Source organism: Lagopus leucura, unplaced genomic scaffold (assembly GCF_019238085.1).
Source record: "Lagopus leucura isolate 7727_CA_CO unplaced genomic scaffold, USGS_WTPT01 Super-Scaffold_100157, whole genome shotgun sequence".
Classification (NCBI taxonomy): Eukaryota; Metazoa; Chordata; class Aves; order Galliformes; family Phasianidae; genus Lagopus; species Lagopus leucura.
In genome coordinates, this window is record NW_024962334.1 from 46446781 (window position 1) to 46590959 (window position 144179).

Genomic DNA, 144179 nt, shown 5'->3' on the forward strand with positions numbered 1-144179 from the left:
CTGCAGAGCAGCTCCCCCTGGCACAGGCTCCAGGTTTCTGTTCAGATGTCTGTGTGCTTGGACTTCTCAGGCAAGAGAGACAGATGTGATCTCCCTGCTCAGTCATAGAATCACAGAATGGTTTGGGTTGGAAGGGACCTGAAAGCCCACCCACCCAGACCTGCTGTCTGCAGGGAAACCCCACCAGCTCAGGCTGTCCAGGGTCCCATCCAGCCTGGCCCTGAGCACCTCCAGGGATAAGGCACCCACAGCTCTCTGGGCAGCAGTGCTGGGGGCCTCACTGCCCTTTGAATAGATGATTTTTCCCTAACATTCAACCTCAATCTCCCCTCTTTTAGTTTAAAGCCGTTCCCCCTTGTTCTGTCACTACAATCCACGATGAAGAGCCCCTTTCCATCATTGCTGCAGGGCCCTCTTTGAATACTGGATATGGGTAGAGCTGTGCCTGCAGCCCTGCTGGCGACCATTCTGTGTGCAATTGCTTAAAATAACAGCAGTGCTTAAAATAGCCCCATTTTCTCTAGCCCAATACTTCACTAAAGACAGCAACCACAACAAGGCAGGGAAGAGCCCTCCCTGGGGGAAGCAGCAATAGGAAAAGCCCATAAAGCCCCACAAAGCCCACCCAGCTTACAGTGATGGCTTCAGGGCAGCAGGGTTTTGTTCTTTCCTTGGAGCTTTAGGCGGGACTGAAGTGATTTCTGCTTGGATTTCCTGAGAAGCAAAGCCCTCTGGATGGGTTGGGGGAGTCAAAGGATGAACAAAGCCATGGGTGATACCTCCAGGAAGGCAGCAAATGGGTTTTTCAGGTAAAGTCGTCAGAACAGATTTCTAGGAAAAAAGGACCATGCCTTCATGCAGTTTATAGACTTGTACTGAGAGCACTGACATCAGCATCTTTGTCCAGCTCTTCCTATTGCACAGTGGCTTAGGCTGAGCTGAAAATAAAAACAGATTGGTGGGAGTGCAAGCGGAGCTCACTGGGACTGTGGCAGCCCTGGCTGTCCTACATTTGAGTTTCTTGCACTGCAGGAGTTCAGGTAACTTCTAACAGCCCTTATATCTCAGGGTTGTTAAAAGAGAGAACTTACTAGGCTGCAGTTGAGCTCATTTAGTAACTGACAGTAGTTCCCCTGGCTGAAATTGCTGCTGTTACAGCAGAACCAGCAGCTCTCCAGAGCAGTGGGTTCAGCAGGAAAGGATGCAGCGTGGGGAATCCTGCTCTGTGCTGCACCCTTCCTGGTGCATGACGGCCAGCAGAGCTTTTCTTCTGGAATGGGCATGGTGGGCATGGTGGGGATGGATTGACAGTTGGATTAGATGGTCTTACTGGTCTTTCCAGCCTTAATGATGGTATGATTCTGCTCTGAAAGCAGGGGGAAGTACAAACCGCTTGGGTTTCTCCTCCCACCAACTGTATTTTACTTCCCTTTGGAAAGCTTGCCAGATCCTGAATTGCCCTTGCTGGGAAGCAGGGTCCCAGGTGTGCAGGTGAAGGCCAGGACTCAGCCATCCACCCAGCCTGGGGTCTGACTTTCATGGGCAGCCCGTTGCTGCAGGAGCACAGGAAAACCCACCGTGCTTATTTAAGTTGGTAAGAGAGACATTTTTCATTCTTTGCAAGGGCAGCTCGAGTTAACACACACACACACACACACCAGTTTCACACTGGAGCTGCGACCCATCGAAATACAAATGGCTGTGGGGGAAAGAATGAAGGAACCTTCAGCTGAAACCCAGGCAATGCATGGCACGGGCCCCAGGGAGCAGGGGCGGCTTTGCTTGGCTGCTTGGTGCATCTCGCAGCCCCCATGGGCATCACCCGTTGTCCCATCCCCTCCCTGGCGGCACCCAGCACCAGTGACCCCAATTCAGCCTCTCCCACCATCCACCACCCAAATTCCCAGAGATGAGGTCTTATCTTCATCAGAACGTAACGAAGGGAGATATAACATCTGTCCCCAGTTCTCATTGGGCACTTCAGCCAAATCCCAAACAAGTTAAAACGCTGCTGCTTAAGACAAACAAACAAACCAGCAAGGTTAGCAGCAAAGATTTTGGCAGAGAAGAGCTTTTATCCCACCAGGGAAGGTATAACAATATCATTTCAAACTCTGCTTGAGAAACATTGATTTCCCTCTTTACTTCTTACGCACTGATGAGAGGATCCTGTGCTTCCATGGAAGAAAAAACTCAATAACTGAAATGAACACAAATATTCCGTGCGCTGTGTTCAGCTGGGGAGACCCCGGCTCCTTCTGCAAGGGATTTCAGCACTCATTAAACAAATGAAGAAATTACATCCGAGGCACCAAGAGCGATTTTAAATGAGGGAAGACATTTCCCACGCGGAGCACAATGCTGGCAGCAGATGAAGACACCAAAGCTGAGGCGATGATTGCACTTGAGATAAACGTCTCCTCAACTCCTTTTATGGTGCCTTCAGCAGCCATCGCTGCACAGCTGCACCATCTCGTGGTGCACCCACGCCCTGCATGGCCAAAGCCTTCCAACCTTCATTTTCCTCTCCATTCTCCAAAGACTTTGACCAGAGTACAAAGCCCAGGGGCACCCACTGCCAGGCCCTGCCTGTCTCATCCCAGTGCTACAAGGTCACCCCATCACCCCTCCCTTCAATCGCAACCGTCATCATCCCAAATATTTGCCCCCATTCTTTCAGTTGCCATTTCAAGACCTGCTCGGTCCGCAAGGCATCAGGACCAGGAAATGATGATTCGTCTACATCTGCCTCAGCTGAATTACTGACAAGTCTGTGGATGGTTTGGAGACCAAGGCTCCACTGAGCTAAGTGAGCCTCCCAAACCCTCACCATTTAGAGAAATTATTAGAAGGCAGATTAAGGGACACTGAGCCAAGGCAAGTCCCCATCCAAGCTCAATCTCAGCCCAATTCTCACACAGTAAATTGCTCTGCTCAGCTGGAAATAGGCTCAGCTCTTGATAAAATCCTTCCTCCTCCATGTCATAAATGTGTTTGCCCACGAAGGTACAGAATGGCCAAAGACATCATTGGCACACAAAGCCAGGCCAGATGGGGAACTGGGCAGCCAGGTCTAGTGGGTGGCATCCAGCCTGTGGCAGGGGTTGGAACTGGATGACCTTTAAAGTCCCTTCCAACCCACGCCATGCTATGATTTGATGATAAAATGCAGTAATTCCACCCATCACCCTGCTGGTGGGCCTAATGAGCATCATGTAATTGAATGGAGAGCAGCAGGAATGCAGTCAGATGAGGGAGAGGGGCCAGTTTGCTCCCATGTTGCTTTGGTTCCTGTTGCCTTCATGTTCACCAGAATCATAGAATATCCCAAGTTGGAAAGGACCCACGAGGATCATTGAGTGCAACCCCCAGCTCCACCCAGTACCACCCAAACCCAACCCCAATATCTGAGAGTGGTGTCCCAGTGCTCCATGAGCTCTGGCACTCAGGACCGTGCCCACTGCCCCTGGCAGCCATTCCATGCCCACCACCCTCTGGGGCACAGCCTTTCCCTCAACCCCAGCTGCCTCTACCCTGACAGCTCCCTGCTGTTCCCTCTGGCTCTGTTGCTGCACTCAGAGAGCAGAGCTCAGCACTGCATCTCCTCTCCCTATGAGGGGCTGTACGGCCATGAGCCCACCCCTCAGCCTGCTCTGCTCCTCCTCACACCCCTTGCCCTCCAGACCATTCCCCATCTCTGTAGCCCTCCTGTTGACTCTAAAAGCTTTACATTCTTTCTTCACAGCAGTACCCACACCTGCATCCAGTGCTTGAGGTGAGGCTGCACCACGCAGAGCAGAACAGGACAAGCCCTCCCCCTACCCAGCCAGCAATGCCACCATGGTCATCTTGAGCCAACTCATTGCATACACCAGTCCCACCAGTTCCTTCCAGTTTGCTCAGGGTACAAACATTGCTTGGCAGCAGATCGGTTGTCACCCAACCAGTAACAGGCCCCTCATGCACTCACAGTGGGCAATTCTGATGTTTCTATCAATTGCAAAGGGACAGATGGTAGCAGAGCACATCTCCACAGTTCTGGAACATCTCCAGGGATGGTGACCTCCCTGGGCAGCCAGTACCAGTGCATCACCACTCCTGTAGAGACGAAATCGTTCCTAATATCCAACCTGACATCGGTGGCTTCAGTAGCTGCAATCTCTTCTATCCAAATCTCAACAGATGAACAAGAAAAGAACAAGGATTGAACCTAGCTTACTCATCAGGGCTTCATCTTGACCAGAGCCTGTACTTGGGCAGGAAAGGAACGAGAACTTTCTATCCTGCAATGAAAACGGTCCATTGCCAAGCCAGTAGCTCTTGGAACAACCCCCAGACTGCGTGTAGCATCTGTGGATGCTGTGCAGTTGTTAGTAAGGTTGAAATACTCAGCTTGCTGTGTTGAGGACAACAGCGATCCTTGGTGGTGCCAAATAGGGAATCCTCTACTGGCCCACCAGCCTTGGCCCTGCTGACCTTCATTTCTCTGTCCCAACATCTTCATGTGATGTACATCCCAGTCAAACGTGGCTACAGCACACTGGGAGATCAATGTGAAATGAAGCGATGGCGGTCACGGAGGAGAGTGTGTCCTCTGAGGTCTATGGGTATGGCCAAGCTGATGCAGCCACCATCTCAAAACTTCAGTCTGCTGCCAGTTTAAAGGATGCCCAACCCAAGTCAGTTTAAACCGTTACATGGTGAAGGTGCACAACTGCAACGCAGATCTACTTTAATAGAGAAGTGACTTGACTCAGTGAGTTCAAGCTGGTAGCTTCCAGAAATGATGCTTGGGCAACCCCAGGACAACCTGCTTCCTCCAAATCAGCATTTGAGAAGGAAGCTTTGTTTGCCAGACCAATCTATAACTCAAAGATCGTTTCTTTTTTGGAAGCTCCGGGTGAAGCAGCACAGGAGTCCAGAACTCTGTGCTCCTGAGCACAGGGACGACGAAGGGCTGCAGCGCTGCCATCCATGCCAGGAACAGTGCTGGGGGCTGTGGGGCCTGGAGCTGCACCCACCTGGAAAAGCCCAGCAGACAGTGCAGATGTCAGAGCAGATGGCTTTCCTTCTGAGTCACGACACAACAAAAGGGCAGAAGCAGCTTGAAGGCATGTGCACAACATAGATGCGTTTGGTTTTGGAAGTGGTTTCAATCATTGGGGACACAACAATGGTATTTTTCTCGCTTCTCTGGAAGTGCTGTTTTGTGAATTGTGAGATAGTTTATGTACTGAGCTAGAGGCAGGCGTGTTTACCCTAAGCAGCAGTAAAGAGGTGGGTAAAACTGAAAAAAACACTGACCAAAAAAACCCAACCCATCAGAAAGCGCAGGCAATCTAGGTCATTCCAACCAGTCACAGGAACAACCCCAAATTCCAGCTAGCAAGTTACCTGGAGCCAGCTGCTGCTTCTGCCAGGCCTGAGGTTTTCTGCTCATAAAGCATTCATGTTGTGTGCCTTTTCCTAGGAAGGAAAGCTCTGCCTAAGTCTTACCATGTCAGATAAGTCCTGAAATAGACCTTCCAAGCAAACCAACCATGCTATTCAGATATCCACACGGACACAGCAGTGATTTTAAGATCAGCTATTCCAGTAGCTGCAGTGAACCCTTCACAAGACATCCCCCAGCTCTGAGACTTCAACACCCTGATGTATGACCTCATCCCAGCGATGTAAATAGCTGGAACGTCTGCCAGAGTCACCACCAATTTGTTTAGCAGAATTCACCAGCAGTTCATCAGTGCTGTTTGCACAAGCAGGTGCCAGGGCAAGTCCATGAGGAGTCCTATATGTGATTTAAGACGAGGAGAGGGAAGGAGAGAGAGATGGAGGACTTCACTGCCTAACATGGATGCGTACAGCAGAAATACAGTGCCAGATCAGGGCAGTGACTGTTACTGCAAGGAGAAGGGCAGGAGTTGTTTTGTTGTTTTTTTTTCCCCAGAGAAGTATTACATGCACAAGTAACTACATTGGCAAAATCTTTTTTATTTGTGACAGTAAAGAAACCATTCAAAACCTGATTGACAACACTTCTCTCTCCTGAAAACACTCCCGGTATCTGTAGTGTTTCTCAAGTATCACTGGATTGTTCATTGCATTAAAGTGTAAACAGCTCCATCATTAGGAAAAAAAAAAAAATCACCAAGAAACATTTCCATTGCTTAACTCCTCTGTTAAGAAGTGCCCGATAGAAAGAAGAAAAAAGATGTCAGCTGGATTGTTACAACAGAATGTGAAACAGCGACCTGACAGCTGGTGTTGCATAGTTACCCCGAGTGTGCGGCTACGGCCCGCGCGTCTCACCTGCCCTCCTGCCCCACAAAGGCACACATCACAGCACCTTGGAAATCAGAGGCACAAACTGGGTTTTGTTTTACAAATAGGGCTGTGCGGTACTGTGTTTTATTAGTTACAAAGAATCTGTAAAACAGAGGATTACGTGTTCGGAAATTATATAGCTACAGGTTCGTGGGGTTTGTTTGTTTGTTTGTTTGTTTTTTTACACTGACATTTCCAAAGCTGCAACATCAGCACACACCGCTGTCGTTTCCATACGTCGTCCCCAGCCAGTCCCATCAGAATCACGCTGCGATGAAAGCGACCGTTTCCACCGATAGCCCCATCTCTCCAGGTGCTGAGCTTCTTCCATGTATGACTTTGCTGCTTAAGAAAGGCTGAAGGGCCAAACAACGGATGACTCCTCCGAAGCCGCCTCGGTGAGCGCAGCACGTTGCTGCCGTCCTCAATCGGCGGCCAACAAACATTCCACGCACAGCCCTACGTTTACAAAAGCAATTTAATCGGAACGCTTCGGTTGAGTTTCAAGGATCGATGGCATTCTGCCTTACAGCTTCATTTAAAAATACCTATACAGGCAAAAAACCTTTGTGAACCCAACATAAAACGGACAACGGAATTTCAGGTCAGGCAGCAGTGCTTTCGCTGGACTGAACCACGGACTGGAAAAGACTCCTTAATGCTTCTCTGATACCCAGGAATGCAGCTGAGAAGCAGGCTGAGCGCCAGCCCTGCCCGCCTTAACTGCACTTGGAAATACGGGAGAGCTTTAGGAAACCCTTCTTCTCTCCTATTTTAATTTCTTGAGATCTTGTATTTATCATACAATCAAATACCCGTATTGCAAATCTTGCAGACATTCCACTCATTTCTCTGGCTTTGCTGAGAGAACTCTATTGCTCTGTTAGATTCTAGATGCTTTCGATATATAGTGCATGGATATTCGTGCTAACTTAAAACGTGGATTTTTACGTATGACAACAGCATCAAAATAAACAAATGTGATGGTTTGATCCCTTTGCCCAAATCTGAGTAGCCAGGAAAGCTCTGAACACCCCAAGTTTTATTTCAATGGGAATGAATTAAGAAGAAACATCAAATGAAAAAGCCCCCAAACTACCACAAGACTGACAAACCTACAACAGACATTACAGAAGAGAGTCCTAAAATGCTAGCAGAGATCAAAACTGTTGCTAGGTTTCACCCCCTTCGTTTTGTCACCAAGCATCATTTTAATGCTTTACTCAGCTAAAATAAGGGTTTTTTTTTGCCTGAAAACTTGTGCATTTCAAGAGCTGAACTAAACAATACAGAACAAGTGGAGCTGTACAGAGCGTCATCAGAACTGCTCATCCAGAACCTGGAACAGAAGTTCAGTTGTCCATTATATGTGGATTTGAAAACAATACAAGACACTTGAATAATCAACATTCATTCACAGACTTAAGGCAACTGGTTCATGAAATTGCTGCTTTCGTAGATGCACACTAACGACATGTTCATCTCACATGTAACGGGTTACAACCGTGAAACGGGGACGTCTCAGGGGTTACTCATCATCTAATTGGAAGATTGTTTGGTCTAATGCTAGCGAGAAAGTCTTTGAATATTTTCAGCCATTCCTATCATACCTGCACAACTAACTACGACCTGAATACCTTCCCTGCAAACTGCATCTGCAACACAGGAGCTACAAACACAGTTGAAAATACTGCTCAGAGAACAACTTTTTGGCAGCTTACAGTTCCATTACTCTGAATTCAAATACAAAATTAAACAATCTCAAACTGAAAGTCAACGTTCATGGACTAACCAGAATCCATCTGTTGCTTTTTACTTTTCCCAAGCAACGTATGCTTTTGTTGCTGTTGCTGTTTTTCGAACGTTTAAGTGTCAGCTCTGTCTTTCGTTGTGGCACAGAGTCGTACAGCACTAAGGTAATGCCAACTGGCAAGGAAACAAAACGGTGACGCCGCACAGACTCACAAGTGTCCCTGGGCTGCCTCCATCACCCTCCCTGCGAGGGCCAGGTCATCCCCCAGCTCGCGCTGCACCCACACCAACCTACTCACTGCCTGCGTAGGCTGGCCTGCCCTTCTATGAATGGATTCCTTAAGCTGCTTCACCAATGGGTTGGATAAGGATGATGAGTCCATCGCTTTTTCTTTCTTATTTTTCTTTCCCCCTCCCCCCCCCCCAAGTCTGTCAAGACTTTTCAGGAAGAAAGGGAAAGGCAAAGGGGGATCCGCTGCTCGGGATTTAGCGCCATGCTCATTAGAAGCACCAACTCCTCTCATTTGGTTTTCTTTGATGGCAACCAAATATAGCTGCAAATTTTACGTTTGTAGGTTTCTGGTGCGGAAAATAATTAAAAGGTGACGCTGGAAAGGAAAACAAATAAGTGCATTTTCCTTCAAAGGGTTTTAAATAGTTTTGAAGTTATTCCAGTGTACCAATGACACTTGAGAATAGCTGCTAAGCAGGATTCCAGCTTCAGAGTGAGATTTAGTCAGCTCCAAAGTAGAGGACCACTCTGGAGACCATCTAGGCTGGTAATTCTGCCCTTCTGGGAAGAGCTGACACAGCTCCCTGCCTGTACATTACACTTTGGAAAAGAAGAAATACAGATCAGATAAGGGAAGAATACTTTTTGCTTTTTTATATACCAAAAAAAGGGAAAGGATTTCATCTATACTGAAGCAAATAATAGGATGATTAACAAGATTTCCTTTGCAGGTCACCTTTTACTGTGTTTGCTGGTATCTCGAATACCATAGGATTAATACATGAGGGTTATGAAGCCTGCGTTTTATTTATTGCCCAAGTTTGCAGCTTACAGAAAATGTTTCATAGCACAGGCACAGTGGCAAAAACAGTTTAACAGCCGATGGTCAACTCCATTTGGTGAGTATACAGTAGCAGCAATTAACAGAAAAAAGTACTCCAAACAGCTCCATACAGATCCAGCTTACCCAGACGGGTCTCTTTTTCAGGAAAGAATTTTAAACTAATAAATAGATCTCCTCCCCATTCTCCCCAGGTAATGATTTTCCAAAAGATGAGAGGCATGACAGTTGTGCGTAAGCAGAGACAACAGAACTTCATCTGTCTAGAATTAAAGGTGCTTTAGATCTATTTGTCACCCTATGTTCTCAATTCCGTCACTCCCTAATACTCAAAACAACTGCAGATATGTTCAAAGCTGTATCCAAAACCACATCAGTGACCCAAATCACCCCCTCCCACAAACACTTAAACCTTCTGAGCATGACAAAACGTAGTACAACTTAATGTCAGCGTGGAGACAGGAACCCAGCATCTTTGTTTTTAACTTTTTTTCCTTTGTTATATATTACAGTGCTCTATAAAATTTTTTCCTTTTTCCTTTTAAAGCATTTAGACAATACAAGACTAAAAGATGTCTGGAAATAAGTCTTATACAAAAATGAATTTTTATCTTAAAATAACATTCAAAAAGGCACTTCATTCTGTAAGAAAAAATTCAGAGTCAGGTCAACTGCTCTAAGCAGGGGGGGTAAAATTGTCTGCATAGTGGGAGGGGAAGAAAGGGAGAGAAATTCAACTGCTGAAATACAAGCTTCTTTTTTGGCATGTTTTAAGAAAAGCTGATCCAGTAAAAGATGTCCATTTATGAAATTCATTAAAAGAGTCCCATTTAAAATAGCTTCTTTTTTTTTTTGTTTTCTTTTTTTTCCTTTTAAAAAAAGTAGTCTGAACACGTGACCTTAGGAGTCAGGCTTCTGAAGGCTTAATAGCATCACTCATGATTGTCCTTTGTGTCCAATGTAACAGGAAGATCGAGAGTAGCACTTCTGACAGGAGTGACCTCCCCAAAGCTTACATTTGAAAGAGCTGAAAAAGATGGAGACATCCTCTAGCAACTGCAATCTAGTAGCAGAAGTCAGTCAAAGTTAAGGGCTACCTGTTGCAGAGTTTATGAAGCATACTGTAAACTTCTTCCTCTTTGCTTAGTCCTTCAAAGAAAGGAATAAGATCTAGCAGCTCTGTGTCTGTCATGTCATCAAACCAGGACTGCACAGGCACCTGAAACAGAACCAACAGTGCTATGAATGTGATGTGAACACACTGATGTGAAGAAAGTGTGCGAGCTCTGCCTGCGTAGACGTAGCTCATACAGCTGCAATGATACCCCACCTGGAAAAATTCATTTACAAGCAAGTCCTTTTCTCCCTCTCAGTATTATCAGCGTGAGTCGCTGAGCACAGGCATGCAGCAACAGCCTCCTCTGGCACATGAGGCTAAGGAGGAAAACTGAACAGCAAATACTGCACAGCTCCAATTAAAAGACAAAACCTTGGGAGTGAGGTCAGAAAATAACGCATCTAATAACGCCTAAACCTTAAATGTGGGCTGGGTTTGGGTAAGGAGTTGTGTGCATCTTCACTGTGAGAGATACTGAAGTCTTTTAAGGACTACCTTGGATCTGAGTTGCACGCTTTGGTTTCTGCAGAGCCTCAGCTGTCAGTCAGCTAGCAGCACTTTCCTATACATGATTAAACCATTCTGACAGTCTTTAATTTCACCTCCCAAATTTCTACAGCTCATTATTTTCTTGGCACTGGGCTCCGATATACCAAATGATGATCTGGATGAGGTTTTTAATTTTAACTGTGAACATAAATTAAACTTACAGCTCCTGGTTGTTATAAATAGCAACTTTAAACCGTGTGTGGCACCAACCAGCAGAAAACACGCTTTCACTTAATGGTTCAGGACAGTATTAAGCTGGGAATTTAAAAGCTTACTGTGTAAGATAAAGAAGTTTAGACAAAAAAAAACGTTATCTGGGGAGGCAGAACCCTGCGAAACACCATCCCTCATAAAAGTTTCCTACACTAATTTTAAAAGCTCGCAGAAAAGGCAGCCTAAAATCATGAAAGAGACACGACACAGCCCAGTTGTTTACGAGCCAGTAGATATAAGGGAAGTTCCAGCTTGCTGTCCAGGCAGCAACAAAACACATCTGTACTGACAGCGGCAATGGAAGGAGCCAAGTGCCAGGCCATTCCATCACAGCTTCTGCAGTCAAATCACTCTGTGAAAACGTGCACTGCTCCTGCTTTTTTTTCCTTTGAGATCCATTGCCTGACTTTTATCCTTATTTCTGAAACCTGATCAATTTGCTGATTGACATTTCTAACTGTAAAGCAAGCTATCACAAAAATGCTTACAAATGTAAAACAACAGGACCTTGATTTTTTTTTTTCCTCCCCTTAGCCATGAATTCAGAACACAGACAGCAATCAGAAAAACATTTTTTTTTTCCTAATAAAACAATTTCCTTCCCACAATGAAAGAAGGTAAGTACCAAAAGCAGTTGAAGCAGGCTGTCCTTACTATAGCCACTGCTCCAAAGGACAAAAATGACACTGGAGGGCAACTTTACTTTTTGGAGCTAGGTTAGACATGCAGGTTCTGCACTGCTTGGTATTTCTCAGAACTGACGGACTTCAGGCCAAAAGCTAAAAGTGAAAGCAGATGAACAGTCGCGACTGTGACGCACTGTCAAGATCTATTTGCCACAGCCCTTCACCAGAACCTACCTGCAGCCTGAGAAGACACAGAAACAAGAAATGTTAGCGTTCTGAAAGTGCATTTTACAAATCAGGAAAGGTCTGGGAATGGACCAGAAAGACAAAGCTATGCTTGAGCGCTGGAATAAGAGCACTTACTGCATTTTCAGGATGGAAGATGTAAGATGCAGGAGAATTATCCACAATGATAACTTTACTCAGCTCACGTCCCAGCCGACTCAGATCCTTCACGTAATTTCCCCGGTGGAAAACGCAGGATTCTCTGAACAGCCTTGCCCTGAACACACCCCAGCGATCCAGTAAGTCGGCTACTGGGTCTGCATACTTGAAAACAGAAGACAGAAGACCCAGTTAGCAGTGTATAGCTAAGGTTAATTCACAGAGCTATAAAGAAGGGATACAAAATAATTCCAGATAAAATGCTTTTTCCTCTTTTTCTTCCCTGCTCCTTGTTAATTACCTTACAGCCCTGCAAAGCTGAAGTGATTAATAGAGAGATAAAGCAGAAGTTGAACTGTTATCTTTCAGAAGAAAGCTAACTTGCACCCAAATGATTTCTGTGATTGTGTTTTATTCTTAGGGTCATCTTACAGTTACCCTTTTACACTCAGAAGTTGACGGATCCAGAGATCTCATGGAATATTACCATAAAACCAATGAACACTAACAGAAAATCAATAGGAAGCCATTTCCCCAAGTGATTCATTTCCACGTGCCTCCAAAGACAATCTGCAATGCAGTCACCTCAGCCAGATGCAGCTTTTCCAAACAATGGGCATGGAATGACTGGGGCAGCAAGAGCTCCAACATCACCAAATTGCATAACTGGCTCATAAAAGATCAGACAAAGGGTGTCATGGAAAGAAGTGCTTGTGTGCTTGGGAATTCTCCAAAAGTCAGTAAATCAAAGGTGTACCATTTCATACATACGATGATACTTGAAGTGAAGCACAACTTAGGATCCAACAGTTGATGTAACTGTCCAGGAAAAAACACCCAAGTAAGTAAGAAAGTGAGGTGACTGTGTATTTGTAAATGGTAATCAGAACTTGTTTCTGGAGGGCAGGACTTATGTTTCCCTGCATTTTAAAATGAGTAACAGAATCTGTCTTAAAATCAGACACCTCTCGACTGTGAAAACTGCTGGAGTGCAGGACCAAATTGTTCCATGATTCGGGATTTCCATCAGGTGATTGAACAGAACATGGCAGACAGAGCACAGGGATGAACCTGCTAATAAGGCACTATGGCAGATCACACAGGGTTCTTTCTCCTTCCACCAATCTCAATGGCATATTGGAGTAAAAGCTTACTGTGCTAGCATATTATTAAAAACTAACAAACACAGCTTTACAAACAAGACACCACAAACACAATACTTAGGAAGAACTGCATTTTAGGCGTCCTCTACTGCAGTGTCTACCACAACACTACCTACAAGGCACTACTGCTACCAGAGGGCACAAAATATTCCTGTTGATATTTCAAGCTTTAAACAAAACACCTGGTTTCCTAAGCACAGACTCCAATTGCACCTTGACAGGACAAAAGCACCAACCAAATTTTTCACATGCAATAAATTTCTGAGTCGCTGTTTGATCACGAGGGTAGTGTTAAATAGAGTGCTTTATTTCATGCCCAGCTTTAATATACTGCTGTACTCGCACGCTATTTGTTCTAATTTCTCACTATAACCATGGTAACTTGCAAGCCTTTCATATTGGCATTATGAGCAATGCATGGAGGCTACATGATGAGCTGAGCCCATATGTGATAGCGTCACCATGGGAACACTTACCCACACACTAGCAGACAAAGTACACACTGTCAGACAAAGAAGCAGAAAAGAAGGGGAAAAATTAAGATAGTGCCAAACCTTGGAAATAATTAGCCACAGAAAAGCCAACCCAAAGCCCGGCATCATATGGGTGAAAGGGATGAAAGGAGGGACAAACCTTGGCTAGACTTGCTGTGAAGAGGACACATTCAAAGAGCTCTCCCATCCTTTGAAGAAATTCATCCACATGTGGTCGCTTCAATACATACACCTGCAATGACAACGACTGTTTAGGCCAAGTGGTGTTTAAGGTAAAAAGAAAGCAAAAAAACCCAACCCACCACTGTAATCCCAACACCTGAAGAAAGAAAAGTTACCATTCAAATGCTCAATGCTGAAAAATAAGTATGCATGATAAAAGCAGACATTCAATAAAGAGCAATTTGAATGTACGGGCTGCAAAGACCCATGCTGATAATGCAACTGCTAGTACTGTGCTGTACTGTACATGTACCTGTGGTGATGCTTCCTGAAAACCTCACTTAAGGCAAAGAAAAACTGCAGGGCTTCCAAGAGATGACAATTTGGACCTCTCAGCAGATCCTGTATCATCTCCTACAGTCACCATGCCATAGAGATGGCAAATACTCAGGATTCTGCTCTGGAGCAGCTTGAGTTCAGCAACGCAGCACAGCCTTCGGGCATTGACAAGGATCTGGGAATTCTGGCTGCCTATTGCCAATCATCTGGTTAGTAAGAATTAGAGCCTCCTTGCTCACCTTTTCAGAGCAAGCAAGATGATTTGTGTTCCTTGAGAACAGCAAGATAAGGTAACTGCTGTGCAGAAAGCCTGCAACTAGACTGCAATGCACTGGGAAGCCAAAGAGGAGAAGCTGCCTGAAAAATATTTATCTACCTTGTTTGGGGTTAGATTAAAAGCTGGAGAGAAAACACCAGCAGCATCTTATCTCCTTCATTTGGCAAATAACTCCTACTGCTAGAAACCTCAAATGGAAAAGCCTGGCAAACAACTGGATTTAAGCAGAACTGCAAGGCTGATGCGATTTCAGGCATTATTTCTTTGGTATACAGGAGAACTAGATTAATTGCATGTGTTTTCTAGATTCATAGGAACAAAAAGGCAAAAACTTCAGGCACCCAGAGAAAAAGCCTGCAGGAGAAGAATATGGAAATGGTAGCTTGAACTCATGTGCAACAAGAGCCTTTAGCAAAGGAGTGAAAGTTGTGTAAGAGGGATCTGAAATTTAACACCTAAATCTGACAGCCAAGTTTTATTAAAAACAGAGATGATGGAGCTGTACCTTCATGACGAAAGCAGAAATGTTAATTACCTTCCCACTTTGCTTCAAGTGGCAAATGGCTCACAGCAAGCAAACCAATTCTTCATGCTAAGTTCTTTTTATTAAGTTTAACCAGACTTCAGATTTAAGCACTGCAGTCAAACTTCGATGCGGCCAAAATTTATAATGCAGATTTTTTTTTCCTTTAAAAACCACAGCAGCACCCAATTAATCAATGGTGCCATTTTATGAACTGAAAGCACTTGGTAGTTGCACTGTAACACTGCTCTTTCCAGATGATTGCTGCAAAGTTTCCTGCATTTCACTAGGCATATACCAACTTCCTCTCCTCTAACAGTGCAATTAATTCATCACTTAAATCCTAGTATGCAAAGTGGCTCTCTAGTATTTCCTTTGCAGCTGCAGTCGCTCTGCATTTGGGTGCCCAGAGAGAAAGCGATCTGACTTGCAAGTCGTAAGAGAAAAGACAGCAGGACAAAAGTTGCTCATTAACTCTACAGTTCGTAACAAAGTTCTTAATTTTTCAACTTGAAATTGCATTCCTGAACTTAATTTAGAGAGCACAAATGGACACCCCAAGGTCTTAAAATCATTCTTAGACAGTAAGAGCTGGAATCTGGTATTAATTTCCCTTTTAAAAACGTGTGTTTTCAGCTGCAGCAGCAATCTCCTTTCCTCTCCATCTTTATTTACGCCTGTGCTGGCAAAGAATTCCCACTTGGAATGCAATCCTGAACTCCAAGCCGAGGATATGGACGCTGCTGCTTGCACAAAACCCATCTCTGCCACAGTGGGAGCCTGCAGCACCAACCTGGCAGGCACAGCCTTGCACGCAGGAGAGCTTATAGAAGGGCATGATTGGAAAATGCACCCTTTGCAATGTGCAGCTCTCCTGCAGTCACAGCAGCACCCGCTCAACAGGAGCTTATGCACACAGCATTTTTAGGTTGCATTCCCTTTGTTCTGCTCTTCAGATCAACCACAGGGCACCATCACCCTCTTATACCTCAGCTTCCCTTACGTGTTACCAACTGGACCCAGGCCAACAGATTCTCTCCTCGTTTAAGTGCCTCGTTAATAATAAATACTACTCTGTTAGTTTCCAGTCTTGTCAGAGGAGTTCCCACTACGTTTCCTCCCTCCAAAGGGCCCCAAGCTCCTTCATCCCTTTCTTTTAAAGCAAGACTGATTTTTTCCAGAACAACATTTATTCATACTCTGGATGGATATTCCCCTTAAAATCGCTTTGAGAAGTCCTACTTAGATCCTGGAAGCAACTGCAAGCATACTCGTATCCCAGGCTACAAAATCTCTTTGGTTTACTTCACATAAAAAGCTTTCTTAAGCCGACAGTGAGGCTCTTTTCTCCTCTTCCTCCTCATTTGGAATTTTTTCCCTTTACTCTGTCAGCTGCTGGACTTGAATCTCAATGCAGCATGGTTATTTGTGGCTTGGCTTTTTCCTCCGCTGCCTGATGGCTTCAGTTTGAGTCTCTAGACTAACTGGCTCCTGGCATTTTTCTGAGATTTACACACTGTCTTCCAGGCATTAACAAAACCTCCATTTTTCTGTACTGTATGCTCGCTAAGATCTTTCTAAGCACAGTGAGAATTTAAAGGAATAGAGTCACTTTCTATGAACCTCACTTTTAAACGCTGAGGGATGAATCAGGCACTAGGCATGTTTTCACAGGATTCTGGATTTACAACTGCTAATGGCAGCACACGAAGAATCATCTTGAACTGCTTTCAAGCATTTCATATTTCCACATACAGTTTCTATACCTCAAAGCAGTCCTAACCTAAAAGGACTCTGTATTCACAAACCAAAAGAGACACAGAATTGCATTTCAGAGTGAACTTCAGGATAACACAATCTTCAAGTAATGACAAAGAATTCTGCCCGTGACATCTCAAGCTTCTGTATTTTCCCCTCACAGGGCAAATAATACACGTCCTCCAGCCTCATCTTCCCAGCCTTGTCATCCCAGTTCGGTGTCTTCCAGCCTTGTCATCCCAGTTTGGCATCATCCTCCAGCTTTGTCTTCCTGATCTGCAGCACTGCGGCCGCCTCCCAGTGCAAGTAACCAAGAATAGGCCAGCAGGAATGGATACAGCCTATCCTGGATTACTTGAACCAGGTGACAGCCTTCTGTAACAGAATTAAGGAGTTTTGACAGTCACAGAAAAAAAAGTGTATTATTTGAATGGCATTTGGTCCCAACATTAGAAAACATTTTGTACATTACGTTCATAGCAGAAGCCCTACACATCTCTTTATGATTCAACAACTAACATCAAGCAATTATTTACTGATATAAAACCCACTTAAAATACAGTTGCAATTAATAAACAAGTTACATTCAGGGACACCAAACTGAAATGCAGTGGGACAGGTTGCCCAGGGAAGTGGTGCAGTGGTGGACATGGTTTAGTGAGCATGGCGGTGATGGGCTGATGGTTGGACCAGATGACCTTGGAGGTCTTTTCCAATCTTCATGATTCTCTGTGGATCTATGAATGGGAAGCACCCTCAATGAGAGAGAACATGTTCCTGCAGAAGTTCTGTCAAGTACCAGACAGGTTGAACATCCTTTCTCCAACCACTACTTTCACCCTCAATTAACTCCTTCTGAAGAGCACTCAAGTCTCAGTTGCAACACATTCCACTGCACTTCCCACAGTTTCTCACTTATAATTTGGCAAAATAGGGGACCAGCTCCGATTTCCTTTTATTCAGAGAACCAAAAAGAAATTAAGAGAACTGGTCAAAATAATGTCAGTTTGTGTTAATATTTGCTTTTTAAATCTGTGCCATAATTTCCAACACAGTGTGGGGAATTCATGTTCAGGAATACAAGCTTGCAGCCTCTGCAGACATCTGAACACCTTCAACAGCAGGAACGAGAGGTCTTTCCTTGTTAGATTTAATGGCAAATCCTTTCTAACAAGAGATGGAAAGCTGGAAAAAGCCAGAGGGGCTTCAGAAAAGCTATTTCGTTAATCTAAGCAAGCTGGTTTACCCAAGACAGTGATCCAATGGACCCTTCTGTAGGAGAGTAAAAGCTTCTCTGACCTCTGGATTACACAGGAGAAAGGGATAAAAACACCCAAAAATTCAAGGTAAGTCTTTTTGAATTTGAATTGAAAAAGTCTTTTTTTCTGCACCACGACAAAGAATATAATATGTACCATAAAGAAAACCTGTTTGATAAGTCAGTATGAAATCTCTTGGAAGCATATAGCAACACAAAGGCAAACACAAATTCACCACGTAAAAGCAACTGTGGTGTATGAGATCTGAAGACCTGAGTCAAATTTCTTTCCAGATGGGCACTTCTGAAAGTTTCTTCTCCATGTTTTCCATGGGGTTCTACCTAAGGCAGATAGGATGTGCTACTGATGGCACGGCTCCACTGTTCACACATCCCATGGCATTTTAAATAGACAAAACTACCTCACCTTTGAATATATACATTTCTTGAGAAGATGGTAAAGATGACAAATCCGGACAGATAAATTACTTCAGGGATCACAAATTCCCTACCATTAAACCCATTTAACCACCAGATTTGACTGAGACGTTTCACCAGTTTCAGGGATTGAGAACTTGGAAGTTCACTGAGATTAAGCAATTTCCTGAAAATCACACAGGGGGTCTCCAATGAGGCACATTCAGAAACTGACTTCACTTGACCTTCTGCCAAGAGCATCCTTGCTACCCTTCGAGCTCAGGCTACAAACAAACCGACTTCCCTGTTCCCAACCACACCTTTAAATATTAAGAAAAATTCCTGCATTTGTTTTTTCACATTGTCTAAACTGCATTAAATTTGGTGAACGTTGGCAGCGAAGAGTGGAAAAGCTTTTGGAGTGCTTGACAGTAAAGCCTGGTCTTTGGTGGTTTTGTTGCAAATAGGTTGTTAGGCAACCTATTTTATTCCCTTTCAAAAACATTCTAGAAAGCTTTGGGAGAAAGAAAATGTCACTATTACAGCATCAAGCATAATTAAAGCCCAAACCAAATGAAGACAGACTCTACTGCCACACAAACCTCCCAAACCATCACAGACACATTTTAAGCACTCAGCTCTAGTGAACATCACAGGTTAAAGCACCCGAAATATTGATTTTTCTCTACATAAAACAGGCACAGCACAGAAGCTATCAGAGCAACAATCACTTTTAAAATCCATTTCAGTCCACTGAATAATTCAGTAATTATTCTGAAAGTGACAGTTACACAGATGGTTTTCATAACAGGAAATCAAAATTATGAGCTAACTTTATCATCTATCAATTGTTGCAAGCTAAAAATACCACCCTGTTTGTCCAAGTAAAAAATAATCTTTATAAAAAGACTGCATTCCAGAAATCAAAGTATTTAAAATCTCAACTGAATTACAGCCAGAGAAGACTTGCAACTCAATAAGTGCATCATCTTTAACTTACAATAGCCAATGAAATCTGCTTCAAACACTTTGCAAACTTCCTTTAACAGAAAGGCTCAACTTCACAGCAACTTACAGTACTGTGAGTTACTTCATTCAAGGCTTTCAGCGATGACTACTGGTTAAAGACACCAAACTAAGGTAGGTGGAGGGGACTGATTTCCAAATGAGGTGTGTTATGCGTTTACTGAAAGCTATTTCAGAGTCTTAAGTGAAGGTCTTAAAGAACAAGAGACAAAAACTTGCCTTGAAATTTTACCTAGTCCCTTTAAAGATGCTGAAGTTCTAAGAGTTCTCATCAGAGGAACTGAAGTCGCTTATGGAAAGGGGCAGAAATTGACACAAAATCTGAAGAAACTCTGCTCTCCTTTACAGGTCCACAAAGCTCCCTTTGTATGAACTAATAACAGACATTCACACCTACTTCTGCTCATTTGTCTGTGGAGGGAATGCAGCATTCAAAGCAGTTTTTGAATGGGTGCAGTAACATCTGAAAGCCCTTCCTTGGGTCATTTCCTGATAGAAAATGTTTTACAACTGACCTATTATTCAGTTACACACTGAAATACTGAGAAGAACGTTCTAAAGAACTGGAAAAGTTAAAATGGAGACTCATACCTGATCAAAACACGAATGCTGCAAAAAACCCAAGTTGCTGTGAGTACAGCAGCAGACAGAAAGGCAATGCTCTGGGATGCTGCAGACAGCTGTGCTACCAAAGCAACATTAAGTGATCAACAGTGCTTACCTGATGTATGGTTCCATCGATTTCAACGGGAACGATGAAATCAGCATTGCTAATTGGCTGGAAAGGACGACAAGGAAATCAATCAACTTTAAAAATAATATCACCAGAGGGAAATGTCAGAGGCATAAAAGTATACTTAATTCTCAGGAATCAGTTTGTAAGCATTACTGGCTACACTGATCTACCCTGTGTGTGGGTCCAGCACCCACAGAAATCCAAACTGTACACGGCTGTGTTCACCAGATCCCATGCTCCCAAAGTCCCTTCCATTTTTGGGCTTCATACAGTGCCATAAGCTTCACTGCTCGAGCAATCCCCACTACTGCTGAGCCATGTTCACTGGGATAAATACCTGTTTGGGTAACTCATTCATCAAGTCTGTGTGGATGATCACTAAGAAATTGTGTTATTTGAAATCCCACATATTCTAGGTCATCAATTAGTAATTCATTTAAAATAAAGGCAGTGGTAAAAGTGAAACCTACGTGATTCATTTGAATCAGGAGCTATAGCAAGGAAAGACTTCAGTCATACAGTTAAGTGATTCTTAAGATGTGATACCTGAAAAACACGCTATGCTGATGGAATTAATCATGCAAAACAGCATTTCAAACCTGAAGGGAAGAGCAGGCACACCCTATCCATGTCCTTGAATCCATTTTTCTAACCTGCTGGATACAACTCACTTCTTAAAGTCCAGGAAGATGACTTCAGAAAGCAGAAATATGTCTTCTTAGTTTAAGAGCACAGAGTCTAACGTTGCCTAGACAGTGGTGGTGACTGGGGAACACACAGCTAACAATATGTACTAGTATAAATGGACATCAAACGGGTAGCAACTTTTGGTATGGCTCATGCATCATGCTTGTGATAAAAAATATCGTGTAAACGCATCCAGCTGAAGCTTGTAACCCACAGCCTGGAAACAGCTGCAGGAGCAAGCAAGCTGCTGAGCCCTGTTTAATTGGGCTGATTAACAGCGTGCTTCATGGTAACAGTCTGAAACAAACGCTGGGAGCAGTCTGGCTGGGAGCAAGAAAGGCACTGCAGAGTTTATGCTGGAGAAAAGCCTCACTCAGCTCCTTCACGCCTTCCCTCCTGGCTTTCTGGATCAAGGTTTGAGTAGCACAAATGAGGGTGGCCCTGAAGAACTGGGGAATCTCAAAAGAGCCTCTGCAGACTCACTCAGGGCACTGAGGAGCGTCAAAGAAGCAGCTGAGGAAAAAAGCTACAAACACACCAGTGAGTCTTAAAGGATGCTCAAAGAAAAACAGAAGGGTATCCTGCAGCATTAACCTAAAACATAACCTTGATGCCTTTCAGTGCAAAAAGGAGACTCTCATTCCATTGTTAAATGACATCCATAAGAATTTATAAGGAGCACAACACTCGCTGTCAGTAAGGCTGGTCTGCTCTGACTTCTGCTAGTGCTGCATCGGACAGAAAATGACAGAATATCCCAAGTTGGATGGGACCTGTAGGGATCACTGAGTCTAACTGCTGGCTGCACACAGGAACCCTACTGATAAACCACCATCAACAAGCAAACCTCCACAGTGGTCAGAGCTAGAGAGCCCAATCCTGCTGATGACTGGTGTGACAAGAGGAGCTAAAGAGAGCTTCAAACTCCTGAAGACCCAATCTACATTTTTCCTTGGCTTCTAACAAGCAAACATCTAGATACCAACCTCTGCCTCTGACACAGGGGAGGCTCCAGCTGTTACCTGCATAAAGTCCCTATGCCACAGAAGGACAAGAGGTGATGACCTTAAGTTGTGCCAGGGACACTCAGGTTAGATACTAGGAAAAAATTCTTCTCAGAAAGAGTGGTGATGTACTGGCACAGGCTGCCCAGGGAGGTGGTGGGGTCACCGTCCCTGGAGGTGCTCCAGAACCATGGAGATGTGGCACTGAGGGACGTGGTCAGTGGGAATGGTGAGGGTGGGATAATGGTTGGAGTTGGAGATCTTAGAAGTCTTTTCCAACCTTAATGATTCTGTGATTCTATACTGCTCTGCAGCCTCTCCAAAAGCAAAGAGAACAGGTACACGAATGTTCCGAAGCTTCACCTTGAAAGAAACCCAAATGAACTTCCAGTAAGACTCAGCCACCAGTTCTCAAGTGGTTGCCAGCTCTGAGCACACTTTGAAGAGACGTGCACACACTTGCATCATTTTTATATGCATGACTCCCTGCAGCAAGACAAGCATTCTGTAGCAGCAGAGAAAGAATAGGTCACTGCAAGTTGCAAAGTTTTGAAGCCCACTGATAAAAAAAAAAAACACAGCTATAATTGACCTTTCTTACCAACAGGACCAGCAGCAACCAGATGTCAGAGAAAACCACATTATGTTTAGACAACTTAGTTCTTTCTAACCAATAAAACTTGCCCTCAGGACTCTGCAATACTAACACCAAACTACTCTGAACTAGCTACGTGCTTCCCCCAGTTGTATCTGAGGTACCACATAGCTGTGGTGCTGGCACAGGCAATAAGGAAGGGAGTTCTGTGGACTGGGGTTCTGTGCTTCATCACGATGGGAAGGCAGGAGCAATGTCTGCAGAGCTTGCTGGCTAAAGGCTTCTGGGGTTGCACACATGAAGCATTTACATGCCAAGGGGGAACCGCAGAGAGACTGAGCAAGAAGACAAAGCAATTTCCAATAAGAACTTTTTAAAACTGTTCTCTGCTTAATGAAAAACTTCAAAGTTTTAAAAATGTTCTAAAAAAAAAAAAAAAAAAAAAGGAAAAGAAAAAGCAGAAAAGTTTCACAGCCAGTTTTGAATATGACCACATTCCAGACTTGCATGTGGTTTAATTTATTTTACACAAGACAATATTTACATCTTCTTGATTTAATAATTTATGATTTTTTACTTCTATTATTGTTTTATGATGGGAATGATAACTATAATGTCTATCTATTCCTTTTTTACTCTTGCCAAAGCACCTCAAACTTTTTCCTTTAGTATGCATTTAACATAAAAGACTAATACCTTCTCCTGAAACTTCACAAGTATGCAGAAGCATAAAAAGATGAGAATTACCCTTCTTCAGATGTTGCTGCTTTCATAAAAGAGTACTTTAAATACCCTGCAATCTCTGGCTGTGTTAAAAAAAAATCCAACACAATTATCTGCATTTGAAATACGAAGCCTATTTCATAACAGAATTATGAATTCTACAACACTGCGTGTTTTAAATAAAGCCTTTTGTACTCAAAATCACAATTTTATGCATGCTCTTATGGCTTTTAAGTGGGGATCTGGGTAAAGCACACGTTTCAGTGAAAACAACATCTGAAAGAACCCACAGAAGCAGCGTAATTATCCGGGTACAGCAATGTACATACAGCTGTTAAACCCCCCACTCTTCTGGCAACCCATTGGATTTCTGACAGCCACAGTGACCTTCCCTCAGATGCTTTATGAAAGCAAACCCAAAGCATGCACTGGACAGATTGACAGACACTCAACAACTACAGCAGCTTCCTCCAAGGTTTACTTTTCTCTTTTGGGTGGTCCTGTGTGGAGCTACAAGCTGGATGTGAGAATGCTTGTGGGTCCCTTCCAGCTCAGGATATTCACCGAGCAGTGTTCAAGACCATGCAGAACAATCTTCTGATTTTACCTAAATATTTAATACTCATTAAATATCCTTGGAATAAATGGGACAATGACTTTTGAAGATGAGCCCACCAAGTGAGCACTCTCGACCCTACACAAAAAGATCATAGAATCACAGAATGGCCTGGGTTGCAAAGGAGCACAGTGCTCATCCAGCTCCAACCCCCTGCTGTGTGCAGGTCACCAACCAGCAGCCCAGGCTGCCCAGAGCCACATCCAGCCTGGCCTTGAATGCCTGCAGGGATGGAGCATCCACAGCCTCCTTGGGCAACCTGTGCCAGTGCCTCACCACTCTCTGTGTGAAAAACTTCCTCCTAATATCCAACCTAAACCTCCCCTGTCTCAGATTAAATCCATTCCCCCTGACAGTATGTCAACCATTAAACATGTTCCTTTAAAATGATTAAAAGATACACATTAACTGCCTGAATGGAACCTCATTTGCTTTTGAGAGCCGGAAAAAATCACAGCACGAATTTATCCACAGCATCCAAAAAACAAATTTTCATTTTACATTTCAAGTAAAAATAATTATTAGGCTTAGCATTATGTAAATTTAGACTTTTACATTCAGCTTTCCATGCCTATTTTTGACTCTCACTTAATGAAGAAGGCATGGTCCCTCCCTTCCTCTTTCAGCTGAACAATTCCCAAGCACAACTTCAGTCTGGGGACAGAAGACAGGATCTGGCACCGAGGTTAAGAGGTTCCAGTACAGCACCACAAATCGCTGTGCACCATTAGGCATAATAAAGACAGAGAAAAATCTTAGTTTCAGTTGGAGGCACAGGAATATTTGTTCTAGTATCTCCATATAAGGTCTTCTTTAAGTCAACAAAGACAGAGTGTTGCCAAATTCTAACCACAACATGAATTATGGTTTGCATATTTAAATGCTGGCAACTTGATACTGCAGGATTAAAATGCTGAATTTACGCTCGCAGTGAAAACTGGAGTGTAACCAAAACTGAACAACTGCAAAGATAGTGCTAACTTGACACTGCTATTAGTAAGGAGTCTTAACAATTCTCCAGTACTGAAGTATAAACCTACAGTCTTACTGATGTCTGACATTTGCTGATCAGAAATATTACAGTTCTTTGAGTCAATTTAGGTTATTTGCATTACTGAGTTCTCTGATTCTAACTTTGGACCTATTTAAACAATAGAAAAATACCACTACTTCCACCACATGCTGAATTCTGAAGGGTTACAGAAGTTGCTTCACAAAATGACTGACTCATCAGCAACAGCTAAATGCTATTTGCTCTCCTGCTGTGAGAGCTGAATACTTGAAAACACTTCTGAGATCAGGACAGCAGATTGCTATTTGCTTTCCCACTACACATGAAGCAATATTCTCCAGCAATGGAGCACAGTGACAGCTGATGCCCCAAATCTACTCCATCTACACAGCATACAGCTGTGTTGAATTTCCATTCTCCAAGAATATGGCATCATTTAAACATCAAAAGTGAACCCAAATTTCAGAGCAACAAGTTCTGTACCTGTTCAACATTGCTCCTGGTTGGAATAGTTACAGGCTAAAGCCATGAAACCAGCAACCTTTCAAGGATTTGTTTCAGACTCAGAATCAAAAACCAGTGGTGTCTATGGTACTCAAAGCTACATTAGGAGGAATAATTGCTGAAGGAACAACGAGAACTACCAGGTGTCCTGGGAGAGCCTGCAAGACCAGTTAACACATTAAGCTGCTTAGCAGCTCCCACAGCGTTCACTGGCAGAGGCGAGGTGCAAGAGATCACTTTCAGATGTACTCACCTTAAATGAACTGTGCACTAAAGTTTCATCTAAATCAATGACCACACACTTCTTCCCATAGTCTGATGCTGTCAGTTCTGGCAGGAGGTATTTAGCTGGTGGCTAAAAAAAGAAGACAACAAGAAAATGTAAAACGTCTACAGAATGGACACTCTTTTGCCAACATTACTGTGCCAGTAGTCACTTAACTGAGAACCACTCAAAGTTGAATCTTTGTCTGGGCTTGCTGCAAGGACACATATGGAAATCAATGGCTCATGCAATGCCCATACAGCTTATTCTGCTTTCTAAAATGAAAAGACTCATTTAGAATGATCTCCAAAGAGCTCAAAATGAAAATGGCAAAACACCACCACTAATTAAAAGCAACAGTGAGAAGTGGGACATCTGATGCACTGCTTCTCCCAGTGACCCTCTTTCTAATGCCTCAGTTTCAGTCGCTGCTGTTATCCTGTTCCTTCAATGCTATTTCTGGCCACATCATGTAGATGGACATTTACACAAATTCTTTTGGCCACTGAAGACACTGAAGTGGAGAAACTGGTCCTGAAGGAAGATAATTTTGTCCTCCAGAACATGTCCCCACTCTCATTTTTACCACTTGCAAGGGTGCTGACAGAGAGCTTCCTCATGGATTGCACTGAGAATCAAGGCATTAAACCTGGAGTAAAGAGAGTTCTCTTAAAACAGGCTATTCAGCATATGCTGCCCTCACAATAATGGCACCAATTGCACAAAGAAAGAACTGACTTCTTTTTTTAAAGCAGTGCAGTCACACAGTCTTCTGATTGCTCAACTACCAGTTTAACATCCCAACCTGCAACAGTTACATTATTCTAGACTGATTATTTTCCAAAAGAACAGAAATGGAGCTGTTCCTCTTCAAACTGAAACACTTCTGGCTTAAAGAGGTCTTTTTGATGGAGGAAAACAACTAATTTTATGGAAAGCTCAAGCCTGAGAGGAAGTGAAATCAGGTTGATACAGAACTCACTTCACTCTCCTGCTCTCTCTTTAGCTCTTCTGTTTGGGTGCTGCTGTTCTGTTAAGGACGCATCCATCCTTTCTTTGTGCTTTTTGGATACAACTGCCTTCTGTGGAGGTGCTTTTGCAGATCTGAGGTCACCAGTTGGCACAGAGCAGTGACAGCAGTGAGTAAGATACTACTGCACACATCCCAGCAGCAAGAACTGCTCTCCCCTAATCACTGATTTACTCCAAATGCCATGTCCACTTGAAACATGCTGGCCAGTGATGCCCAGCTACTTCTTGTTTAAAATGAAGCAACTAACAAATGAGATCCTGGATGTAAATTGAAGTGTCTTTAGCTAGAGTGATTGGGCAATTTTTAGGAGGCCTCACTGAAACTGACTGAGCTCCTTACGATGAACATCAACAACGATGAACATCAACAACAGCTTCTCGAGTTGGTGAAACAGAAGCTGCCTTGCTTACAAGCCACTTAGTCTTAATATATTTTCTCTCAGCAAATATTAACAGTGGCCTTTAAGAAGAAACCACTGCTGCTTAACGCCTCTAAAGTAGGCATGCATCACAATCATGTAATGGGAGCAAAATTTACTGGACGCTCTTTTTAGGTGATAAAGTCCTACATATACATTGCACAACTCCTTGAGCTCTTTTTGCTTGGCAGCATACTAGCACGGAAGATTAGGGCCACTTTTATGGAATGTAGGTTCTTCACTGGTAATTCAGAATCTAAAAGGCACTCCACCTACAGTTTTCATAATAAGGATACAGACCTACAATCTAAAGCAAATTAGAGCTTATCAAAATCACACCTATATAAAGACAAACACCTTCAGAGTCCACTGATGCACGCTTCTTGCCTGGCTTTGAAGAAGTAAAAAATGTAAAGATACCCCAAAATATCTTAAGCATATATATATATATATATATATATTTAAGACAAAATAGTTCCATTCATCTTTCTACTCTTAAGACTCCTACTATTCAGCGTGACTTTTCGAGTGAACTTAATATGGAAAACATATGGAAATAAAACTTTCTTTCATATAGAAACACATACACGAAAAATGTGAACGCTGATTTCACAGTTATCTTTGCTCTTTATCTGGAATCCAGTTCACCTGCCATCAGAAAAAGGATGCACGTACACCAAGGGCTACGAAGACATGTGCACCTTTGCCTCATAGAACCTGAATGCCCTGGCAGGTCAGCCTTCCTATGCGCTCGGCCTTTGAATTCCATCTGCTCCTGTTTTCAGAAGCACCTGTTTGCACATGTGAATAAAAGAAACACATCTTCCTCTTTCAAATCCTGCATCTCCGCTGCTTTCAACTTCGAAAACACATTTGCAACCTGATAATCTACCAGGGATGTGGAAACTGCTCTGAAGCTGCAGGGACTGCAAGCTGTGAGACCGCAGAACATCTGCTGGTTCTGCAGCAAAGATGACATCTTTGGGGCTTTAGGAACTTAAGGGATTTGTATGTAGGCTATCAATCCATTTGTTTTGCTGTTGAAACTTCCTGATCTAAAAGAAATTCCCACGTTTTCCAGAGTAGAAAAGCTTTTATGCAGGAACTGGCATTGTTCCACAGCAAACTTTAATTTCCTCACTGGTGGGGAGGCAACCAAGAGGAGTTGTAATTACCAGATTTTCATCCCAGTTTACAGAGAACAGTTGTCTTTGATAATTCTTTTTAACAAGTAGGCTTTAAAAATATTTAAGTTTATTAAGGGTATTTAACTGCACCAAACAGTAACTCACATTTACTACATAATCCCCTCCAAGATACTACAGTCCTCCATGAAATCCAGTAGAAAAACAATCTGTAGTATCTCAGTACTGAAAGTCCCAGCTTGGGCTTCAATGCCAACAAGAAATAAATTGTATACAAGTCAAAGCTTTTAAACTTGTTGGTGTTTGGGATTCCTGCATTCCAGGCAGGTCTCACGGCTGAACAGCTAACTGGCCTTGCAGAGAAGGGACGGCTGAACTCTTTAAGTCCCATGGAAATTGTATACTGCCTAATGAAAGGAGAGGAGGGGAGCAAGGAAACAGGGCTCCTGGCTGAAGCCAGAACAGCTGCTCAACACAAACCTTTCAAAAAATTTGTTATATAAAGCAAACAGAACCTTTCTTCTCTGCAGGCCCACACTTCCCACAGAAAGCAGAATTAATCCTTTGGGTACTGAAAACGTTGCCTAGCCTAAGCACAGAGCATTAGTTTGCTGTTCAGGCTCCCTCCAGTTCGGTTCTGGTTGCACTCTGTAGCTAACAGCTTCTCCCAGCAGTTGGGCACCGAATGTTCCAACAGAAGCTAACATCTTCCCATTAAAACCCAGCTGCCAAGAGATGGGAGAGACTACTGTGTTGTCACAGGCAGCTCACAAGCTTTCTTCTGGAAAAGCTCAAAACAAGAAGTTATCAAAATAAAAGTGGAACACAGATATCCCAGCACTAAGCTTTCACTTCTGCAGGGATTCTGAAGGCTCCTTCCAGTCCCATTGCTTCATTCAGGGATTTTAAATAGAGGCAAAATGCTAAAAGGATACTTCTAATGTATTTAATCAGGTGCACGAGCATTGCTTTATGCTTCCACCTGTTTTCTCCGTCAAAAGAATGAAAATGACTGCTGAAGTTACTATGGGCCTAATTTTGATACTTCTATTGCACCTCCTTCCAAACAAAGCAGAGATAAATCCAGGAAAGCACAGGGATCCTGAGCTACACTGAACAGATCTGTAAGTCTGTTCTCCACAACCTCACCGGATTCCCATTCCATCCATGTGTCAGCTGCTATTGGCCTTTTCCCAGGTTTGTATTTAATTCACCCCAGAAAATTCATCATTTTCCAGTACTTTCCCCTTCTTCCCCCAGAAAAGAAATCAATTATGCAGCTCTTTAGCTTATACCTTTATCTGGAAGTAGCTCCAGAACACAACATACAAACAGAAACACCTTAAAAAAAGCTAAGTCATATTGTTTTTGTTTTCTAAAGAAAGCAACTTGAACCTGAATGCTTCCTGATGAGCACCCATCAACAGCCAAGTGAAAATTCATACCTAATTAATATTTTTTAGGTAAGTGCAATTAATACTCAGAAAATTGATTTCAGCAGAAGATATCCTGCACTGATGCTGTGCACACGTCCATAAAACAAAATCAGTTCTCAAACAGGTGACCCCAGCAGATTGCCTGACTTTAAACACATGATAAAACTACAGAAAACCTTGTATTCTGACTGGAGCTTCAACATGAAAGTTTAATGATAGAGAGTGGGCTGTGTTATTTTCTGAGCCACTGAGGAATCCTGCAAACACTTGAAGTGATTACGTTTGCGATGCGCCCTATAAAAAGTAAACGTCCAATTTAATTGCAACCAACCTCGCTCCCTGTCTAGAAGATTTTCTGCTGGTATTTATAATACATACAACTCAAACAGGCCATTTCTCATCCATGTCCTCGTGTAGCAGAGCATCGAGAATTTCTGCCTTAATGGGTCTTAATTAGAGAGTGACGAGCATCTCTGAGCTAACCTCTGAGCTCCAGCGCTTGGGACAAACAGCCCCTGCAAGATCAGCAAAAAGGACTGCTTTAATTTTGGCCTTTTAATGTTGAGGAAATCCTAGATATGAGTACAAACAACAGCATCCTGGGCTGCATCAACAGAGGGCAGCAGCAGGGACAGGGAGGGGACTGTCCCACTCTGCTCTGCCCTCAAGGGGCCCCACACGGAGTGCTGCGCCCAAGTCTGGGCCCCCAGCACAGGAGGGACTGGAACTATGGGAGCACACCCAGAGGAGATCATGGAGATGCACAGAGGGCTGGAAGTGCCCCTGCTGTGCAGGAAGGCTGAGGGAGCTGGGGGTGGTCAGCCTGGAGAAGAGAAGGCTCTGGGGAAACCTCACTGTGGCCTTACGTTACTCATAGAGAGGTTTAACAGTGATAGGACAAGGGGAAATGACTTTAAACTACGAGAGTGGAGATCCAGGTTGGATGTTAGGAAACAACTCTTTACTTGGAGGCCAGTGAGGCACTGGCACTGCTGCCCAGAGAGCTGTGGGTGCTCCATCCCCGGAGGTGCTCAGGGACAGGCTGGATGGGGTCCTGTGCAGCCTGAACTGGTGGGAGGCAGTTAGCCCACGGCAAGGGCTGAAACTGGATGAGCTTTAAGATCTCTTCCTACCCAAACCATGCTGCTATTCCAGGATTCTATACACAGCACACTTGGGTCTGTATTTAGAAGGTGACACAGAGCTGCGTGCTGGCCTGGAGTGACAGGAAGAAACAGCCTGATGTAAGGCCATAAATGTCATACAGCCACCTGCGGGCACTGCTCCCTTGGCAGCAGGCAGGTCCTGCTGCAGAAGGGGCATCAGATGGCACAGGAGAAGAGGAATGATTGCACATGGTGACTTGCACCCTGAGAATCACATGCCATAACAGAGAAGATAAGTTCATTCTGCTGCCTTAAAGTGCTAGGAATACAGTTCTGCACTTGAACTACAATCATAGAATTGCAGGGGTTGGAAGGGACGTCTGGAGATCATGTAGATCCCCTGCTACACAAGTTCCCTAAAGCAGGTTGCACAGGAAAGCAGTCAGGTGGGTTTTGAATCTTTCCAGAGGAGAATCCATAACCTCTCTGAGCAGCCTGATCCAGGGCATTGTCACTCTCAAAGTAAAGAACTTCCTCCTCATGTTCATATGGATTTTCCTGCGTTCCAGTTTGTGCCCATTGGCCCTTGTCCTGTCACTAGGCATCACCAAAAAGAGCCCAACCCCAGCCACTTGTCTCCTCTCCTTTAGATCTTTACAGGCACAAGATCCCCCCTCTGTCTTGTCTTCTCTCAGCTAAACAGGCCCTGAGCAACAGAAGAAAGAAAACAGAAACCTCATGAATCCCTTATTTACCTACCGCTCCCCATGCCTAGCAAAGCACTGCTTTGCCATCACCAAGATGGAGCTCTAGCACAGCTTCTAATTTCATGACTGCATCTGACAAGGCTGTACTCATCTGTATTTTAAAAACTTTCTTCTTGAGATCTTCTTTCATTACCACTGACACCCACTCTTAGGTAACACTTAATTGTAGTTCAGAGCACAGCCAGAACAAGTTGTACATTCAAATGGCTGCCAGGACAACAGCAACCATGACTGAGCAGCACACGGAGAGCATGGAAAGGAAGAGGACTTTAGCAGTTGGCATTTTCATAGATCTAAAGCTTTTTATTTCCAGCTTACACATACAGAAATTATGTGTGTACATATATATATATATACACACACAGGCATCAGCCATGTAAGATGGAATCACAGAACAGTTTATGTTAGAAAGGACTGAGCTCCAACCCACCAACTATGGGCAGTGTTACCAACCACTACATCAGGCTGCCCAGGGCTCCGTCCTGTCCTACCTGGCTTTAAAAATAATCTCATATTAGAAATAGGAAGTGAGGAATAAAGAGTGGTTTTTAACAGCTTTTACATAGCCTGACAAGGAGGGAAGCATGCTGCAGTTTTCCCAATCTCCTGACCCCGCAGCACTGAGGGTTCTTACAGGAGCCCTTGTAATGTTGGGCTACATGAGAAGAAAGGAAAAGAGGGGGAAAAAAAAATAGTATGTTGGGGAATACTCAACTTTTTAGGACTACCAAGGAGCTTCAGAAGGAGCACTGTGTCAACAGCTCTACAAACCAGCACTGGTGTGCTATTTCCTGGAAAGCCCTGCAATAATAAAGCCTTATAAACAGCAGAGGAGCTCAAAGAAGTACGTCCAGCTTTTGAAAAGCCTAAGTCTTCTTAAAAACAAGTCGAAAAAGAACAGCTTTTTTGACCAAAAATGGTCACATCTCATTAAATTAGAAGCTTGAGTTTGAAGGACTTTTTTCTTTTATTTAGGTTTGAAAAATAATTCAAATGCCTAATAGCATTCCACATTTAATCTAGGGAAGATAAGCAGGAATACTAAGGGCCATAAAGCAAGAGCTGATAATGAGAGCATCATCTCCAACAAGCAGAGTAACACAGCTACAAGCACAGAACTCTGCTTCCCTAAAATGGCTTGCTTCAACACAAAGCGTGTTGTTCCCATGTTTTGGCACATATGGAAAAATAAGGGAAAGGTTTTTGTAACTGTGTTCCTATTAGTGACAGTGACCCACCTTTTGTCACTGTTGAAGTGTAAGCGACCTCTACTCTCAGACTGCTTCATGTGTTTTCAAAAGGATAGAAATCCAGAAACAAGTTTAGCTGAGATGCAAGCTGAAAGCCATATAAAACCCAAACCCTTCTTTTAGTCTGTGTACACGTGTGGTTCAGTTCATCTCTGAGTATACAACATAGCAGACAGAACACAAAATCCTTCTGTTAACATGCAACACAAAACAGACCTGTTAGACTGCAACATAAGATGACTCAAAGCAAAGGTTATGAAAATTATTAAAAGAAAAAGGGATAAAAATACATACACTTGGTATAGGCATGACCTGCATCTGGTCACCCTGGGGAAAAAGAAAAAAAATCACTGTAAGGGTAATGGCTTTTAAAGGGTAGAACAAAGGTCTGAAGCAGTAAATGTAGCACTCAAACATTTTAAACCAAAGTTCAAAGTATTCAAGAAATCAGGGTAAAAAAAAAAATAAAAACAGGATCTTGCATTGTAGTTGCTGTAATGGTTGGTTAGTACATTGGTATTTATGATTTTTAGGAGACTGGACTGGTACAACCCATGCTGTAATTAAAGAGATGATAATAAGAAAGCACCTGTATTTACTGCAACTTTTTCAGCTTCAAGGTCTACCAGTGGGTATATTTGTCCATTTTCACTGCAGCAACAAGAGGCTCAGCCAGATCTCAGTAGCACGACAGAAGTCTTTCAAGTTAACTTTGCTAGTAGAGATGGCTGCCTCAGAAGAGACAGCATTAATTAAACGACAGCAAAATAACCAAGATAGATGGATGGATGATAAGCCAAAGAATCTCACTTCCTTCAGCCAGAAAGAGGCAGAAGTATCAATACTTCCCACAGCCTTCTTTCAGTGTGCAAGATGACAGTGAAGACCTTAGCCAACTTCATGTTTTGTTCTCATGTCGGGCCTGAAATACTAAGACAAGAGATGCTTCCTTTCAGAGCTTGCTGGAGCATCATCTGAAGTCCATGTGCCATTTGAGAAAAGAGTGAATCCGAGTAGGTGCTGCTCAGATTAGTTGGCCTGGGATCAGATCACTCTAAAGGACAGAGTTATGCAGGCAGAGCACTGACTACAAACTGTGTGTTGGTTTTTTCTTCCCTCTCTCCATCCTGTGGTACAATGAAACACAACTGGAGCTTCTCTTCCATCAACAGATGAGAACAGCATTAGACATTGCTACCATTACAGTAAAAGGTTATCTTAATGGTGGGCACAAAAACATCTGAGTTTTCAGGCTTTCCCACAAACTTCAAGAGGCAATCACTGCTGTGCAACTTGCTTGTTGCCCTGGCAATTTCTTGAAACAAGAGCTGTGCCCCATGGTATCACTGTAAGGTTGACTTTCATGAGAATCTAGAATTAAGTTGATAAAGCTCTTCCATCATGCTTCTATTTTTCTCACAGAATTTATTAAATCATGAAGTAAAAGAAGTGAATTCCTAGGTGGAATCCTAGAAGTACATATGCAAAACCCAAAATGGTTATGACAGCACTTGGAAAAACAAAGAAAGATAAATATGGGAGTCTGCTGTTGAAGTGTAAGTGGCCATGCACATGAAATGCTTTCTGAAAACAATCCTGCTACGAGAAACTTTTAGAAGTGTCCTGCTTTATTTCCTGAAACAGGAAAGGAAGTAGGACATAACACTATCATTTGAAGTAATGACAGATAATTGCATTTGTTGAAGCCTTTCTATGAGCCCCTGATGCTAGCAACAGGACAAAGATGATCTCAGAGTGCCAGAACTTCCCCACTGTATCACTGAGATATACAGAAACTGGTTTGCTCAGCCACTGCCATCTGGCTTTTTTCTTCACACAACACATACAGTGATAAATCTCCTCTTCCCCCTGATCTGTGTAGTTTTGGTTGGAGATGAAGCATTTTCAGTACTGCATCTGTAAGTTAATGCTGTCTATGTTAACATCAATGGCCATCAAGTGACAAGCCACAGTATTCTGCTTGTTTGAAAGCAGCCTGTGCACAAAGATACGGAGCCATTTGTTTTAAAGAAAAACCCATTCAGAGAAGTTGATCAAAAGAACACATTTATCATATTGATTTCTTAAACAGAAATTTATACTGGACTGCTGATAGGTTAACAGTAATGTATTACTATCTGACTCTCTCATTGATCTGTCTCTTGATGCAGAAGACTATTGGGGAAGCAAAGGAGAAGGTTAGATAAAAAGTCTGGTAAAGAGAAACCAAGCACCTCAACAAAGGTTTATTTTCTAAATTCATCTGCCCACTACATGCTGATGGTGGCCAATGGAATCAGACACTAGGAACTTCTTGCTGTGATCAGTGAAGGTTAAGCAGGAAAAAGAGTTGCTCATCTGTGTCTGCTGGATGAAGGAGATACTCCTTCAGATCTCAAGAACACATTTCCTACCAGGTCTGTTTTCCTCATTCCAGTGAAGCACATTCACATGGAAGAGAAGATCCTTTCCTTTCTCTGCACTTCCAAATGTATTTTAAAAAACATCCCTGAAGCAGACTCCTTAAGAATGTTGAAGTTGTTACAACAGGTCATCAAAATAAGTTTTCTAGCATGACCTTGGAGATGGCAGGATCCTGCATCAGAAAGCAGCAGGGGAAAGACTTACTTATGTAGTGGTTGGGATGGGTGAGGTGGAAATTCAAGGACTTGACCTTTCTGGCTTCATTCTTGTAACACAGAAAGCAGCAGGGGCAGCTGCTGTCCCCAGAATGAACTTTCATCTAATTCTGTCTTCTTCCTCGTTGAGTGTGGATCAAGACATTCTCCCTGATCCAAGAAATATAAAGAACTTTTCCTTCATTCATGCCTTACCTCGCTGAACACAATCTGTGTGCCCAATCGTATACAACTGTGAAACAGAAGCAGAAATTACTGCAGAGGAACTGGGTTGTAAGTGAAGTGAAGTGCTGAGAGATGTTGGAGCCCCATCACCTACCAGGGCTGGAAAGGCAAGGGAGAAGAGAATGAATTTGCAGCTGCCTTTTCCTCCCTTTTTTTCCAACATAGCTCTCTCCTTGAAGTTCACAGATGGCACCAGCATCTCCAAATGTTTTAAAATGCAGGTAGCAAATCTGCCCAGAATAAAACAACTCAATAGCTCAGAAATGACACCTATTGGGTCAAACCGCTAACTGAAGAACAGAAGTTGAGATCTGAGTTTGTTCTGAACAAACACTCCCTTCTCTCTCAATGCTGTTGCCCCAGAAAACTGGCTTGTCAAACTTCCTGCTGCTGAGAAGGCAGGAAAAAATGAGCCAGGATTTCAGAAGGCTGAACATTGCGTGCTCACAATGACACATCTGACTCTGCATCTGAGCTGCAGGCAGGCTGATATACCCACTGTAACAGATGTTGTGTCTCAGAACAGACCTTTGTGGTGCATTAAAGAGCTTCTGCATTCGAAGAAAAAAATATATTATGCAGAAGAGTTTCAGTAAATACAAGTTACTACAGAGAAATGTTGTATTGAAACATTAGAGAGTGGACCATTCATTCGTTACCAGTATTAGCATCACACTTGGACAAACAGCTGCTCTGTGAGTAAAAGTTTTAAAAACGAACTCAATACTTCAAGAAGTTTTTGGGCTTTTTTTTTTTTTTTTTTTTAATATATTTTCCAACAGAGTAAAAATCAGTGCTGTACGACTCCCTTATTCAAAACCACGCTCAGTTTGGCATTGCTTCCAATCCTACAAAGAAGTGACGTGACATTTAACTTGCCAAGCAGAATCAACTCACACCGTTTGGTAAACCACTATTAGAAGTATTTTTTTCCCCCTAACACAGCAAAAAAAAAGAAAATAACTAAAAGAAAAGTCAGCACGATACCTCTGAGCAAAATCTCTGAACTGTGTTCTCAACTGCTTTATAAAATACCTTTTGCTGCTTGCCTTGCTTTACAACAGGTTAACATGGAAAGACTTGAGACTCCTAATTAGAAGGAAGGAAGCTTGTCACACCAATTCATGACTATGCCAGAAGCAATGTAGAACACTGAATTTCTATGAAAGCAGCTGAAGCTTTCTCACTTCTTTTAATCTTCCCCTCCAGTTTTTACCGCTGGTTTCCATACAGCAGTTCCATTGAACAATGAAGGCAGAAGGAAAGCACATCCAAGCAATTTTATACTCCAGTTTCTAATAGTAACTATTTAACATCGTTGTGCAATTTCCTCTTTCCATTTCTGAAGGATACACGAAGCTCTGCACCGTGGGCAGAGGTCACCTGGGAGGCGATCAATAATTAATAGCAGAGGTAATGAAGAGACATCTGAACAGCTGCTCAACAGAATTTCAACTATTCTAACTAGGCAGGCAGATCAGTACAATGAGAGCTTTAAGTAAACAGCAGAAGAGTTTAAGCAGCATATTGTGAAGCTCTCCTTCCGAAATTGATTGTTATGCCCCTTTCTGGATGTTTATTTTCACTAATTTAGTGAAACTCAATTACACTGATGCATGTACTTTCCTCCAGTTTACAAATCACCTCCAAATCCCCAAAGCTGCTCCTTGTGACTCGATCAAACCCACCCTGCCTGCACGGCTTTAGAATAAAGCTCATCTGGGAGAAAGCACAGGCCTGACAGAGCGAGAACATTCAAATATATCCAAATCTTCCATGCTGTTTTTCTGTCTTGGAAAGAATTTCATGCTTACACTAACCACGTTAGCACTGAATATAAAAGTGACACAGAAAAGCATACAGAGCTTATTAGACTGCAGTCTTGCATTTAGAATAGAATTGTTACAGGTCTATTTGCACTCAGTGAGAATGACCCAAAAACTCAGCAACGCTCATTTCCTTTCTACAAAGAACTGCACGTCTGAATACGATTCACCATGTTTGAGTAAAATGAACTCAAATAATTTATTATTTTTAAGGCATTCATGGGATGTTTCCACCCAGTTGCGTCGCAGTCTGATAATTCTGTGCATTCTGTGATTCGCGTTTTGGACTCGCACAGAATTGCACAACTGCTGAGGCAGTGCAGCACGAGGATGGAAACCTGTGCAAACACACATGCAATCACTTGCTCAAGGCTAAGATACTATTTAGAAAGTCATTACGCGTTTAACATTTTGTCCTCTGAATGTTTTGATTCCAGAGCTTTTCAGCTCAAGTTTGTCATGCGTTTCTTTAAAGCATTTCTCTTATTCTTCTCTTTACTTGCAGTTTTGCTGTCACCCTTACCTATGCCTCTTATCTGCCCACCAACACAGCAGAAAAGGAAATTTCTCTATTTTCCCATTTACTTTCTTTTTAAGGTGCACATGCACATACATGCTACATGCTATTCTCAGCTCTCCTTCAGCATATCCAAGCTAGATCTCCCCCACTTCAGCTGAAATGCAGCTTAGCTAAGGGAAAAAAAAAATAGTATTAAAATAAATGCACAATTCCTTCTCTTGGCAGAGGAATTTTTCAGTGCCCTCACACCCTGCCCCCCTAAAGCATATTCTTGGTCTCTGTCACATGATTTGCTTTCCTTTCCTCTCTTCCTCCACATTAAGAAAAAGAAATCAGATCAAATCAAACAATAACCCAAATCCAGAGGAGTGGGCAAAGCAGGCAGGAAATGAGCAGCATCAAATATATAGAGCTGGTTGGCAGAGCTGAAGTGAGAAGTTAGAAATGTATTGCTGTGATTACTTCCCAGAGATGCATCCATTCCTGCATTCTCTTAAAAATGGAAGGGGAAAGATTTTTCAGTTTCAAGCATAGCGTAAGTGGAGTTTGGAGATTATGAGAAAGATGGCATTCCTATGTTCACACTGAACTAAAATCCTTCAGTAATATAATGCAAATCCACTGGGTATCATCAGGTTGAAAGACAACACAGGAAACTTATTTGACACGATTTTATGTGCGTGTCAAAGCAGTTTAATCACTTAGACCTCAAAGTAAGTAACCTGCTGCTCTTAGCACACAATGCTTTAAAGTGCTGAAAGTTTAAAATAAATTGACTGATTAGGTAAACAACCCTATAAATACAGGGTTCTTCTACAGCCAGAAGAGCAAAAGCTGATACTTCTGGCCTCTGTGTGAATTAAACACAGGTGGAGAGGTTAAAATAAAGTCAAAAGGATTACACTTCTCTCCCTTATTGGGCTGTTTTTATGTCACTGGAAAGACTTTCAAGTGACATTCAAAGCAGCTTCACTACGCTTTAATGTGAAATACCTCAATCTTTTCTTACTTGCAAAAGAGAACTAAAACTAGGAAACAGCACGGCATCTGGAGTGCTATGGGAAGCCTACATTTTTAGAATGGGTCTTAAATGTTATTTTCATATCATAAATTCAGAGAAAAGTTAGTTTTAAGCTGAATGGATACCATCAGAAATTCTCCATCAGCTGATATAACACATTACCCATGAGGCAAACCTGCTGAGACAAACATTTAGAAGTGCTTCGTTCAACCTCAGTTACCAAAGACCTTTGGAAAGTAAAATAAGAGAAGAGTCTGACCTTCTGAAGTCCTCCATTCTCCTCCACCAAAGGAGGAAGAGCACTGGTGCTGTTGGTAGATGGTGGTTCGACATTGTAGTCACGAAAGCAGCAGAATAAGGTGCTAAAAATACTTCGACTCCTCTGCTTCTTCAAGCTGATATTACATTGGGACACTAGGATAAAAAAACACAGAAAAATTCATATAATACAGACCTACTTTTCCAGATGTACAACGGCTGAACTCACATGGTTGTCAGCTCAGAAGTCCTTCAACCTTAACAGAAACTTAAGAAGTTTGCCATCACACTGAGACCTTCCCTCTATTTCAGCACATACTTTGCCAAACTTTGATGATGGCACTAGCATGCTACTAAGCAATCTAAATCTCAGCAGAATCACAGGTCACCACGCTGTTCTAAGACACAATTTTCAGATTTCCTAGAAATATATTTCCTAGAGGGTGGTGACACATTGGAACAGGTTGGCCAAGGAGACTCCGGATGCCCATTCCTGGAGGCATTCAAGGCCAGGCTGGATGTGGCTCTGGGCAGCCTGGCCTGGAGGTTGGCCATGCCATATGCACCATGTAAATAACTGCTGTACCACTGTGAGCTTCTCTTCAAACCCCCACAAGGTTTCTGATGGGTCCAACAATTCTGTTCTCTTATACAGCGTATCTGCTCAAGTATTTTCATCCTCTTTTACCAACACATAGAATCACAGAATGGCCAGGGTTGGAAGGGACCTCAAGGATCATGAAGCTCCAACCCCCCCCCCTGCCACACACAGGGCCACCAACCTCCCCATTTAATACCAGACCAGGCTGCCCAGGGCCCCATCCAACCTGGCCTTGAACACCTCCAGGGATGGACGAGGCATCACAGCCTCTCTGGGCAGCTGTTCCAGCACCTCACCACTCTCTCTGTAAAGAACTTCCCCCCAACATCCAACCTGAATCTTCCCTCCCTCAACTTAAAACCATTTCCACATTGCAAGCCTGTGTGATGCACTGATATCGGTTTCATGGGACAGTTTTGATATTCCACAGTTGTGAGCCCTCTCCCTTGTTTTATATTACCTGCTTCCCTGATCTGTCCCTTCAGACTCCATTTAAAAACATGACAGCACACTGATTTCTTTTTCCTCTGAACTTTGTAAGGTACAAGAACATAACATGAAATTTTGCTCTGCAAACAATTTCTGTGCACAGAATTCCTCCCCAAGTCCTGATCACACTTTACAATGAAGTCCAGCAGATATTCTAGGCTGAGACTAAAGTCTTTGCTGCAGAAAACATCTCTATGAAGTTAATAGAAGGTTAGCATTAAGCAAGAAAACTAATTACTCAACACTTGCATAAGGATGCTTCTGAGCTTCGTGTTCAGGAGGTTTTTGAACACATTCAAGGCAAGAAATTACCTACATCCCATCATGTCAGCCTTCAAACCTCACACGCTTAAGACCAGGCCATGGGTGGTCTGTATATGCAAAGCACAGTATTAAGTGGTTACAGGATACAGAATTTCAAGAGAAATTCCACCCAGTGAAAGCTGCAGTGTTCTGGCAGCTGTGGCTACAGCCACAAAATGTTGGAGCTCCTGGAAATCTCCAGGATTGGTCGGGTCTGCTCACACCTCCCTGCTCTGAGAGCTGCTGCTGAGAGCCAGGCTTTCCATTGGACATGAACTGCCTTCTCCATTTTGTATTTTTGGGACTGGAAATGCATGCAATACCCAGGATGAAAGGAGAGCGCACCATTAATTTATACATCAACACCATGCTTTGGTCTCATACCTTCCTAGTAACTCCTAGGGCAAGAATTCTTACCTCTTCCCATGCAGAAAATCTGCACTTAGCTTTATGGTCAGTCATTCAAAATCAGACTTCCTTCAACTCTTCACAGTTGGTTTTAATTCCGTACACATCCATGCACACCTTATATACCTGATGCCCATGCAAATGCTGTCACTGTATCTCCTCATTCCCTGCTCCACACAACTAAAGATCACACTGGACTCAGCCTTCATGGGGTCTGCAAGAGTCTCCAAAGCCCTCTGTTCAAATATCCTAACATCCAAAAGATTCTTTTCACCACACTTCTTGTTAATTGGAATTCAACAAATAAAGTGAAGTGCCAACTGTTTGATGCTCCTCCCTTGATGAGCATTAAAATCTAGTGCCATCCTCTTCATTTGAGATGTCATCAAAACAGGCTATACATACCACACTTTGTAGGGGCTCTGGTGCAGATCCATACTTTCAAACCAGAGGAATGTCCCACCTTGAGCTTCCCTGCCCTCATCCGCATGAGAGATCTCCCTGCTCACAACCTGTGGCTGCATGCTGCCTGCAGGTAAGCTCATTCCCACCTTGCCCATATGTTTCTGCAAGTCACTGTGGTCCCAAGAACTGTGCTTGTGCAAACGAACCCACAGCATTACTGAATGTGGGGAAGGATGCAAGGAAACATAAAGGCAAGTCTTACAAGAACTTACTGTAACCACACAAGCCCGAACAGAAGATATGTAACCATACCAGGTGGCTATGCAAGGAAAATGGGAAGGGAAACAATGAAGAAACTGTTACAGTGGAAAATAACACCCAAGCAGGTTTACAGCATAAATCCACAGCATCCTTGCAAACCTCCCATGACTCACATTACCCTTTGGAGGCAGAAGCTTTATGCTTTTGTTCTCCAAATGCAGAACTGCAACAGCAGCGTGAGTAACACGGTGAGGAAAAGCTCTTCCCTCATGGGTGTATTCTAAAATAAAAGTTTAGTCCAGGGCTTCTCCCATCAAATTGTGCTGCGGTTGTGTGAAATACGGTTAATTTGTGGTACTGAAAGTCACAATTAATTATAAAAATGCAATTAATTATAAGACCAGACTGCCACGCAGCCGCTGCGCGCAAAGCCCTGCGCACTCAGGAGGCACAGCAGGCAGTCTGGAAGCTCCGCTCTGTCCCTCCACAGCCCATGAGGTGTCCAATTATTGCTGCTGCTTCCTAATGAAACGCACGCAATAGCCAGTCTTCCTGAAGAACAGAAACAGGGTAATGAAGAGATTTCCACTGCGTTTCCAGACAAACTAAAAGCAATAAAATGAACATCTGCGCATCACGAGCGCTCCGCGAACAAGGTTGTTTATAAGGCAAAATGGGAACGTGCAAGTAAGAACAAAGTAGCATTAAACAAAACCTTTCTTCATAAGAAGGCAGCTTCTAAATTTATACGTGATTACAGATGTGCAATGTCTCGATCTGAAGATTTCTGAGTAGAAAAATGAAGTTGTATAATCTACAGAAGTCAGAGCTACAAAGCAGTTCTGATTTTTGGAACACGCACATCAGGGCATAAGTTACTTCATGAGACTTTAAACAAAATCTGCACGATTCCCAGACTGCTTTGGTTTAAAACATCATTTACAGTTTATTCAGTTTATTCTTGTTTAATTCCACATGGGCTTTGCAGGAATGGCACTGTCACATACCTAGAATAACTGCCCACATCTGGGTTAACCTTCCTACAGGTAAAACCTGAGCAAATTGCTCTGTTTGCACCAGTGCCATACACTCCAGAGTTGTTCTCATTTCAGCTACGTTTGGTAACCTCTCTCCCCATCAGAATGTAACTGAATTATCTTCAGGCCTTGGTTCTTCCATCGAAGGCATTTCTCTGAAGGGAGGGATCCCAGATTCGTTTCGTGAAGGAAAATTCTTCCCAAAGCACTTAATTCTGCCCACTAAGATCTATACTTCACAGGAGATTTTAAATGAACAATGCTGTTTTATTAACCCATTCCACAACGCTTTGGAAAGCAAACTCAGGAACTGTATCTGCACACTGAGATGGAACTGTTAGCCCAGAACTGCTGAGGGGCAGCACGAAACTGGAGCGTGCTCTCCATCCTGCCAAAGAGCTGTGAAAGTACATTTTTGGGTACTACCGAGAACAAAAAGGAGAGAAATTGTCAGGATGGATGTTAATTCAAAGCAGCACGAAGAGAACTGACCTCCACCTCATCAAATAACACTCTGGAAATGTTTTTTGTTGTTGCAGCAGCTTCAAGGAAAAATCAACTTTTGCCTGATCATAATTATTAGCTGCATTCCCTAAATGTGGGTGGATGAAATATCCACTGCTGCTGGAAGCTCAATTGCTAAGCATTGACAGCAGTGAATTTCAAACCACGAAGCAGAACTCTGCTCTGCCTTCTCTGTACAGCGCCGTGATGCTCAAATCTGCTGTAGCTCCTCAAGGCTGAATGCAGGGACTGGCCACACTGCCCTCTGAACTGACAAGGAGGAAGGAGAAACCACAAAAAGCCTCAAAACAGCACATAAACCAAGGTTCCAAGGAGAGCCCAAAGGATTCCAAGGAAAACCAAACAGCTGGTGTGCTACAGTCTGTACACTACAGTTGGATGTACATATTTATGATGGTATATCCTTCATATCACATGTGTTACTACTCATCTAAACCACGACTTAAAGATAAACATCCTTGCTGTCTTGCTGTGCTGCAAGCATTCAGAAAAAAGTAAGATCTCGCAACCAGGAAATGCTTAATGAAAATAAATCCACCTGCCAAAGCTCACCTCCTCACAGCCAGTCAGTCAGCTTGAAGGCTTTAAGAACAGACCCACTGCTTTGGGGGCATTCACGTTTAATAATGAAGCCAGAAAGTCAAAACAGCTTTTAACAACCTAATTAACCTGCTGAACCACGCTGTGAGCGAAATACCTTTGAGCTCACATTACACAGCGCTGAGCCTGGCCAGCTCCTCCACTTCTGCTCTGCTTGACAAGGCAACAGAGCTTCACTGAGTCCACTGCCACATGTAGCTGTGCATCTCCAAAGGCCTGAAAGGTACATCCCTTTGTGATCCAAGAAGTTCAAGCAGCCAGGGATTAAAACAGGTGAGAGTACAAACTCAGTAAGAGATGTCAGGCTTGCAGGACCCTCCCAGCACAATACAGAGGGAGAGGCTGTACCTCCATCTGAACATCTGGATGGTGTTTAAAGATGCCTGGATATGGCCATTCAGCCTTGCCTTGGTTTTCCCCTCTGCTAGCATCTGTCCCATACTGGCACCCAGTTGCACTGTTGGCATGTGCCATCCTGAAGGACCAAGGGTGGATCAAAGGTGGACCAAAGGACTGACCTGCACACTTTCCCTCTTCTCAAACAGGACCAAGTAGCTGATGAGCACATAAAAAGGTACAAGGATATACAGCATTTCTGCATATACACATTTACTCCTACATACGATTTACAACTCAACCTTTTCCTGGTATTTGCCCTCTCCTGACATCCGATGTTCTGCTGGAGCCAGGGACACAAGTGCTCTAAAACATGGATCTGCTTAAAAAAATAACAAAAAAAAGTAATCAATGCATAGCCACAGCCCACAGATACTCCTCTATCAGCTGAAAGTCTGAAACAGCAACAAAGCCGCCATGTCTACAGAAGTGCTTCAAAATAATAAAAGAAAGCAAGCCCCTCATCTCCCTTCCACACCATACACAAGACAAAATTAAACGTCCCTTGGCAGAAGTGACCAAACTCAACTTCTTCCCTTTTGCCCAGACGTAGTATTTCTTGCTACAGACTTCACGCAGTGCAGAACTAAGACTCCTTAACAATGCAAGAGCAAAATAAAGCAGCGCAAATAATGCAGAAATAACTTCAGTGACAAAAGATCACCACTATTTTTAACCGAGTGGAAAATGCAGTGAGCTGAGCTACACAGGAAGCACGATGGAGCCATATTGTGCTGCAAAATAAACATCACTTTTTGCAGTGACGTGACGGATTCTCCTCCCTTCACCTTCTGTAGGGTTAACACTCCCTGCCACGGCAACCTATAAATAACACACATCCCTCGAAACCAACAGATTTCAAGCATCGTCACGCCACAAAGATTCACTGTTAAAAATACGGGTTTTTTTCTCCCCCATAAAAGAAAATCAAGGCATTTCGGGAGCTGCCTCGTTTCTGAGCTGCTCGTGCTGGAGCCGTGCCGATGCAGAGGGCTGCAGCAACAGGAAATACTGCGCGGTCTGGGCATGCATTGCATTCCTGTCCCGCCCCGAGCCAGCGGCCAACAAACAAACCTTTCTTCTAGTAAAAAGGGGAGGGGAAAGAAAAAAAAAAAAAAAAAAAGAGAAAAAGAAAAAAACCAGGCGGACTGCACAAAGTTCACCAGCAGATTTGGCCTGCAAATGCAAGCGGAGAGAAAGAATTGGGTGCGAGCGCGATGGCACGGCAGTGCAAAGGTGGAGCAGCAAAGGGCTGGGAGCTTCCACGTGAGATGTGCAGCTCAGAGGAGCTGGCAGGCAGCACGGAAGCAAGAGGGTTTGCTTTAAAGTTTCATAGCAGCTCACAATCAAAGTACAGCTGTTAGTCACAATGGAGAGGATTTTGTAGAGAAGATTTATTTTTGCAAAAAGAGCGTGGTTTTATAGTTTAAGCTGAGTATAACATGGAGCACTGCAGAATAACCAATCAGTGCTGAAGTTTGCCTTCAATCATAAATGTCAAGGAGAATGAGTAACCAGAATGTATGTTTGTTCATCATGGCTCCTCTGAACTGCTCCCAGGTTAGTCTCTGAAATCCTGGAAGGTAACCTAAAAGAAGTGGTTAAATACTTGAGCAGGAAGGCAGGAGAGCAGCAAACGCAGGGCAACACAATGGCAGAATCTTGGGGTCCGTTCATCACGGCTGGTATCCTCTGGCATCAGAGTGGGATTTGAGTCAAAACAGCAATGAAACAAATGTAAACATGCACATGTTTACAGAGCATAAATATGTGCAGCATCCGACCTGCTCGGCTGTGCGCTGGGCTTGAGCGTAGCATGGAGGGAAAGGGAGAAAAGAGGAACTCACCAAGCTGTTAGAGCTCGGGGCATGAGCTGCAAGCAGGTGGGCACCTGGAGCACAACTGGAGCCACTGCTGTCTGCCCCCACATTCCTACATGGCCATGCTGTTTTTTGAAGGTGTAATTCACTGAACAACGGCAGCTAAGCCAAAAGCAGATGGGAAAGCAAGCTGAAGAGGAGCCCATGTGCAGAGTTTTGCTGTAAGCTGTGTGCTGCACACCCAACAGGCACATCCCCAGCTGCAGTGCACCTGAGGAATGCCATGAAAACAATGTACAGGAGAGACATCAAATTCTCTGCTTCACAGGCATTGTCCAGTGCTGAACGTGCCCAGCTAGCCACCTGCCATACATATTTTATCCAAGCAATTAATTGTTCAAGTTGAACTGTCACCCAATCCTAACACTGCCTGCAGAAAGAATATACACCTTTGGCATTTTTTGACTTGAAAAATACCAGACAAGTGATTCACCGAACCTGAACAAAGAAATTCCTCCAGTCTCTCTCCCCCCAAAAATAATCCTAACCCCTCCAATCAAACCTTACCAAAACTGTGCTCATCTGATGAAATGAGCTTCATTTACTTTTGCTAAATATAGCAGCAAAATGTTCCCATAGAGACGGCTACATTCCCAACTGCACTTTTTGCAGCAAATCCTTCAGAGAGGCATCAAACCTAAAGTGTTAGTCTATTTTTGCAGGCTTTCTCATCTCTTCCCCAGGAACAGCTCTTTGCTAAGGGACTTATCTAGCAGGCACACTGCTGCAGGGAGCTCCATTGCAAGAAGTTCTGCTCCTCCACTTCACTTTATGAATTTTTCAGTCACTCCCTGGGGACGCTTTAAGCTCAGGCTGCAGTTCTCCTCCTTGCCAGAGAAACAGCTCATCCCAGGTCTGCTCCCCTGATCCACCTCTGAAAGTGAAAAAGAAACTCAAATGCCCTTTGTGTGTGTGTGTGTGTGTGTGTGTGTGTGTGTGAGATCTCAGATGCCTGCTTTGAATTACCACTTCTTTCTCCCAACACACTGCTGTTGTGTGGACACTGCATGCAGTTCTCATAGAGCACGCTGTGCCAGAAAGCCGTGCTGATCCTGCTGACATGTCTGTAGAACCACTGAAATCCCACTGTTTCTGAAAAAGATGTAACACAGTAAGAAACATGCATGACTGTAGGGAAGATTGTTGCTCTTTAAAATGTTACGTAGCTCAATATAAATGCTGTCATTTGGACTAAATCTGCTCTTCCCTGCTTCTTCTCCTCCCCAGTTTTTCTATTCTCTGCAACCCACACATTGCTGCAGAAAAAAGAAGCAACCCCAGTCATTTGAGAGAGGGAACTTTCTCTAAACCATTTTCTCATTGGTGCTTCTTTTGCCAATACGATCTGAAAGTTGTTTCCAACAACTAAGACAACTCCTGAAATGAAGGTACAGCCAGCATACAGCTTGAGCAAGTTCCTGGAACCCAACGCATCTGGGAGGAAATCAAAGACATCAGATTTTGATCACAAACTTGACTGCTGCCTGTTTAATTGCAGGGATTTACTAAGGAATAGTCCATAAGACTTCAGTGTATCTGTACAGACAGAACCCAACTTAGGGGAACTGCTAAAGTTGTGCCTCTTCCATCTTAGTTTCCATGGAGTAGACTTCACCTAACCTCAGGCTATCCTCCATACATTCATCTTTTCAAATACTTGCAGTGTTCTGGAGATGCAATAGAAGTGAATATTGCAGAGAAAAAAATCTTGTTTAAGATGTAGTGGGTGGCAACCCTGCCCAGGTCAGGGGGTTGGGGGCTGTATGATCTTTGACGTCCCTTCCAACCCAATTCACAGACTCACAGAATGGCTTAGATTGGAAAGGACCTCAAAGATCATCGAATTGAAAGAATTTAAGTTGAGCTGAATTTTTTGGAAGAGCTTCAAATATTCAGTAAGTGTATTAAATCTAAAGGAATTACAACACCAGTCACTGCAGGGTTTCAATTCAGTAGGAGCACCCACCTTCTGTCGTTAAACTTTGAGCAAACAGTTAAATCAAAAACCCACAAAGGCATGTGGCAAATTCTCATTAATAATTAGCTCAATCTGGCAGCACTGTGCTGCTGAGGCAGGAGACCTCTCACTTCGGCTTTCCAACTCCATTTCCCTGGGGTCTACTTAAGAAAGCCATTAAGATACATGCTGTCAATTCTAAAAACAAGCATAACGCGCTCACGTTACGTTTAAAACATCTAAATGTCTATCTGAATCCAGATCAACTATTAAAAAAGAAGACTGTATAAGAGGGAACAGCCAAAACCAATACACACCTGACAGTTTTAATGAATGATCAGGAGTCTGACAGGAGTTTTATTTCCTCGCTGGCTACGTGTGTTCACTGTACCCAAACATGAAGCTGAACAAAACAGCAGAGTGACTTCTAGGAAAGCACTCGGTGTACTCCCTCCATTCAGCAAAAGAGACAAAAAAAAGTAATGCTTAATGTTAAGAATCAAAAAGCTTGAAGCAATAACTACCAACAGCTACAAGGCAGCACAAGCAATACCAGCACCCCCTGCAGCAGGATGGACGGCTGGCTGCCAGCCTGGCTTTGCATTACGATCCGGAGAGATTCATAGTGAAATACTCCTTCCCTGCTCACCTGACCATACAGTTTGGACGGAACATTATACCCAATCTTGGAAAAACAGCACATTCCCACCTGGAAATGTGATATCAGGAAACCTGAACTAGGTTAAGATTGAAACCAAAGGTGCAGGAATGGATAAAGTTACTGAAGGTTTCACTGAAGAAAAGCAGCAAAACTTGCCCAACTTCCAGCAATTCCTTCCCAAAACAAAGCCAGGTTTCATTGCTTATTTAGAAATTCAGATAATCAGCAATGAAAATAAATGGTTTCTTTTCTGACATACTACATTTCCAACAGGAGGGACTTTTCTCATGGCATCCTGGTGTCTTTACCACATCCTTCAGTGCCTCTCTTGCACTGCAGCTGGAACAGCTGGAGACACATTCAGTTGTTCTCCAAAGCCCAGAACACCGCGTACATTCAGCCCATGTGATATATCCTAAACTTCACACAGAAAGGAAACTGTGCAGTTTAATACCAATGCTTTAACTTTCACTGATCCTGGAAAGCAGAACACAAACTGTTACGTTATACAATGGAACAAAAAATGCTTACATTTGTCAATGATTATGTAGCTACACCCCACCAAACCTGCCTTGCTACCCTCAGAGATCACGCCTTCACCCTGTCAGAAAGGATAAATGAAGGTAAAAAATAACACCTGCACCCACCAACAGATCTGAAGCTTTCTACTGAAGCAGAACACGTGCAGGTCTGCTGGTCTCTGTCCCACCTGACAAAAAAGCTGCTTTTTTCCATTGCTGTTGCAGTGCTAAGGGTATTCAGCTCGCTCAGTCCTGACTTAAGACATCCCCACCTCCTTGCATCTTCTTCTCTCAGCCATGAGGCAGCTCCATTTACCACTGTGTTAAGACAGACCTCAGTGCCCTGCAGCTCTCAGCACAGCAGACCACCAGCTCCTGAAGAGCTTGGACTCTTCACCCATTGGAGCCCTCATTCCCTCACCTGGTTTCAGAGCAGAAGAGCACTAATGCTCCCACCTAGGAGCCCTGCACAGTGGCCTATCCAGAACATGCTCAGATGGAAAATCCCAGCCACAGTAACCTGCAAAAGGTGAATCACCATCTTCACCTATGAGCATCAACCAGTGGGACATCCACCATCATGACCATCCATTTGGGATAGCTCACGCACCACACAACAGCTCTCTGCACCACAACTCAAGGTTTGCCAGGCTGCAGCCATCCCCTGCAATGGGGCTCATGACTTGGCCTGAGACAGAACAAGGGAAAAGCAACAGCCATTTCTAACCCCAAACCTGCCTGCAGTCCAGCTCTGCAAGGCACAGCTTGCATTGAGAGAAGCCCTGGGTGAGGTGGCTGCAATCACAGCTGCATGCCTTGCTCATCTGCACAACTTTAAGCTCCCTTGGCCAGAATGCATCTCCACCAATAAGTATTCCATTCCTCTGCCCAACCCCAGCATATTCACTCAGTTACTAAAATCTAAACCAACTCCTGCATTTGAATTCAGCTCCTGAAGCTCCACAGATCTAAAGCAGAAATGCACTGTATGTGACTGCACACTGCTGCAAAACAAGCAAAATATTTGGCATCTCTCCCACTCCTACGTAACCCAAAAAGGGAGGACAAATAGCTGCGTATCAGCTTGCTTCATTCCAGCCCTTCCTACAAGACCGTATGCTTCTTGGGGACAGAGGAACGTATTATGAGCAAATGCATGTCAACAGACAATTTTCCCAGCCCTAAATTTAACAGAGATTAGCAGTACAAGTACAGAGCTAAGCTGTGAAGTACTGGGGATGCATTCACTGCCCTTCCTACTGAAGAACTCTGGTCTCATTCCCCTGGTCCAGCATGAGGCGTTGGCTGCAGCCCCACAAAGGATCACAGAATCATGAAGGCTGTAAAAGACCTGTAAGACCACCAAGGCCATCTACTAACCCACCCACCATGCCCACAATCCTCAGTGCCACATCTCCACGGCTCCTGAATGGCTCCAGGATCTGTGACTCCAGCACCTCAGTGGGCAGCTGTGCCACTGCATCACCGCTCTTTTTGGTGAAGCAGTTTTTCCTAATATCCAACTTAAACCTCCTCTGGAAGCAACCAAAGACCCGTTGAGCTCAGTGAACATGCTGCCAAACTCCCTTGCCCAGACTCAAACAGCAGAAAGTTTCTAGGAGGGAATGGGTCTCCACCTTGAAATTATAACAGCAGAATAGAAACCAGTTCATTTCCAAGGACTTTTTATGGATCTCCTTAGCTTGCTGTTGTCAGGAATCACTCCAGCTAACCACAGGTAGCATTCACAAAGCCAAGCTGATAAGCACTTGTAGGGTGCAATTTGCATCTTTGTCTATCTTAGAAATCACCCAAAAAGTGCATGCTTTTGTTTTGCTTTTTTTTTTTCTAAGAGAGGATCTGAAGAATAGCTCAGCTGCTTATACTGCAAACAACTACAGTTCAGGGAGAGATCGGGCCCCCCCCCCCCCCCTCCGGATCCCTTCTTTCCTGTAAGTCAGCGGAATTGGCCAAGACCAGAAACAATCCATCAAGCCTATCTGCACTAAAAATACTGCAAAATAACCCCTTCGTGCAACCCTTCTCCTCCTCCACCCATATCAATGCAACTATTTCCCAACCACTCCAAACCAGAAGTCCGCGCAGTCCAAATGCAGATGAGAAGTGCCCACATGAGAAACAAGTCACAGGACTAGGGAGCCATGAGGTTCCTTGACAAAGCTGGATGAGGAACCCCTGCCTGACTCCTGTGTGCCATGAATGCCTCCCATATCCACCAGGAGCTGCTGAGGGTTCCCCAGGTTTTCGGATTCCTGGGGACTCCTGAGTACTCTGTGCCATGTTGCAAGAAAACCACTGCGGTATGGAAAGTCTGATGACAGAATGTTTCAGAGCAGATTTATTTGTCCAACATATTATGAAAAGCCACCAGCTCAAAGATCACAACAAAATTCACAAGGGAAAGAGCTTACACAAACAGAGCAGAGCTTCTGGATGTACTTTCACTGCAGTTTTTCCCCTCATTCTTCCTCCCTCCTTTTGCCAAGAGGTGAAAGTGGAACATTTTTTCATACAGAAGATGCCTTGGCCATGGAGCTGTGCAGCAGTGAAGCACGCACACGATCCATGAAGCTTGTTGTTGTGTTTTTTTTTCCCCCCTCAGCTGGGAAAATTCAATTATTCAAAGAATCTTCTTTAATCAGCTACTGCACGCTTATAGGCAAGGCCAAGCGTGGAAGAGGCTGCTTCATTCCCTTCCTTTAATGAAGGACGAGCATCATTTCCAAATACCTTTGACATGCCACACGTTGAGACATGCTTCACCATCATTCAATAACAAGGCGAGGTAATTACAGCACTTAGGTAATGTTTGTGCCTGCTTTCTGGTTTTGAGTTCCTTGCCACTACCATAAGCATTATGTTCCATCCCAAAAACAGCTCTACACAGCCTCACAAAATGCAGTTTCTACAAACCTGCGACATCCATCCTTCTCTCTTCCTTATGGTACAAAGATCTGTACCAGCACTGTTTGCACTGAAAGGCACTGGATAAACAACAGCAAACATTAAGGAATGTGGCTTGAAGTCAGGGTGTGGGGAAAGAAAAAGCTAGAACGTGAATTTTCCATTGCAAACATCAGTTTCACATATTGCCAATAAAAGGAAAGACAGTAAGATATTCAATGAATGCTGGAAGGTACCAACTGCTTGAAGTGACCTCTGGTATCAAGCTGAGGTTTTCCTAAAACCCTGCATCAAGTGACAAAATACAAACTCACACCGTACCTCTTAGCAGGGTGTATGTACTGCAAAGCAGAGAGAGAAAGGTCCATCTCCAGCAGGAGAGCATTCACTAGTTAAAGCCCAAAGAGAACTGGATTCACCTTTCTACTCCAAGTTTCTATGCTTTAAAACAAGTATGCTGTGCCATGGTTGTCTGCAGAACACCTTTTTAAATCTGGTCCTAAAAAATAATACATATATAACAGACCAACCCACAAAATGTGGACAACATACCACCAGCTTCGTTTGGAATCACAGGTGAGACACACCAGCAGCCTTCCTCCAGGAGCTTGAGGCTGAACATATATTAAAAATGAGAGGTATTCATACAAGTTGTTATTGAGGTCCAAAGGAGCATTTAGCCTTTAACATCCTAACTTTATTCCCTGCTCACACGTAGCATAAAATTCTGTCATCATATCACACAACATTTTGTCCCATGTATTCTGAGAATGGCACGAAGCACAGGCAGATCAGGCCCTTAATATTCAAGGAACAATTTAAGTTATGGCTTCCACAAAATCTAATTGTGGTGTTTGGTGTTTGTATACTACTAATTACAGATATTTTCCTTATTAATAAACTAATTGTTGTGCAAGATTTGAGTAAGGCGATGGAATAACGTATCTTGAGAGCTCCTTGTCTGAACATGCAGCTTGGTGGATTTTTTCCCTTGAGTCATTTCAGGCAATTAAACTGAGCACAATCTAGGAATGAGAAAGTACATTAAGTGAAACACAGCACTGAGGGTGTCACCTGGCTTGCACCTCTTGTTTATAGTGACAGCACAGGGGAAGTCTAAGTTCCCATAGGTTCTCACCAGATTTAAAATATCCCATATTGAAAGAATATATTGTACTACACAACACTAAGCAGCTTGAAATGCTTTCTCAAATTCCACCTGTAAGGCACAGACAGAAGGGCTCAACACTTTGCCTGCCTAAATAAACCAAGAGCACGCACACGCAGGCATGAATACAGCCCATGCATGAATACAGCCCATGCATACGCACACATCTGCCTCTGCCAGCCTGTAAATGCTATGAGGAACACAAGAACATACCCAGCCCTGCCCAAACCAGAGAGCTGATCCTGCTCACACATGGAGCTTAAAGCAACTTCAGGGAGCAGAAAGTCATTTGAAAACACATAACCCAATGAGAACTACTCCGACTTCTGTGATGAACTAAATTCCTATAATACTGTATGCATTATTCAATGGCCTTACCAGCTTATTTTCTGCAGAATAGTGGTTCCTGTTCCCTAAGAAAGTACAACAGTACTTGCATACACTCCAATGCTAGCAAGAGCTGGAGTTGGAAAAGACCCTCTACATGCTTTTCTGTACAGATTACGTATTCTTAGTTTCATTTTTACTGAGAAGAAATAGAAAGCTTTCAGCTCTGCTTTCTTCATGAATAACACATTAAAAAAATTAATACTAGAGAACAAATCCTCTTCTTGAGCTTCTAGAAACAGTGCTGCATTTGTTGTACTACTGTGAAAGGACTGAGGCAGACATTTAGATAGGGGCGGATCATAAACCACCGTTTTTAAAACTGAAGCTGTAACAAAGTATTTCACTATTTATCACTTGGATTCTAAATCATTAACATATAGCTTAGTGACTGCTATCAAAGAAGATGACCACTTACCGTGACCACAACAGGGAGCTCAGTGCATTCTGGTCCGTAACTCACAGTTATATGTAACGTAACTCTGATGTTATATAACCTGAAGCAAACAGATTTTTTCCTGCCACTCGTGAAAAACAGCTCTGTTCACGTGCAAAACAGAGGAGAAAACTGGTTTGGAGGCAGGTATTGCTAGTCCATGGCTCTAGCACAACAAGCAAATAAAACCATTTACAACAATCAAACGGCTTCACAGAACAGATGGAGCAAAACAACCACAGAGCTTCCCAGAGGAGCAGGTCCTGCAGAGCCGTGCTGCTCGCTGCTGCTTCCATCCCAAAGGCTCCCAAGTCCTCCTCCTGTGAGAGCAAACAAACTGCAGGCCATGAACCCCGGGCGGCCACAGATCAGCAAACAAGAGGCCAGCCCTGCTGCTTCTATGTATCTGGAAGCTCCTGCGGCTGGAAGCGTTCAGTCCCCGGGAGCCTGCGGGTGCTTTGCCAGGAAGCCACCAGTGAGTTCGTGACATGAGGAAGTGGACAAGGTGTCCTCAGAGAAAGGAGCTTACGGCCTGCGATCTGCTGAATGAAGGCTGAATCTAACCTACAAACCGTCCTGCCCTCGCTCCCACACACTGCTCCTGCTGGAGGGATCACAGAATGGCCTGGGTTGAGAAGGATCTCAAAGATCATCTAGTTTCAACCCCTCTGCCACAGGCAGGGTCACCAACCACTAGACCATACCACAAGCCAAAGCGGCCCCTTGGTGGTGGGAAGGAATTTGTTACAGACTGGACTACCTCAGCTGCAGCAATGAGGCTATGGCAGCTTTCTGCCCAGCTCCTCCTTGCTCTGCCTTATGAAACTACATCCCACAAGAGCTAGCCAGGGAGGGAGAAGGTTCTAACATTTACCCAAGTTACTACAAATGCACTTTATATACATACTGCAAATGCTTTTCAAGTTGTTGCAAACTAAGTTACCAGCACTCCAAAATTTCTTCCTGGCCTGTGTTTTCAGGTGGTTCCTCATAAAGCCAAATCAAGAAGCAGGACATGAGAATCAGAGATTCTGCAGTGTTTGCATTGGAATCCCCAACTAAAACAGGATTCTTAGTGCTCTTAAAGGGAATCGTGGTCCCAGTGATGTTTTGGGAACAGTGTCTCTGACTTCTTTCACTCTTCATTGTTTGGGAGCTTTCTGCAAGTCTGTGGCTCGAAGAAAAATCTGTCATTTCCTCACGTTGTTCTTCCAAAAACTCCTGTTTTTTTTTTTTTTCCTACATCTCAACATTTACTTTAGTCTGAAATAACAAAATTCACACGGGGAGCTGTTTACCTGAACATTCCCAGAAATAAACCCTTTTTTTTGCTTCAGCAACGCCAAGGGGCAGCTTTGCCCCTGCAGCCCCCAGCGCCAGCAGGAATCCGCCCGGCAGCAGCTGGCAGCAGAGCAGCGAGCCGCCCAGCCCATGTTTGTGCATTACCCATTTTCCTTTTGGCAAGCACTTGGTGCTGAGAACGCTCTTCTCCCCTTATACAGGAAGCCGGGGCCTCAAGCTTAATCCTGCACATTCAGTTCTGTTTTGTTCCAGCTACCGCTGCAAGCGGCTTCTCCTTGCAAAAAAAGCACTCAGAGCTCTCACGACCAAATCTTTGCTGCGAGCTGCACGGCGAGATTATTTCTCCCTGTTTCCGAGAGAAAAGCGAGGGAAAAAGATTTACAAATTCCTACAGTTGAACAAACACCGTTTGTCAAAACAGAGTGAGGATAACAGCTCTGAAGGTACAAACAAATCTTGCAACATCCCTACAACCAAGTGTGTCCCAATGTTGAATGCTCAGGGAGGTGCTGGAGTCACTATCCTCAAAGGTCTTACAGAAAAGGGAAGATGTGGCACTGATGGCTCAGTGGGTATGGTGTGGATGGTTGGACAAGATAATCTCAGTGGTCTTTTTGAACCTTAGTGATTTTTAAGATCTGTATCCACGTGCTTTGACACAGCCATGCTTCAGCTGCTATCAGGCAGATGCTGTCACGCTCAAGCACTTCTAGTGCCTTTTGTGGGGCTGGAGGAAGAGGCAGCACCAGCACACTTGCAAGAGTTGGGCAGAAAGACGTGGAAGAGGTGGTTGCAAACAACAGACCTTGGCTTCCAAGGCTGCAATGGATCAAGGAGGTAAGAGGAGGAAAAAGGAACCTACGGTTCTGATTTCTCTCCTTGTAGGCTGAAGGTGGCTGAGTTTCTCTGGAATGAGGTGGCAGCTCTGCTCCTGCTCTGCAGCCTGCTCCATGCCAGCTGGTTAAGACAGCATAGAAACAAATGACTGTTGACTTTAGCACCGACTGCTGCATCGAGAGCACCATCACAATGAGCCCACGTTCATCAGCCTGTGCTCAGCTGCATACCTGCCCCAAAAGCATGGCAGGATGCACAGAGGGCATCACAAAAGCAGGGATCTGAGCAGCTTCCCCTAAGTTAAGCCAGGGCCAAAAGTCAGTCCTACGCGCATTCTGCAAAAGCATTTGGTATGGCCAAGATAAAAGGCAGCTGCTCTAAAGCGGTTCTGCCTTCAGTGACAGCTGAACTCATCTCTTCTGGGTTACATGATGCTGCTGATTCAAGGTGCTTCCCATGGCAGGAACGAACTCGATGTTTTTAAATGTTCTCGTTTCATTTCACGTTCAATCACAGGGATTCCCTATGCATTTATACATAATACCCCACAGCACCGTACCATTAAGGGAAACAATACAATTGTTTGAGTTGGAAGGGACCCTGAATGGGCATCTGGTTCAACTTGACTGCAACCAACAGGGACTCCTACAGCTCCATCAGGTGCTCAGATCTCCACCCAGCCTCACCTTGCGTGTCTCCAGGGATGGAGAGGAGGAAGGGAAGCAAACTGTACACAGACGAACTACCTGCAGAAGTAACCCCACCAACATATGTTTTCTCTATTAAAAAAACATATGCCAACATCTGCATTCTTTTCCATTTCTGTTGGCAACCCACCTATTGAAGTGTTGTGGTCACATCAGTCACTGAGACTTAAAGCTGTCCTTCTCTATCGTTAAAATAATCCACATAACTACTTCTGTTAGAACCTGTCCATCCATCATCTTTTAAAAAACTGGGACTGCGTGATCTCCACAGATAATGGGAAACAAACTCTTACCTCAAAAGTTCCTATGTCAAGATCTGGTAAAGGAGATGCAGAATAAAGCATCTCTTGTCCTTCAAGATCACTGCTCATCCTATCCAACTGCAGTAGGGAGAACAGATTATTTTTACAGCAGAATATATATATTTTCAATCCTGACCTAAACAACAAGGACTTTTTTTTCCCCAGGATAAAAAGAAAAGTTCTCAATTTGTTCAGCCTTTGACAACAGGTCAGCTTCTGTGGCCTGCCTCCTTTCTCCCTGCTCCTTGGAATGCTCTCAAATCCAAATGTGGTGCTCGAGTTTTGCACAGCAGCTCAGAAGTCTTTCCAAAGCAGAGTACAGCAGGACGGCCTCACTGCTCTTACAAATCAGCCGTCACGTTGGAATGTGTAAACAGGCATATATCTTTTTTACTGCTGTGCAACTGAGCTATAACAAAAGTCCCAGGATTTTCTATGGGCGAGCAACACAGCTAGCTGATCATCCTCCTTAGATTTCGCAGTGTGTTATTCCATGGAATCTTGAAACTTTTTGATTAAGTAATATGAAAACCAGGATATGGATTCAGCTCATCCAGTCCCTTCATATTTTCAGCTCAGTCATTCAGTGTGGATTTCATTTCAGTACCTGTTTGATTCAATGGATTCTCCATAGCATTAACTGAGTCATTAATGACTCGACTGCGTGGTCTCACTTCCCGTACCCCAAAGACTTCTGCACCCATTTTATATGCACATCACAGTCTTTCAGTTCTCTAGTTAAGAAGCTTAAAGGATTCACTTAATTTATCACAATCTATTTGTTTTACCTTTCCTTGTTACTGAGCCACAGAAATCAGATTTTCACATGATTTACCTCTGAAAGGAAAATCTGATGGATGCCGTTTCCTTGTTTTCTTACAAGACTCCTCATGCTCCCATTTTCCTTCTGGAGAACTGAAATTAGGCTGCCTGATTCATAATTTTCAAGTTTGACATTTATTCCTCTGTTGTTTTCGTTGCTGTTGTTGTTTTTTATAGAACTTTATTTACTCTTCTCAAAGCATTGAAGATAACTCATAGTTCTAAAGCTGTGCAGTTTCAGACCAGCTACTAAGCATCCAGTGATGTCATCTGCCATCTGCTCTCCATTAAAGTCTTAGTCAAACTGATACAAGCTTCTCCTCTCCTGTCTTAATAAAATATTTGAGAATCAGAAGTTGCTAACTTCCTTTTCCTGTTGACAGCTGATCAGATCTTTGCTCTTCCTATCACTACCATAATGCATGCAGATTCATTCTCCCCACAGCCCCGTGCCCAGTGCTATGTGCAAGATAAGCACAAAGTACAGGAAAGGTAAGCAGTAGTAATAAGCAGATAAACAAAAGCCAGAGAAACCCAAATATTCCTTCATACTTATCCTGCTCAAATCATCCTAACTGGAAACTAGGTCAGACTCTGCAAGCTTCCTTCTACCCCTCTTGTGCTAGAGAAACTCAGTGAGATAGTTACTGCATTTTCTATCTTCCATGTTAACAGGGACAGTTTGTGCTCAACCCCACCACAGCCATAAAACCACAGAACATCCCAAGTTGGAAAGGACTCAGAAGGATCACTGAGTCCAACCCCTGGCTTTACACAGCACCACGCAAACCCAACCCCGATGTCTGAAAGCAAAGCCCCAACACACCATGAGTTCCAGCAGGTTAGGATCATGCCTGCTGCCCTGGGCAGCCCATTCCATATCCACCACCCTCTGGGGCAGAACACATCCTGCTGTGCTGCTTCTCCCAGTGTCCAGTTGCAAAACTCATCTTCTGCAAAGGTGCTGCCGTGATGTACCAGCAATGCAGCAGCCTCCAAAATGTGAAGGACTGTTACTTCTACGCTGAGTATTATTTTCAAATATTTCCATTCATACAAAGCAACTCGAAACAGCTCAGTGGGAACACGGGCTGCAGGCAGCTGCTCTGCACAAAGACAGCTAAAGCATCTCTGAAGTGCTGGGTTAGAGTTTGGGTGGCCCTGTGTGGAGCCAGGGGCTGGACTCAGTGACCCTTCCAGCTTGGTATACTCCATTCTGGATTTGCCACAGGTGAAGGAATCTGCCAAACCAACTCCCTCCTGTGATAATCTCTGCCTGTCCCTCTCCTTTACAGTCCCTCTCCAACCACAGCTCCTTTAAGCGCACAACCTCTGATCAGCACTGCATATGTCCAAACATCCAGAGTAACAGAAAACCATAAATACTGAAAAAAAACCTTCACAGAAGGATTAATGCACTCCCATTTACCTCTCCCTAAAAAAAGGGAAGAAAACAAAACAACTAGAAAGGAGCCCCAGTAAAGCAGAAGAAAATAGAATGGGTGTTCAAGGACTGACACTAGTAGGTCCCCATCCAATTTCATTGTCTCAATACAACAGAAATAACAGAGGAGGTCCCAGAACTTACACCCATCTCTTTCAACAAGAAACATTTCTAGCACTGCACTGATTCCAGATGATCATTTGACACACACACCCAAGTTTGCTCAGGTGCTCTGCACATAAACACAAGTCGATGAAGAAAACCACATTTATAGCAACAAATGACATGACTACAGGCACATTTGTCATGTTTCATGTTCATCTAGCAGGCTTTCAACACACACATCCAACCTTCCCATCATGAGATTTCTTTGCATGGGCTCCACTACAAGCAACCGTGGCCATGGACAACCTGGCTGGCCCACTGTCTGCAGGCAGCTCACCCAGTCCAAAAGAGAAGTAAAAGCACCCTTATCTGTGAAGATAACAGCAAAAGATCAAACCCAGTGTTCTTCCAGGAATTAACCTTGTTTTCTATAGGATTCTATGCTAAAAGAACAGAGCTGCAGCCTTGTTCAGGAGTTGGACTCAATGCTCCTCATGAGTCCCTTCCAGCTCTGGATACTCTATGGTCCTTGTTTCATGAGGTGCTTGAGAAAAACACACTTTTCATGGGCAGCAACACAAGAAATAAATATTAACCACTCCTCTAACACCCCATTTGTTTTAGGAAATAAGCAGCCCATCGATGGCCTCTTGCAGAATAGGATGTGAGTGCCAGCAAATCCCATGTCCCCACATCAAGGACTCGCACCATTCAAGAACATCTGAAGCAGCTCCTCTCAGCTGGCAGAAACGCTCCAAGTTTCCAAGGGCTTTTACACTGAGCCTCACGTGGAGCATTGCTAGATATACTGACCATCCACACTCTTCTCTCAAGCAAGCCAAGAAAGCCAAGCAGCAGTGCTGTGCTGTTGGAGAAACCTCCTCGAGTGCATCCCAGGAAGCAGCTGGAGGAGGCGAGTCAACAGCAACTTCTTGTGTTTGAAAGACTTCTGATAAATCTCTTTTCCATTTAAGTGCTTTACTCCACAGACAGCAGCTCATCAATGTGTACGTTATCTCTGTTTCCACAGGGCTTTCGTTGAAAAGGATCCCTGCAACAAACCCTGCTGTAGCAGCAGAGCTAACTAACATACAGGAGCATCTCCAGTAGTTCACCAAAAGCAAGCTGTCAGAGCAGCCTCCTGCCCCTGAAAGCAAAAACTCTTAACTGTTAACCTGCCAGATGTGAGTTAGGAAGACACACCTTCTTGCCCATCGGAGCCAAACAGCACACTGTACTACAAAAGTGTACCTAACAGTGCTGGTGAACAAGAGGACTTGTCCCTGGATCACACAGAACTTTCATTTTTACTGAAAATGCTTCAGCTTTGGCTTTGCTGTGCTATAACAGAACTCCAGTTAACTGACAGATCCACTTCCAGAAAACTCCTGTTGAATTAAGCAGTGAAGCAGCGCTGTAAAACCATGCCCTGCTTTCTCTTGCCATTTCACTGTGTGAGAATCTTATTACGCTGCTTAATGATATGTTAATTTCCAAGTAAAACACCGGAATGAAACCCTAATATTGTCACCAAAGCAAGCAAACAAAAATACAAGAAAACATGCTATTGATTCTAACAGAGCTGCATGCCTGAATAACGCAGGACACCAAAGTGGTAATTAAAACATCAAACTGTTTTATTTGATAGAATTAACAGAACATAAGCAACCTGCCATCGAGATACAGTTTATAGACAGGAGAGAGCTGGCTTCTTACAGGCTGGTTGGTATGATGGCAATAAAACAAACGGCACTCAGCGTGTAAGGCTGATGTTAAGGAAAAGATACGTCCAAATTTTATTGGGAGATGCAAAGGAAATTTTGCATACTTGCTTTTCTTTGAAGACAGGATTCAATTCAGAGGTTTGGTTTTTTAAATGAAGTGCAGGTTTTCTACAGGCATAGCTCCCCCCATTCAGTTTTGAAGCTCCTGCACTGAAAATTAACATTCGCGGTATTCTGATGAAATGCTAAGATAGCAGCATTTGAGAAGTTGTGATCCACATTCTTCCCGAGGCCATGTGAACCACTCAGCTGCTTCACCTCTGCAGGTTCTGTGCAAAACTGAGAAGTTGGGGCAAGAAGCAGCACCTGGAATGCATTCATCCTACACGTCCTGGGAACGCTGAGCTCGAACAGCACAGGAAGATTATCATATCCACAGCACTTAAAGAAGAGAAAAATAATAAAAAGAAAACCCCAAACGCTTGCACTGGCACCACCAAAAATCCCCTACTTAGTCTTAACAATTGCTTCCTGCAACCTCAGGAGAGCGTTTTGCAAATAAGGTAAATTCTCCCTGCTGCAGCCTTTAACCCCTGCTCTTCCTGTACCTTTGTGCAGACACAGCTGTCAGCAGCACACTTCTACAGCTGAGGAGAATGAAAGTAGTAGTGAAAAGGGAGAAGTTATGTCAACCCGGTACCATTAAAGTCCATGGTGCAGTTTCTGGCACAGCAGTGACACCAGCCCCAATGCCACTTCACATTCACACCACACAGAGTACAGCCACCATCCTCACTACTCATCGAGGCTCAGCTTCCATGTGTTTTACAGGAAATCTACCTATCTGCCATGCAAAACTGCTGTGGGGTATCTGACCAAGCTTTCGTGCAGAGAGGGTTGAACTTGGAAAGCAGAAGGAAGTAATCTGAATTTTAAATCCAGATAAACATCAAATGATTTCAGGATTATGCTGTATGACAACAGTAAACTATCCAGAAGTGAAATCATGACGTTGTTAAGGCCTCAGCTGTCAAGGAGTTTAAAAGAAAGAATAAGAATAATGATCAAAATCAGCTTATTCTTCCCCTTTCCATCTTTGGAAAGGTGCACTGAGAGCTCCTTCACATGAATACACACATAAAGCAGCCTACAGACACAGCTGAGCATCTTGAAGTGTTTTGCAGGATGGCCTCAAAGTGGATACAGAAGGACTATGAAGGGTCTGTTATGCCTCATTTTTAGGAAGTTTTGTTTGCTTCTCTTAAATGAAAGAACACCCTGCTGGTCTCTTATAAATAGGAACCAACGTAATGTTTCTATTAACAGCATCTTTTAAGCTCACCTGTTTCCAGCTTTCTTAAGAGACAAGGCTTTCACACTTCTTAGGCTTATACTGTGCCAAACGGATGCAAGCACAATTCCTGTATAAGTTAGCTTCCTATTTACTAAGCTTGATGCTGTAGCTATCATCCTAACACACCCCAGCTCCTTGGCATGCAAGTCTGATGCTCCCCAGTCTGCCTCCACCTTCACCCTCAGCCCAGTTATTTTTCTGGTTATGTCACTGGGCACTTAGAAGATTTAGTGAGTGAAATGCCCAATGTTTCAGTGAATACCTGCTGGTTGCCTATGCACTCTCCAGAACCAGCATGGCAAATTCCTAAGAGGAGAGTGCTTGACAGTGCGTGTCCCTTTCACATCTCCTCAGCTGCCACCATCACAGTACTGCACAAGTTTCAGTTTGACACACAGCAGTCGTGAAAGTGGGGTTTTGTTTCTTCTCAGAGAGCTGGAGAGCACAGCAGGATAAATACTTTCAGAAGGTCATTACACTAATAAAAACAGAAAGAAAAAAAAGAAAGGCTTAGATGGAAATGAAAGCATAATAAAGTTGCGTTGCTCCCCACCTTGAGATCTCTGTTGCTACAGTATCTTCATGATCCCGGAAAGAAGAACCAGCAGAATAAATGACTGGCTTTAAAGTGAAAATCACTACAAACAACATGCAGGAATAAGCTATTTGCAGATTCATTACACTGAAGAGAACAGCTCTGCTTGAAGGAGAGTGACACTGGCTAGACGAGTGTTTTATGATTCCTTTGTACATCCACGTCACCATTTTAAGCAGATACAGGTGTCTAAGGGGAGCTCACAGAGAGACTGAGCAAGGCTCACGGAGGCACACAGTGACACAGCAATGGATCAAGCCTGCTACAGGAGAAACTCCTCCTAAACATTAAGAATGATAGTAAAACCCCAGAGAGGCTGCAAAGGGTCCAGCCATGGAGACACAGAGGCTGGCTGGACAAGCAGGGCCCTATGGATGTCCCACATGCTGCTACCCGAAGGTGGGCAACAGGAATCTGTGTACAGCTTGTGCCCCTTAAGCACATGCAGCCACTAACCCCCAGCTATTTAAAGAATTACACACAAGTATTTCCAACAGCTGAAATAACATTAATGGGTTAAGACGACAGCGCTGAAAAACAAACTCACAAAACCCTTTTCTAACATTAGCCAGCCAGCCTCATAGGAACAATAAGCCTTCCTTATGCATTCTTTTATGTAGCAGAAAATTAAAGCTTAGTATTTTTATCTTGATAAAGTCATATTGCCAGCTAAGAAAACCTAAAAAGGGTTTGCATGACACCTGAAAGGTGATTTTTTTTTTCTTATTAAAAAACTGACATTTACATCAACCCGAATCCTTTAAAAACCTTTCATCCATCTTTCCTCCAGCTTTATGTTAGCTGCTTTATTCTCCTTTTTCTTCTGTTTTCCACCTGCCCCAGAAGCATCAGCCCATCTTCCCCCTTTTCCCCCATCCTTACTAGGCACCCTCGTTCCCTTAAATTACTTCCTGGGATATCAATAGCAGAGGTAGTGCAACACCACAGCCTGCCAGCAGAAATAAAATACCACCTTGTTAATCATTGATCACAGAAAAAGGGGGAAGAATGTAAGCACCTAGCTAATGGCTAAATGCCTTGTAAATATTTACTGAATTGCAGACTTCCATCATGAATCTTACTGTGTCAGGCTTCAGCAGGGAGCTAGATTTCATCCTCAGCATCACAGCACAGAGCCATTAAGTCACACACTGAGCGCAAAGCTGAGCTTACAGATCAACCTATGGCGGTCCTTGGCTGTAAACCCATTTCCCCAACCCCAAACGCTTTGCAAGCACCTGCATTAAAATGACTCCCCTTGAACTACAGCTTCAGCTCTCACTAACAAAGTCCTGTCCAGGTGCCAAGCCGTGCATACCTGCAGGATGAGACAACATTCCCAAATATTACAGCGTGAGGTTCACAAAAGGAGGAAGGTAGGAAGCAGGGACTTGAAGCAAGATTCTAGAAGCATCACTACCACTAAGTTAGTGCATTGCAAGCCTGACAGTCTGTCCCATGTGCCTGTGTCAGAGCTCAGACCCCAGCTCTGGGCAGGGTCTCCCAGCTTGGGCTCTGCTGCTGAGAGCAAAATGAGACCTAAGCCACTGGAAGTGCGAGTAAAAAGAAGCTTAGAAAAATATCTAAACACTTTTAGCTCTGAAGAGCTATGGAAATTTCATCTTGCTACAAGCACCATAAATGTATGCTTCCTGAATATTCATGCTGACAGAGAAAGATATTTGCTTTTTTAATGGGATGCAGACTTTGGACTTTTCCCTGCCCCGGACTATCAGCACATGTATGGGATGAGCTCCCTTAAAATCCCACTCCAAATACTCCTGATTTCACACAGTCCTATTTCTTTCCTTCAACAAGAAGCCCCTCCTCATACCTAAATTCAGGCTTCCCTTCAACACATGAGATTTCAGAAGAGCAGGGAACTAGAAGTTTGTTTCAATGATATTTCATAAGTAACTATACAAAGGATTGTGATCTTGCATGTATACTTCGTTTAGCAGTAGCTATAACTGATTTTAGAAACCTATCATTTATAGAAATGGGCAAGAGCATACAATATTCAAGGGCAAGAGCACACAAAAAAAACTGGTGCTACTCACTCAGGAAGGCAGCTGAACAAACACATCAGAGAAGAAATTAGAGGTGGTGATATTTTATCAGATTCTCTTGCAGCTTTTAGGTTTGCTAACATCGTATAGGAGCTGCAAACAGCACCAGAAAGGCTCCCAGAATAATGCAGCCTTTCCATAACCCTCTATATTGTTCCCCTGGCTGCCTAACAGACACCAGGAGAAGTTTCTCCACATGCTGAACAATGAGCCTCTGCTAATGCCAGGACTGTCTCTGCACAATGACATGGAGACTTCAGCAGGTCACGAAAATCCCAGAAATGATAACTTGAGTGTGTTGTCCAAAGCTCAGCAGCCAGCAAACTGCAAAGTTCTTCCCTACACAAGGGTAAGTAGGTAAATCTCTTCCATGCTCTACTGAATCTTTGATTAAATCAGCATGGCCAAAAGCAGGGGGCTGGAAGTCCACCCATGCTCAAGTCCCATTGCACCCAGTGCTCTCCAGAACAGTTTCACAACCCAGAGCCCGTTTTAACAGCCGCCTCCAAGGCTGCTAAACTTAGAGAAGCAAACCACCACCACCACCCATGGAAAGTTTTTGCTGAGTTTTCCCTCTATTCCTCCTCCTGTTCCCAAGAGAAGGCTGAAGATCAGGAGCAGAGCTGTGTGCCTGTGCCTCCAGCCACACTGCAGCCAGCAGAGCTGAAGCCAACGGTGAAACTGGGATTCTGAACCTCACTGCACTTAGTTTAATCCACTGAGAACCAGAGGTTGGAGAAAAACTGCATGTGCTCCCCTGCCTGTTACTCTGCGATGCCTTCAGACTGCTGAGCTGTAGCCTGGGGACTCTGTGATGTGGTCCCAAACATGAGAAGAAAGCCACCTGGCTCATCTGCGCACACATGGCCACGTGCTCATCCTGTTTGAGGATCAAAGATTACTTTAATCAAACAGCTGGAAAAGTATTCCAAAAGCATATTGAACAAGGAGGATGCCCTGACCTCTGAGTTTATCAAGCAAACTGAGGAAAATTCTCCTGGTGCTGTGCCTCCCAGGTGCTGAGCACATTTCCATCTTTCAGCCCTGAAGACTTCCAGCACTGCCAGCCACATTTTGCCTGAGGAAATTCTACCAGATATTTAAGTAGAGCACTATTTAGGACTCTTCCAAGCAAGGTAAATGACTGTAACTAGGATACCAGTGACAACTGAAAGCTGCATTTCCAAGAAAATACTGCAAACCAAACAGCAATACAGCATCTCTTTTGGTCATGCACTCACAGCAGAGGGACAGCAGAACATCTGGCTCAGCTTCTCAGGAAAGGCTGAAAGCGGCACGCAGGTGGTGTTTGTGAACAAACAGCCCAAAAAAAGCCACCTCAGCCCACTCACAGCGATTGCACAGGTCCCAAAGCAGCTCCTGGCACCACGCAAGGCCTGGCTAATTGCGTGCAGTCTCACATCAGCAATCAAAGGGGCATATTTGGGCACCCGGACCAGAAGGCAGGTCGTGCTTCACGAGCACACTGCTATTTTTTCCTGTTATTGTTCCAAGGATTGCACTGAGCCTCTGGGAGGGGATATGAATAGAAGCGATGTTTTCCAGAGGGAAGGATGCGGGTGTTACATTCTGCCCAAACACTGCTACAGGAGTATCTTCAGGTTAAGAAACTCCAAGCTGCTCCATTTGACTGAAATGTATTGTAATTCTTCTAGAAAAAACAAAAACAGAATTGACCTCTCTAGCAAATCCCTGCTGCTCCCTTTCACTGGAACAGATCATAAACTCAGAATTAAGCATGTTAGTTTTCAACTCTCTAGCTCGATAACATGCCAACTGCTCACAGAGACATTAATCCATGCAAACTCTGCAGAGAAGTGTTTTGTTTTTGGGTTTTTTTTGCCATTTTGTATGCTTGAGATTTATAAAGAAAGCATTTCTGAAGGCTGAGTCCAAACAGCAATCCTAGCAGATACAGAAAGACATCCTCAGTTTATTCCATTGTAGCAGCCAACTGCCCAACCTGAAGAAACGCTGGAACGTGAACTAGAAAGCAAAATCTGAACTGCTTTAGAAGACATCTGCCCTCTGGACTTGACCATCTCCCTGTACAAGTGCAACCTTTTATCAGCTATTTAACTGAAAACGTAAGGTACAGATTCCCAGAGAATCACAGCTGCTATACACATATGGCCTTAATTAAAGTAAGAAAGCCCATTTACTCCTGTGAAGCACTTCCCAACCGCCAGCGAGCCGACTATCACCTAACCAGCTATTAAAAAGGTGAAAACTCTGACCCTGTTTTCCAGTCACAATCATTATCCATTCAGAACAGAGACCTTATTATCCAAACCAGAAATCTTTAACTGACCTTATTAGCAGAATGGAAGATAGGACCATCTGCTGCTTGGGGGTTACCATACAAAGACGACCTATCGGAACTCGAGGAATCACCTTCACAATAAAAATACAAATATAAATATTTTAAAATAGATGTATTTTGTAAAGCAGTGTTTTATCTGTCTTTTGTACCACTGAAGGCGTTTTTAAAACATAACCCATGCTACTCTTATGTTTTAGGACAAACACTACTCAAACAGAGGCATGTCCTTATACCCTGGCATCTCACTTCCTCAAAGGATTGGAGTTCTGTACAGCCCAAACATCAGGTTAACTCGCTCAAGCGGACACGGCAGTGTGATTTTCAGCATCATCCCAATACTGTCTTCTCAGATTGTCATGGTTGCTTTCCTTTCCACATCTTCTATCTCTGCTACTTCTACTGGTTTTGTATTGTTGCTTTGGTCCCCTGGATCATGTGAAGGTCGCAGTTGCATCCAAGGCAGACTTTGTCTGAAACAACTCGTTTACCTCCTTTTAAAAATATTACAGATCTAGAACACGAGACAGCAACAGTATTCAGTTACTAAAATCAAGGCAAACAAAGAGTTTAAGGTATGGGATAGAATCCATCACCTCCAGCACAAGTGAGGCAGTGACATTAAGAACTCTCAGTGCTCACCTGCCTGCCACAGCGATGCCACAAAGGTCACCCACAGGGAAGTGCAGCAGCAACAGCACAACATGTAAACACAGGGACGAGACCTGAACAGATTCCTGCCTCACAACTGCCAGGTCTGATTTGTTCACCCTGCTCCTGTCATGACACCCTTACAAAAGAGTGGCAGCAAGCAAAAGACACATCAACCAATCAAAAAAAAAGCAACAAAAACCACCACACAAAACAATCTTACCACGAACAGTGAGCACGCTTTGCAGCAATACCAGTTAGAGTTGGTGTGGTATTGTATCTCTGCTGCTAGCATCCTTTTCAGCACGGGCAATAAAAATTTGCTGGAGGCTTTCAAATTTCTAATGGGGCATAATAAATCGTATTTGAATTTCAGGGCACAGCTTGCATTGAAATTGTCAGTTTTATCACGATAATCTGGAGACAAAACCATTTAGGTATTCAATACACTTTACAATTAACAAAGACATTTCTTCTTTTTTTTTTTTTTCAGGCTTCACTTTCATTCTCCATTAAACTCTGCCATCCTGCTTCCTTGACATCTCAACACAAGAAGGAATCTTCCAGAAAGACACGAGATGTGAGGGAAAAAACAGGAGTCCCACAGCTACGCACTCACGATAACCCCGATTAAATAAATCCACTTAAAATCTCATTCCTTTGTGGATAAGCACTTTACAGACCTCTACACTGATGCAAATTGTTTTACAGTTATGTTGTAAACCCACCTCCTTCTGGGACTTTTCAATTGATGTCAATTTGTAATTAGCAAATGAATTGCAATGCAGATTGCATTCAGCACTCTTCCCCTTTTCTTTCTGATTCCCCAATGAACACAAAACCCCTGCAGCTTTCCGAAACTCTCAACTTAGTGATTCTCAACAAAACCAGCTTCCTAACATGAGAGCCATGAGAACTGGCTGGTGGCCAATGGCTGATTTGGTGAAGAGTCGTCTTCCAGCACTCCTAAACACATCACAGAGAAACTGCTGCTATGAGTTCAGATGGAATGTCACTTCACATCCTCGACATATGCAGTCGGTCAATATGTAAAGATAGCTCCTCCTCCTTTTCCCTGTCTGAGAGATGACAATTCCTATGTTGGAATGCGACCCCTACGTTTAGAACATCATTTTTACTGGTATGAATGCAAACTGCAGTCAGCTAACCCTGTTTAGGAATTCCTAGGTAAATTATTTTGGCAGCCATTCTTAGGTCACCTGCATGGTGCATGAGTAAAGGCTTCCTTTTAGCTAGACCGGACATTCTGACTTCAGTTCTGAAGGAAACAGCCCAGCATTCCTACTGGTTGATTTGTTACTTTTCAGGCATCTCCTCCCTTTCAACACACCGTAATGTTTGCTCAACATTTTTAAACAATTGTTGAAAAGGGAAAAGAGGAGAGAAACATCTTCACTGCAGCAATGATCCTGAATCAGACATAAGATCAAGATCATAATCCCAACAGATTTTAATAAGGAGTCCAGAAACAGAATGCCTCCTTCTCAGGCAGCTCCTACAGCATTGTGGCCAACTATTCCTGATGACTGCACCATACTGCTCCCCAACATCTCCCACAGGCTCTCACACCAAAGCCAACCCACACACAAGCAGCAGCAACACCAACTTCTGAGCCCCTCCAACGTCAGCATCACCAAAGCACAGGGAGGCAGCTGCCACAATCAAGAAACGTGAGAGGGGGAAAAAAAGGCAAAACAGAGCAAGAGAGATAAGCTGGGATAAATGACCAAACGCCTTCCAGGAACGTGTCACTGCTGACCACTCCTCCAGTGTGCTTCCATCTGAACTAGCTAGGAAAAATTGCCAACTTCAGCATTCAAGCAAACAGCAACCACAAAACCAGAACTCTCTGGTCTTTTAGATCTCAAATAGCCACACATACGTGCAATCATGGTATCTAATGCAAGTATGCAGATATTCAGACATGTATGTGCATATCAGCTTTGGTGGACAAAAAAACAGAACAGTAGCACAAGCAAGCTCTTCAATGCATGCCTGCAAGAATTGTATGTATGAAATCCACAACCTTACGTTAACTCTGAAGAAGAGTTCCATGTCCTGATTCCTCCACACACATCACTGTACCAGCAGCAGGAGCTGTGCAGATGTGGACTGTCCAGCTGCTGTCGTGTCGTACAATGCCAGGAGCTCATTCCTGAGCTCAGGACACATCTCCACCTCCACCCCAGAGCCAGGAGCTCCATGCCGTGAAGATGACAGCCTTGCAACTCACAAAATAGGAAAGTTTAAGTTTTCACTGCTGGTTCCAGCACACAAGGAAAGGGCAGGATTTTTTCTGCTGCTAATCCCAGTGGAAACCATAGGCTACAATTGAGGAAGCAAGAGAGCTCTGAGGGTGAGCAGGGAAGTGACTAAAAAATAAAATAAAAATAAAAATCAATACAGCACTTTCCACCAAGAAAATAAGGAGACTCTATAAGACCAGCAGGGAGAAAAAAAAGCACTGAGAGAACTGACTGGCTCATTACCCACGAGAGATGACCCAGCCTGAAACAAAACCACCAACACACATACCATAAATTCAGGTTTAGATTCATCGGCGGTTTGTTTCCTACAGAACTGTGCTGAATTTTGACCAAAAATAAAAAAAAAAAATCTTAGGAAATTACATACACAGGAGGTTTTGACATCCTTCATTTGGGGTTGTTGATCTTCAGTACAAAACACAGCCTGCAGCTTCTTATTTGCCCCTGTCCATCAGGCTTGGAAAACACTAATAGAGGTTCAGAGGAGATTAATAGTTCTTCTCCGCAGAAACAAATAAGGAAAAAAAATCTCATTTTAAAAACCCAACATCCTTCAAGTCCAAACCTACCATAATTTATTCAGATTTAACTCACAATAAATTTCCTAGATAATAGAATTCTAGTTTCTAGCACAGCCAATCACTTTCAATAATAGGCTTTTCGTTCTTTCTTTTCTAAATCATGCTTTATCATCTTGTACAAAGAAAATAAGCTGTGGCACTTTTATGTAAGCAATCGTTTTGATAACACAGAGCAAAGCCTACAAACTTCATGCAGGCCCAACAGTGCACAACGAGTTTTCTCCTAAATACAAGTTTTGCCTAAAGCTTGTATTTTTATCCCTAATACCTATGTCACAAAGCAGCAACGGTACTGAGAAGACCAGACTGTGTGAGACTCACTTAGATTCACAAATTCACTTTGTCTTATAGCAAACACTAAGAATAAACAAAAGGCCAAACTGATAGGACAGCAGGCTGCCTGGAACAGAATGTTACTGTTCTATTTAGATGTTACTCCTGCCTTCCACATTTGTCACATCTATGTCCATTTTACATCTTAACCTCTCCACATAAAAAGAGCTCGCATCAAACTCTGGTAAAAATAGCATTTATAAGAGATTAACATTTCCAATATGGAACCCTTAAAAATATCTCTGGCTACATCACAGCCCAGAAGGCACCTTTCCACAGCCCCTAACTGGGAGCCCACCAGTGCACAGCTCTCCCCAGCACCACCACACCAACCCTACCTGGAAGTTATCAGCATCTTTCCATAGAACAGACGCACAAAGGGATTTCTGTGGGACTTTTCAGCCGTGTCTCCACTTCTGCAACGACTTGCATGATGTGCAATCCTCACCAGCAATGCAGATGGGGTCTTCAGACACCTAGCGAGGCTGCACCATCACCCACGGCCAAGAATGTGGTCAGAGCAAGCTGAAGGCCGCTCTGTGGGCCAGGAGCACCTACAAGACCCATTCCCTGCCCCACCACTGGGCTTGGTAGCCCTCAACAGCCAGGAGTTCTTACCTTCCACTGTGCCCCTCGTCTCCTAATCCTTCTGCATAGAAATAACTCAAATGTGACTCAAAGTCAGCCAAACAACATCAAGGAAATTCTCCATAGGTTAAGTTCGGAGTAATTCACTCCTAAAGTTCACACTTCCATTCCTAGGACTGCCTAAAATTGGATTTCCAGTGGGAAAATAATATCGATCAACAAACATGGAGGACACTGCTAACAAATTCTTCCAATGAAGAAGTTACACAGTGTCACAAAACAAAGGCTTACTTGTTTACAGGGTGAATATTTAATATTCAACATACAAAATACATTGGCCAGAACTACTTTGCAGCCACTTTCATATTTGAATTACAACTCCTGCAAGACAGCAGAATTCATAAACTAAGTGTTGTGTGGCAGAAAAACAAGCCTCAAAAAAAAAAACAAACCAAAAACACAGCTAAAGCCTTCTAGCAGGCAACGGGAGCAATACTGCTCACCAACGCTGACCCAGACAAGCAAGTTTGGTTCCTCTTAGCTTTCACTTTCCCAGCATTTTCATGTGGTATCACTTTAAAGAAACAAACTTGGACATGTTATCCGGAAGCTGATTTGCAATGTGCAGATTAAGCTGTGAAAGTTGAAGCGCAGCGCCCATCACGACGCATTGTAGCGATTATCTCAGAAAATGCTATTTGCATTTCTGAATGCTGAATTGACCAAATGTAGGTCAACTTTGTTTTTCTTTCCCCCCCCCTCAAAAAAGGTGTGGTAAACTCCTCAACGCTCAACTTAAATTGCTGCATTGAAACAAACGTGAAATGGAGTTGGCATGCAGTAGGAAGAAACAACAGCGCTGCAGCTCACCGACACCAACTCAATACCAGATATTCATGCAAGCTATTGTCCATGTTACTGCCAGCACACTGCAGCTTGTTAGCTGCCACCTTAAATCAAACCTCGGGTTACTGCAGGTTACTACGGTCTCCCAGGAACATAAAACCTACTGTATGGTTACTCTGGTTTCATGTAACAGCTATGTCATTAGTTAATGATTTAAATTTTTACCCTCTGTGAGCAATTCACATTCCAACCTACTGCCGATGTGGTTTCCATTTCCATTTCTGCATGCTACTTTAAAGTAAAAAAATCTGGAGATAATACCATACAAATTTCTTGACACACTGTCCCAGGAACACTGATGTATCTTTAGAATGGCCTGTGTTGAAAAGGATCACGATGCTCATCTAGTTTCAACCCCCTGCTATATGCAGGGTCACCAACCAGCAGACCAGGCTGCCCAGAGCCACATCCAGCCTGGCCCTGAATGCCTCCAGATGTTTAAGTACTTTGAATTCTGATGAAGTAATGACAAAAAGGCTCCTCAATATTTTTAATATATTTTCAAAATGCATCTTGCAGAAGATACAATTAGGGATTTACTTTGGTTGCGCTCTCAAAAGCGGCTTTTAACTTTAGATCTTAAGTACTCGCTCTTTTACATGGTAGTACTGCCTTTATTGGTTCTGCTCTGTTTGTTTTATCCAATTTTTCTGAATGAAAGCTCACGTGCTTAAGAAGGTACCCTCAGTGAGTGACACTGTTCATTAAAAACAATTAGCAATGCTTTACATTTCGTTCTGAACGCTTCCCAGCTGCTTCATCACAGAAGAAGGACCGGGTACCTACAGAAGGACTGGGCTGGTCCTGCACTGCTCCCACACCAGCCCCATGGAAGCACCAGGAATTTACATCAGTTATGAAGAAGAAATTAAAGCACGTAGATTTAAAAGAATGGGGATTTGCTTCTCTGGGCTATTACATGTTACCTACCCACAACCACACTCCCTCTGCCATACTCAGTGCATCACTGCTGCTTTTCTGGAGATGTAACTGAGGTCACTGTCCAATTGATGAAAAAGAATAAATACTCTCAAAATAAAAGCAGCAGAAATGGCTGATTTTATCTACAAAATGGATCACACTGTGTCAGATGTTTAGCTTTTCTTCATGTTGTTTTAATTGGTCCCATTTATGGCTGATACAACACACCGTTCTATCTACATTTTAATTTCTGGAGACAAGCTCTGGTAACGCTTCCAGTTTTCAAAAATGACCACAACAAAAAATCACAGCACAAAACAGTGCTGCAAAGAACTTTTACTTCACAGAACCACAGAATGGCCTGGGTTCAAAAGGACCGCAATGATCATCTAGTTTCAACCCCCTTGCTGTGCACAGGGCCGCTAACCTATCAGGGAATTGCATTTCTCCTGATTTCAGTGCTTAAAACATTTCTGATCGCTTACATAGCACTTCCAAACGGGAGAACATGTTCGTTTTTCAGAACTGACTTAACAGCTTCGAGGCCAAAATCTTCCACAAGCAGTGCAGGCACTGCAAAGCAAACGCTGCCATTATAATAAAGCAGGGTTGTAGCACCTTTCTGCGTTCAGCTTTCATTCTGATAGACAACTAAATACAGTGCACCACCGTGTGGCAACACATTAAGGAATGGTTTGTGTGCCAAGAGCTGGTTTTTTCCACTTTCTAAATTTTTGGGTGTTTGTTAAGAGTAAGTAACAGCTCCCTCTCAGAATTAATAAGCTTAGTAAGTTATCATAGCCTCACTTACTTCAAAAAACATTTTTAATACGTCTGGATTAGCGAGAGAATAGTTGGACATTTATATTTATATTTATAAAGCACAATATTTATTTAAAAAACAGAGCTGCTCCATGGTGAGGACACAGCTCTTTGGCTCCTGCCAACCACGCTCCCCTTCCACAGGAGCAACTGACCATAAGCATATACTGTGCATTAAACTCCCTTTAGAACATAAATACATACTAATAAAAATAAGTCAAACTAAATGCTGAAGTCACACTTGATTAAAAGCTTCAAAAACATCGGAAAAAAATAATCCAACACTCCAAAGTATACACGTGCATTATTTAGTAGTTACTCACTGCTTCTCTACAGCTTAAGGAGAAGAAAAAAATTCATTCGTCATAAGAAACACCAATGGAAGCTCCAAAAATCCTACGGAAACCTCAATTGCTGAAGCCACTCCCGGACCATATTCCTGCAACCCAGTGCTGAATGCAGGTTGCCACAGGGCTGGACAGCCTCTGCTCACACAGTACAGTGCTACTGTAACTCAGTGTATCACACAACTGCAGAAGAGCACAGGTCCGGATGATACTTGTATGAGCTTAACAGTTAGTTCAGGGTGCCTGGATGGCTGTTAGCCATTTTGTACCAATGTGCTCAGACAGACCCAGCAGTGCTCTCGCTCCGAGCTCCTCCATTCACCACCACAGCTCCGGGCTCCCGGAGTTCATCCTACCCAAAAGCTTGGCCCAAACTTCAGAAACGGAACAGAGCAGCGGGTGAGGTGACACACAGCCCAGCAGGGAAGGGAACACAGTGGGTCTTTGCTAGCTGCATACACCTCAGCAATGGGAGAAGGAAAAACCTGTATCGGGAGCAGCACAGGCAGGCAGCAGCGCTCCTTCCCAGCCCAGCACAGGGGGCTGGCAGAGCTCCCCTGCCACAGTTGCTCTCACATGCTCGAGGCTCACCACACAGCACGTACCACCACGCTGCGAAGCAGTAAATCAGTCCAAATGCACTTTGACTAAGCTTAAAAAAATACAGAAAAAAACCCATCTTCCTCCTGTACCAAGCTCATACTCTCGCCTGCTCAACTCCAGCTACCCTCTTTCTGCTCTCCCCAGCCCACCAGTGCTTGCATGCAGCCTGCAAGGCCCTTTCTATGTAATTAAAGCCCATCGTGATTTTTCTGCTCCAGACAAACCAATAGCAAGAACACAATGCATCTTATGCAAGTTACTGCATAGTTATGCAAGTTAGATGCATATTTTTGATACACAGAGTAGCTGGCTGAACTCAAGCCACTTGTTTGATGTTTGATGCTCAGTCTTATTTGGAGCTGCCAATTTCTCCTGTTTCTCCCAACTGCCTTTTTTACATTAAGGCTGCGACCAGCTGTTAGCAATGCTACCCAAAACCTTCCAGCACTGCAATAACAGAGGCTGTTAAGACCACGGCACCATCTGAGCACTGTGTGACATAAATCTGCTCCAAAGCAGCCTTAGGAGATGTCACAGGCAGAGCAGCAGCGCTGTGCTCCTACAGACACCCCATACTCAGTGCTGCCAAAAGAGAAGGAAACGTCAGTAATCTCCAGGGATGAGCAAGGCCTCAGCACAGAGTGCCACTGCTCAAGCAATGCAAATTAAAAAGCAAGCAACGTAAGCAATCATCTAAGTAAAAAGAAGAAAATCATCTTTTGGTTCAGTGGAACATCCCACCTTAACGACACAATGTTTTTGACATCCATCTCCATCCTCCTCTTGCAGGCAGCACACGTGAGATGAGCACGCGGTGACTTGGCATGAGCCTTTCACTTGCCAGCAACCAGCAGCAACTTCTGCAGCTGCCCAGGACCCCTTTGCTGTGAGCCACGCAAAAATGGAAGCATCCTGGGGATCAAATGCCCAGGTCCGAAAGGCAAACGTATCAACCTACCACTTGCAGACCATTTGGAGATCTACCACCATACCTACATCACACAACATTGCCACAATGTTTGCGCACAAGCAATTCCTGCCTTTTTTCCCTTGCTCGCAGCAAAGCACAAACCCAGCACTCCAAAACCATTCCAAACGTAGGACTCTGTTCCCATCAACCCTGAAGAGGCACCTTCTTCCCGCCACCACCACTTGGGGCCATCTGCAAGGATTCAGCCCAAGATTCCACCGAGCTTCCAAGAAAGAAGAAGGCGATGGTGGACCAGTGCCTTCCAGGCTCTGAAGGAGCAGCAGCTCCTTTGGCCGAGCTGGATCCATCTTATTTTGAAGTGAAACAGCGCCTGGACACGACGCTTTACGCAAGCAACAGCTGTTGATCCACCCAGCCATTGGGATGGCCAGCAGCTTTTACAAGTTGCCTGCATTTCTTCCAGCGACAAGCAGCCTTTAAGAAAAAACACAGACCTGAAAGCTACATGGATTCTCGAACGCAAGAAAAGCGGGATGAGAGAAAGACTGGGAAGCGAGAAGACGGAAAGGAGGCATCCCAAAGAAGAGGGATGAAAAAGAAAAAAAAAAGAGCGCTGAAGCTGAGATCTCAAAGCACAGATCTCAAAGCCAGGGCAGGTACCGAACCCGCGCTGCGCAGTGACAACCTGCCAAAGTTACATCCCCGCCTCTCGGAACAAAAGCCTTCTATTGAATTAAGCCCCGATTCTAATCCGTACCCCGCAGCCCAACCCCTTGGCAAGTTGTGGGCCGTGCCCAGCCGACAGTTCCCCAGCAAAGCCCTCCATCCCACCAACAGCTCAGCCTCCCCAGGTCCCCAGCGAGGGGGTGAGGAAAGCCGGCTGCTCCCCGCGCATTTCTCCACTGCTCACCTTTATCCTGAGCGCAGGACAGGATCTCTTCCTCTTTGGGGTTAGTCACCTGGGTGATAATGGACGGGTTGTCCATGGAAACAGAGGGAGATTTCACCTGGCCGCTTCCCTCCCGGAGGCTTCGTGTGTGCGGGGAGGGGAAAGGGGGGGGGGGGGAAGGAGGAGGCAGGCGGAGGGAGGAGGGGGGGTTGTTTGTGTAAAAATCAATACGCAGATTTAAAAAAACAAATAAAAATAAAAAGGGGGGGAGGGAAGGGGGAAGAATAAAAACAAAACCCAAAACTCCTCCAGGAATGAAGCCAGGCGGGCGGGAAGGGAGGGGGTGGCGGTGGGGGCAGCCCCGTATTCGGGGCCCCTCCGGCCCTACCACCGCCGCCTCCTCCCGGCGCCGATTCCCCGCGGAGGAGGGAAGGGGAGGGGCGGGGAAGGGGAGGGGGGGAAGGGGGGGGGAAAGGAAAGGCGAGGGGAACCCCCCGGCACCGAGCGCTGCCCGCTGGGAACCGCTGCCCCCTAAAAACCCCCCCGCCCTCCTCACACCGCTCCCCGCATCCACCTGAGCCGCCCCGCGGGGCCTCTCCTCCTCCTCCTCCTCCTCCTCCTCCTTCTCCTTCCTCCTCCTCCTCCTCCCCCCTCAGCGCGTCCCTCGGCACAGCCGCCCCGCTGCCTCCATGCCCGCCGCCCGCTTATCTCATCCCTGCGGCCTCCCCCTCCCTGCTCCCGGGCCCCCTCCTCCTCCTCCCGTGGTGCCACCGAGCTCGGCCGAGGAGGGAAACGCGGTACGAGGGGAGGAAGGGAGGGGAAAGGGGCCGCGCTGCGCCACAGCCCGCCGCCACCGCTCGCAGCCTGTCAGCGGCCCGCGCCCCGCCCCGCCCCGTCCCGCCCCACCCCCGCGCAGCGGGGCCGCTCCAACATGGAGGCGGGCGGCGGGCAGCGCCCGGGCCCCGCTGCGCGGTAAACAAGGAGGCGGGGCTTCGTGTGCAGGGGAGGGGGCGTGGTTTGTGGGAGGAGGAGGGCGGGGCTTCGCGAGGGGAGGAGAGGAAGGGTATTGTTGCTTACAAAAGGCCTCCCGGGGAGTGGGCGGGGCCACGGGTGTGGGGGCGTGGTCAGATGGGTGGAGGCGGGGCCGAGGTTGAGAGGGGCCCCTGAGGCGAGAGGCGTCGCGGAGGCCTCGGAGGGGGGGGGGGGGGGGGCACACGGGGGGGGGCGCGGCCTTTCCCGCCTCAGCGCCTGTGTCAGGGCGGGCTCCTGTCAGGGGCTGCCTGAGAAGGCAGTGTGATGGTTGGGGTTGGATGGGTTTGGAAGCACAGCGTTTTGCGGCTAGGAGCTATTGAGGGGACTCAGCAGAATGTTTCAGAGAAAATTATATATGTGCTTTCTAATAGAGTGTTTTAAAACCTGCCTGGCTGTCCAGGAGTACCCAGCTCTGATATGCCAGGAAGAGGACTGTGGTGTTCAAGCCCTGTGGTGTTCACGTTATTCCTCTGTCCTCCTGCCCAGTGTTCAGTGCAGGCCCTTGTATGGGGCTGGTGGAGCTTAAAACTGAGGAAGAAGATCTTAAAGAAGTGTCGGTGAAGAATTGCAACCACATTTCTCTCCCAGAAGAATAAATACATGTGTTTCAGTTGTATATACCAGCTTCCATTGCAACCTTGCTGCAAAAAGGAACGGATATCGTTCTGAATTTCATGAAATAGCCAACAAAGATGCAGACAACGTAGATTTTCCCAACGGTGGTGACAAACAACATTGTTGGAAAGGAAATCCACAGCCTGCAATTTGTTACATTTATGACACAGACATAGACATAGGTGGACTGGGTTGAAAAGGGCCACAATGCTCATCTAATTTCAACCCCCTGCTGTGTGCAGGGTCACCAACCAGCAGACCAGGCTGCCCAGAGCCACATCCAGCCTGGCCTTGAATGCCTGCAGGGATGGGGCATCCACAGCCTCCTTGGGCAGCCTGTGCCAGTGAATGTGTGTGCACACACGTATATAAATGTGTGTTTTTCTAAACAGTGGCAAAAATGAAGCAATTCAGCCACCCAGCCAAGATGCAGAGATGTCCATAGCACTGAATTCTAACAAGAGGACCGGGGGAAATAGTCTCAAATTAAGAGGGGAAATTTAGACTGGATATAAGGGACAGTTTTTTTAGGATAAGGGTAGTGAGGCATTGCTCAGAGAGGTGGTGGTGCTCCATCCCTGGAAACACTCAAGATCAGGCTGGCTGGGGCTCTGAGCACTGACGGAGCTTTGGCTGTCCCTGTGCACTGCAGGGAAGTTGCACGAGACGGCCTTGAAGGGTCCCTTCCAACTCAAACGATTCTTTGATTCTTAGAGCACACAGCTGCTCCCATTGCAGTGCTTTACCACAGAGGGAAGCAGCAGGCCTGGCCTCGAGGAATTTCTGATCCGTGGTTGTGCCCCATCTAGTTAGGGGAAAAATGCTTAAAACTCTGGAGTCCTGTTTCACTCCCAGTGAGCATATTCCTGCAGTCAGCACATGTAAATGTTTTGCTGTGAATCTTCAAATCACTGTATTTGTTTATTGCAGAAAAATGTTGTTCCATATCTCTCTCTGTGTGTTTTCTCTCGCAAATCTAACACTCCCTCGGCAGCAGTACATGCAGAGATACCAGTACTGCAGGTTTCTGGGACTTGTATTTTAGGTTTGCCCAACTAGTCCTATGACAAACACTTGCACGGAGAATGAGTGCAATGCCACTGCTTGCACTGCATCCCATTGTGCAAGTTTCAACCTGTTGTTTAGCCTTAGCTTCTCCAGACAAGAGGCTTGCAATTGCAAGCAGTCCCTTACAGGTTAGATCGGGCACAGATGAATGGGAGTTAATACACATTGGCTGGTGGAATTGGTCCTAGCTGCAGAGGCTGAGAGCTGCTGCTCCTAAGCCATTAGGAAGATTTATCGCAGCTTTAGCTGTGTTGTAATCCAGCAAGTGCTTGATCTTTTACCCGCCCAGACACTGCAGGCATTTTTAATTATCCAATGGTTAATTTACATGGAAGCTTTTGCTGAAACAATAAATTCATACCTCTGTTATTATTCGCTATGAGTTTCTGTATCAACATTTATATTTGGATAAACCCAAGTAGCTTCCTACTAGCACTGAGACAAAGTGGTTGATTAAGAGCAAGTTCAAGAACCATCCAGCACTAAAAGCATCTGTTTCTGTGCATGGAAAGGGCAATTATAATGTATAATAGGAGAACATGTGCTGCAGTGCTTCTTTGCTATGCAGGACTGAGGAGACACAAACATCTTGTCTGATGAAAGGTACATTTTGCAAGGCTTGACAAATGCAGTTCTCATTCTGTGCCCGTGTTTTGTGTGTGCTTTAAATATTGGCGAGTTGTTTTTACGACGTACACTGTTAAAGTCCTGTCAAAGAGCGACCTGTTTACTCATCTTTTATGAAGAATTTGGAACTGACTTTGCTTTGAGGGGAGCTGCCATTTATGGTGATGCATAATGTGGAAATCGGGTGAGGGAGGGGATGTGTGTCCCCTCACTCCCATTCCTGCATCATTTATAATACCATCATAACAGAATCGAGACCAATCCGTGCTGTTTCCTTTCTTTGCTTTTGAGACACTCTGAAGTGTGTACAGGATGTTCCATCTATGATTCTTTATACATTGCTTGAACTAAACCTGAAATAATCCTGTAGAACATGTGCATGGCTTCATCTCCATTTTACAGACTGGAGGGTGAGGCACAGACAAAACAATACTTTATTGGAAATTGCAGTATAAGTTGGTAGGAGATTCAGATTTCCATCACGGCTCCTGACATTTGTCCTTGCCACTAGAATGTGTCCCCCTTTCAGTGCCACGGGATGTTTTATAATAGGAGAAAAAAAAAAAATGGTTTTTAGCAGAGCTGTTCTACATTAAAAGGAAGCATTTATTTTCATTGATATCAGCTCAGTGAAGGCTTGACCCTGGGCTCACAATGGGAGTTTTATCCTTGACTTTAATGGGAGAACAATCAAGGTCTCATGATATTACATCCCAAAGAAAGGAAAATACCGCAGTTTGTATCAATAAGATAAATGCTTCGCAGTTGGTGGAAGCTCCTATATTCTTGCAATACATGGTTTATTAGATTGATTAGACGCCTTCAGCTATTAATCAGTTTTGGCAGCTGTTTATGGCTTTGTATACTTCAAAGTAATGGAGATTATCCCTTAATTATCTCACTGCAGCCCATTCATTGTTTCCTAAATAGTGCCATTACAACAGTAAATTGCAACAGTAAAACAGTGTCAATACAAAGTTATGGAGTTCCCATTTTATGCTGCTTTCATAAAGTTAACACAGTCTATTTGAAATGTCGCTGTTATTTCAACATAGTGACCTATTTGATGGGGCAGAAGAGATTTTGATGAGAATACAATAAAGCATTAAATGTACTGGGACTCTGCTTTCACTAAAGTAAAAACATAGCATATTCCCTTTTGGAATGTATGTACATGTAAGAATTAAACTAGCACTTCTTTGATCACTTGCAGTTTTACCAAATGCTGTGAATTCCAAAGATTTTGTGCTTTTAAATGTGATGTATTTATTTCTTTATGTCTGTGCCAAAAGAAATGAGAAAAACCCAGGCAAGATTGGTGTTTGGAGGATATTATTGCTATGCCACAGGAGGATAAAGGAACACCAAATCAATCAGAAGAAAGCAGCTGCTTTTTGTATTATCATCAGATCTGGCAGCAATTCATAAAGTAGCAGTTGCATAACAATCTCCATTCTAAATCCCTTTTTACCTAGCTGTAACTATACCTAACTTTATGAGCTGCCTGTTTCAGGCTGAGTCGCTTTGGTGAATTGGAAGCACTGTCGAGCCTGGAAAGATTCATGCTTTCAGAAACCATAACATAAAGCGTTTCCTTCCTTGCCCCCCAATGCAGTGTTGTTGGAGAAGAGATAACATAGACTATGTTGGTTTCTCTTTACTCTTTTTTTGTAATTCTCCTTGCCATTTTCTGTGTGGAAGCTAGCAGAAAATGTAGGTCCTCAGCATGTGTTAAACTAGTGCTGGAGATAAAGCTAACTTTTCTTTTTTCTTTCTATTCTTTTTATTATTATTATTATTATTTTATTTTATTTTTTACAACCATTAGAAGTTTACGTTCTACCCAGGCTCCCTACAGACTCCTATGCCAGAAACTCAGATTAAGGAACCCAGTGGAGACAAGCCCCAGTTGTGCCAGACACCAGACACCCACATGAGAAACAATGCCTGAAAAGCACTCCAGTCAGTGTGAAGCAAACATATAATTAAAAGGCCCAGCCATAATTTCGATGCTGGGTTGCATTTAACTGGTGACCAATAGATGGAAGGCTCAGTGTAACTCATCACCTGGTGACCTACAAGTGACATATCCAGTCCTCCCTAATTGCTAATGATACAATTTTGCAAGACAGCCTGCTTTTTTTTTTTTTTTTCAGTAAGCAACCCAATCATTCTCTGGCCTTTCCAGACAAAGTCTCCCATTCAATGTGTGTGCTAATTGTGTCTTCTGCTTCTTATGGTCAAATTTAAGCAGTGTGCTGCTGCCCTAAGGTGCTCATCAACATCTTGGAGCTGGAGGCCCACTGCCACCAGCACTCAGTGGCAGCGACGTCCTTAAGGGAACTCCCACTCAGGCAGAGCTGCCTGACTCGAAGTGACTACTTGCAATCTTTAACCTAGATAACTTGGCCTAGAACAGATCAGGGTTTACTGTGAATCTTTCAAGCTACAGAAGTGATAATTCCTACCACAAACCACCATTTAGGAGGCAACAGCAACTTCACACAGTGCGATTGCTTGTCTGTCTGCAGCATCAGACCGCATCCATGCTATAAGTTTTCATTGGTGGTCAGAGATGAGAGGTGGGAATTCTGTGTCATCAAGGGACCATGGTGGAGATATGAAAGCAGTAGCAAGAATTCACTCCTAATTCTACTTCAGTTTCATGCTAAAACTTGTTTTTGCCCTTATCTGTGTGCCCATTATGAACATTGCTCTTCAGTGTCCTGCTGCATCACTTCTATGGATACAGCAGCAGAGGCCTGGTTTCCTTTTTAATTCTACTGGTTGTCAGATAGTTAATCTATGAAATAGATTTAATAACATCTAATCTTGTGTTATGGTTCACTGACTGTTTATAACTCCTATTAATAGCTACTGTGGAAGGCCTGGGACTAGGTTCAATAGGGCACTGGTTAACTAGTTACTGCACATTCCCCTGAGGCTATGTAGCATCAAGAGTTGCAGCTTATCATTTCCAGACTAGGTCATGATCATTTCATCTAGCATTCCCTAATTTGGGGAGATTTGACTTTGTGTTCTTGGTGTTCTTTCTGTGACAGGTTGGTTAGCAATTGATTTTGCTCTGTGACTGAGATTTTGCTGTGATACCTGAGAATGTCCCAGCTGATTTCCAAGGAGAGGCTATATAACTAAGCCCTACATACTATATCAACTCAAGTGGATGTCTGATGAGCTGTGAGAAAGTTCTTGACTCATGGTAGGACTGTGGACAAAAAAAAACATGACAAAGGCCTGAAACAGCTGTTATTAAGGACCCCAAGTCATTTTGGCACACTATAGTAGTAATTTATTCTAGCAGTCACTGTACCGAAATAATCAACATGAGCTAGGAAGTAAAGCAATAGTATGAATAAAGGTAGTCGAATTTGGCCTTAGTGAGAGACAGAAAAGGAGGAGTGAGGAACACAAAAGCTCTTATGAGGGTGATGTGCAGTCATCTGAATGAAGTGATGGTTACAGTAAGCAGCTTATTTTAAAAAAGAAAAAAAAAAAAAGAAGAAAATCCTGCTGTTGAGAAAATAAAGTCAAAACAATTAGGAATTGCAATAAAAAAAATCCAACTTAATTTTATGCCATTCATTTAAAATTGCATAAATGGTCCCTTAGTTCTTGGCCTCTTGCCTAGAAGAGCACCTGAGAACACACCATTGCATCATCACTGAGAATATATTGGGCTTCTTTTTTTAATTATGGGCTGGCTTTTGAAAGTGAAGTGGTTTGATTGGTGAAGGCTGATACTAGACCTAACTAGTAGTGAATGACTACCACAAAAAATGTGAGCCTGAAAACCACAACTTCTCTTTGAAGTCTTTGAAGCTATTCTTACTTGGAATCCTGTGAGCATTTGCATGGTTGAAATCTTGTTCACACAGCTGGTTGTAGAGCATCAGAGTGTCAAGAATGCGTAAGAGCATTTCTGATCTGGTAGAACAGTGGCTGGAAGTAGAGAAATAAGAGTTAACACATGTAGGAGATGTTTTATATGGAGGAAGTTGTAAGGCAGAGGACAGGAAAATGAGCTACAGAAATGGTGTGAAATAGGATCCTTGAACAAAATCCTTGAACAAAAGCTCCCAACAGTCCTTCAATGCTTCAATCCTACTGACTTTCGTCAGGATTGTTTCCTGCTAGGGCCAGTGTGAAAATTGAGATGATCTTCAGCACCTTGTTGCTGGAGAGCTGCAAAGAAACTCGGTGCCATTTGCTGGGGAAAGATGTTGGAAATTCAGAGCTAATATGTTAGAGTTCTGTGGCGCGGCGGCTGGGATGGCTTGGACAGGTCTACTGGGTGAAATACTGTCTGGAGAGCTGGGATCAAACAATCCTGGTGAATGGAGCTCAGTCCAGTCAGTGGCTGATCACCTGTAGTCTCCCCCAGGGCTTAGTGTTGGGGCCAGTTTTGTTCCATATTTTTATCACTGATCTAGATGAGGGGATCAAGTACAACCTCAGTAAGTTCACAGGCAATACCAAGTGAGGCAGGACTGTCAGTCTATCTGGGAGTAGGAAAGCTTTGCAAAAGGATCTGTTTAGGCTGGATCAATGAGTTGAGTGAGCTCAGTCTCATGACATTCACCAAGAATAAATGCTGGGTTCTGCGCTTGAGTCACAACAACCCGATGCAGCAATATGATTGTGGGGAAGAGTGGTGGAAAGTCGCCCATCAGAAAAGGACCTGGCTGAACAGGAGCCAGCAGTGTGCCTAGGTGGCCAAGAAGGCCAATGGCATCCTGACCTGCCTCAGGAATAGTGTGACTAGAGAATTAGGAAAGGGACTCTCTCTCCCCCTGTACTAAACACTGGTGAGTCCTCACTTCGAGTATGGTGTTCATTTGTGGTCCTTCACTACAAGAAGTCTTTTGAGGTGCTTGAGTGCGTGCGGAGAACAATAAAGCTGATGAAGGGACTGGAAAATGAGTTTAAGTGGAAAAGGCAGATCAAATGTAGGGGAAAGAAAATATAATTTCATGTGGAAAAAGGAAGCTCAGAAAGAATAATTAAGCTGAGATTACACAGGCATTTTCTGTCAGTGTTAGGACACCCAATCTGCTAACTCTCCAGCCAGAGAAGAAACTGTCTTGTCAGATTTTGAAAATTCACCCAGTAAAGACTCAAGAAGTACTATGTGGCAAGTGCTGTACTGCTCCCACAAGATAGACAAAGTCTGTAACTCCTGGTCCTCTCACCCACCCATCAGAAACAGAAGCACTGAGCGGCCCCCTGGTCTGCAAAAGCTCAGCACTGTGAGCAGACACAAAGGACTCATGGAGCGTGTGCTATTGCCTCATGCAACCGCAGTGCAATCATTTGTTAAAAGGGTGCCAAGTGTAAAAACGTAACTGATGCTGTGTCAGTGGGTCAGTGGGAAGCCTCTGCTTGTTTATTTTTGTAGCCACCACCGCCCCAGCAGGATACTGCTGAACTCAGATTCTCACATAAGCATTTCCCTGCTTGAAGCCTGTCCCAAGCCACCAGCTTAATGAGTGCCATTGCTGTCATTTGCAGCTAGCAGAGCCATGGTTGTAATTGCAAGCAAGTAGATTATGGTGTTATGAACTGAAGATGCGTAGGCAGGCCTGCCACAGCAACAGACTTCACACAGTTGCAGAGTGTTGACTGCTTAGGAGAGTGATATGCCATGCTAATTCAATTAATTGGTTCTTTAGCTTGTTTGGAAGATCAGACCGTGATGTACAAATATCTCAGGCCGAACAATTTTTTCTTGTCTATCATGGATGAAGTACTCTGCATGTGATTGTTTTTCAGATGTTCATCTTGATGCTCTCGGGTGTTTTTCTCCAAGCTTCACATGACAGCTTGTCCATATTTCAGTTTCCCGTGGGTCAGCAACTAAAGCATTTTCTTTGCATGCTGGCATTGCATTCAGGTGGGGAGATGTATATGTCTGGTTACGAGCCAAACTGGTATTTAGAGACTGTGATAAAACTGGAAAACAGCATTGCAAGATGTTGGACCAAACACCATTTGCAATGCTTTGCCCCTGGCTGGTCATCCAGCCTGGCTGGATGTTCTGTGCACCAGAAGCATATTGTGCTCTATTTGCATAAGGAGAAGACTTTGAACTAACTGCCTGGCATTTTGACTGAAATTTCCCCTTGGCTGAAGGCCCTGTGCAAGATCTGTGTACCATTTAAGTTCTTTATGCATTAGCTTTTACCAGAATAGTTAAATAATGAAGACAGTCTGTTAGCCAATATATTGATAAATGAATTACTTGGCTTCCATTGACTGCTATTTATGTGTCTGTGCGGTTACTATTCGCAAGTATTCATGCAGCTCCAACTACATGTGGAAGTTCCTGGGTCAGGGGGTGAAAGTACTTCTGCAGAGAGTTGGGTTTTGACCTCCCCAGGACCTCCCTGACTCTCTCCCCGAGGAGGAGTTGGAGGCTGAGAGGTTGTGTTCTATTTACTGGCTGCCTGGGCCTGAGACAAAATCAACCAACAGCTCGAGGACACCTGCTTGACCCACACTGCTTTGATTTAGAGAAATAAAACTCTGCCCCACAGAGAAAGGGCTAAAATTTTGCTGCTCTTGGGAATGTTATTTCAATGTACTCGTGCAGTGAGTTGGCCTGGTAGCTTACAATTTAGAAACCTTAGAGCATTCATGAATTGTGAGGGAAGTACACTATTCATTATCTGCTGTCAGGCATTCATCATTCCAGTGTAAGCTTCAATCCTCTCATCAAGATGCAGAACATTACTTATGACCAGTCGCAGGCCATGAATAATGGCTTAACGAAATGAACAGTTCTCTAACAATTCAAACTTGAGTTTGTTAATCAAAACTATTCAGATCCAGATTCTGGCACCCCATCGCACACATATGCACCGAATAACACCTTCCCTAATGCAATCTCTTTGGTTTTTATTGCATTTGTAGTTTAACAAACCTTTTTTTCCCCTTTATTTTTTAGTCTGGCTGACCTCACCTAACAAGCTCACAGAAAAAGCTGGAGTTTGCCTCCCCCAGAATAAGCAGTTCTTGTCTTGTTCTGCATTAGCCCTTCCTGTGCAAAACCACTTTGGCAGTAATGACAAACCTGCATGCCTTTTCCTCAGCTCCATCAGTTGGGATGTCCACACCGGTCAGCAGCTAAGTGCTGCCGAAAGCTAAGCACTGATTTAAACATGTCTTTTATCCTTTATGTGGGAAAAGTAACACGAAGTGACACATTCTTTATGGGACCTTATGCACAGCAGTAAGATATCATGACCGTATTCATCCATGTGCAGGATTATGCACTGTTCTAATCAACCTCCCAACTGAGGTTTCACACCATCAGCAGCTCTTCCCAGAATATTGCCAAACATACTTAAGGCTCCTGGAAAGTGGAATATGCTGGTGTATTTGCAGCCCAGTCCCCAAGCATTTCTCTACAAATGTTCAGAGCAGCTGGTAGCTCTAGCTCTCTTCCCCAGTCGTAGGAGGCTTCTTACATTTTTGCTATTCCGAACTGTGCCAAGGAAGCTGGTGCTGCATTTCCAGAAGCAGAGATTGATTCACTTGGCACACTTCACTTACAGAGAGCTTTCTGAGTAGAAGTGGTAAGGTAAAATCCTGGAAATTCTTAACTGCACACTCTGTATCCAATACTATCTTTGTATTGTAAAGCCCAGCCTTGGTACTGCATATATTAGGAAAAACCTCTAAGAGTGGTTCCCTAGCACTGTTCTGGGGCGTGTGATTACTTAGCAGATGTGAGGGTGGTAGAATACGACCTGAGTCCTGAATGTGTTCCTACTCGCTTGCATTCCTTGGCTGAGATTCCCAATGGGATTCTCAGGGTTGTAGGTACCCAGCTTCCACTGTGGTCAGACTCCATTACTGTATGTAGAATGCATACGTTCTAAAATTTCCACATTTCTAAAATCATTTTCAATGCACCATCTTCCTTAGCCAATTCTTCCTTGGGGTCATACTGTGGGAAACACTCACAGTAGTTTCTCCCCTGGAATGTGCTTCCCCGTATGATTAAATGTCAGCCTATTTGTATGATTAAATCAGTGCTCAAAGTGAGGGAGAAAAAACCCTCTAGAGTTGTGTTGGAGAATCTCTCGATCAGCAACGGCTGGTGCAGGGGAGGCACAGCATGCGCTGGGCTTTTTCCAGCAGATTTTGGTTGGAGGCAATAGCTGCAGTGAGTGGGAAGGGAGGAGTGAGGAAAAGAGTTGGAGAGAAAAGAAAAGGCCCTAATCTAGAGGGAAGTCAGGATGCTTACCTCTCACCTTCTCTCCCTGCTCTGTCTTGCATTTACTCTTCATCATCTCATCCTGCCCCTAGCCTATAAACGAGGGCTTCTGTCAGAGAACAGCTTAAAATATGGTCTTATACCCTTTTTGAAAGTTTTCAGCAAGTTTTCATTTTTGGTCATTTCTTTTCTTCAGACGTTGTGCGTTTATTAGAGAAAAGAGAGGAAAAATGCAACCCAAACAACATTTCAGCTTCTCCAGTGAAGTTTCTGTTTTGATTTATTGAAAACTTGTCCAACCAGTTATTTATATTTTATCTGTGAAAGACTCAAAAAATTTCATCTGAAACAGAGATTTCCATGGAAACGTCCATCTTTGATGAGATGTCATCCCTCAGATGTTTCAGCTGAAGAATTTTGTCAGTTCTGGCAGAAAAAGAGTGGGGAGGGGGCAGAACAAACAAAGAAGCAGCTCAAAGGAAAACATGCGATGCTTCAAGTTAATGGGCAAAAATGTCAGCTGGTAAACTGCCATAAAGCCAAAAAAGTCAACCAGTCAACCCAAGTCAATGGAGCTATGCTAATTTGCAGAGGATCCAGCCTTAGATTTTAATAAAACCAGCCTAGCAAGCTCTTTCTCCACTTGCCCATCCTCCTCCCTTTTTAATAAGCTCTCAGTCATACTTGGCCTATCCTTTAATAATTCACCCTTCTCTCTTCACGATCTTGCTTTCCTCTCTGGAGATAATGGGCTGGGATTTTCTGCTCGCAGCCCTCACAGAAATATCACAGACAGGTTAAACTCTGCACAGCTGGCTGCTGGTTTCTGCCATATCCCTTGTGCCTCTTTCTGGGTTCTAATGCCTATGCTCTCTTTGGTCCTTACTTAGTGCCATCTGACTTGAGTGGTATCTGCTATATATTATGATATAGTGTATTGTATTGTAATGTACAGGTCCTGGGATAGTGAAGTATTAAGCTCAGGGAGCAATCAATTAATTTAATGTGAGTTTTGTGCATACAGTTGCAGTTCTGGAAGGCAGATCTATGGGATAGCTCTAGGACACAGTCCAACCTTTGGAACAAGAGACTTTCCTACAGCGGAAGTTACTATTTCTTCTTCTTGCTAAGGGCCAAATAGATACTTAAAACACAATTGACAGGATGCACATTAAAATACTTTTTTTGTTGTTGTTGAGTGTAACTACAGTATATAGCAATCCTTAGTGATCTTAGCAATCCTGCTCAATCTTAAGCAGCCTGAAGGAAATACTTGGATGATATCCAGTTCCAGAGCTGCAAGTTTCTTACACTTTCCCTTTCAAATCAAAATCTAAAATGCTGCCTCTGTCCATCCCAGCAGACTGCTTTTCTTAACCTACTTCTAACACCTCTGTGACCACATCCTTCTTTCTTGTCTACTTTTATTAAACAAAAACTCCCTAGCAGACCTGAGAAGTCTCTCATGCGTCTTTTCTTGGAAGATGCTGATAGAAAGAGCAGCAGCATCTGATTGTCCCCTGTAGAGATAAATAGTTCAGAGTCCCCAGAGAATCTGAGCCTCTATTTTCAGTGACATGTTTCAAATGCTTCAGTTTGCTGTACCTGATCGTGTTCATAAGGAGGAACGGAGATGCCATGTGAAGTCTGGGATGTCTTCTCTGCTGATTTTTAAGAAGTACATCATGTGGAGCACATCCTCTGCACATCTTTTTCCAGCATAGCAGAGATGCTGTTTGATTGCCCCATGTGCAGAGCTGGTAATTGCAGCTGGTGAGGTGTGAGAATGATTTCCTTACCAAATACCGGTGGACTTTGCGTCGATTAAATCAACTTCTTGGAACAACAGAAGCACGATTGCTGTCATCTGAATTTCAGCTCAGCACTTGATTACCATTCTTTTTTAATGACTTTTCCCAATTTGATACATTGAATTGATGGTTAATGCATTTATTTCCAAAGAATGTGGAAATTAAAAAATTCTCTGCTCTACAGAAATTAATATTCACCATGTATATGGCACAAAAGGGTATGTGGTGAAGTTAGAGAATAATTATGGAGGAGAACTTACGAGAAAGTGATTATAAATATGTAATAGAGAAAATAGACTACAAGGAAATTAAACAGAGAATATCATGAGCGAATAATTGATCTCTCAGTAAATACTAACATTCTCTCAACAGCCACTTGAAGTATTGCTAACCATTCAGTATTTCAGAACATTAACCACTCTTCTAGCTAGCCAGCTCTTTGCTATTGGCAATGGCTTGCTTGGGTGTTGCTTCACTGTTTTACAGTGTGACTGCTTACTGTACACACTATGCTGTAAATACATGTGCTGCCAAAGCATTGGGGTGGGTGTGAGAAAGGTCATAGCCTGTTGCAGGCATGTAAATCTCAAGCTATGCCCTCAACCAGAGAAAATAGCTGTAGGGACTAACTATATCTGCTTCCAGAATTATGCTGTTATAAGTGAAATCTAATTTTTATCACTGCTTCCAAATAAACACAGAACGCTACACCCAATGCAGGCAACAGCCTAAATTTGAGATTTTTAGAACTGATAGTGAAGATTCTGATGCTGATTATCAAAGTTTTCCAAGCTTGAACTTCTTGGATTTGGTGATTAATTAGGACTTCTTCCAGCAGGTTTAAGACTGCAGGCTGGAGATACACGCTCATTCCAGGGGAAGTCTCAGTATCTTCCAAATGACAGTTGTGATGGATATGAGCAGATAGGAAAGCAAGAAGACCAGTGCTGACAGCAGTTTTATTTGAGAGGTGGGTCCCCAGAAATGCAGAGGATCCATGAGTGAGGAGATGGGCTTCTACCTGAATTGTGCGATTGAGTAGGTGGGGTCAAAGCTTCCTGAAGAGTGCCGGGGTTCATCTTCTAGGGATTCAGAAGTCATGATGTTAAAAAACAAGACGAAAAAGATGGTTCATTGGAAAAATTTTGTATCACAATGGGCCATGCAGAATGAGGTATAATGGCCGTATACAAAGGATCATCATAGAATCATGGAATGGCCCAGGTTGGAAGGGATCTCAAGGATCATGAATCTCCAACCCCCCCACCACAGGCAGGCCACCAACCTCCCCATTTAATACCAGACCAGGCTGCCCAGGGCCCCATCCACCCTGGCCTCCAACACCTCCAGGGATGGACAGGGCATCCACAGCCTCTCTGGGCAGCTGTTCCAGCACCTCACCATTCTCTCTGTAAAGAACTTCTCCCCAGTTCCCAACCTGAAGGATAAAGATTATAATTTCATTCTGGAGAGAATATTTATTCCTGCTGATTGTGAAATTGACACCTTGCTAAGTTATTGCTGGCTTTACACCCCTAAAAGTGATAAGAAAGATGTGGTATTGGTGAAGCTTTCACTCTTTTCCTTCCCATTAAGGAATTGTTAATGCACTGAATATTTTGCATCAAGGAATTAAAGACAAGCAGTTAACTAGAATATGTAATGATCAACTCCAATATGTGACTGATTGAATCAAGTGAGGAGTGTGAAAGATGAGGTTCAGCTGCTGGCCTTGGACACATTGTTTGGCAAAGGCAGATAAGGAGATAAAGCTCAGGTTTTTTTGTAAGTTAACAAGTGTCTAAGTAGATGAGCATCTCATCTCAGCTTTTTATTTCATTGTGATCCAAGTAAATAATGGAATATGTTTGGAGGCGGAGATAAAAGACCAAACATAGCACTTTATCTGTTGTCCCCATCATCCCTGCTGGAAAATAAAGGGTACTGCTGGGACACATCTGTGTGGGCCAGGTAGAGCTGTTGGGTCTGAAGGCATCTTCCTTGAAAGGTCCTAATCTGCATAGCTGCAGTCTCTATCAATCCATACCCACAGTCCCAAGTTCCTATCTCTGGCTATTGGGCTGAAAGTCAGTAAGTTTAGGGAGCAAGGTTGTGAGTGAATGAAACCATGAGCTTATCCTATGGGAAAGAAATATGCTATGGGATATGCTGCACTTCAGCAGAGTTCTCATAAGTAGCGAACATTTCTTCCTCTCTTGGAAAAAGAGATTTGCCCATAAATCCATAGTCCAGAAAAAAAAATGATCCAAGTGTATTTTCTGTGTGGTGGTAGGAAGGTTTTAAAGTATAGATCTACACTAGTTAAATAAACAGCGTTGGGTCCCTTCAGATAGCCAGACTGTGCTAGTTGGCCTCAGGACCATAAAATGAACACTGGCACGATTTAGTCCACTAGAAAAGGTGTGTTTGGAACACGTTGGGCTGTGTTCAGATATTCAGGTAAAATCCTTCTTCAACCGAAAACAGCTGAGGTAAATTGTAAGAGGAAGAAGGAATACACGAGATCTTCAATGCAGGTAAACTGTATTAGAAATAATAAGCCTGTTTAGTGATTTGTGGGGCATTCTTCTTTGCAGGAGGTATTCAATGTGGAAAACAGAGGGCATAATGGAGAAGTATGGGCTATATTTTGAGCCTCTGTGGCTGTGCTGTTTCAAAACAAACAGCAGCAAAGACTCAAAGGCCAAAGTTCAGATGGGAGTCCTGCAGAATCCTGGGGCTAGGAGTGAGATGCAAACAGGGTGAGCTACAGAGAAAGCTCCAGGAATGCATCCTATTTGCAAGCAAACACTGACTTATTGGTCTGAGTAGGTTAACGTGGGCTTGTGTGCTTCTGAGAGATTAGAGTAGGGTCATGCAGAACTGGAAATGTGATGCCACACAACTTTGATTCTAGAGCTCCTGAGAAAGGGCTATAAGGGGCTGGGGTTGGCTGTATGGGAAGGAAGATGTTAGAAACTGGATGGTTACAGAAATCAAAGGAAGCCAAGAGGCTGTCCATAGGAAGAGATCTGAAGAAGTAAAGGTTAGCCTTGTTTAACTGACGTTAACATTTTCTGCATTCTTACGCAATGGGCTGAGTTCATTTGTACTGGCACAAATGAGAAAGAAACCTCTCCACTCACTTGAGCTTCTACTGCATGTGAGATCAAAATCAGAGCCAGAGGCATTTGGAGTTTGAAAGAAATGTTTTTGTTTTTGATGTCTATTTTTGCTGTCTCTATTTAGAGCAGACATAGCCAGGGCTGGAAGTGAATACAGCGTCTCTGAAGAGGTGAATTACTCCCAGCCAATCTGTAGTGGCAGAAGTGTGGTATCTTATGGGCTTGAAATAGACTATCCTCATTAACCACATGTTGGGCCAGACTCCATTAATTTCTACAGCCCCTCAGGGCTGAATTTAGCCCTTTACAACAAAGTGATAATATTGTTGGGAGCTATTTTTATGTCCTGCTGTAAGTTGAATACTATGATACATTATAAACTAGGCAAAGCTAAGATATTTTAGTCTTCTTGGCATAACATAATTTCTCAGTGTTTGTCAATGCCTTTCTCAAGAGTTCCCAACAGTACTAATTAGTGGAGATTAATGACAGTTGCAATTAAGGGAGAACTAATGTAGGGAGAATGCTGGGGGTGCTGCGGTGGCTTCAGAGTCATGTCCCAAAGGTGTGCAAAGAAAGCTGTGTGATGGGGCAGTGCTGGTGGTCAGGGTGACTTTACAAGTGGTAGGGATTGTGTGTCAGTGCCAGTGATACGGAAGGAAGGAAGGAAGGAAAACCAAGCAAGACTCTAGGATTTTTTTTACTAAACCCTCTAGTGTGACCCATCTGAGGCTATTGAGTTGCATGTGGCTCGTGTGCATCTCCCCTCCTCATCTAAGTTATGTGAAAAGCTGTAGGGCTTTGCTAGTGTGGCTTAGACTCTCAGCTGAGGAAAGTGTAGAGATGGAAAGGACATTTAGCTGGCCAGATCCCTTTCCATAAGGGACTGTGAGAAGCAAGAAGCGATTGACGTATCTGATCTGTGTGCAACGTAAGCCCTCTCCTCAATTTGTCTTTCCATTTGTCACTTGTTGCATGGCCATATCAAGATTTTGGTACATAGATCCTGAGCTCTGGAATGTCGGTCACTGCCGGGGTTCAGCAGCAAATAGACTCATGGAGTTCTCTGAAAACCTCTCCTGGATGCATCCTGTGCACGGGGTCTCAAAATCTCACTCCGTTTCTGACAAGGGTGCCATGGATGCCACGCTAAGAAGTCACAGTTTGCCATGAGGCTGCATGATCTCCTCTGTGTTGTTATTCCCGTGGCAACAACAGTCATCATTTGACACGTCAGCCTGCCTGCCGCATGCCTGAGCTGCACTGTACTGGCGTTAGCTGGCTTTACACCTGCTAAATAATTGTGCTCTCTCTTCAAGATCAGGCATGTGAGCTTCAGCCGTTCTGAGAACAGCTTCACCAGAGCAAAAAATCCAGTTAAAGAGAGGAACTCAGCAGGCAGAGCTGCTGAGTCATTCCTCAGCCCTCCTTGGGTAGCCTTGCAGCAACCAGGGGATCAAAGGTGAGGTGACCTTGTGCATCCAAGGTGAGGCAGAGTCCCTTGTACGGACTGGAATGTGCATTAGCTTTGGAATGCAGACATGCAAACAAGGCTGAGCAAGCGCCTTTAGAGCTGCTGTGGGCACGGCTCTAAGATCATCTGCACCTTGGGGGAAAAAACTCTGTGTGTGTCCGAAATGCGGGGGTTCAGATGCTCAGAGAATGTATTCTGAGCTCTATTCTTCAGACTAGGATTGTGATTAGCCTGGATGATGTTTGGTTTTGGTCTGTTCAGTTTTGAATCTGGCTGGGTCATTCTGAAGAGCCTAGAAACCTCTCTGTAATTTGCTAAATAGGAAACCTGCACTCAGCCTGTAATTTCACAATGCTCATTTCAATCTGCAAAGTCATGTTTTAAAGATTATTGTTTCTCACCCCACCTACAGCCCACTCCTTGTATGTCAGTGGACAAATTACCAACATTTCTGGGGAGGTCTCAACCATTGGTTCTGTATTGCTGATATCTATACCATCTTCTGTCCTTGGGAATAGAACTGAGCAACCTCCTGACTTCTTTTACAGGGATTGTCTAACCAGGCCTGTTCTACTGGCTTGTCTTATGGATCCAAAGCAGGAAAGATCCCAGTGCTGACTGCCAGATCTTCTGCATCGCTCTGGAAGGAGTGTTACAGAGAATACAGTTGGTGAAGATGAAAACAGGTCTGCTGTCTTTTGTTTTGATGCTTTGCCATGTCCTGAAATTACAGGTGCTACTACAAGGTGCAGACAAATGAGATTTATCATCAGTAACTTCACACATCTGCAATGTGAATGTTTACTTCTGAGGAGTCATCCTGAACCCCTTTTAATGTCCAACAATATACCTTCTTCTAAAGTAGACATTGGCATCCTGTTGGGATATGCCCTAGAAGACTCCATTTGTCTTCACAGACCCTAATGGAGTTTAATTGTCTTCACAGATCCTAATGGAGTTCAGCAAATAGCAGAGAGAGACATTTATGCATGAGGTATCCAGATTTAATGACCTCAGATTTTCAGTCTAGTTTTCACTGAAACACAAGATTTTAAAATCAAGCCTCTGTTCAGTCTTATTCTCACATCACTCAGACATCTCTGGAGATGGAATTGCCCTCCTCTCAAGATACAATTTGAATTTGTTCACTAAAACATCTGCACATATGGCCCCTCACAGAAACTATGCTTTCATGAGTTTCTTGCCTTGGGCCACACTGCTCTTTCAACCCATCCTCTGGGAAGTGTTTTGTAACAGGGCAAACAAATGGGATGGATGTGTTTCTTTCCATTGCTTTTTGGGAAATAATTGGTGAGTAGGCACGGACTGGCTCCCCCTGGACAAATCCATCACAATGTCCTTATGAGCCTGCCTACCTGGGTTATGCCATACAGCATGCTATGAGATCCATAGGATGAAAGGAGCTGTATAAACATAATGCATCTCTATTGATGATAAATCATGGGGAAAGGGAAATGTGTGATTTAAAGCAGTGCCAGCTGTGGTCTAATACCAGATAAACCACACCAAGGCTGTTTTCAAACAACGTTAGCCACTCTGCACCACTCGTGGCCAGGCAAGCTAGGGGGTAAGAACAATTTTTCCTATCAACCCCACAAAGATCTTTCTCCTCCTGAATGTCTTTCCTGAAGAGATAAAGCCATGGACACTGCTGACATGTTGCATTCCTCTTATCTGGGACGGTTATGTCATCCAGCTGGTGTAAATCTCCTGCTTCCTTGTGCACTGTGAGCAAGCTCTGCTGTTGTGAAGAGGCAGTTTGGCTTGGTGCTGCTACCCAGAGCAAGAGGTGTGACTTGTCAGCGTAAAAGTCATGGGAGTGATTACAGAAGGTGGCAAAAGGTTGAAAGCTGAGGCAGGGAGCTCAGAAAGCACCACACAGTCTGCACAGCGATCCCTCCTCTCACCATGTGTCTTATGTAAGGTGATGAGAGTGACTCACCATGCTGGGAAATCTCCTGAATATCTGAGCAGGACTGCCGTGCTGCATCTTTGGAAATGCAGAGCCATCAGGAGCTCCCGTAAATTGTGCTTTGCCAGACCTTGCATCTCTTGCAGCTTCAGGGGGATGAGTGAGGCACCCAGCGTTATGTCAGATGGCAGTGTTACCAGAGACCTCAGTTGGGACGCCAGACCAGGCTGCCCACAGTCCCATCCAGTCCGGCCTTGAGCACCTCCAGGGATGGAGCATCCACAGCTCTCTGGCAGCAATACCAGTGCCTCACTGCTCCCTGAACGCAGAAGTTCTTCCTAACATCTAATCTAAGTCTCCTCTCTCTTAGTTTAAAACTATTTCCCCTTGTCCTACATTAGGAGTGGTTGAGTTGTCCCCCAAACATCACTGAATGTCACACACGCTTTTCTGTGCCTGCAAAGGGAGTATGGAGTTGCAAACATGACCACATATACTTGCATCTCATCAGCTGCATCTCAGCCCAGCTCTGATCTGTCTCATGTTGACATCAGCTTCATACCAAGAAAACTGCAATCCACAGACCTGATTTTACATGTAATTGCAGCTGTACCAATGAGATGAGATTCAGAACCATTTGGCAGTTTTGTCCCCCAACGTACGCTCTGACAGACAGTCATTGCAGTAACATTTTCATGGCTCCTTTCGTAAAAAGAAGTCTTTCAGTCAAGAATTATTTGTTTGGAGTGGAGCCAATTGCAAGCTGCTGCTATCTTAACAGGGTGTCCTGAGATGCTTTCAGCTACAACGAGGTGTGCAAGAGGTGTTTTGGTTTGCTGGCAGTTCTGAAAGATAAGTGCATACATCTCTGTAGTTCCTGATCTAGTGAAAAGTTTCACTCAGCCCCAGAGAAAACATTTCAGTTGGTTTTTATATGAAAAAAAAAATAACAGAGTGAAAGGAAACCTCTGAGCAGAAAGACATCTCGCAGCAAAATCCTTCAAGCGACTTATTTTTACAGTTCTAACTGAACTCATTTGGCAAAACTGACAGAAATTCGCACTGTTTCTGCTTTTTTTCACCAGAAACAGCACTTAGCCCCCCAAAATCCGCCCACACTGTTTCTGCTGCAGTGTTCAAAAAACCACAGGGCTCCAGGCCCTTGCTGGCAGGATGGAAGGGACGAGGAACAGCCCTGCAGGTTGGTAACAGAAGGTTAGCAAAGGGCTCCTGGAAGCCTTCCCTCGGCCATACTTCCACGCGGCGAATGTTCTTGTTACTACTTGCAAGCTGATCTCAAAGCACAGCAAATACCAGGTACAATAAAGACCCAGACAGCAGAACGGAGTATAAATAGATGATGGAATTCCTGGCATTAGCTCTGGAGCAGTTTGGGACTGGAACGAGTGAAAAATACGGTTTCTCTAAAAGGGAAATTTCCTGTGAGTAAAAGCCAAATGTTCCCCCTTGCTCCCCCTCCTTCTTTCCCCAGATTCCAGTTTTTCACTGGGGAGAATCCAAGTGTTTCAAGTGAGTTCAAGCAGAATTTCGCTGTCTTGAACTGGCCTGATTTGGGATGCAAACCGACCTCTGAAACACTGAAATTTCCCGTGGGAGCAGAAATTCGGAATTTTGCTCAGCTCCAGTTACTCCGTGCATGGAAATGGCCTCAAGCAAACAGCGCAGGCAGGGGATGCACCCAGTAAGTAGGTTAAGCTGGAAGGGGTTCCCTGGTGGCAGCTCTTCTTTTTTCTGCCCAGGGAAACCTGGGAAGGGAACAGCTCTGCAGAGTGGGCAGCGATGAGCTCCCCTGCAAGGCAAAGGGAAGTATACATATCTTTAAGTTCAGAAATCTATTCCCACAGCAGACACGTACACCCCAGGGCAGGTTGATCTGACCTGAATGTGCTACACTGACCTCAAGATATCACCCCAGCAAAAGGGTCACCGCATCCTCTATGTGAAAACATGCAATTTTCTAGCGAAAAGAAGACCCAAGGATTTTGTGGTCTGCCCCACAGAACCCCGTCCCTGGATGCATTCAAGGCCAGGCTGGATGTGGCTCCGGACAGCCTGGTCTAATTGTTGATGACCCTGCCAGTGGCAGGAGAGTTGAACCTAGTTATCTTTGAGATCCTTTTCAACCCAGGCCATTCTATGATTCTGTGATTCTATGATAACAGTCTTTCTCAGGCTGTTGGATGGCTGCAGTCCTCTATCTCTTGTCTGAGCACTGCAAAGTGCCCTGCAAACAATTAAGCCTCACAATCCCCTAGCGAGCTGGGGAAGAATTATCTCCTCATTTTTACCTGTCTGGAAAATGACACAGAAATTAATTGACTTCTTCAAGGTCACTCAAAGAGTCAATGGGAGATGTGAAAATGGGACCCAGGAGTCCTGACTGCTGGTCTTTTCTATCCACCAGATACCTAACATCAATTGCAGGAGAACCCACTCTTAGGCTTTGTAATTTTGATTAAAGATTCAAACAGTATTGGAGCTTTAAGGGGGAAAATAATTCACTCCAACTTTACCAAGCGGTGCATGACCAGGCACGGCCCCTCTGGGGATAGGAGCATTGTTGAAGGAGAGCAGATCTGCTGTATGCTCCGCATACACATGAGGTCCTAGGCTTGACGCCAAGGGACATGGGCAGCAGGTCTGGCTCCTTGGAGCCAACAGCTCAGGGCTCTGGCAGGACTTTGCATATTTGTGAGTCACCAGAAGATGAGGCCCTGAATAGAAGAAGCAGCAAGCTGTGCATTTATGCCTTGCATGGGACGTGTGTTTAATATTTGTATTGATTATCTGAATGAAGGAATTGGGTACACGCTCAGTAAGTTTGCAGACAGTATCAAGTTGGGGGAAAGTGTTCGTCTGCCTGAGGGTAGGAAGGCCCTACAGGAGAATCTGGGCAGGCTGATCTCTGGGCTGAGGCCAATTGTAGGAGGTTCAACAACACAAAGTCCTGCACTTCAGGACAACCTCATGCGTTGCTGCAGGCTTGGGTGACAGAAAAGCTGTGCGGAGGAAAAGGAGCTGGGAGTGTTGGTCAGCAGTTGGCTGAATACGGGCTAGCAGTTTGCCCAAGTGGCCAAGATGGCCAGGGGCATTCTGGCTTGTGTCAGAGATTGTGCAGCCAGCAGAATAGGGAAGTGACCATCTGTCCTTCTGTACTCAGCACTGGTGAGGCTGCACCTTGAGTGCTGTGTTTGCTGTTGGGCCCCTCACTGCCAGAAGACATTGAGGCCCTGGAGTGTGTCCAGAGAAGGGCAACGGAGCTGTGAGGGGTCTGAAGCAGAAATGTTATGAGGTTTGGCTGAGGGAGCTGGGGTTGTTCAGTCTGGAAAAGAGGAAGCTCAAGGGAGACCTCATAGCTCTCTACAGCTCTCTACCTGAGAGGAGGTTGTGGTGCGGTGGTATTGGCCTCTGCTTCCAGCTAACAGTGATAAGACGAGAGATGATGGCCTTAAGTTGTACCAGGGGAGGTTCAGGTTGCATATTAGGAAAAATTTCTTCTCCAAAACAGTAGTAATGCATTGGCACAGAATGCCCAGGGAGGTGATGGACTCACCATCCCTGGAGACGTTCTAGGGTAAATGCTGCACTGAGTGACATGATTGATTGTATGGTGAGGATGGGCTGACGGTTGGACTAGATGATCTTACTGTTTTTTTCCAACCTTACTGATTCTATGATTCTATGAATAGAGTATGAAGTTTATCCGATGTGCCTCCTGCTCTGTGTGCACAGAGGTGGCTCCTTGCCCTGTGTAGAGCAGAATGCACCTTCCACCAGACTCCTTACCCCTTCCCTCCAGTCCCATGCAAAGCTTGGTAACACATTTCCAATGCCATCCTTTCTTCTCCCACCAGCACATGGGGACACTCTCTCAGTACTCTGCACAAGTGCCCCATAGCCAGGCTGGTGAGGGGACCACAACCAGCCCCTTTATTTGCTCTCACCTTGCTCTTATCTCTCTGGGTTCACCACTTCCAAACATTCCATCTCCTCTGGCAAGGCCTTGCCCAGCCATGAGTCTGGAAGAGCCTAACTCACTGTTACCCTCTAGTGCAGGACCAGGTGGCTACCAGCCCTGGAAAAACAGGCTCTGCAAGCATTAGAAGGTTATCCCCATCATTTCAGGTCACCTTAGATTCAAATCCTGCTCACAGCAACTCAGTTCAGCTCCTGTATTCTACCTCCTCAATGGTTTACCTTATTTTGTTTCACAGAAAATTGTCACCTGTGTGTTGGTAGCATCAACAAGCATTTTGGTTCACTTGATTGCATGCCCACTGTGGTTTTATTTACGCATATATTTATTTTACTGTTAATTCTTTCTTTTTTTGATTTGAAGTTCTACCTGTCATCTCGAGTTTGGTTCTTGTGTTTGCTGTGGTTGCAGCAGAGGGACCGGTTGCTGGTTTGCCCATGGAGAAGCTCACTGTGCAGTAGTTGCTGGCAGTGATTAGAGAAGCTCATTTTATGAAAAAATTGTTTTATTTTTGTAATGAAAGCAGTGCTGGAGAGAGGGGCCAAGATTTGCTCCCAGTCTGAACAAGTAAGGGTTGGATGCTGAGTGTGCTGACATCTTCTTATGCTTACTCTGCCATTGGTTTCCAAACAGCCAGGACTCCTCTTAGCTGGGAGCTGAGCTTCTCAAAAGCAGCCTTTATGAATGAGGCTGAAGGCAGCCACACAGCGGTCCGTCCATCAGTCTGCATGGGAAGATGCTTGGGACTGGCCAATAGGCCACAGCCTTGTATGACAATGATTAAGTGCTGGAAACACTAATAAAGCCACTTTTTTTTTCTCCAAATTTTTCTTCTATGTTTTCTTTTTCAAGAAGGCTTCTCTATTCTTTATTTCACACATACGACATGTGTTGCTGCATGCTCTCCTAAATGCAGCCTAGAAGTCACATTGGCTATGGACCTAGAGCTTGCTTGGTCCCCTTGCACATTTAGATCTATTTTTCTGACAAGCTTACCTTGTTTACAGACACACATGAAATGCTGCACATGACATTCTGTTCTGGTGCATCTTGTTAGACTGTATTTTAACTTTATTTAATGTTCTCGTTGATAGAATAAACGTCACTATTCATATAAATCATTTACATGTTGAGATCCTGTGATCAAGCATGGTAAAAGTGTCTTGCCCACTCTAATGAACCGAGCAAAGCAAACATCCTGTAAGATAAGGAGCATTTTGAAACTTTACGGACAGAAACAACATTTGATCTTTGAATCTGAGTACTTGTATATACAAGCCATAAAAATTCACCCACGTATTTCTGCATTGTGTCCAGTAATACATTCTTGAGTAATGTGTCTGTTCCTGGAAATCATACAGGACACCATTCATTTGCCTAAATGGAGGTGTATGGGGTTGTTGGTGGGTTTTTTTTTTTTTTGAGATTCTTTGGGAATATGACACATCCTTGCAGGTTTGGTAGGAAATGACACAGACCTACAGATTGCTGGGCTCACAAAGTCAGCTGGCAGTGGGGCAGGGCACCTCTATGGCCATCAAGATGTGTGAGATATCTGTGTAACCAACAGAGCTAAGCTCTGTGCAGTGATATGAAAGGTGATGCTCACCTCCCCATCCTTGTGCTGGGGTCCCCAGAGCTGAACATGGCACTGCAGGTGGGGACTCACAGGAGCAAAGTAGAGGCGGACAATCAAATCCCTCACCCTGCTGACCATGCTTCTTTTGATGCAGCCCAAGCTGTGGTTTATTTTCTGTGCTGTGAGAGCACATTGCTGGATCATGCTGAACTTTTCATCAACCAGCACCTTCAAATCCTTCTCAAAGCTGCTCTGAATGCACTCACTGCTCAGCCTGCATTAGTGCTTAGGATTGCCCCAACCCAGGTGCAGGACCTTGCTGTTGGCCTTGTTGAACTCCATGACGTTCACACAGACCCACTTCTCAAGCCTGTCCAGCTTCCTCTGGATGGCATCCCACTCCTGCAACGTGTCAACCACATCACTCAGCTTGGTGTCATCTGCAAGAGTAGATACTGTCATTTAATGAAAATAACTGCATCTTCAGGAGATAGACACTCCACCAATTCCCTTGATAGATTTTCCCTGTGACTGGTAATATTCTCATCTGAATTTATCTGCTCTAAGCTTCTGGATTTGGTTTACAACCTTTTTCTCCTCAGTAGATTGAAGAAGCCTTTAGTCCTGCAGTGAGTCATATATTATGATCATCCCATTGATAAAATAAACAGCTGGAGCTGCTCATGGCCTTGTTAGATTGCTGAAAATGTGTAGGAACTGACATAACACATGGCTGAACACATTGTTTCTGTCAAAGAGGACAAACAGAGCAAGTTATTAAGTAATTCTGTTACGAGATAACTAACTTAATAGCATCATCACAGTGCAACCATCTATGACAAATCAAAGCAAAGCCACGTGTAAGTCACACATGCATGGGAGAGTTTAGCTGCATATCAAAGTTTGTGCATCCATGGAAGAGATTCAGAAAGATCAGAGAACTGGAAACAGAATTCCAGTGCATGTAGTCACAGGAACACAGTCAGCATTTGCTGAGAAAAGAGAGAAGAGAGTGATAACGCAGTTATAGAGGGATATAATATGGTCATCCAGAAAATAGATTGGAGCTGTGAACTCAGAAAATGTTTTCAGTTCTTTCCCACCATTTCTAGAGATTTAAGAAATGAAAGGACTTTTGCAATGAACAGGATTGCGCTATGGGTATCTTCATCTCACACTGATTTCTCCTTCTGGATGCAACTCTGAATTCTGATGACTGCTTCCACACGATCCACAGCAGATACCTTTCTTGCAGCCTTCTGACCACTTTCTTCAGAATGATCTCCTTTGTCCCAGGTTTTGGAACAGGACATGAAATCTTTCCCCTCTTCCCTTTGAAGTGAGGCGTAACATAAAAGAAGCGATGGGGAAAGTAAATGAGGCTGGTAGGAGAAATCTACTGAGTATTTTCTGGGCTGTGTAGCTCTTCTGATTGAACTCAGCCTCCGTGATGCTGTAAATCAGCTCCCATGCTGCTGACTGACAAGGGAGGTCAGCCTGGAGTTTGCACAACAGCCAGGGAACTGCAACATGTGAATCCTTATCCCTGGGGCAAAACTCACAGCCAAGACTGGGTGCCAGAGAGGGATTTCCTCGCTGGAAACATCACAGTGGTACCTCAGGGAGTGCAAGCAAAAAGAAGACCACATGCCACCCTCTTTCCAGGCAGAGTTTAGTTGAATTTTAAGCAGTCTCACTCAAACCTCCCCCTGTGACAGCAAATGTCACTTGTAAAGTATGTAATTTGTGCCTGCAGGCTTGTGTCACCCAGGTCACATGCAGATGTGTATTCCCTGCTGTTTCCTTCTCAGCTTTGAAAGGATGTGGTTTCAGCACTGCCTGGCATCCCAGTGAGGCACCTGCAAAGCCAGGGCCTTGTTGTAGCATGGGAACACTGGTGGGGCTTGGGGACCTCCAAATGTCCCCGCTGCTGTGGTGACCACCTCTGTGCAAATCAAACCACCAGGTGCTGGGGGCTGGGAGCCCATGGAGGCTTCTGGGAGAGAGTTTTCTTGCTTCATCCTGGGCAATTATCCTTGATTTTGGCCTTGGACTTGCATTCTTCGTGGCCAATAGACTGCTCCCTTGGCTTCACTGTTGTTGCAGGACAGATGGTGCTCACAGCATCCGGCTTGCCCATCTGAGCAACATGGTCAAGCTCTAGGTTCATTGCAGGGGATTTGGACTAGATGACTTTTAAGTCCCTTCCAACTCAAATAATTCTATGCTTCTATGATTCCCTGATTCTATGCCCAGCCTGACATTGCAGAGGTCTCGCTCCTCTAACTAGAAAGCTGACACTGGTGGCTGCTCTACAAACCCAACCCATGCTGGAAAGGAGCTGCAAGATCTTTGGAAAGCCCGTGTCACCTCCATGCTGTCACCTATTACTGGAATCCTCAGTGGGCTGTCGAGGCTGCGTTGGCCAAATGATGATGGGGTCAGGATATGTGGCTGCCATGATCACTGTGTTGCACTTCAGTGCTGCACATTCCCTTGACTGGGCTCACCACTGGGCATGACCTTCCCTTGACAGAATTATTTACACTTAAATCCCCCACTAAAACAGTCACAATGGATGTCAACTGCATTATATTTTCTCATAGTAAAACTTTGGTGTGGATAAATAACTTCACAGCATCATCTAGCTAAACAAGTGCTAAACAAGTGCTCCAGCATTTTGGGAAGTGAAACCTGAGCTTCTCATGTGCCAGCCCAGCAGATGCCCTCTGAAGCTTGTTTGTAAACTGAGTGGGCATTTGGCTCTCCTGGGGGTCAGGGACGCATGGCTGTGAGGGCACTCAGATGAATGAGAGTTGTGAACCACTGGTGGCCCTGGATGATCCTACAAGGCAATTGGATTACTTACTGTATTTCAAAGACAACGGCAGATGAATGATGCTGGGCTCTTGTGTAGACTCTGAATGCTGCTGCTATGGTTAAGGCTCTATATACAAAGAACAAAGAATTGTTATGCTTTCCAGCACTTCAAGATCTGCTCATGAAAAGCACTTTATAGGAAACAAATATTCCTAATGTTGTTTATTCCAGTGTTGGAAGTGTATCTGCATCTAATAGGGTGCTGTCAGAAAGACCTCACCATCCCATCATCCACATAAGGGTAGAAAGGATGCAAACATACCTCCCTACCACAGCACAGCAGCTCTTATAGAGAGAGGTCCCAGTTCCTCCCATGCTGGGTGGCGAGCGTGTGGGAAGTGGGCTTCCTTCTGTATTAACCATGACAATATTTTGTTGCTTCCTCAACCCACTCCCATACACAGCTGAGACTCATGTAAGTACTTGGGCCAGAGAGGAGGTTTCCATTAAAATGTTTATAGGGTCCAAAAACTGAGTTCTTACATACCCTTATACACCCTGCTACATGACATGTATGCATCAGACTCCTGTTGGAAAAGGAAGAAAACATTTAGGGTAAGAGACATCAGAGTGACTTGCCCAGCCAGCCAGCGTGTGAACAGAACAAGAACTGTGTCTCCATCAGATCTAACTTCTGTCCTTAATTAGAAACGCTTTAATGTGTGGTGATGAAGAAAATTAGAGTGCAGTGCAAAGAAGGTGCTCAGTGCAGCAGTGAGTCATCTCCTTGGTGGCTCAGTCCTGAGCGGATGGGAGAGCAGATGCTGCTGGGTGCAGTGCTTGGAGGCAGGATGAGGAAGACTAGAAAGTCTTGTCTTCTTGGGGGTCTGGTCAGCCAGCAAGAGGACCTTGTTCTTAGACATGTCAGTTTGTTTGCTTTCTGTTCCTCTCTTATTCTGCTTTGTGCCACAGGAGTGCTCCTTGGTAGGCACCTTTAATAAATGGTTCCTTTTTCACCCCTCCTTCAAGCCAAACCAAAAAATTGGAGATCACTGTAACAAGTCTTTGTTAAAATGATGGTAAATATAAACTCTAGATGGAGGGTTGTGGCATAGGAACAGATTGTCCAACTTTCTTAGAGAGATGGAGACGTGCGTGTCATTAATAAAACATCTTGTTGTATAGTTTTTAATTACTTTTTTCATCTCAGTTAAGAGAAGAACCCAGCTAACAAGAAAGAGCAGATAATTTGATGGAGGTTCTTGTAATAGGCATTGTTGGAGCCATCATCTGCCAGAGTATCTCTGTAATTAATGGTTTGTTTAAATTCCAGTGCATAATTGTCTTTGCATTCTTGACTCTGCTGCTTAAATCCTCACAGGATATTTGTAGAGAAAGCAGGAGGGCAGTGGGAGTTTCATAGAATCATTGAGCAGCTTGGGTTGGAAAGGACCTTAAGGATCATCCATTCCCAGCCCCTGTTGTGGGCTGGCTGTCCCCCACCAGCTCAGGATGCCCAGGGCCCCATCCAGCCTGGCCTTGAGCACCTCCAGGGATGGGGCACCCAGAACTTCTCTGGGCAGCAGTGCCAGGACCTCACCACCCTCAGAGTAAAAACTGTCCTAATCTAAATCTCCCCTCTTTTAGCTTGAAGCCATTTGCCCTCATCACTATCTGCTCATGTAAAAAGTTAGTCTCCCTTCAAGTACTGGAAGGCCTCAGTGAGGTCTCGCTGGAGCAGAGCAGACAGTCCCCTTGGATAGCGTCCCTTCCCTCTGTTGTGCCAACTGCACCACTCAGCTTGGTGTCATCAGCAAATTGCTGAGGGTGCACTCGATTCCATCACTGATGTCATTGATAAGGATGTTGAAAATCACCAAACCAAGACGGGTCCCTGGGGGGCACCACTTGTTACCAACTTCCACCTGGACACAGAGCCACTGACCACAGCCCTCCAGCAGTGACCATCCAACCAATTATTTACCCTCTGAATAGCCCACTCTTTAAATCCAAGCATTTCCATTAGTTTTAGTTCATCACAAATGCTCATCTGCCAGATGTGTTTGCAGTGGTGGCACATCCCAGTGGTGCCTCTGGGAGAGCAGCTGACACTATACAAGAAAACAGTATTTTTTCCTGGGCAGCTGAGCTGCTGTTTTCCAGCAATTTACAAGGCCTTATGTTGATGCATGGCTTTATGAACAAGGCTGCGTACCTCAGTACGACGTGGCACATCCCTGTTTTTTCTGCCACTGTATCACCTGAATTTTTTATAAGAGCTGAATCTGGTCCTTGTCTTCTCCCTACCACCCAGCTCAGCACAGCTTTTAAATCTTTGTGAAGTACATTCATAAACAAAACAACGAGCAGAAGGCTCCCAGTCCTTCTAAATGTAGAAGAAATTGTGGAAGCATGATCCAGCCACAGCTCTGAAATTCTCAGAAACCAGAAAGCATGAAAACAAAAAGTATCCTGTTAAAAAAAAAAAAAAAAAGACAAAAAATGAAAGGAAAGTGGAAATCACTGTGACATGTATCTGAATAGATGCAAATCCTGAGCAGCTGAAGGACTGCCCACACCACTGTGAGGCCGGAGGGTCACGCCATCAGCTTCATAGGCACTGTTGCTTTGCAAACAGTAGGGCATTTAGCACAACTGCAGTCTGACATACACTGGGGCACAAAGCTAATTTTGGTCAATGACATCCCTGTAAGACTGGCAGATGAGTGCATATTCTCACTGAAGAGGTTAACGCTGTTGGAGAGCATGAAAGGAATGAGGAATAAAATCATTGCTGGAAACATCCTCCCCACTCTGTGCCTCGAGAATAAACAGTGGGAAAATCCTCCTTGGAGGATGTCTGTGTGCCACAGGAGGCAGTGACTGGAGCTGGGATTGCAAACAGTAAATAAAGGTTTTTATACCTCAGTGGCTTTATGGCCTGTAATAGCGTTCATGGCTCTGCGCTCTAATCAGATCTCATGCTTCAAGACAGAAAGCATCCTGGCATGGGGGAGGAATCTGTCTTCCGCCGTCCACAGATGACCACAGGTGACCAGTGATGAGATGCATTATGTAAAACCTCCCTCTGAAGCATTCCCTATTATTGCCTGCTGATACCTAACAGTCTTCAGCCAAAATGCTGAGAAGCTCCTAATTAAAGGACAGCAAGCAAGCTACTCATTGTCTCATTGCTGATTATACTTGGGAGGCCCTCAGTTACTGCAGGGAGGAGAGCCTAACCTGGGCATACAGCGTTAGGTGCCTTAGGACACACGAATTCCTGCAGTGTGCTGCTGGCTCCCATCTTCCAGCTGTGGTATGGAACCACGCAGAGTGGTTACAAGCAGTAACAGTGACAAGGGAGAGTCCCCAGAGCCTGACTGACAGATGAGAACCATGGTTGGATATCCCACCTGTCTGGGTGGTGGTTTGGAAAATACCCTGTTCATATGAGTTGCATTAAGCAGCTTGCTGTGAAGCTCCTCAGGGAGAGAGGAGCTTCTACGATTCTATGACCTGGACTCGACGATCCTTATCCCTTCCAACTTGGGCTGTTCTATGACTCTGGAGAGATTCCCCAACCATGCTGGGATGGTGGGAGCCCACATTATGGGAGCTCCTCTTTTCCTGAGGTCTTGTCTTCTGATGCATCGCTGCACAAGAAACCCTTTGCCATGGATAGGAGTCGGTCTGTAGATTGAGACATAAATTCATCTCTTTTGATGTAGAAATCTTCCCAGAAGAGTGTTCTGGGTGTGAGGGTGCCCATCACAATCTACAAAGAAGAACTCAGTTGTCAAACAAATCCATCTCCTGGTGCCTATAGCCATATCTCAGGTCTTGGACCTTAGACTTGAAATAGAGGGTCTGGAGGAAAGTGAAGGACACGTGGAACCTCATGGATGGAGCCATGCTGGTTTCTGCCTAAAGGGTGAGGAATGGCAGCATCTCTCCTCTCTCTCTCCCACAGCTTTTGCCTTGCTTTAGCTGCCATTCTCCTCCTGTTTCTGCAAACACTGTAATTCAAAAATAGAAAAAGGAGAAGAATGAAACAAAGCAGCTGCTTGAAAAGCCCCTTAAAAAAAAAAAAAAGAAAAAAAAAAAAAAGAAAAAAAAAGGAGAACCTAAGATATAATTATGCCTCCTGGATGATGTTTTCCCCTGATAATACTGGAAAAATGTTAAACATGTTCATGTGATACTCCACCGTACAAGCTTCTGCAGCAAGCCTGTCTCCTTTCCTCTCCCTCCCTCTTTGTGAAGGGAACTGCCAGCACTTACTCTGGATTTATCTGGGGACAGCTCGGAGGTGAACCTGGAGCACTGCCATGCCTCGGTTTAAGGATTTAAATCACAGCCACACAATCTGAGCCAGTCCTGTTTTGAACTCTCATTCTCTATAATTTGGGTCTTCAGTTCGGGCTACCTTTGAAGAAACACCAGAATCAATGGAAACGGTGGTGCTGGGCCATCTCTGCTCCCTGCACAGCTGTATTTCCCCACAGTAAGAGAGCTCAGGGCTCGAGACAAAAATAATACTCCTATGGGCTGGGAAGGGATGCTGGCAGAGGTAGTGATGTACCGCAATGGGGCTGAAGGCAGGGGATGGGCTGTGGTGTTTCAAGCCTAAACAAATGTAAGCACCGGGGGTTCTGTGGCTCAGAGCACACAAGCAAACAGGCAGTGCCTTCCAGCTACCTTCTCTGCCTCTCTCCTTCCCCATCCCCCAGGACCCACTGCTAATTGCACTGCCGAAGCTCTGCAGAAATTCCCACTGCCTTCCCATGGGGCTGCCTCTGGGGTCAGAGCATCCCGCCCCAAGTTTATGCTCCATTCTCAGACTCAGGGCCAAATAAAGACCTGTGCTTTCCCTTTCACTTCTCTCCCCAGGTTTGCAGTAGCTGAGATCCAAATCCTGCAGCAGATTGCCGTGCTTTGCGCTAATTTAATGTGAAGCTTCAAGTACTCAGACATTTCTGCAGTCTTTGAGCATGGAAGTGGCTTTATTTTCCTTTGTCTCCATTCCCTCAATGACCGCTCCAAAAAATGTGAGGAATGAGCAGTTTTGCTTGTTTCTTTCCAGCACTTTTTGTGTTTTTATGAGTAGTTTTCGCACCATTTTGAAGGAGACTCACTCCCAGCTGGGCACAGCCCTTAGGAAGCTCTTGAAAAACCAAGCAGGATTGAACATCCGTGAGAAAACCTGGAATCAGACCCATGTCCCAAAACCCAGAGTTTCTGTGTTGGATGTTTGCACATCTCAGCAATAGAGACCTGAGCAGAGGGTTGTGACCTTGGAGTGAGACTATGGAGGCTCAAGTCCTGCATATGAGATGGATGACACCACAAGGACATGTGATCTCAAGTGGGATAAGTGACCCAGTGTGCACACAGTGGGTTTCTATAGCTTCATTCTGCTGAAGACTAACATTTACGTAGGTCGCTCTGAAGGTAATGCCTCCTATTTATTTCCAAAGGAGCAACAACAGGTACAAAGAGTACAATAACATTGGTTTATCGGGCAAATTCTCAGCTACAAAACCTTACTTTTTCAACATGGGCACCACCACCATTCGCTCTGCATTTTTGACAGCAATGAACAAAAGCCTGCATGCTGTGTTTGTACAAATGTATACCAGAGGAGGGGAACCACTGTCACTGTTATCACTGCTGAAACACAGCACCCACCCCTCACTGTGCTCACACCCACTGTTCTGTCTCCACAAACGATCAGTAAACATTGGTGAATGTTAATAGGTGCCATTTTTTCCACAAGGAGGAGTTTAATTCCACCCCTTTGCTTCACATGCACTTCGGTGTCAGACACCATTTTGCCACACTGCCCCTTTGCTGCCATCTGTCACACAGCAACAGAATGTAATGGAATATTGGTGGGAAGGTTCAGCCTCTACTGCCATCCTACCAACATCCACCTCTGACATCGTGGACCGACATCATAAAATAGGAGGCCTTACTTTCAGAGCAGTCCTTGCATAATGGATCTTCTTAGGTGATATTTTCTTTTGGATAATGCTCAAATGGACAGAAAAAGAGGAAAAGGGAGAGCAATCCAATATAAAAATCACAGTGTGACTGGTTTTAAATGGCTTTTTTTGACCCACTGTTTTGAAAAATCAAAGTTTCTTCTCCCCAGCTGCAAAGGTGCTGTTCTGAATTCAACCTCACACGAAAATTCAAGTTGCTTCGTCCTCGCTGGGGCTTTAAATTGAATTAGTTAACTGAATTAGGAATGCTTTTTGCTTTTATGCGTTTGGTTGAGACTGATGATCCCGGAGCCATGAAGGAGCTCAGTCTGACTGCAGCTGCTGCTGGACCTGCATGCAGTGATCTTCGTGCCCAGCGCTTCCCTGAGCCAGGCCCGTATTTCCTTTGCCAATGATACCCGTGACAAATACCTGGTGTCATTGATATTCCATTAGTTTCTTTCAGTGAAAGATTGGACAGCTTTAAAAAGCCAATAAATTCCCACACGTTGTCTCTAAGAGAAGGATAAAGGATTCCTTGGCGGGCCACACACCATTAAGCCCCAGAAGCGAGTGGTGTTTTATGGTTTGCAGAGCTGAGGTCACTTCTTTGGGATGGATGCAATTAAGGCTCACAGAAGCTACCAAAAACAGCTGCTTCTACAGGTGCTCTCAAAAAGACACCTTAATTAGAGGAGTGCTGGTGCACTTCCCCTTATTCTAGGCATGGGAGCATACCCCAGTTTTAAGAGATGCTTTTTTTGACTAAGGGGGTGGTGAGGCATTGGAACAGGCTGTTCAGAGAGCTGTGGGTGCCCCATCCCTAAAGGTGCTCAAGGCTGGGTTGGATGAGGCCCAGGGCAGCCTGATCTGGTGGGAGGTGCCCCTGCCTTCTGCAGGGATTGGAACTGACTGGGCATTGAGGTCTGTTCCAACCCAAACCAATCTATGATTCTACACAAAGCAGCATGGATCCCACCTGAAAAAGCCTCATGAAGAGCCAGGGATTGAAAGCATTTGAAATCACATCATCCACTTGCTCTTGACATAGGTGTTCACCCACTATTTCAAAATTGTTCTTGGGGTGCCCTTTATCTCCCACCACGGACAACGTGCCTACCTTGTGCTCTCCACACCTCAAAAGACACCATAGAATCATTAAGGTTGGAAAAGACTGCTAAGGTTGTCTTGTCCAACCATCAACCATCACCACCATGCCCACTGACCACATCCCTCAGTGCCATATGCCATATCTCAAGCCACGTGGCCTTCTCTTTTTATATACAGACATTCAATATTTGTAATGTGAAATTACAGCAGCTTTCTCATTTCCCATTGTGCTCAGGAACTCTGGATGCTGTCCCTTTTTGGGTGCCATTTCCTGATGTTTTGTGTCTCTCCACCCACCTCCCTGTCACCATGATTTCCCCAGGGCTTACTCTAGCTGTAATCCTTCAGTGAGTGCTTTGTTCCCCCTGTTCTGCTTACAGCTGAAAAATTGTTACTTGTGCCCAAATTCCAGCCCATTGCACCCAGATTTTGGGTTCCAGGAAGGCACAAGATTCTTTTCTATTGCTTGTACATGTAAAACAAATCTATTTAGTCAAATACAAGAATAAATGAATATGTAGATGTATTTTTTTTTTCCTGAAGGTCTCGAGCACAAATGCTTGCTCTGATGAATGACTCATTCCGTTTGTCAGAGAAGCATTGTTGGGTGTTTTCAGGCTATGAGCAAGGCAAGGTTTGGAGGAGGAGTTACTCTCTTTTATTAGACTGGATGATACAGTCGGAAAAAATCAAGCAAGATTGCAGGCATGTGATCCCTTCCTTCAGGTGTAGAGCAGCTTTTGCTGCCTTCAAGCTGACTGTAAGAACAGCTATTGTACTGCTGAGCATAATGGAGCTCAAGTCAGAGCTGGTGTCCACAGCTTGGACCTGGAAATAGAGCCCTCAAGCTCCCCTGATCACTTCAGCATCACCTTAAATTCAACCTTATATTAAAAATGCTTATCACTTAATCTATTAATTTACAACAGCTCTTTTGTATGTATTTGCCCCACATGTCCATGTGGCTTCCAGTTGCTCCTTTGTATCTGGCAAATAGGAGCAATTAAAACCTGAAGGTGATCAACTGCATTTCCACCTCCTTCCTCTCGGCACTGGGACAAAATCTCAACATTCAGGTAATTCCAGTCCCACACAACATGTGCGTGGGAGGAACAGGAAGGAGGGAGGAGGTGCTTGATGTAAGTTAAAACCTCTGTCCAAATTAATGGGGAAATAGAAAATCAGTGCATCAGAATCAATGGGGCATGTGGATCCCTACAGAAGGTAATGCGATGGGTTTTCACGTCTCTGTAGGAACAAGTGCAGCTCCACCAAGGCAGTGCTATCTCTGGGTTGGGGCACAGGCAAGGTGCTGCCAGGGCTGGATCTGGGGAAAATTATCCAAGCACACCCCAAATTCCCCAATTCTATGTGTGGCACGTGTGCTTATCAATGACACTCCTACCCTTGATCAGGGCTAGCACTGCATGCTCCCACCACTGTCTGTTTCAGCCTCTCTGGGTGCAGGAAATCTTTCCTCCCCTCTCCCACTGCATCTGACTCAGAAATTGTTTGAAAATCCCAGTTTTCTGCCATCTCCTGGCTCTCCCTCTCTGGGTAATGGGAGACTGAAGGCAAAGCAAACAAAGGCTTCATTATGCTCGGGAGAGCTGGTGGATGGTGGTGGCACCTCCTGTCCTGCTGCTGTGGTGGGGATCCGGCCTCATTGTCTGAACGGCTCCAGGCATGGTGAGCGCTCTCCTAATGCGACTTTTGCATCCCAGGGAGAGCTGGGGCTGACAGGGAGCCCCTGGTATTAATTATCTGGATTGCAGGATGCACAGGGAGGACGGCAGTGATTTGTTTCCCCTTTCCACTTAAAAGCAGCAGTGGTCCCAGGCAGCTCAACCCCGACACACTCATCGTGCTCAACTAGGTGCAATTGCTTCTATGGGGATAGGAAAGGAAGGGGTCAGTTCCTTACCTGGTGGTGCTGAGGAGCTGGCACAGGTTGCATGGAGAAGCTCTGGATGCTCCATCCTTGGAGATGCTCAAGACAGGTTGGATAGGCTGTGGGCAACCTGGTGGGAGGTGTCCCTGCCCACGGCCATTTCCTCAAACTGAACTCATTCTATGACTCCGTGACTCCGTGACACAGCAAGGCAGAGCTACCTAGCTGCTGAACACTGCCCTGCAGACTGCAATCCAGAAGTTATCCAGCTGGAGTGGGTCATGACAGCACCCAGCTGTGAAAACCAAGCTTCACATAGAGCATTGAAAACCGAGGGAATAAACACCACATGTCAAAGCAGTGAGATTGGGTTCAGAGAAGAAGGGCAGCTAAAGATCTGAATGAGGCAGAACAAGTGTGGGACTCCTCATCTGCCTCTCAAGACTCCTGTCTGCAAGAAGGAGCCAACATCTTGCTATTTTGTATTTTAAAATAATGGCTTGCATGCATGCAGAACCATGTCAGTGCTTGGGCACTGAGAGATTGTAAAGATGCTGGGAAAAAAAGGACAATCTATAGGTAACATTGTCTATAGGTAGCATTGTTGGGCATGTTGAGGTTAACAACTAGGTGAGGTGAGGAAAAGCATTTCCATAAGCCTTCCTAGGAAGGTTTCTGGAAGTATTTTCAAGCCTGTGACCTTGAAAGTTGAGCTCATCAATCCTGTGATGGCCAAGAAACCTTCATCCTCATGTGGTGTCCTCACCTTCTTTATATAAACTTGATCCCCAGGCAAGGGCAGCCTGCCAAGCAAATACACACAGATTCCTTCCTTCCCTCCTTCCACCCTCTGCTCTGCTCAGTGCATGGGCCCTACATGGGGCCTTGGAGAGAAAGGTCAGGACCATTTGGTGTCCTCTTACTTTGGCTACCGAAAGGGCATCTCTGGCTGTGCAGCTGTCTAAAAATAACCTGAGCTCTCAGAGCAGCTTAGCTCTGCCACGTACAGGAATAAAATGATGGGAGTGTATTCCAGTGACAGAGATGTCCAAAATGAGTGCTGCATGGCATAATTCTACTTTAGCCCCGAGCTGCTGGAGCTCAGGGAGCGTTTGGACAATGCTTTCAGATGCAGGGTTTGGATTTGGGGTGATGCTGTGCAGAACCAGGGGTTGGACTCAGTGATCCTTGTGGGTCCCTTCCAACTCGGGATATTCCACATTCTATGCATCAGTGTAAATCTGTGCACTTCTGTGCAGTGGCACCACTACAATGCCATGGGTTGACCAAGCTACTCCTTCAACCCCAGAATCCCAATGCACTGTTGTCTCTCCAAACAAATACGTCCAGTGACAGCTACTCTCCCATGATTTAAAATACTGAGTCTGGCTCGGTGTTCATTTAAAGAATATATTAAATGAATTTCTCACTTCACTTTTCCCAAGGAATTCTGCATCAGCCAATTGCCCCATCCTTGGAGGTGCTCAAGGCGAGGTTGAATGGGAGGTCTGATCTGGAGCCTATGGCAAATGGAGAGCTTGGATAATGTCACCCTGAAAGCCTCATCCAAGTCCCTGTGCTCCAAGGAAGCGTATCTCAACCCAGAGGATCATGCAGAAGTGATCTGAGAGAAGAGTCAGAGGAATGGAGAACCACTCCCAGGAGAGAGGACTAAACCTTCCTGTTACTTTAGATTGATCTCAGTAAATGTAGGATTTTTTATTTTTATTTTTATTTTTGTTACAACCTGAAACAGCTGACTGTTGGATTTGAGAAATAACTGGCTTGAATTCTACTCTCTAATCAGGAATTCATCTGATCGCCTACAGCTCTGCTGCATCTCTCCAAAAAGACAGCAAGGCATTATACTATTTCCTGACTATGTTCTGGGGCGGCAAATGTTGGGAACAGACATCAATCTGTGACATCAATCTTTGAACTGATAGGGTGAGCAGGAATGACCTCAAGTTGTGCCAGGGGAGGTTTAAGGTGGTTACTAGGGAAAACTTCTTCTCCAAAAGAGCGGCCAGGCACTGGGAGAGGCTGCCCAGGGAGGTGGTGGAATCACTGTGCCTGGAGGTGCTCAAGGAATGTGGCACTGAGGGAGGGAATATTGGTGGTGTGGTAAGTGGGCTGTTAGACTAGATTGGCCATTTGTGAGAAAGAGGGATCTGCATGTACAAACCACTGGATATACTGTCCAACCGACCAGCACTTTCGAGATTAACCCCTCTTCTTCCAACACATATAAGTGTAAAACGTGCCCAGGGCCATTCTGCACCCAGTAGGGATTTCACACCGCTCAAACAGCAGAGCTGTGGAAGTACACATCAGTAACGTGGGACAGATATGATGTGTACATCCCTGCCTTATGATGGCTTTCTGGATGTGTGTGCGATGAAGCCTGTGAGAACTTCTTTACAAGAGGAGAAGCTAACAGCGCTCTCTATTCAGTTGCTCCAACAGAAAGCCCTGGGCAATTGCTGTGCCATTGTTCAAAGCGAGCTGAAAGCACAGCTTCAGAGGCAGCTCTGCTGCTTGCACAGGGGGTAATTAACCCGGCCTGGGAGAGCTGAAAATAAGAAAAAAGATAAATTCTCAGTAGTTCCCAAACCTGCTGTTTCCCCAGGAAAAAGATTCCCCCCAAACACCTCCTTGTCCTCCTGGTTCCCACGTGGATCACAGGAAAGGCAGCATGCTGGAATCGTGACTTCAGTGTTAATCCCAGCTCTGGGCTGATTCTGCCTATGGTCTGCTCTCCTCTGTCTCCTCATTGTAAAGTGGGGATGGTTATAAATCATAGAATCATTAAGGTTGGAAAAGACCCCTAAGATCATCCAGTCCAACCATCCATCTGCCACCAGTATTGCTCACTAATACACAATTCTCTAAAAAGCATTTGACAAACACGGAGCGCTCATCATAAGCGTGAGTGGTGAATTTATGAGGATGATGTCCTAAGAAACATCCGTCTCTGAAATGAGTGTGATGCGAGCAGACGTCGTTCTTCAGGCTGCAGAACAATGGTCATGGTGGGCAGGAATCGTTCTTGTAGCACTCTGGTCACAGGCAAAGGAGGATGCCAAAGAGTGATCTGATCCCTCTTCTCTCATCAGCTTCCACATGCCTCTGGAAACCCATTGTGCTCTCCAGAGAGGGGAAATCCATCCAAGGGAAGCAACACAAAACCTGCTCTGGAGGCTTATTTTACAGGGAGCTGTAGGGACTCTCACAAACTTATCAATAATAGACAGCATCACTGGGAACATTCGTGTGTCCATGTATGGGCTGGTGCCTCTGAAGTAGGGAAATGGAGCAAAGAGGGTCTGCAAGGGCAGATGGGAACATCAGTGTGCAGCTGCACCCTGGGGATGGCAGGAGGGATGCATCATGTGCTCCTGATCCAGGAGAGCCAGCTCAGAAATCAGAGCCAACGCAGGCTGTTATCACTGGCGACTGTAAGAAATGAAAGAGGTGTTCCACGTGGTACTATCAGTCATCAGGCGTGTCAGTTTTCAGCACTTAATGGCTGGAAGTTAAAGCCTTTCTCAGCTGCATTTCCAGTCATTGGCTTTTGATTTTGGGCATAAGGAAAGGAATTACATTAGAGGTCTTGGAGGTGAGATTTCCTCCTTCAATACACATTTTAGTGGCAGTGCATCAGTAATGTGACTTCATATAGTTCATCTTCCTTGAAGACCTTACACTGGGAGTCTGCCTCAGGACATTGCCAGAGCTGCCTCCTGTTTTCCCAGAGGTCAGATGTTGAAGGCCACCCATGCTCTGCACCAGCAGACCCCAGGAGTCTCATTATTCATGCTTTTAACACTGAATGGATCTATAAAATCCATCTCATCCTGTGAAGCAAAACAGTCAATTCAAGTATTTTTTTTTTAATTTATTTTAATCTAGTTACTTTAAAATTTCTCTGGAATAACAGGACAGTGACTAGGCTCTGACAGCCCCAGGTCCAAGCACCACATCACTTCCCAACGCCACCATTCCTTGTAGACATGGGATGTCCAAGGGCATCAAGGGCAGAGCATCACATCCGGATCTCACCAGGGGTCTGGGGGCTGTGTTCAGTCTCTCCAGGCATGTTTCCAGGCTTTGAGCAGCCAAGGTGAGACACAGATAATGACCACATTTCAATTCATAGAATCACAGATTAAAAAAGACCACTGAGCTCCCCACGTCCAACCTCAACCCATCCCACCATGCCCACTGACCACAGCACTCAGTGCCACATCTCCATGGTTCTGGAGCACCTCTGGGGATGGTGACCCCACCACCTCCCTGGGCAGCCTGTGCCATTGCATCACCACTCTTTCTAAGATGTATTTTTTTTCTAATCTCCTAATATTCCTAATTACCTACGAGATATGGTTTAGAGGCTTGTGGTAGCAAAGGTAGTGGGAGGACAGTTGGACTAGATGATCTTGCAGGCCGTTTCCAACCTTGCGATTCTATGATGATTCTATGATGATCCTAATTCAATGCAAACAATGATGCATAAACCCTCATAGTATATTCAGTCCTGGAGTGCAGAAGTGAACAAAACCATTCAGCGAGTGAGAGTAATGGCATAAGAAGCATAGGAGGTCTGAAGGACAGAGCCTCTGCACTTGCACAGCTGCACAAATGTGTGTTAGGGAGATGTACAGACTCCTTTTTGGCATACCAGCACATTTTTCAGATGACAGCAGCCTTTTAAAGCTGTTTCTAGTGGTGTCGTATGGATTTTCCTTTTATAACAATCTCTCTTTTGGAAATCCCCACTGCTCTCTGCTATTCCAGTGAAGGAGACTGCCTAATTCAGCTCATTTTCCCCAGGAATATCCAGCTGATCATGCAATAGCAATGTATATCAGCACGCTAATGATGCTTGGCACCTTCCTGGGCTGCGAGGGAGGCAGGGGAGATCGCTGTCATTGTGGAATTAGTTGTGCTGGAAACACCATGGGGTTTGTTTCATCCAAGGAGAAAAGAAAAATCTGTTGTGTTGAGGCTTTCTGAGCCAGACAGTGAGGCAGAGTGGGTTCCCTGGGTCTCCCCATGCTTGGGGTGCCCAAGGGTATTGGTGGGCTTTAAGAAGCTGCAGGCTGAGGGGGATTTCTCACCATGCAGGATCCCAGGCCAGTTTCTTGCAGGTTCAGCCTGAGGGATCAGCAGCCAAGTAATGTGAGTCTGAGTGGACTGGATGACCTTCAAGCACCCCTTCCAACAAACAATTCTATGGTTCTATGATCTCCTGGTGGAGAGAAGGGGTATGTAATTCAAGTGCCTGAAGGAGTGTATCCAGCTCCTTCTGGCCATCCTGGAGACATCCCTGCAGATGGGCTTGAAGTGCATGTAGCTTGGGATCCATGCATGCCCTTCCAGTTCTCCACCCTATCAGGTTTTAGGACATCTCAATTTTAGGGCCATGGCTGAACACTGCCCTCCCTGTGCCCCATGCCACTGACTGCATGCTCCATGCCATGGAGATGCCGGGATTACACCAGCTGGAGATCATCCTCCATTCCCCTCCTCCCAAGGCAGGATACAATGGTTTGCAGCAAACTCAGCAGCTCCCCGTCCCCCACCTGTTCCTGTATCAGCACTGTTTGGATTTCATATGCCACCAATGGGCTCCAGGTGCTTCCAGCTGTAGTAGCACTTTATTGACCAGGGGAAGATAGATCCAAATCAAATAAATGAATGAGCATTAATGATCAAAATGGTCTAATGGTCTGCTCAGCCCAGTAAAGGTGGCAAGGTGGTAATCATAGAGTCACAGAATCATAAATATTGGAAAAGACCTCCATGTTCACCCAGTCCAATCCAATCCCACTCCACCATGCCCATTAATCCACGCCCATAAAAATGCCACATTTCGACATTTCCTGAACACCTCCAAGGGACTGTGACTCCACCACCTTCCTGGGCAGCCTGTGCTAGTGGCCAACCACACTTGCAGATAACAAGTTTTTCCTAATATCCAATCTGAACCTCTCCTAGTGCAAATTGAGGCCATTCCCTCTCATCCTGAAAGAAGGGGCTGACTCCTACGCCAATGTCACAGGTACATGTCCAAAAGATAGGATCCCAGCAGAAAGAAGGCCAACTGCCCACACCATAGCCCATCTAGCATGCACTCCTGCTCTTTGCCAGGTCACGATAAGGGACATTTTTTACCTTTTGCTGCTACACACACACACACACAAAAAAAAATAAAATAAAATAAAAAGAAAATAAAAAAAGATTGCAGCAAACCTGGCTGTGTGGTGGAACTCAGTGCCATCTCCCAGTGCAGAGAAAAGTTCCCATCAGTTGTCTTCATCTCTTACCCGTGGTGAGGGAGAACAAGACACTGTGGGGATGCACACTGCCCTGCTGGGTACTGTTAATTAGCATAAGAAACAACACCAGAGGCTATGAAGCATTGAGCTGGAGTATAATTAGCTACATGGGATTTGCTAAGTGTCTTGGTCCAGACAACAAGCATGAAACCTCAGGGCCAGCCTGTCGAAGAGCTGCTTTGTGAAAGCAGAAGCCCCCAAGGAGAGCTTGGTGCAGCCTGTCCAAGCCTGCAGATCATTTTGTGCCCAGCACAAGGCTGTGCTGAGATGCACACAATGTCCTGGTTCCTGCTCCCTACCCCGGGGAGTCGACAGCACAGACACTGCTCTCCTTTTTGCTGCAGCTTATTTAATATTTATGCACCCCAATGTTAGAGAACATCCTAATACTTCTTGTGCTCAGAGGTCCAGAGCTCTTCTGAGCTATTTTACTGCATGCATCTCCTTTCCCATTGCACCAGATCTGGATTTCATTGCGTCACCTCCCTTTGCAGGTCAAGCGAATGCTGAAAGGGAGGCACCCAAATGAGGTCAGATGAATCACCCCTGCAGAAGTCCCTGTTTTGACCACTGAGAACTCAGTGCAATGTGGTCAAGGGTAGGTATCCATAGTTAGACTCAGATAGCTTGTTGCAACCCTCAGGGCCAAGATTCTCAATGCCTTACCCTGGTTCTGGTCTCCAATTGGCAACTCCCTCTGAGGAGATGAAATGAAACTTGCCTGCTGCTACGTAGTGTTTATTGGGATCACAAAACCACTTGTTTTAATCTCTAAAATTTTGGAAGATTGGGTCAAAGTGATTTGTCTCAAGAAGCTAAAGGAGAGGTTATAGGGCAACCCAGATCCCATTGGCTCAGGGAGATGGATGGCAAAACCTTGCTCTCTACGGACATCTTCCTCCACAGGAGCCTGGGCAGCCCCAGACCCAAAACACCAATGTACCAGGTGCTATAGCTGCCACTTTTCTTCTGGACAGGCTCACCTCTCCCATTCTTTTGCAAGAAGCCCACCCTTGTGCAAAGCGAGGAGCAAAAATAGCCTCAATCCCGAGCTGAACCCTGAGCCTGTAAAAGCAAATGGAGCTTGTGCTTTGTGTGACACAATGTTTGCACAGGGTTGTGAGCAGAGCTGTTGGGTTTCTGGCAGTGGCCATCCTCAGCATCTGCAGGGGGGATGGACTCAGCACTAAAGCACTCCGAGACTTGGAAAGGAGCATCACATCCAGCCTGGCCAAGGGAAACTGCTCCAAGCACAGTGCAGCTGCTGTTCAGCGCTGTCTTTGCTATTCTCATATGTTCAGGAGGTGAAAAATGCACCTTTAATTTTTTTTTCAATTGTGAATTATTTTTTTTTTAAACCTCTGGTGACGTGGTTTTGGTAAACACTGGAATTACTGAATCATAGAATTACTTGGGTTGGAAGGGATCTTAAGGACCATGAGCTTCAACTCCCCTGCCATGGGCACCACTCAGGCTGCCCAGTGCCCCATACAGCCTGGCTCTGAGCACCTCCAGGAATGGGGCATCCACAACACCTCTGGGCAGCAGTGCCAGGGCCTCATCTCACTCTGAGTGAAACATTTCCAACCTAAATTTCCTCTCTTTTTGTTTGCAAGCATTTAGAAGTGGAGTTCAAGGAGCATGTGGACACGGTGCTCAGACATCGGGTTTGGATTTGTGTAGAGTCAGGGGTTGGACTCAGTGATCCTTGTGGGTCCCTTCCATCTCAAAGTATTCTATGAATCTATGATTGATAGGCACCTAAAGCAATGATATAAGGTACAAACAACCACTGGCCACTTACTCCCATAGCATGGGGAGAAATGGCACAGGGACTGCGCTGTCAGCTGAGTTCCTCGCTGACAAGCTTCATTTCTCCTGATGTGTTGCTCTGGACATGATGTGGGATCCCACTAAAGCTGTTTTCCCCAAAATTAAGTGCCATTCACTCGTATCCTTGGAAAGGCTTTTGTGATATCGGTGCTATGGGGCAAGAATGAAGTAGGCGTTTCAGCTTTCCAAATGGGGGAAATTACCTTGTGGATTAATGGCAGTTCATGAAAAGGACCCGATTCCCACCCTTGCATACCAAAACACTGTGTTTATCCACCATTACAGGCAATTTCAAATGTATCTTCCCCAGATGGATCTTTAGCACCTTCCAGTTTTAACCTCACTGCCCATTTATGAGGAAACAAGGTAAAAACTAGATAGCTTTTCTGGTCTTTTGGTTTAGGTGGGTTATCCTTCTAAAAGAGGCTGTTGTGCCTCAAGCAAGTCATGGGCACCAGGTGGTATTTCCTGCATGGTGGCTGCTTGGAAGTTAGACTGAACAAATCCAAATCCACTTCTAGCCTTGAGAAGGTCCATGGGTCTCCTCATTGTGCTCTTTGGTGCTGGGGAGTGTGGAGCTTTGGCTTTGGAAGTAATGCTCTCCCCAGGTGAGCCAAGGGCACTATTCCCCTGCAGACCTGCCTGAGCTGTGAGGGTAGATGGATGTTTTTGGAACTATAAGCCAAGGCAAAAATAAGTGAGAAAAACAACCCAGGCTCCAACCCCAGTGGAGTTCCTCAATGCCTCATTACCTTCCTGGATGCCTTGACTGATCTGCCCAGAAACATGTGGAATACTTCCCTGCACTGGACCCATCCATGAAGTTCCTGGCAGCAGTGGGACCTGTCTCCACTACCCACATCCTAAGTCAGGGACAATACCCTCCTGTGTGTCTGGGCAAAGGAGATCAAAGGAGCCTGAACAGACTTCAGGATGCACCACCATTGCTGTAAATATAGCAAAGATGCAGTAAAAAAGGAAGGAAGTATAGGGAAGCTGATCAATTTGCCCAACTAATTAAGCCACCTTTCCTTATTAATAGCCTCCTCTGCAGATATCCCTCTGTCTTCTGGGGCTGTCTCCCATGCCTTTAATCTGTTTTCTACTCTCCCATGCTGGTCTCGTGTCGCTGAACTCATGCACCTTTTGAATGAGGATGTTTTCTGGCAGCTGGAAAAAAAATCAAGATCTGGAAGAGGCTGATTATATCCAGGTTGGGTTGATACAGTTAAATGGAAGTGAGGAGCAGAGAACGGCTGTCCCTTGGACAGGCACCATGGGCCTGGGATGGCTGGGGAAGCATGAAGTGTCCCCCATAGGATTCACGGCTTGCTGTGGCCATCAAAGGGAGCAGGGGGTTGGTAGGGATTTTGAATGACTGATGGTATTTCCACTCACTATTCCTTCCCATCTTCTCAGGTTGATTGAGGCCATCCACCTATGGTCTTCTGATGGACACCACCTACAGACCAAAATCTTCTGTGAGGAAAGTTTTTAAGAAGATAGGTAAGAAAGAGCCACTCAATAAATTGTTCATTCCTTCCATTTGATTTGCCTTGTCTCGACTGATTTATTTATCCCCACCCCCACTTCAGTGCCATCAAGAAAGAACTGAGATAAGAGTTTGTGACTGACCTTAAATGTTAGGATGCAGAAGTGGCGCATCAGGAACAGGAAAATGATGCTCAGATCATGCAACACCCCTTGAACAACCATTTCTTCCCATCTGTTCCTGCTGGAAGATGCCAGCACATACTAATGGCCACCTCTAACTAATAGGGAGGGATATGGAGGTTGGGGCACAGCTGGTGGGAGATGAAGGATGAGATCAGGATGCATGGGGTGCAGCCTTAAGATACCTATCCCCATGGGCTCACTGGCTCCATGCAGCTGCTCCCCTAATCTGCACGCATTCAGAGCATCTCCATTCAGTAACGCTGCTTCCTGGAGCTTGAAAGGGATGCTGATTATTTTTAATGAGCCTTTGCCTTGCTGGAGTTTTACTTTGTGCTGATTGCGTGGGCAGCGCTGTGGCCCCCTCCCACATGGCAGGTTTGCTGGCTTTTCATTCTTGCACCTATGTGGGGCTCACAAGAGTATCGAGGAGCAAATACACAGGTGATGGAGAGATCAATGCAGCGCCCTGCCGGGGTCAGAGATGTACAAGACACCTTCAGGAGTGCAGGATGATAAGGAGGAAAGCAATATGCCCCTCCAGCTTGATTTTGGAGACGGTTTGATGTCTAGTTGTTTGCAGTTTTCCTAGGCAGCATCAAGGTCATCCTGCCTTGCCCTGTAGTGCTCCTGCATGTCTGCCCCGAGGTCCAGAGCATATTCAGTCAATCCCAAGGCTGAAACATGGCAGGTGACTCACATCCTGAAGTGCCTGTATCTCTCCATCAGCTTCAGTGGGATCCTGGGGTGGAGAACTGTACTTGTTATCTTTGGATGCTGGATCAGGACCTTTATCCACTGGAAAACCAAGTAGCCTTGCAGGAATTAAAACCAACATGACTGATAGGGGGTGATCTCACAGCGATGGCATGGCAAGGTGCAGAACGTGGGGCTGTCACTGGAAAAGCACCAGCTCTGCTGTTCCGTGCAACGACTGCCTTGCTCAACAGTCTGTGCAATCTGATGGGATGTGCCTTGTGGAAACCTGCTGCCCAGCGTTATCTCTTCCTGCTACTCCTGTTGCATTTTTTTTTCCCCTGAGAAATTACATAAACAGATGGCTGACTTGATATTAATACACTTATTTCAACATTTGCATAGAGCATCTGTTGAGGGGAAAAAAAAAACCAAACTTTTGCAGCTTTAAAAAAAGATTTTCTTGAATCTTTGAGTTGAATTCCAAGACTATGAAAAGATGAATATCTCTTCCAAGAATGCATAAAAGCTTCATTTGTATACCAGTAGGATGCCACTCCACTGAAATGTCACTCACTGGTGGATGATTTGGAGTGGGGGAGGGAAATGAGTCTGCATATTGCAGAGCTGATCATACCTAGATCCAAATAATAATAGTAATAAAAAAAGGATGAGAAAACTGTAAAAAGTAACCCCCAGCCTAACTTTCATTTGAGTCAGGCTAACAATTTAGAGCCAAATCATCTGCTTCCCTCCATAACAAGCTCTCCCTGTATTGAGCTGTCCTTCCTGGCTGCTCAGAGGACCAGGATCTCCACAGTGCACCTGGTGTGTCCCCAAAGAGAGCCCTGCATGCAGCCCTAGAGGAGGCACTATTTTTTTCTCTTGGAGAAGAGAAGACAGTATACCTCAATCCCATACCTCTTCTCCTGTGGAAGAACATCCTATGATGATTTTGGTCTACTAGATTTTTTTAGGCTAGCCCTCAGAGTGGTTTAAAATGTGTGGCTAGAAAAATAAAACCTCTCAAAGTCCTCAAAGTGTTTTACCTTGCTTGTTGATAAGGGATCATTGCCTCCTGTCTAGGCTTTCCTCATTACTTTCTTGCCAAGCCCTCAGGACGAGAGGTCTTCTTCCATCCAAAGGATTATCCTGATGCTAAGTGACTCCATTTCTCTTTTTTGTGACTGTGTCAAGCAGTGCCAAGAAGCAAACATATTTCTGATGCGTGGAGTTTCACAGCACAGGTTTGGTTCCATGAACTTTAATAACGATGTCAGTGAAAGCTGTAGGTCAGGCAAGCTCTCCATCCACCTGTGCGCTTGTGTAATTGTCTCTGCAAGATTTCCCAGGAGCATGTTTTTAAGAAGGTGGCTATTTGTGCCTTTCTCTTTGTATGCTGCCTTCCCCATGGCTCTTGGTCATGTGGTGTGGTGGGTCCAGCCATAGAATCATTAAGGTTGGAAAGAGCACTAAGATCATCTAGTCCAGCCATCACCCTGTGCCGGTGACCACTATAGACCATGTCACTGAGTGTGACGTCCACCCTTTTCTTGAACACTTCCAGGGACTCCACCACTACCCTGGGCAGCCCATTCCAGTGCTTTCCCACTCTAAAACTGAGTTTTAAAACCAAGTCCCACTCACTGACAGTAGTGGTAGAGATTGATTGCAGCAGATCTCAGCTGTAATAGTCACTCAAACAATAGCAGTACCAATGCAGAGAGGTGCCTTTGCTCTGGCTTCCTTCTGGATGGAGAGCTTAGCATCAGAAGGGCAAGCATTCAGGTTCTAAGCTGTATCTTGAGCTAGTTTTCCCTTATTTTTATACCTCACTTAATCCAGAGGCACTATGGTCTAGGGTGTTAGAGGCAAGAGGCAGTATTATAAATTACAGCACACATACTTTTTAATTATTTTGTCAAAATGATTTATAAGTCGTGACTTGCTGGAAAGAACCAAGCTGTACCCGTGGAGATACCCATGGTAACTCATCCCCTTTTCCTCCCACATTTGTGCTCGAGGACAATATTTCCTTGAGCCAAGCAGCGCCTTCACCTGACAGTGACCATGGACCACACAGATACCTTCCATTTAGAATTAGCAGGACAACCACATCCTGCCAACCATCCACCCCACAGCCCCACACAGGGATAACTCAGCTGGTCCCACAACAAACTTTTCAGGCATTGTGTCAGCTCAGCCAGGACAATACAAATTTACAGCCACAATGAAGGCAGCACCAAAAGTACCGACCATAAATAACAGCATCCCAGCATATCAGTAATGAGGTTGTGATTTAGGACCCTGGCAAGAAGGTGTGAGAGGAAGGGATGCTGCTTTATAAACTTTTTTTTCTTTTTTTTTTTTTGAGCATTTTCACTTTTTAATGACATGCTTAACCCATTGTTGGAGGAATGGGTGGCTCCAAAACACCAGTGGGGGCATGCAGGCTCCATGCTTTGGTTGCTCCATCGCTGGCTTAATTCCTCACAGCTTTGCAAGAGAGCACGAGGGCTATGCGTGATGAATGGTAATGCAAACAGAACCAGGGGAGAAAGGCTTCCTACCCAAAGGCCAGCACTGATGGAGGGGTGCAAGGGAGGGGAACATGCTTGGGGAGGTCCAGGAGAAGCTGGGAAATGCCTCAGGAGCAGATGATGAGATAGAGGTGGATGCGGTGGAAAGCAAGGGCTGGATGTGAGCCAAGAGGCACTGGGTGGGAAGGTGGGATCCCATCCCATCTCATCCCAACCCACACTGGGATGGTGGGATCCTCCCAGGTCTTGCTCCTCTTGTATTCAGTCTGATAATAAAGCCATGCAGCCTCACCTCCCTCCTGCTCGTTGTGAGATCTGGGCTCCAGAAGTGTGCTTGCTTGCTCTGGCCATTTCCATAATTAAAGCAATAAGCAGGGGATATGATTTAAATCAAGCCCGAACTCTTGAAAAGCCACCTGTGGTGTTAAAAGCAAGTCAGTAAAGTGTGTTAATAGAAACATTAACATTTCAGCAGTGAACAGGCAGTGTTAATTATGACATTCCCCAAGCCAGGGTCCCTTTAGGAGAGCACAGGGCTGCTGGGTTTGGGGTCTGAGCTTTGGGCTGGAGAAGCAGCAGCCCTGGTCTTTAGGGGAACAGAACTGGGAGAATGCATGGGAGAGGCTGTCGGATTTGCAGACGCATTAAATGCAGGCCTGTTCTCCCTTGCTGGTCCCTGAGCTACCAGGAATCTGATATTCCATCACCTTCAGCTATGATATAGGACCATAGAATAGCTTGAGTTGGAACAGACCTCGAAGACCTGGTATTCCCGAGCCATTGTCTGGGACTTCACCATGTCCTCAAATGCTCTGCTAAGCGGTGGCCAACATTCCACTCAGCTAGACGAAACTCTGTGTCTCAATTTTTAATTAAATTCCATTTTTAAAGTAGGAAAAAGTGCTCATGAGTGCTCAATTACTGCTTTTTTCAGGTTTTTTGATCAGCGTTGAACAGAGGACATGTTCGATCTGTTGTTAAACAATCTCTGCTGGCTTCTGGAAGTCAAATGCTTGTCTTAAAATTATTTATCTCTTCTCCATACTTGACGCTTTGTGATTTTGCCTTCTCCAAGTGTGCTCTCAGTGTGTGTGCAGGACAGAGAAAGATAATTGCTAGCACTCCCCCACATCTCCCATGTTTTGCATAGCACAGACCCTGTTTCTGCAGTGTTGGAGGAAGCAGCATCCTTGCCCTGCAATATATAATTATTCCCTATATTATACATAGGGAAACCAAGATGGAGAAGCATAACTGGAAATTGGGATCCTTCCGCCTTGACTCTTTGGTCCATGCCCTCTGGTAATAACTAAGATCAGAACACAGATATTTGTGTAAGGATGAAATTATTGTCTTACAGCAACAAAATGGCAGAGCCAACCTGAGTTTTGTCAAATGAGGTTATTGTTCCTCCATGGAGGACAGCCGGTGGCAGAGTCAGAAGATGGTGCTGGAAATATCCTAGCAGGATTGTGTCCTGTTCTCCCAGAGTTCATAGCACAAAGGGGCAATGCAACCTGCTACTGAGCCAGATCAGCATCCTTGGTCTCCTCCAACAGGCTCAAAGCCCTCCAGAAACTCCTGAACTTGGAGGATGGGGTCCAGAGAAGAGGCTGTGCTCAGACAGCTCTGAGCTGGGGCAGGATCTCCAACTTCATCAGCCTGGATGGGCACAGCTTGCCTCACGTCATTCACTGGAGAGGGCACTGTTATGTCCTTGTGATGGATGTGTTAGCCATTCCTTCTCACATCTCCCTGTGAATACCTTCTTTGCTCCCTCTCACTGTCAGGAAATCTGTCCAAGAGAATTTGTTTTGCTTTCTGTAAGTTGGCAGCAGTGCAGGAGGCATGGTGGACAGTGGCACTGGGGGCCGTGGTCAGTGGGCATGGTGAGGATGGACTGATGGTTAGACTTGGTCTAACCATCAAAGGTCTTTTCCAAGCTGGGTGATTCTATGATTTTATGACTGTGTGAGATCTGGTCCTCCCTCACACAACCCAGTGCCTGCCTCTCCCCATCCCTTGCCCTTCATTCAAGCCCTTACAGTACCAATTTCTCACTCAGGGAAGATCTTTTGGGATACATGGAGCTCTGAGTTGTGGTCTTTGTTTCTTTGGTAGTGCTTTATCACAAGCAATTAAAGCACTATGATAAGCCATCCCTGCCGCTCCCTGCAAAAGCAAACTGACTGTTTTCATCCTGGCTGCTCTCTCTGTATTCAGACTCTTCAGGCATTTCCTCACTTGGCACTTGCCACTTCCACTCTATCTACATGGGCTTTATTGTTCTCACTAAGACAGACTGAAAAAAATATGAATCTCTTGACTGCCGTCCCCATGGCCTGTCACTAAATATTCTTTGTCTCAGGACACGCTCCTGAAAAACATATGGTTTCAAGCTCTGCATCTCACAGCTGCCATTTAGCTGAGATTCTTATCTTATTATTCATCTCTCCGCTCTCTCCGCAGCATCAGTCCTTCTACTCACCACTGCCTGGGTTCCCCAGTTACACATTATGTCTGCCTTCCCCTGGATGGAAATTTATTGTCTCTTGCTTGCTGGCTATGGAGGGAACAGAACCGCCTCTACAGTCAGTGCTGCAATCCCTCCACGCTCTGGATGCTGGTGGCAGTGAGCCAGAATGTGAGCCCTGCTGGACCTGAGGAGCTCAGCAGGGTTTTGCTGGATCTGGTGGTGATGAGGTGCAGCTAAAACCATGAATCAACCCTTGCCCTGAGGCTGGCAGGGATGGCGGGGTGGTTAGCAGCACCAGAGGGATCTCTGTGGTGGTTAGAGTTCATGCCTCTATCTGTCCTTTGCATACAGTTTCCAGCTCCAGGAGCCACAGGTTTATTTAAATAATAACAAACAAATTGATTTCTGATGTGACCGAGGGAGCTGGGAAAGCAAGCTCTGAATAACACACGAGATTGTTATCAAATGTCACCATCATCAAAACAGACCGAAAGCAGGAAAAGCCCAGGACAATTAAATCCTTTTGCGGAGATGACAGAGGTGGGTCTGCAGAGCCCATTGCTCTGTGTGTCTGTCATTTTGGGCCAAATACTCAGAGATACAGTCATTTTCCAAAGCAGGACGTCATCTACTTGACACTCGTTAGCGCTAATGAAAATCATACAGCATAACCCCAAGTTCCAGCCAGCAACTCATTTCCACTGTCATCTTGGGGAAGCAGCTAGAGCAGAGTCCGAGATAGAGAACTTACACCTATAGAATCATAGAATCATAGAATCACCAAAATTGGAAAAGACCTAAGAGATCATCCAGTCCAACCGTTCACCTACTCCCAATAGCTCCCACTAAACCATGTCCCTCAGCATTATGTCAATTTTAAACAAAGCAACACCACTGTGAAGTATGCAGGGAGGTCATCAAGTTGCCTTTGAATTTTATTCTGCTGGGTAGGAAGGGACAATAGCACCTGACTTCTCAATAGTCTCAGTACAGATCTAAGTGCAGAAGTCTCCACCAGGCTCCTACGTAATTGCTTTGGGATGTGGAATACAGGGACTTCTGCACAGGGAGAGGTCTCAACACCACATGCCCATGGGGTCTCCTGTGGTGGTGGAAGCACGCCATCCCCACGCTGCCCTAAAGCTTTCCTCCCATAAAGTCCCTTTCAAACCATGACTCAAGCCTTTCCGCCCTCTTATCTGCTGCAGGCAAGCAGCCAAGCTGTGGTTTTGTTGGTCAGGAGTGCCCAGAGCATAAAGATCACAGGTTTCCTATGAGATCTTGGCCAGTCTATTCACCTCTTGGCCTCAGCTTCCGTACTTTTAAAGTCTGGGCAATAACAGACTGTTAGAGGAAGGAAGCAGGAGGATTCGTATGTTAATATCTGTAGGACACTCAAGGGATACGTTGAGCGGGTCCATAAAAATGTCCAGCAGCAATGAGTAATGATTTTCTGTGCACTGTCTTGAATTCAGCCCAGGTTGCCATTGTTCCAGGAGCACCTGTGAGTCCTGAGCCTCGGGGGCACTCTTCTCACAGAAGTTGGAGATGATGGGAGGAGGAAAAAAATCTCACACTGCTCCAGTGAGTAGAGCCTTCGCTCACAACTATGCATAGCAAACTTGCACTAAAATCTGGATTAACTTCCAAAGATTTTCCATTCTTTGGTCTATTTCTTCAATGTTTCCTCTGGTGACCACACTGATAGCTGGCTGGATATTAACCATTCACTCATTTGTTCCATGGTTATCACTGTGTGTGACTCTCCCGACAGGTGTCAGCAATTGCTTTCTTTTCCTGCAGTCTTGGGGCTGACCCCCCCACACCTTCCCCCCCTGTTTGATTACTGCACTGGAAATGCAGACTGAAGAGTAAAGACATCCAGGGGGACCAACTTTCAGTTTACACTCACATAGTGGAAAGATACTTTATTGAGATACATGCTATTCTAGGCCTGCTTCCTGCACTGAAAGGATCAGACCACTGTGGAAGAAGAAAACAACTTTTTATAGAAAAGTGGCTGTCTGATGGTGGGCGATACAAATCGATCCTTGAACTTCATAAAGAATAGGGTGGTGCTCATTAAACTAAATTTCAAGGTGTTTTCCATTCTAGGGAAGCACTGGAAAAGCATGGCTCTTGTAACAAGACATTGCTTCACGTGCTTTGCTGTGGCTTCGCAAAGCTGTGTCTATTGGTTTTGGGAGGTCCTCTCTGGTGGTCTTTCTGGATGGCTTGCCTTAGAATCAATAGAATTACAGAATCATTATGGTTGGAAAAGTCCCTTAAGTTCATCTAGTCCAAGTGTCCACCTATCACCAATATTGTCCGCTAACTCACATGCCACATCTCCATGGTCTTGGAACACCTGCAGGGATGCTGACTGCACCACCTCTGACTGCTCTTTTGAAGAAGTTTTTCCTATTATGATTGCCCTGGAGACACCCAAGGTCAGGTTGGATGGTGCTCTGAGCACCTGATGGAGCTGTATGTGTCCCTGTTCACTGTAAGGCAGTTGGACCACGTGGCTTTTAGGGATCCCTTCCACGTCAAGCAATTCTATGATTCTATGATAAACACATAGCCTGTCTTTCTGCATGGAAGTGCCTTAGATCCAGAGATTTTGCCCATCTGTCCACATGGTACATGGATTGCACCACAAGGTAGAGCTCAGGCTTGGTTACCAACAGAAGGTTGAACTATCCTCAAAAAAAAGAGCTGCTGAGGATGTAGGCATTGCTATCCATAGCTGGTTCGGTCACCAGCCATGCAGCCCCTATGCAGACGGGCTGTGTTTTGGGCTGACTTTGGGTCTCACAGCAATTTGGGCAGCACTCCCTCCTCCTGCTGATGGAGCAGAGCTGCGTGGGAACACTGAGTGCTGCACGGTGCCCACGTTTCCAGGAGGAAGTTGAAAAATTGAGGAAGGTGCCAAAAACAGCTGCAAAAATGATATGAGAGCCGGAAGAAATAGCTTGCAAGAGACTCAGAACTTGCTCTGTTTAGCTTATCGGAAGGAAGATTGAGAGAACATTAAAGCACGTAAGTACATTCTCTTGAGGGGAAAAAAAAATACAAGATATTAAAGGGGTCTTTAATCTATCAGATCAAGGAATAACAGAAGCTGGTGCTGGAGGGCAAAGGCAGACAAGCTCCAGCCAGGAGAAAGGCTTTGTGCTCTCCTCATAGCAATGAAGGTGCAGCACTGCTCAGGGAGGGGACCACGCTCCATCTCCTTGGATTCAGGCACAACGTTTTCTGACACTGCCATCATTTCTCAGGCTCTTGACCTCAGACAGGTGTGGTCTGCTGTGTCCTGGAGCTTGAACAAGATAATGCAATGATCTTTCCTGGCTTGAGGCATTCTCATTGCTCACAGCCTCACGTGGGCTGTTTCTCACTCCCGGGTGCTGAGAGGTGGTGAACACCGGGTGAGCCCTGCTCATACCATGGGCAGTCCCAGGCAGTGGGTAAAGCTGTCCCACCTCAGAGGTGTTTCTCTGGTGAGGCTTCAAGCTGTTGGTGTCATTTCCCCCTGTGGGGCCTTGCATGGAAAGCCCTTTGCTCTGAAGCCAAAACCAAATCAAAATTAACAGCAAGCTCTGTGTGATGCAAACCCAGCCCTTAGAAATAGGCAAGGAGCAGCGATGTGCTTGCACATACCTCTGCTGGGAAGGGCTGGCTGGAATTAGGAGCTGACCGGAACCCGAAAATGAGCTGCTGGAAACTGCCTGTCCCTTCTCTACCCTTGTGCTGCTTCCACCTGTGTAACGAGGTGCAAAACATCCCCCAGCCAAAACACTAGCTTGTTTTCAATGCTTTCTCCAAGTATGCACAAATACTTACACATGGTACGGACAAGGAGGAATAAAGCTTTAAGTGCTTTAACATTCAAGAAAAGTACTCTGTGTACCAGGAGTTTTAGCGATCTCTTTGGGAGAGCCAAGTGTCTGAGCAAATTAGCCTTGGATACGAGCAGCCTTGCAAGCGGCTGTCTAAGAGTGAGCAAATACCATATTATTAAAGACAAATGAAAGTAGCAATTGAACTGAAGAAGACAAAGAGTTTTGCTCATGTAGATGCTGAGCATTTTTTTCCCCTGTCTGCGTTTCTGAGCTCAAATCCAATGAGATCCAAGCTGCTTTTATATTCACTGGCCTCCAGACGATTATTTAGTGAAGGTCTTATGCAAATTGCACGTCACTGTCCCCATCACGAGCAGCAGCCCATGGCTCTGCTCAGCCTGAGGATGATGGTGCAATGTGAGAAGTGTTTGTCCAAGAAATGTCCCCCTGTTCGATGGGCTCCATTAAACACAGAGCTTCCACTGCCGTCAGGAATGCATCTCCTATTTCTAATAAACATAGCGGCTAATTAGCTGAGGAGAGGGACTCAAAGGAAACAAAGGGATTGGAACAGAGACTGGAGTTTCTTTAGACTTTGAGATCTGGATGAGGCTTTTGCAGCTGGGGAGTGTGATACTGGATGAGGACAATCTGACACTTGTTAGCACCCATGAAGATGAAGCCAAAGCTGTGATGGCAGAGCAGAAGGGCTCCCTGTGAGCCCTGAGTTTTGCTGTGCACACAGCTGGAAGCCCATAGACTCCTGAAAATGTATCCCAGAAAGGCTTTAGCCCCCTGGGATGGGATATAAATTACCTTTCATGAAATAACAGAAAGGCAATATGCTACCTACTACCTACTGTCCCTTAAGTGTGCTTTCTCCCCATGCCTACTGCCAAGCAAATTATTTCCACCCAACTGAGTCCTAAATCCTTCCCACATCAGCATGAATAGGGTTTGGCCATCATCAAGTCATCCCTCGAGCATCCTCCCAGGGGTCAAAGAGGCCACATCTAGGCTGGTGCAAAACAGATTGTTTGCAGCCTGTGTGCTCATAGGACAGCTCGTGCTGGGCAGCCCTAATTCCTTGGCAGGATGCCTGTACCAGATGTGCCTGACACATGGTGGGACTGAGCTCAGAGGGCAGCACCAGTCACCAGAAGTCAGCTTGGAGAACCAAGAGTGTGCTCTCCCGCTGCTGGTGCCATCCTCACAAGACTGTTCAATGCAGACTAGACTGCACTATGCTCTGACTGTGGGAAGTCCTCCAGGGACTGTTCTGGGGCTGTTCCCCATGCCTGCCATGGAGAGCTCCTTACCCTCTATATGCCATCTGCAAGACTCAGCATTGGGCCACCGGGTCTCACCATGGGTTGCACTTTATTGTCGCTGCAGTTTTGGTGCTGTTGCTCATAGCTTGCCCCCTCCATGAGGACCTGGGGCTGAATTCTTGCTCCTGCCAATGCAGGCTTTCCAGCTGAAGCGGTCTCTGCATGGAGCCTGCTCTGCTTGGGCTCGAGATAGCTAATCTCACTTTGCTCCTCCTAGCAACAAACATGTTTGTGCCCAGCGTGATAGTAAACACAAGAGATGGAGTAAGAAACATGCTGAGCCAGGAGAGCTGGAAGAGGGGCTCTGTCTGAGCCGAGAAGCTGGCTTGGCTCCTTCTTTTCAAGCTTGGACTGACTTCAGGAGCAGAGCGAGGCATCAGATGTTTTCTTCTTCCTTGTCCAGTCCGAATCTGTCATAATATTTGTTATACATTTTACTTATTGTATGTATATAGATGCAATCTAAGACTGAAAAATGTGGTTTGTGTTTCCAGCTCAGCAGCACCTGGTGTCAGACCCAGCCAGCCTTAGCCAGTCCTCTGTGTTGGTGACCTGTCCCTGTCAAGTCCCTATCAAGCTGTTGCATCAAGTTACAAGCAGGTCAGGGTCAGATTCACACCCATTGGCCCAGTTCAATACTCAGCCATACCACTGATGTAAGCTGCTGGTCAGCATAGTGGCATCCGGGAGGCATTGGAGTAGAGAGGTTTCTCTGATGCTTGTGATATGAAGTAACTGCTCAAATCTGTATAATGGAAGGTCCCAAAGCAATAGTTTTTGTAACTTTCTTTAGGGGCAGCAGACATGGGAGAAGTATTAGCCTGACTCTAGCAATCTGAATTCATCAAGCCTAACACATTTCCTTTCCTCACTACCTGGAAATTGTGCCAAGAGATGGGCACCATAAAGGAGGAGCAGGACTTTCATGTGATGGCGACTCTCTTCCCTGGGTCCTGGAGGCTACATGTGGGTGAGAACTAGCAATTTCCTGGCAACTGTATCTGTATTCATTGTGGGAATACTCATTCTAGGCTAATTCCCTTCTTTGGGTTGTGCACACCAGGTTGAGCACACATCTGCTTATCCCCTGCAGGAGAAGTTCTCTTTGTCCATTGCCACGACCCCAAGCCCTCTGGACCAGTCAGCCTCATCCCAACGCAGCACCGACCATGACAATGGGACAACCCTTGGCCATCAGCCCTATGCCTTCCCATAGGAGAGGACTGATGCCCATTGCTATCTCTGCCTTTGCTTGCTGTGAACCATCATAGAACCATAGAATCATGTGAGTTGGAAGGGACCCTGAAAGGCCATCTAATCCATCTCCTCCGCAATGAGCAGGGACACCTACAGTTTGATCAGAGCCCTGTCCAGTCTGACCTTGAATGTCTCCAAGGACGAGTCACTCACCACGTCTCTGGGCAACCTCTGTCAGTGCTTCACTACTCTCAATGTAAAAAAACCTTTTTCTTAAATCCAATCTAAATCTCCCTACAGCCCAGCAACAAAACCCCACATATTGCTGCTGTCCGTGCCAGCTTGCCTCCCTTTTACACCTAGGAAGCCAGGTGCTTAAGGCTCATCTGCAATCAGAGCTCTTCAATGTGCCTTCTCCTCTTTGTGTTATTAGAACTCAGGCTCCTATGACTTGTAACTTGGACCATGACAATTTGCAGCCACAACCTCACCCCCCCCCCACCAAGTGCCCCTTCCTTCTTCTGCTGGACACACTGTCATTAAAGAGCCTTTCTAACTTTTGGCTAATTGGCAGAGGTTATGTGCATGCTTCAGAAAAAGGGTAAATCGTTATAACCTCATGCCTCTGTAGTCAATTATAGATTGTTTTCCCAGCTCAGCCAATTTGGCAGGCGGTGACATTGCAGTAAAAACTGAAAGCCTTCAGCCAGCATGCCTGATGTCTCTGCTTGAGAGCAGCTCAAACCAGAACCTGCATCTTGATCCTCACCCCAGTCCAGAGAGAGATGAGCTCTGGACGTGTGTCAGTCCCAGGGCATGCAGATTGGGCTAGTCTCTTATTTATTCATTCTTTTGTTCCTTTTTGGTCAGGTCAGAGGTGATGCTTCTATAATACAGCAAGGCTGATTTGCACCAGCATCTGGAACCATCTCACAGGAGAAGATGCTCAAGTGGAGCCTCTACGTTGCTTTGATGTTATCCTATCCTCCAGTTTCCATCCTCCATTACAGAGAGGAGAACCCCTTGCACCTGGGCTCCCACATTGTCTCTGGGTGCTCTTGAAGGACAACATGATGTAGTTTCCAGCTTGTGCATATTAGGGAAAATTCCTTCTCCAAAAGAGTGGTGATGCACTGGCACAGGCTGCCCAGGAATTCACTGTCCCTGAAGGTGGTCCAGAACTTTGGAGATGTGGCACTGAGGGATGTGGTCAGTGGTCATGGTGGGGGTGGGCTGGGGTTGGACTCGGCAATCTCAGAGGTCTTTTCCAACCTTAATGATTCTATGTCCGGATTCATGCTCACAAAGACTTGTAATTTCACATACCTCAAGATTTAATATGCAAGAGCACTGCAATTGCTTGCCTATATGCTACTAGGGTCTGGAGCAGGAGCAGGAGCACAACACCATGCACCCAGCCCCAGCCCCATGTATTCCTTCAGCCACTGTTACAGAACAGAAGCTGTACCATTTCCTTTGTAGATACTTGAGCAAAACAAGATGGTTGTGCAAAGCACAGGATTCTGGATCATGCGTGGGGGCACTGCTAGGCAATGCCCAAGTGCTCTGTTTACAAGTCCACCACCTGTTAGTACAGTGCTGACTGTGCTGCTGTTTGGGGAATTACATCAAAAAGCACTTTGGGAGGTTGCTCAAACCAAGGGCAGCCAGACAACATCTTCTTGACCATCTGTTACAGAGTTCACTGAAGTGTGGCACATGGCCACCTCCGCAGTAAGTAAGGATGAGCCAGAGGTTTTGAGCTGTTTCACTCACAAGTCACCTCCAAGGCAGTGCTGGAGTAGCAGGTTGCTACTCGTGATGCTACAGAAGAGGTTTCTGAATAGTCCAGTCCTGAGGCTGCACAGAGAAACTGGAAAAGGATGTAAATTGCAGTGCTGCACCTGGGTTCTTCCAGTTAAAATGGACAAGCTGGAAAAGGGCTCTGAACCTGAAATCTTCTGCTTCTTCTGCTAATCTTGAAAATGAGAAACCTCAAGTTTCTGGTTGGCCGTGAAAACAAGGGCATATGTTATTCATCCTATATGAAGGTTAATCATTTTCAGTGATATGGAAGATCCAAGGGCTCCAGCCATTTGGCAGCCTGCAAGTGTTAAATGTGCCACCTACTCCACAGGATGGGACCAAACCCCAGTTTCTGAAGCTGCTTGTGAGCAGCCATCTGCTCCGTTAATACAAATGAAGAATTACGTTGTTTGGGTGAATTGGCTTCTCCAACAGAAAATGATAAGGCGTTTAATATCTTAATATTTAATGTCTGCCAATATCCATGTAAGGAACAGATTTGTGAGAGGAGGTAGCTTTGCAGTCTTGATGGAGCAGTGACCAGAGGATGAGAGCTAATGCCAGAAAAATCAGGAGAAGAAATAAGGCACAATTTTAACAGCTCGAGTGATAAACCAGTGGAAGTGCCTCCTTACAACCCAAACATGAGGACTTTAAATCATGACTGGATGTTTTTCTGGCTGATAGATTGCAACTCATCCCAAGGTTAGGAGCTTGCTGAAAGCATTCCCAGATAGATAAAAAGCCTGGGTTAGGTGAGTGGGCAGAAGACAGGGGCTGCAAAGAGCAGCTCCCTCCAAGCAGAGGTTTCCAAACAGTACTGTGTTCCAGCGTGCTTGGATCTTCGGGTGCATGACCAGGACACAGCCATCTGTCAAAAAGGTGTTACTGATCCAAAGTCTTGGCCAAACCTCCGCATTTATCCCCACATTTCACCTCCTTTGAGCTCCGTGTAACTCTGCTTTGATTTTGGTTCCTCTTCCACCCCCAAACTCCTTCCTGGCACAGACATCTTCTGTTCGTTGCAGTGGAGTTGAGTTGGACTAGATGACCTTTAAGGGTCTCTTCCACCTCAAATGATTCTAAGGCCCTGTGATTCTGCAATAGGAAAAGCTGAACAACCATTGCTTTCCTCCTCCCCTGCCTGGAGCTCTGTGTGTTACTTGGTGTGAAATTACCAAATATCTTTGGAAGAGTTGAACATGTTCAGTGAAGCCTTTCCTTCCACCTTAAGATACTGGTGTTACAAGTAGGGGTCACCCAGCCAAGTGTTGGTGTCTGCATCACTCCTTGGTCAACAAGCCCAAGGTGAGTTTTTTCTCCTCTTAAATCTATCACTCAAATTAGGGCAGACAAATCTCATCCTGAAAGTGCCTCTTCCTCCTCCGTGCACTCATCCTGGGGTGATTAATGTTGTATCTGATGTTAGATGAGCTGCACCCTCCATGTGTCAGAAGCACTTGGCTCTGCTGCTGGTCTGTGGCAAGATGGGTTTCATCCTCTCCTCCTTCTCAATTCCAAAGCTCACTTCTGAGCTTTATAGATGCTTTGAAGAGAGCAAAGCAGCTCTGAGATTGGTTTTGGATTGTTCCTGTAGGACAAAACTGTCCTAATAATATAATCAGCACAGGGTGACGTCAGAAGGAAGGAACAGGAGGTTCTCCTCTCCCTCATTCAAACAGGTCTAAATCACAGCAATAGGGTTGGTTTTTTTAGCCAAAGATTTTTTAGTTAAAAAAAAAAAAAAAGGGAATTCAGCTCTCCAGAAATGCCCTGCAGATTTGTGTGAGCCTTTGTTGAACTGCCAATAATAAAAGAAAGAGAAAAGTAAAAGCAAGAGCTTGTAGGAAAGAGCCCGTAGGAACTGCATTCAAAAAAGTCTGAAATTTTCACCTTGGGAATAAAAAAAAAAAGAGAAAAAAATAATTAGCTTATGATCTATTAATTGTTGTTAATGTTGCCTCAATTTTACCTCTTACAAGCATTTAACATCTCTCAAAGTTAAAACAAATAGTAATAAAAAATGGCTTTGTTTCCAGCAGAAACAAATGCTTTCTTCAGCAAGATCTTTTCTCTTTAATTGATTGATTCACTTCAAATTTTAAAATAATTGCATTTCTGGTCGGCTTAAGTCTGAACTTCCAGTGAACTAAGCGAGTCACTGAGCTGCTTTATGAGCTTAATTAGCTAATGAAGTGCTTGTTATCAGCGCCAAAGATTTCTTTGACGCAAATTACTAACACCTAGAAATGTAAATAACCCCCCAAAATGAGTTCTGAGAAAATCACACTGGCTAATTTATTTTAAGCACAACTAATGGCTTATATTGCTTGGCCAGTTAGTATCGATTTATTTTAAGCAGTAATTAACCACTGTGTGAGTAAGAAATATATTATCTTTCCCCTGTAAGAATATGTAGTCATAAAGAGGAATCAATACTGATCCAACTAAGCCCCACTGTACCGATAAATTGCCACTGTTTGCATTTATTATTTATGCTGTTTCTTAGGTGTCCGAGTACATAATATACAAGTACATTTTTAATTAAAAAGTGATAAGACATCCAGTTAATTTATGGGCAGCGGCGAGCCAGTCTGTGAGAGCCTGGTGGGGCAGAAGGGCCGGCTGCTCACAGGGCTCCAACCCAGCTGTGTTTGCCTCTCCCATGCAACGTGAACACAAATGGATCCTTGTTCACCCCGCATCACCTGCTGCCATCCAAAATTGTGCTCCTGGGGCAGGGAGTTGGCCTGGACCTGGTGCACCACTCATAGCTTTAATGGGGACCGACACCTCCAGGTGATGTTCAGTGCAACATCTCCACTCACCCCTGCAACTCCATGTAGTCTACTGGACAACATGGGATAGCCTAAAGAAGCCTGTACAACCTAGTGGGCCAGCACCTTATCATAGAATCATTAAGGCTGGAAAAGACCTCTGGGATCACCAAGTCCAACCCCACCATGCCCACTGACCACAGTGCCACATCTCCACTGTTCTGGAACACCTCCAGGGATGGTGACCCCACCACCTCCCTGGGCAGCCTGTTTCACAATATATACTCTTCAAGAGCCAGTACAACCTTGTAGGCAAGATCCATATACCTTAAAATAAACTCTTTGATGACCCAAGCTGTATAAAACTGTCTCAATCCCTGTTGCTTACCTACAAGTGTTCTGAAGAACCCAATCAGCAACCATCGCTGCTGCTGCTGCTGGGGAGCTCCCCTCTCCTAACAAGGTTTCCCAAGCAAATCCTCCTTGCCTCCAGGGCTGTTATTTATTTTCTTTTTCTTTTTCTTTAAATATGGAATTTGGCTGTTCTAATCAGATGGCATCAGATGCTCTAAGGTCGCTTTTATGATGATGATTATTTTTTAAGCACATTATTTATTTACGGTGTTTTTGCTGCGTATTTTAGCAAGGTGAGATTTTGCCCGAGGGTCGAGCATGCACACAGGCTCCACGCAATAGCCTTCTACCAGGCAGACACGATAAGCAGATGGGCATAAGAGCAAACTCTTGCCACTTATTTCCCTCTTGATATTTTAGTGTTACGGGACTACAGTGTTCATGGTGGAGTTTTTTTTTGTTATCATCTTCTGTTCCTACAGTGAACAGGGATGCTCAGCGTTCCTTAATTTCACAATGTATCCCCCATAACTTACCTTCTACCTATGTCCTCTTGTAGTCTCTACTCACAACTCCCAGTTCCTGGAGCCTCGTGATTATTCAGTGATTTAAGAACTTTTCTTCAACAACAACAAAACTTCCTTGTGACTGGAGGGAGCTGCTGGTATGAAACTCATCTGTGAAAACAACTAACATGCAACATTCTAAAACACTGTGGTTTTTCCATATCCAGTCTTATGATTCGTCGTGTTGGCTGAGGAGAGGGGAAATCTGCCTCGTGATTTTTGGTTCTTGTTAGCATTGCTGTCATGGTTGTTATGTGTGGGAATGCGGCTGGTGAAGCTGCACAGCTCATTTCCCTCTCTCTCCCGAGATACTGCCTTGGACAGCTTGGAAATCCCTCAAGATGAAGCTGTTATTTTGAGTGTTTTTATCAGGCTGGGCCAGGAGCTTGGGTCTGTCTGGGAAAATAACCGTGCTGTAGGGCTGGAAACACCAAGGTCCCCAGCTCAGGTGGGATGCAAGCACACACACAGCCAAGGCCTTCCTTCAGCCAAATGACCAATTACTTATCAGACCCATTCTGCAGCTCTAATGCAAAGTATCAGCACAGCACTGCCTTTCCCTGCAGGACTTTTCATAATGAAGATGGTGAGACTTTGGAATGAATTGTCCAGAGAAGTTGTGGATGCCCATCATTGGCAATGTTCAAAGTTGGGTTGGATGGGACTTTGGGCAACCTGGTCAAGTGGGAGGTGTCCTTGTCCAGGACAGTGGGTTGGAATGAGGTGGGCTGTGAGGCCTCTTCCAAACTAAATCATTCTATGGTTCTGGCACATGCAGGTGTTTTGAGACATGGATCAGGGAGGACAGCTCTGGTAGACTCAAGCTTTTGCTTGACCTTAGAACTTTGAGGATAGTCAAATGACATATCCTGGAAGAGTCCAAGTATATCTAATTAATACTCTTATTTTTATCTATGCCACTTCTGTCTATATCACCTTGCCCAGTGAGGCTGTGGATGTCCCCTCCCTGGAAGCATTGAAGGCCAGGCTGGATGGGGCTGTGAGCAGCCTGGTCTAGAGGGAGGTGTCCCTGCCTACAGCAGGTTGGAACTACATGATCTTAAAGGTCCCTTCCAACCCAAATCATTCTATGAGTCTATGATCACAGATAATTATAGGTAACATTAATAATATTATGCCATGCTATTATGCATGCATAAATAGAGCAAGGTAATTTTACACTTAACCAGAAATGCAATGGGGAAAAAAAAAATGGCAGTGATCTAATGGTTGTGAACAGAATGTCTAAAAATATATTCAGAAACTGGAATTGCTGTGAGGAGCAAATATCTACATAATGACGTTTCTCTTAAATATAGCAGAAAAGGATCACAGCAGCAATTTTTTCAAGTTAACTGAGGCAATATGAGGTGAGGCAGTCCCACTGTGTCTTCTCTGCTTACCAGCTTTGATGGCCTGATACCTTCAGCTGGGAAAACCCTGCCTGGAGAACCCAGGAACAGGGATGAATTCATGGGGATGCCACCAGCCCTGAGGTCTGGGATCAAAGGACCAGCCTTTCCCAACAAGAGACTTCATGGACAAAACAGAGTGGTGGCACAAGTTTGGGAAATCTCTTGGAAGTCAATGGGACTGATTTGCACAGAATTAAATTTGTTTCAAAATTTAAAAAAAAAAAAAAGCTTTTTTGAAACAAGAAAATAGAAAATTATTACCCCCAGATAAAAGGTAGCCCTGTTTTTCTCTGCACCAAGGAGCTTTGATGATGTTTGGGACCAAACCTGAGCAAAGCCCAACAACATCCTCCTTTG

At 44.8% G+C, this 144179-nt stretch overlaps 1 protein-coding gene across 2 annotated transcripts; it reads right to left on the reverse strand.

Moving 5' to 3' along the window:
* Positions 1–5971: 5971 nt before the first annotated feature.
* Positions 5972–77849, reverse strand: CTDSPL (CTD small phosphatase like). Of its 2 annotated transcripts, XM_042888077.1 has the most exons (8): positions 77685–77849; positions 39243–39397; positions 33047–33079; positions 25586–25687; positions 20177–20233; positions 13835–13927; positions 12018–12203; positions 5972–10368 (listed from the first exon to the last, which is right to left on the reverse strand). In XM_042888077.1, exons 1-8 carry the CDS (start codon positions 77758–77760, stop codon positions 10243–10245), a joined length of 828 nt encoding a protein of 275 aa, XP_042744011.1. In that variant the 5' UTR covers positions 77761–77849; the 3' UTR covers positions 5972–10242. The 2 variants fall into 2 exon arrangements, with proteins under 2 accessions (XP_042744011.1, XP_042744013.1); XM_042888079.1 differs by lacking the exon at positions 33047–33079.
* Between the last annotated feature and the right edge of the window lie 66330 nt (positions 77850–144179).

What these genes read in the sequence shown, in the direction of transcription:
- CTDSPL (XM_042888077.1), bottom strand. Translation starts at nt 77,760, where the DNA reads ATGGACAACCCGTCCATTATCACCCAGGTGACTAACCCCAAAGAGGAA. An exon ending in GTCCTGCGCTCAGGATAAAG is followed by an intron (nt 39,398 to 77,684) that starts GTGAGCAGTGGA and finishes TTTTTATCCTAG; the next exon opens with TGTCCCAATGTAATATCAGC. An exon ending in TAGTGCACAGTTCATTTAAG is followed by an intron (nt 20,234 to 25,585) that starts GTGAGTACATCT and finishes CGTCCTTTCCAG; the next exon opens with CCAATTAGCAATGCTGATTT.